Source organism: Capra hircus, chromosome 18 (assembly GCF_001704415.2).
Source record: "Capra hircus breed San Clemente chromosome 18, ASM170441v1, whole genome shotgun sequence".
NCBI lineage: Eukaryota > Metazoa > Chordata > Mammalia > Artiodactyla > Bovidae > Capra > Capra hircus.
Genome location: NC_030825.1, coordinates 65,558,357 through 65,701,560, shown reverse-complemented (window position 1 = coordinate 65,701,560; position 143,204 = coordinate 65,558,357). Strand labels below are relative to the sequence as shown.

The 143,204-nt window shown below is 51.4% G+C and overlaps 2 protein-coding genes across 7 annotated transcripts; one reads left to right on the top strand and one right to left on the bottom strand.

Moving 5' to 3' along the window:
* LOC108638130 lies at positions 39,066 to 116,929 on the bottom strand. The gene is made up of 4 exons (XM_018063499.1): positions 116,278 to 116,929; positions 97,886 to 97,992; positions 81,528 to 81,725; positions 39,066 to 39,461 (listed from the first exon to the last, which is right to left on the bottom strand). The coding sequence occupies exons 1-3, from the start codon at positions 116,509 to 116,511 to the stop codon at positions 81,638 to 81,640; spliced, it is 429 nt and encodes a 142-aa protein (XP_017918988.1). The 5' UTR covers positions 116,512 to 116,929; the 3' UTR covers positions 39,066 to 39,461; positions 81,528 to 81,637.
* Positions 117,118 to 139,665, top strand: PEG3 (paternally expressed 3). Of its 6 annotated transcripts, none has more exons than XM_018063407.1 (11): positions 117,118 to 117,279; positions 120,872 to 120,945; positions 122,924 to 122,997; positions 123,493 to 123,555; positions 124,737 to 125,212; positions 125,449 to 125,538; positions 126,227 to 126,373; positions 126,452 to 126,552; positions 128,757 to 128,859; positions 129,342 to 129,434; positions 129,900 to 139,665. In XM_018063407.1, the coding sequence occupies exons 5-11, from the start codon at positions 124,822 to 124,824 to the stop codon at positions 136,178 to 136,180; spliced, it is 7,206 nt and encodes a 2,401-aa protein (XP_017918896.1). In that variant the 5' UTR covers positions 117,118 to 117,279; positions 120,872 to 120,945; positions 122,924 to 122,997; positions 123,493 to 123,555; positions 124,737 to 124,821; the 3' UTR covers positions 136,181 to 139,665. The 6 variants fall into 6 exon arrangements, with proteins under 6 accessions (XP_017918896.1, XP_017918895.1, XP_017918898.1 ...); XM_018063406.1 differs by having other exon boundaries at positions 123,493 to 125,212; positions 129,900 to 132,295; positions 132,350 to 139,665; XM_018063409.1 differs by lacking the exon at positions 123,493 to 123,555 and having other exon boundaries at positions 125,047 to 125,212.

Sequence of the window (143,204 nt, the reverse complement as noted above, 5' to 3'; positions counted from 1 at the left end):
TGGGGGGTCTGCCCAGCCCAGGGATCTTCCCAACCCGGGGATTGAACCCAGGTCTCCGCATCGCAGGTGGATTCTTCACCAGCTCAGCCACCAGGGAAGCCCGTCTGCCTTGCTAGGGGGATTCTTAGTTACTGGGCCACCTGGAAAGTCCCCAGAGACTCTGTCTTACGTGAGAATCTGTTTCGTCACAAGTTCCTGGTGGCCTAGAGGGTGAAGAATCTGCCCGCAGTGCAGAAGACACGGGTTCTGTTCCTGGGCTGGGAAGACCCCCTGGAGGAGGGCGCGGCCACCCACTCCCGTATTCCTGCCTGGAAAACCCCACGGACAGAGGAGCCTGCGGGCTACAGTCCCTGGGGTCGCGAAGAGTCAGACACGACTGAGGGGCCCTTTTCCGCAGGCAAGTGGCACTCTGAGGAGGACCATGGAGAAGACCACCTCACCCACATCCAGCCCTGGGCGGGACACTGCGGGTGCACCCCTGTCCCGGAGCTTCCCTCTGGGGGAGGAATGGCAACTGTTTTACTGGGGACAAAGGGCCGCATTTTCACCCATTCGGTTTACTACAAAGCAGACACGCCGTGTGAGTCCAGAGCTCAGAGAGCCCCCGCCTCCACGGCTCTTTCTGCTCCTTTACAGCCCCCTCCCCTTCTCCATGCTGCTGCAGTTTCCATGGCAACAGCGCAAGTCCCCGCTTCTGATGCAAAAGCCCCGTAAACGCTCCACAGAGGAAACACAGCTGCTGATGCCAAGCCCGCCAGGATGGTGCGAGGAGAACACTCTTAAAGTTGCAGATGTCACACCAGCAGTTCAGGCACATTTGAAAGAAAAAATATGTTACTGTGGTAACTACATATATCCCTGGTGGCTCGGATGACCAAGAATCTGCCTGCAGTGCAGGAGACCTGGGTTCAGTCCCTGGGTGGGGGAGATGCCCCGGAGCAGGGAATGAGAACCCGCTCCAGCAGTCTTGCCTGGAGGGTCCCATGGACAGCGGGGCCTGTGGGCTACGGTCCATGGGGTCGCAGAGAGTCAGACACGACTGAGCGACTAACGCTTTCAAACACATAAAACTTAACAGTGTGACCATTTTCCAGGTGCACGGCTGTGTATGACTGAGCACATTCAGACTGTTTTGAAAAGAACGCCACCATCCATCCCTAGGACTTTTCCGTCTTCCCAAACAGGAACTCTGGGCCCATCTGCCCACCCCCAACACCCTCCACTGGGTCTCTGTGAACTGACTCATCGAGGTGCTTCGTATAATCGGGATTACGTGAGATTTGTCCTTCTGTGACTGCCTTATTTCACTTAGCTAAGTCCTCAGCGTTTGTAAGACACCTCAGATTGCCTTCCTTCCTAAGGCTGCATAGTATTCCATCTTTTGACTTCCTACTTTTGCATTCCAGGCCCCTGTGATGAAAAGGACATCTTTTTGCGTGTGTGTGTTAGTTCTAGAAGGTCTTGTAGGTCTTCATAGAACCGTTCGACTTCATCTTCTCTGGCATCAGTAGTTGGAGCATAGACGTGGGCTACCGTGAGGCTGAATGGTTCGCCTTGGAAACAAACTGAGATCATTCTGTCATTTTTGTGTTGCACACAAGCGCTGAGTTTCGGACTCCTTTGTTGATCATGAAAGGCTGCTCCATTTCTTCTAAGGGATTCTGGCCCGCAGCAATAGATACAATGGACATCTGAATTAAATTTGGACACAACTGACTGACTGAACAACAGCAATATCTCATCATCCGTGTCCACTGTGATTTTTAAAACTTTAATTAAAAAATTTAAATTAAATGTTTTAAACATGTTACGTTGGGGTATAGTGCATTAACAATGTTGTGACCGTTTCAGGTGAGCAGTTAAGGGACTCAGGCACACATACACACGTGTCCACTCTCCCAGAGCTCCCCTCCCATGCAGGTGGCCGCGTGATGTGGGGCAGAGCTGCCTGGGCTCTACAGTCAGTCCTGGTGGTTCTCCATTTCGCACACGGCATTCTGCTCATCCACTCGGCGTCAGTGGCCGTGTGGGCTGCTCCCCCATCCTGGCTATTGTGGATCATCCTGCTGTGGACACGGGCGAGGCCCAGCTTTCAGTTCTGATGCGGAATGGCTGGATCACACAGCACTTCTGTGTCTGGTATTTTTTTTGAGGACCCTCCACACTGTTTTCCGCAACAGCCGTGCCGCTCTGCGAGTCGGTCCCGAGTCATCTTGAGGCATCTCTGATGCCCTTCGAAGGCTTCCGAGCCTTTGCAGATGGGCAGAAAGACGGCCCCGGGCCTTCTGCGGGCTCCCAGTTTTCAGCCCAGTAGTGGCTGCAGGGGCCGGCGGCATACATATCGTCCGCCTCCCACCGTCTATAATTCCTTCATTTGCCCATTTGTTCACACACGCATCCCCTCCCAGTATTTACTGAGTGTCTACAGTCTACTAGGCACGGGGAGTAAAATGATGAGAGGGGAAAAAAAGACCCAGTTTCCACTTTCATGGAGCTCAGAATACACTAATTCAGTCCCTCCCAAGGGGCCACTCTGCGTCTGGCACTTTGCTGAGGGTCAGAGGATTTGGTGGTGAGCAAACCACACCATGTCTCAAGGTGACTCAAGTGTGTATTGTGGGTTAGACGTTAATTACGCAAACCACGCAAGGAGATGAAATCAGCCGACCCTAAAGGAAATCAGTTCTGAATATTCATTGGAAGGACTGATGCTGACGCTGAGGCGCCAATACTTTGGCCACCTGATGCGAAGAGCCGACTCACTGGAAAAGACCCTGATGCTGGGAAAGACCAAGGGCAGGAGGAGAAGGGGACGACAGAGGATGAGATGGTTGGATGGCATCACTGACTCAATGGAGACAAACCTGAGTTTGAAAAAACTCAAGGAGGAAGTGAAGGACAGGGGAGCCTGGTGTACTGCAGTCCATGGGGTCAAAAAGAGCCCAACAGGACTTAGTGACTAAACAGCCACCTTCAGCAGCTAAGGCTCTCACTCCTGATGCAGGGGGCGGGGCTGGATCCCTGGTCAGGGAACGAGATCTCTGATGCCACGGCTGAGAGTTCACGTGCCACGCCTCATGCCACAGCTAAGGCCTGGCCAGCCAAAAATAATAAATAATTTAAAAGAACACAGTGTTGTACATAATAGTCCTATCTGATACTTCGGTCACCTGACGCTAAGAGCCGACTCATTAGAAAATAGCCTGATGCTGGGACAGACTGAGGGCAGGAGAAGGGGACGACAGAGGGTGAGATGGTTGGATGGCATCACCACCTCGATGGACATGAGTTTGAGCACGCTCGCAGACACGGTGAAAGGCAGGGAGGCCCGGCATGCTGCAGTCCATGGGGTCGCAAAGACTGAGCAAGTGAACACCACCGTAGCAGCAGCGAACACGGCAGCTCCTTAGCAGGATCAGACCCTGGGGAGACGGTGCCAAAGAATCACCGAACGGCAGGCCCTGGTTCCGTGGAGCTTAACTTCAGTAAGGCGGAGGCTTCAAAACAGAGAGACCAACCCGTCAGGATGCAGCTGGTTCCGAGAGATGAGACGCGCAGTTCAACCTGGCTTAGACGGAGAGTGACATCTCTCAGACCTGCCGCCTGGAAACGCCAGCAAGAGAGCAGGCTTCCTGTGGTTCTGCACTGTTGGTCACCGTTTGTTAGGATTTGTAGTAACTGTGTATCCTAATTTTCAGATGTAATGCTTTATGGCTGTTAACAATAACCAAGACATGGAAACAACCTAAGTGTCCATTCATGGCAGATGAACGGGTGAGGAAGATGTGGTTGGTTCTTCTTGTTTAGTCCCTCAGTCGTGTCCGGCTCGTTGCGACCCCAGGGACTGCAGCACGCCAGTGTCCTCTGTCCTCCACCATCTCCTGCAGTTTACTCAGATTCACGGCTGTCGAGTTGGGGATGCCATCCAGCCATCTCCTCCTCTGCCGTCCCCTTCTCCTCCTGCCCTCTATCAGTCCCAGCATCAGGGTCTCTCCCAGTGGGTCAGCTCTTCGCCTCAGGTGGCCAAAGTCCTGGAGCTTCAGCTTCAGCTTCAGCTACAGTCCTTCCAGTGAATATTCATATACAGTGGAGTACTACTCAGCCACGAAAAAGAAATGAAACCATGCCATTTGCAGCAACCTGACTGGGCCCAGAGATTATCATCCTAAGTGAAGTCAGCCAGACAGAGAAAGACAAATATGTGATACCACTTAGGTGCGGAATCTAAAATACAACACAGATGAACATATCCACAAAACAGAAACAGACTCCCAGACTTGAAAGCAACTATGGCTCCCAAAGGGGGAAGTGAGGAGGGATAAATTAGGAGTCTGGGATTAGCAGCTACAAACTACTCTGTGTAAAACAGGGAAACAACCGGGGCCTCCTGTACGGCACAGGGAACTACAGTCAGTGTCCTGTAATAACCACAATGGGAAAGAATCTGGGAAAAGAATATCCAGACTGAACGTAGGACTGAATTGCTCTGTGCAGACCTAAAAGCCGCGTGACTTTGTGAGTCAACTAGACTTCAACCGAAGAAACGGCCTTCAGGTCCCACATTTGAAAGAGGAATCTCAGTGAACAGACACACCCTTTATGTTTCACTCCCTTAAAGCCACGTCATCTCTCTCCTTGCAGAGGGCTCCCCGAGGGCCGGCGTGCCGGGGTGCCGGGCTCACAGGGATGCCGAGACAGCGCGGGCAGGAAGAGCGTGATGCCTCTGACACCCAGCCCGGGAGGCCGCACAGCCCTGCTGTGATATGCGGGCTGCTCAGCTCAGCCCGCTCGTCCTGCGGGCGGACCACACAGGGGCCTGAGGGCCAAGAGGCTGGGGCCAACTTGGGGCCGGCTTCCACTCCCGGCCACCCTCTTACCCAGAGCCCAGTTTACTAAAACCAAAAAGCGCCTCCACGCTAGCCTGTGTCTCCAGCCTGCATCTTCCAGCTGAATCCTGGCCTCCTTGACACCTCCGCCGTGTGGGCAAACTGATGTACGTCCTAAGCTAACGTGTCCCCAGAAAAGACCTCAGTCTCCTGAATCTGCTTCCCACCCCCAGCCTTCTAGTCCTCTAGTCACGGCTCCAGAAAAGGGAAGTGTCAGTCGCTCAGCCATGTCCAACTCTCTGCGGCCCCACGGACTGTAGCCCGCAGGCTCCTCTGTCCATGGGATTCTCCAGGCAAGAATACTGGAGTGGGCTGCCGTGCCCTTCTCCAGGAGATCTTCCCAGCCCAGGGATCGAACCCAAGTCTCCTGCATTGCCGGTGGATTCTTTACCGTCTGAGCCACCAGGGAAGCCCGTGCGTGGCACCAGCCTCCACACAAAAACCCAAACTCAAAACAGAAAGACTCAAAATAGAAGCCATTCTTCCCTTCTCTTTTAAACATTATTTTCCACCATGGTTTATCCCAGGAGAACGGATACAGCTCCCAGCGCCACAGTAGGCCCCACTGTTTGCCCCTCCTATGTGTAATGGTTCGCACCTGCTAACCCCAACCTCCCCCTCCATCCTTCCCAAACCTGTTCCTCGGAAACCACAAGTCTGGTCTCTGTGCTTGCGAGGTGGCTTCTGCCTTGGAGATAAGTCCCTCTGTGCCGTGTCTTAGATCCCGCCTGTCAGTGATAGCCCATGGCGTTTGCTTTCTCCTGTGGACCTACTTCACTCAGCATGATCATCTCACAGTCCATCCATGTTGCTGCAGAAGACACCATTTCCTTTTCCAGTGTCTGATTAGTATTCCGCGCGTGTGTGTGCACACATGCCATCCGTTTACCCATTCATCTGTGGATGGACCCGGGCTGCTTCCACGTCTCGGTTATTGTGAACAGTGCTGTGAACACTGGGATGCGTGGAGCTCACTGCATTATGTCCAGTCCACATAGACGCCCAGTAGCGGCACTGCTGGACCCTACGGTGACTGTCTCCAGTTTTCTGAGGAACCTCCATACTGTTCTCTGCAGGGGCTGCCTGGATTGACACTCCCAGCAACAGTGTAGGAGGGCTCCCTACACTGCCCAGCAGAGACCGGAACAACGCTGTGGATCAACCACACTTCCGTGAAAACGGAGGCCACCCTCCATCCTTCCATCCTGGCCACACCACGCGCACCCGTCTCCGCCAACACAAACCCTTGAGCTCAGCTCAGCCTTCAAGCCACGACAGGGTTCTCACTGTTTGCCTCCGCCTTGGTCCGGGGGGCCTATGCCAGGGGGCCACCGTCTCCCCCTGGCATACCGTGACATCCTGAGGGCTGGGGTCTTTCCCGCTCCTCAGACAGTCTGTCCTCCCTGAAGCAAGCCCCAGGCCATCTGCAGACGCGTCCCACCATGTCAGCCCGCCCCCCAACTCAGCCTCGTTCAGCGGCCCCGCGACACAGAGGCTGAGAGGTGCCCACAGGCTCGCTGGCATCCCAGCCCCGCCTGCCTCCCACCGCAGAGCCTGTACTCCCCAGCCCCCGACCTTCCCCACTCTGCTCCCGGTCATCCCCTCAAAACTTCTTCTTCCCTCAAACTGGATTTTTGTCTTTCCTCATCATCCCAGTGACTGGTTCTTTCTCAATCTTCACATCTCAGCTCAAAGATCACATTCTCAAAGGCACAGCTGGGAGCAGGATGAGGGTGATTTAAAGAGGCAGCGAAAACCTTATCACTGGGGACTTCCTTGGCGGTCCCGTGGTTAAGACCTGTGCTTCCAATGCAGGGGACATAAGTGCAATCCCTTGTTGAGGAACTAAGATCCTGCAGGCCACGCAGCCAAAGAAAGAGTAAAAATTGAAAAACCCACCCGTGGTGGAGGGAAATAATTTTAAAAAGCTAAAGACCTCACCACCAAGATAAATATTATTTTAACAGTGTATTTTGTAAAACCAAAATGAATACCAAAAAAAAGAAGAACAAAATATCAAAAATGTAAAGTCCAGTGTGTGCTGAACCATACTGACGCTTGAGGTCAAGGGAAAGCGAGAGGCCCTCTGAATATGCTTTTATGCAATTTTTTTAATGACTAATATTTCCTGAATATTGAGAAGCAGGCAAGTTAAAACTGACAACAATATACAATATTAAGATATTGTTTAAATAGTTTAATTATACAAAAGAGGAAAAAAACCAGCATTAGTACAAGTCTGCTTTCCTGGCTTTAATGGTCAGTAAGGTTTTCTTTCACTACTATTTTGGCACCGTGCGGCATGTGGCATCTTAGCTGCTGACTAGAGATTCATAATCCTTCGGTGTATGTGTGAGTGTGTGTTGTTCTGTCCTGTACATCGCAGGGTGTCTGTTCTAGCAGCACCTTCAGGCCTCTGTCCATTAGATGCTAACAGCACTCATCCTCCTTACGGGCATCCCGATGGCTCAGCGGTGAGGAACCTGCCTGCCAATACAGGTAGACAGGAGCACGATCCCTGGGTCGGGAAGATCCCCTGGAGAAGGAAACGGCTGCCCACTCCACTCCTGCCTGGAGAATCCCTTGGACGGAGGAGCCTGGAGGGCTGTAGTCCACGGGGTCGCAACACAACTTAGCGACTTAACAACATACCTTAAGTTGTGGTAACCAAAATATTTCCAAAGGCCTCTGGGAGAAGCACCATCTCCCCCACTCCTGGTTGAAATTCACTGCTGGAGCCTCACCTCCTAGAAGGGGGTCAGCCATGACTGTCGGGGAAATGCGTAGTTTGTGAACGGCTGGATAGGTGGATGGGTGAGTGAATGAACGACCTAAGGGAACAATGCCTCGGGGGCTCACAGGAGACCCGGGATTTGAAAGTCTACCGACAGCCAAGGGTGCAGGTCAACTGCAGCAGAGGACAGGTCCAGCCTGGCTCTGAAGGCCTACTGCATAGCACAGGGAAAAACAGAGAAGGTGCGATCTGTCTGTTAGGACATGCACTGTCAGTGACTCAGCCGTGTCCGACTGCGACCTCGGGGAATGCAGCCCGCAGGCTCCCCTCTCCATGGGATTCTCCGGGCAAGAATACGGGGGTGGGCTGCCATTTCCTCCTCCAGGCGATCCTCCCTGCCCAGGATTGAACCCACGGCTCTCGCACCGGCAGATGGATTCTTTCCCACTGAGCCACCTGGGAGACCCAGAGGACATATATTAATCTCAAAAGTGCCTTCCAGTACACACGAGGTGCAGACAAGCAGTGTTTGACCGCACTCATAGGAGGTGCCTAGAACAGTCAAATTCACAGGGTCAGAAAGTACACTGGTAGGTGCCGGGGCCGGGGGTGCAGCTGGGAAGGGGGACTGGGTGCTTAATGCGGACAGAGATTCCCTTCAGGAAGCTGAAACATTCCGGAGACGACGGCGAGGGCTGCGCATCAAGGTGAAGTATTTGCTGTGCTGAAGTGCACAGTTAAATACGGTTAAAATAGTAGGTTTTATGTGATATGGCTTTTCATCACCACACACACACACACACACACGCCTGTGGGGACGTTCCTCGGGCCTGAGTCCTCCGCAGACCGGTTGGTTCTGTCGTCCACTGCTGCGGGCTGCTCTCCCTGCAGACCTCTGACACAGAGGCCTCCTGCTTGTTGCCATGGGAACGGCACGGGCAGGAGGGGCGGGAGCTGGGCGCAGAGCCTGCGCGGAGCAGGGCGCGGGGCTCCAGGGAGGGGCGCGGGGCTCCAGGGAGGAGCGTGTGGGCTCGGGAACATCTCGGCACCTTCTCGAGGTGACAGGAGGGTGCGGAGAGAACAAACCGCGCTTGCCGCCCGCACCCACTCGCTCTGCGCCTTGAGGAACGTTTCCTCCTTACAAGGCAGCCTGTGTTGGATTCTGGGGAAGACTTGCCCTCTTAGTAACTGCTCACAAATGGAGTTTTTGGGGCGAGCATTACCCAAAACACAGATATCAATGGAGAAAGGGACGAATGTCAGCTCCCCAGTAGGAGGATGAAAACAGGACAGGGTGTGACGGTTGAGGACCGGCTTGGGAGCACAGCTGAACGCTGAGTCCCTGCAGTGAACTGTGCAATGTGGGGTGGCCCTGGGATGACCACATGCCGCGCGCTGAGGCTCTTCACAGACACAGGTGCCATGGGACTGGGCTCCTTCTGCGGCCTGCAGGCACCTGCAGCATGGATTTTATGTTTCACTGAAAGCTTTTATAACTTGCAGCTTCTTACAATGTGAGGGTACAGATTCAGCTCAGTTCAGTTCAGTCGCTCAGTCGTGTCTGACTCTTTGCGACCCCATGAATCACAGCACGCCAGGCCTCCCTGTCCATCACCAACTCCCGGAGTTCACTCAAATTCACATCCATCGAGTCGGCGATGCCATCCAGCCATCTCATCCTCTGTCCTCCCCTTCTCCTCCTGCCCCCAAATCCCTCCCAGCATCAGAGTCTTTTCCAATGAGTCATCACTTGGCATGAGGTGGCCAAAGTACTGGAGTTTCAGCTTTAGCATCATTCCTTCCAAAGAATACCCAGGACTGATCTTCTTTAGAATGGACTGGTTGGCTCTCCTTGCAGTCCAGGGGACTCTCAAGAGTCTTCTCCAACACCATAGTTCAAAAGCATCAATTCTTTGGCACTCAGCTTTCTTCACAGTCCAACTCTCACATCCATACATGACCACTGGAAAAACCATAGCCTTGACTAGATGGACCTTTGTTGACAAAGTAATGTCTCTGCTTTTCACTATGCTGTCTAGGTTGGTCATAACTTTCCTTCCCAGGAGTAAGTATCTTTTAATTTCATGGCTGCAGTCTCCATCTGCAGTGATTTTGGACCTCCCCCGAAAATAAAGTCAGCCACTGTTTCCACTGTTTCCCCATCTATCTGCCACGAAGTGATGGGACCAGATGCTATGATCTTAGTTTTCTGAATGTTAAGCTTTAAGCCTACTTTTTCATTCTCTTTCACTTTTATCAAGAGGCTTTTTAGTTCTTCTTCACTTTCTGCCATAAGGGTGGTGTCATCTGCATATCTGAGGTTACTGATATTTCTCCCACAATATTGATTCCAACTTGTGCTTCCTCCAGCGCAGCATTTCTCGTGATGTACTCTGCATATAAGTTAAATAAGCAGGGTGACAATATACAGCCTTGACGTCCCCCTTTTCCTATTTGGAACCAGTCCGTTACAAATAATAAACACTGGAGAGGGTGTGGCACAAAGGGAGCCCTCCTCCATTGCTGATGGGAATGTAAGCTGGTACAGCCACTAAGGGGAAGAACACGGAGGTTCCTCAGAAAACTAAAACCGGAACCACCATGTGGTTCAGCGATCCCAGTCTTGGGCATGTATCTGGAGAAAGCTCTAATTTGAAAAGATACGTGCGGCCCAGTGTTCACCGCATCAGCCGTCACAATAGCCAAGACAGGCAAGCCGTCTAAATGTCCGCCAGCAGGACGGATGAAGAAGATACGGCCCAGATACACGTGGAATATTCCCAGCTGTAGGAAGGAAGGCATGGAAGCATGCCATTCGCACCAACACGGATGCACCGAGAGACTGTCATGCTGGGTGAAGCAAGTCAGACGGAGAAAAACAAATACCACGCGCTATCACTGATACGTGGAATGTAAAATATGGCAGAAATGAACTTATCTACAGAACAGAAACAGGCTCAGCGCCGCGAGAACGCAGTCGGGGGTGGGCACGTGGGAGGGATGGGCCGGAGTTGGGCATGAGCGGAGGCAAACTGTTACACAGAGAGGGGTGGACAAGGTCCGACGGTAGAGCGCAGGGGACTGTATTCAATATCCCGCGATAAACCGCGATGGAAAAGACCAGCAAAGAGAGAATGCCTGTACACACGTGAACCTCTGCTGTGCAGCAGAGACTGGCACCACACTGCGAAAAACCATACCTCAGTTAAAAATAAAATTAAAAAAAAAAAAAAGATGAGCCTATTTTAGACTTTAACACATCGCCAGAAAAGTTCACCAGGGTGGATGTGTCCACCACCGCAGGTAGAAAGGAGCTGGATTTCCTGGCAGTCCAAGGGACTCTCGAGAGGCTTCTCCAGCACCACAGTTCGAAAGCATGTTCTTCGTCGTGATATCAAGTCCCTTGACTACCACGTCTGCAGGAATGAATTTAACCTGTTGTGGTTTTTCCTTGCTAGCTCTGTTAACTGCAGTTTTCCGCTTTACATAGCCACACACGCTATTTAACTTCTTTTTTTAAGTTGTGACAAAGTACAGATCACACAGACTTTACCATGTGAACCAGTTTTTAGCACACGGTTCAGTGGCATTAAGTCTGTTCACACTGTTGTGTGACCATCAGCCTGTCCGTCTCTAGAACACTCTTCGTCCTGCAAAACTGAACTCTGTCCCCATTAAGCATGAACGCCCCACTCTCCCTCCCCAGCCCCTCGAAATCACCACCCTGCTTTCTGTCTTTATGAATCTGTTCTAGGTGCCCCATACAAGCAGAATCATGCAGGATTTGTCTTTTTTCCACTGGCTTATTTCACAGCATAACGTCCTCAGAAGACTAGAGAAGACTCCTGAGAATCTCTTGGACTGCAAGGAGATTAAATGAGTCCATCTTAAAGGAAATCAGTCCTGAATATTCACTGGAAGGACTGATGCTGAAGCTGAAGCTCCAATAATTTGGTCACCTGATATGAAGAGCTGACTCATTGGAAAAGACCCTGATGCTGGGACAGATTGAAGGCAGGAGGAGAAGGGACGACAGATGGTTGGATGGCATCACTGACTCAATGGACATGAGTTCGAGCAACTCTGGGAGTTGGTGGTGGACAGGGATGCCTGGCATTCTGCAGTCCATGGGGTCGCAAAGTCAGACACGACTTAGTGAGTGAACAGCAAGAACATCCTCAAGGTTGGTCCATGTTGTAGCCTGCGTCAGAGTTTCCTTGCTTTTCAAGGATGAGTCATATTCCACTGAATGGGTGGACACGCTTCATTCATCTGTTCACCCACTGAGGGACGCTCGATGGTTTTTACTTTTTGGCCACGTGAACAATGCTGCTGTAAACACGGGTGTGCGAACATCTCGTCAGGATGCTGCTTTCGACTCTTGTGGGTGTATACCCAGGGATGGAATTCTAGGATCATATGGCAATTCTTTCTTTTTTGGCCCTGCAACATTAACTCCCCTACCAGGAACTGAACCCCTGTCTCCTGCAGTGGAAGCACGGAACTCTAACCGCTAGACCACCAGGGAATTCCCCATATGGCAACTCTGGCAGTAGCGTTTTTGAAAGTCCACGTGTTGGTTGCTCAGTTGTATCCAACTCTTTGCCACACCATGGACTATAGCTCGCCAGGCTCTGCTGCCCATGGAATTCTCCGGGAAGGACACTGGAGTGGGTTACCATTCCCATTTCCAGGGGCTCTTCCTGACCCAGGGATGGAACCTGCTTCTCCTGCATTGCAGGCAGATTCCTTCCTGTTGGAGCCACACCTCCAGCCTGTTCTCCATACCAGCTGCACCATTTTACATTTCCACAACCGTGGGCAAGGGTTCCAATTTCTCTACATCCTTTCCAGGACTCGGCACGGTCCCCCATTGGTTCTGGGACCTCCATGGGTCAGAACTCCGAGGCTGCCCGAGTCCCTCAGGCGTGGCTCTCCAGTAGGCACGGGTTCAGCCAAGCTGGGCCTGAATCCACGTGCGATGGGTTAAATCTACAGCTGACGAACCTGCGGATATGGAAGGCCAGCCATATTTTCTGCTTTTGTTTTTTTTAAAGGAATCATTACCATCCTAATGGGTGTGAGGTGGCATCTCACAGTTTCTACGTGGTTATGTCCTCTTCTTTCACGCTTGCGTGCTTTCGCGACCTGCTGAAACAGCTCCTCGCCTGTCCATGACGATAAGAACGTTCGCACTGAGCCTCGTGTGGAGCTGCAAGGCAGGAGACCGCTGCTGCCCACACAGAGGAAACTCTGTTCTTCACCGCCGTCCTGGCTGCGGTTGCTCACGGAGGAAGCCGAGCCAGCATCCGACTGAAAAGACGGTTCATACGGGGGAGAAGTTTCTCCCGGAAACCCATGGCCCTTTGGACGGAGCTCTCAGAACGTCCCCATTGAGCCTGTGTGCCAGATACATCAATCTACCTCAGGATTTTCCCTGATTAATGAGCGAAAGGCCAGACCGGAGCCCCAGCTCTCCCTGTATTTGCCTTCTCACTCAGAAAGTGAACGGCCTTCTCGGAAACAGTGAAACACAGCCAGCATTCTGGGAGACACGCACCCCCCCAAACCGTAAACATCTACAAGACTAGCTGTCTGTCCTGTAGGTTACATGCCTGGAGCCGCTTACCAACCAGTTTCTCTCAAGTTTTCTGGGCTAGAAACAAAATCTTGACTCTGATATTCTGATGCTTTCACTCCCTGCGCCGAGTGACTTTATCGGGACCTTGAGGGCCTCAGGCGTTTGCAGCCCACTTCCAGAGTCCGGCGTGATGTTGAATCACAGTAAAAGACCAACAATAACTGACAATACCTGAGACACAGAAGTGGGTCTCTTGACACTTACTACGTGAGAAAGCCTTTCTGATTTGTCACCGTGCCTTCTGGGCACGTTTGTCCACGCATCTACAGAAACACGGTGAGGCGGGTCCTGTTCTTTCTCTCTCCCCTTTTCTTTCTGCTTGTCTTTCCCCTTCTCCCTCTCCTTTCTTTCTTTCTTTCTCTCTGCTCCTGCCCTCTCCTCTTTCTCTCTTCCTCCTGATTCTCTCACTGTGGGTAAGGATTCTCCTTTTTCCCCCCTCAATGCACGCCCATTAGTGGTCCAGCAGAGCATGCCTTCTGAAGCGTGAGCGCTCACGGCCAAAGATGGCAGAGGTGGCGGTGAGTTCCTGAGCCTGGGATCGGCGGCCCCTGTATTCTCCCCGGGGCTGTCCTGAGGCCAGTCTGTCTCTGACAAGTCTGGCTCCAGAACCTCACCTGGGAACCTAAAGCCTGCCTGGCTTCCCTCAGATCTGCCCACTATCTCCCCCACATCTCTCTGAGCAGCTGGGGTCCTACCCCGTGGTTTCGGCGGCTCGCTGCCAAGAATGCTGGCTGTTAGACACAGGCCTCTCCTGGGCCTGGTGTCCCAAGTCCCCGAGGAGTCACGGCCTCCAGGACTGTGGCTCATCCAGGCCTTGGCCTCCGCGTGAAGAAGCCAAAGACGCCGTCTCTTTGGGAGGGTGCAGCCTCGCACCGCAAGGCACAGTGGGGTGGCTCAGGGTGGTCTGGATTCCAAGTCTCCCACTTGCACCCTTGTGCAGTGAACGGCCCGCCCAACCATACACTGCAGCCCTGTGACCACTCTAGCCTTTAGCCAGACAAGGGAGAGCTTCCCACTTCGGCTGCAAACGCCAAGCTAACGAGCGCGGAGCGCTTCCTGGGTGAGGCATAGACCCACGTGTGGAGTGTGTCGAGAGGGCCTGTCAGTGCCACTGATCGTACACGCCTGCTGACGCCGATAAAGGTGTCATCTCTACCGGCACCTGTTCACTCCCTCAGCCAGTCGTGTCCGACTCTTTGCGACCCCTTGACTGACCCCAGAGCAGGCCAGGCTCCTCTGTCCACGGGATTCTGCAGGCAGGAATACTGGAGCAGGTTGCCGTGCCCTCCTCCAGGGGACCGTCCCAGCCCAGGGATGGAGCCCAGGTCTCCCGCACCAGCAGGCGGATTCCCCACCACTGAGGCACCAGGGAAGCCGACAGTAACACTTGCAGTGGCCAATTAATAAAGTCCACAGGGCTGCCCATGCCCTCACGGGCCCTCCTGATCAGCGGAGGAAACGCAGGCTCTGGCGACGACAGAGGAAAGGCGTGATGGATGAGGATGAGGCCAGCCTGGGTCCACGTCCCCACATCCGACCAGATGCCAGAGGACCTCCTGTCTTCCTCCGTGAGCCTCGGGGGCCTCATCTGTGAACCGGCGGGGTGCGGGGGAGAGCTCCCCTCAGCTTTCAGGGTTGTCATGAGGGCTGAAGGGCAGGCACACAGCAGGCGCCTAGCGGGGTGCAGTCAGCCAGTGGGGGTGGGCACCCCATCCTCTCGGGGCTTCCCTGGCGGCTCAGGCAGTAAAGAATCCGCCTGCAACGCAGGAGAGCCAGGTTCAGTCCCTGGGTGGGGAAGATCCTCTGGAGGAGGAAATGGCAACCCACTCCAGTATTCTTGTCTGGAGAAGCCCGTGGATGGAGGAGCCTGACGGGCTACAGTCCACAGGGTCATAAACAGTCGAACTCGACTGAACAAGTCACCAACAATAGTTGATGGGCAATGCTGGTTTAGTTTCAGACGTCCAGCAAAGGGACTCAGTTATATATACACATGCGTCCGTTCTTATTTAGATTCTGTTCCCGTGCGGCCGTTACAGGGTACTGAGTAGAGTTCCCTGCGCTATGCAGCAGGTCCTTATCGCTCGTCTGTTTTACATACAGCCGTGCGCCTATGTCAAGCCCAGGGAAGAGCTCTTTGTGTCTCTGTTTCATCCGCCCACCTCGTCCATGCGTACCCGGCACCCAGCGCGCTCTTGGAGGCTGCTTGCTGAGTGAATCAATGCGCCCGTCGTGATAGAAACCTCAGACGTGAGGGTCTTGGGCACACACCCGTGTTTCCCTAACACTGCATCTCTGGCTGCAGGGAGAGCGGCGGCCCCAGCGGGCTTCGATCATATGCTGAATGAACCCGATCACTGGGCGTTGAAAGGCGGGGAACAATGACCCCGGCTCTGGCAGGAGGCCTGCGAGTTCTCCAAGGCCTGCGGGGACCCGGGCAGCCCGCTTCCCTTTTCTTCTGCAGTGACCCCTGTCTAATGCCGCGTCGGAATGTGCACAAAGGCCGGCCTGACCCGGTGACGGAGCCGGAGCGGAGGGGTGGCAGGTGTGGACCCGCCCGGCCCCGGCCCGCCGCCCCCTTGCCCGGACCCCGGCTTCGCGCTTTGTCATGGTGTTCCCGCAAGAGCCTGCGCCTGATGCCTGCAAGGCCTGCCGTTGCCATGGCAACCGCTGCCTGATCAGCCAGCGGAGACGAGGGCAAGGGGGGCCCGCTGCGGGCTGGAGATTTCAGTTCTGAAGTCAGACGACATCGGGGTCCACAAGCCTGGCTATCACGAGGCAGGTGCTTCTTCCTCCTTCCTAAACTTCTTACTTTGTATTGGTCGTTAGAGCCGATTAACAATGCCGCAGGTGGACAGCGAAGGCACTCGGCCCTACATACACACGTGTCCATTCTCCCCCAAACTCCGCTCCCATTCAGGCTCCTACATAGCACCAGCAGAGTCCCCTGCGCTCACAGGAGGGCCTTGCTGGTACTCCATTTTGAATGCAGCAGTGGGTGCATGTCCATCCACACCCCTCATCAACCAAAAGTTCATTCTCTCTAGGTCTGTGAGTCTCTGCTCTGTAAGTAAATAGTTTATAATGCTGTGTCACTTTTGAGGTATACAGCAAAGTGACTCAGTTATACACACACACATATGCATTCACAGAATCAGTTTATAGACCCATATATTTTTTGAAGACCACAATATCGTTATTACATCTTCAGAGCTGGAAAAGGTATATGTGGGGGCAAGTGAGCTTCTAAACACCAAGCTCCAGAGTTAGGTACACTGACTGCCCTCATTGTGCTTGCAGGGGGCTCAGTGGGAAGGAATATATATGCCTGCCAGTACAGGAGACCCGGGTGCCAGCCCTGGCTCGCGAAGATCCCCCTGGAGAAGGGACTGGCAACCCGTCCAGCGTTCTTGCCTGGAGAGTCCCGTGGACAGAGGGGCCTGGTGGGCCGCAGTCCATGGGGTGCCAGAGAATTGGACACGGCTGAATGAGTGCACGCACACACACACACATCACACACATCACACACATGCACACGCACACACATCACACACATACATCACACACATGCACACGCACACACATCACACACATACATCACACACATGCACACGCACACACATCACACACATCACACACCACACACACATCACACACATCACACACATGCACACGCACACACATCACACACACACACATCCATCACACACATGCACACACACACATCACACACACATCACACACCACACACACATCACAATCACACACATATACACCACACACAGAATCACACATCACACACATACACATCCATCACACACATGCACACACACACATCACAATCACACACATGCGCACACACACATCACACACACGCACACACACATCACACACATACACATCCATCACACACATGCACACACACATCACAATCACACACATGCACACACACATCACACACATACACATCACACACATCACACACATACATCACAATCACACACACACACACCACACACACATCACACACACATCACACACACATCACACACATACACACATCACTCACACACACACATCACACACACACATCACACACACATCACACACCACACACACATCACACACACACATCACACACACACATCACACACACATCACATACACACACATCACACACACCACACACATCACACACACATCACACACATACACACATCACACACACACACCACACACATCACATCACACACACACGCGCACACACACACACACACACACTCATCACAGGAGGAGCTGCACACAGCCACCCTTTTTTCGACTCTTTTCCCGCACAGGCCGTTACAGAGCACTGAGAAGAGTCCCCGTGCCCTGCAGTGGCCCTCGCTAGCTGCCCATTTCACACCGCATGTGATACGCGGTGCTCACGAGTCTAAGGTAGACGGTGCTTCGTGCAGTATATGGAGCGGGCAGATAATGAGGGGTGCCACGCCTGTGTGTGCCACACTCCTTCAAGTGTCTTCCGGCCATGGGGGGCTCCGCCCTCCTCCCCAAGGCTGGAAGCAGGAAGATCCACCCCTCGCGGCCCTGTGTTTCGAGCACGATCGCACACGAGCGGCCCACCTTCCGAGGGGAACCTGTCCCCAGATTCCAAACGATGCCAGAGAACAGAGAGGAGAGAAAACATTTCAGGAGGATGTGAGGGCAGCACCTTGGAGAACTTGGAGCAGAGAGGGAGAGACACGGGGTGGGAGGAGGTTTACTAATCATCCAGCCACTTGGGCACATTTCCTCATCCTTGCTTTTCTTTTTTTAAAAAATTATTTATTTTTAATTTTAAAGGAAACCAGCCCTGAATATTCATTGCAAGGACTGATGCTGAAGCTGAAGCTCCAGTAAAACAGCTGGCTCTCTGGAAAAGCCCCGGATGCTGGGAAAGACTGAAGGCAGGAGGAGAAGGGGATGACAGAGGATGAGATGGCTGGATGGCATCACCAACTCGAAGGACATGAGTTTGGGTAAACTCCAGGAGTTGGCGGTGGACGGGGAGGCCTGGCGTGCTGAGGTCCATGGGGTCGCAAAGAGTCGGACACGACTTAGTGACTGACCAGCAGCAGCTTTTAACTGGACGACAATCGCTCTATAATGTCGCGCTGGTCTCTAACCAGCCCCAGGTGCACATGGGGCCGCTGCCTCCGAGCCTCCCTGCGCCTCCCAGCCCGCCCCACCCCCAGGTCATGAGAGAGCCGTAGAGCAGCTCCCCCAGCATCCACGTCACGCGTGCTGGTGTATGTGTGCCAGTGCTCCCTCTTGCTGCTTTCTCAGCATGTCTTTATTCATTTGGCTGAGCTGGGTCTTCGCTGTGGCCCTTGAACTCCTACCTGCAGCGAGTGGGACCTAGGCCCCTGACCAGGGATGGACCCCAGGCGCCCTGCACTGGGAACACCGCAGCCTTAGTTACCCCACCGCCAGGGAGGCCCCTCACTCTTGCTTTTCAGCGGCTCATCACACTCCACGGACCTAAGACATCAGTTAATCTGCCTCTTCTCCCACGGGTGGACCTTTAAGGGGTGTGTGTGTGTGTGTTTTCCCCTTGCTACGACAAGCAACCCTGGGTGTCTCCAGCGCCTGTGACAGCATCCGGTACGTGGATTCTGCTCAACAAACATTTGTCAGATGGGTGAGGGTCACAGTGAACCAGTCTCCTTCCACACGGTGAGAGTCTGTGCTGGGCACAGACCTCAAGGTGGATTTTCTCAGTGGTCGAGGAATGCCCATCACCAGCTCCTCTAGACACTGTCCAGCTGCTCTGCAAGTTGGCCTTATGCGTGCTGAGCGGCTCAGTCGTGTCCGACTCTTTGTGACCCCACGGACTGTAGCCCCCAGGCTCCTCTGTCCATGGGACTCTCCAGGCAAGAATACTGCAGTGGGTTGCCATGCCCTCCTCCAGGGGATCTTCCTGGCCCAGGGATGAAACCTGGGTCTCTAAAGTCTCCCGCTCTGCCAGGCAGGTTCTTTACCACCAGCGCCACCTGGGAAGCCCGAGTGACGTGTATGCAGGAGTTTAATCCAGTTCTTGTCTATGTAACACGGAATCATACCATCGAACCGCCTTCAGAGCACAGTTTCCTCATCACGCAAGCATTTATGTCTTTGGGCTCTAAGATCCGGCCGAGACAGCACTTTCCAGGCCCCACACAGACGAGGACTGTCGCGCTGGTCCTTCCCCAGCACCTCTGCCCAAGCACCCTGTGGTGCGTGCACCTCTGTGAGCGGCTGCAGGGGGCAGATTTCCAGGGGTGCGTTTGCAGGGTCAAAGAGCAGGCGCATATAAATCTGGATGCCTTCTGCCCAAAGAACCTGCCAGGAAGGTTGTAACAAATTGCATCCTCCCACTAGCCTGTGAAGGCATCAGCTTTTTCTTTTTCACACAATCACCAACTCTCTTTGTCTATATTCCCATTTTTGTCCACTTGACAACTGGAAAAATGACTTGCCAGTTTGGTTTTCATGTCTTCTTTTTTTTTTTTTTTTTTGGTGTACAAAGAGATTGGAATGTTATTTTGTAATTTTTTTAACATTTCGATTTTTTCCTATGAAGACTTTCTGTCCATTGTGAAATACTATACTTTAAAGTTTCTTTTCACCCATATATATATATATATATATATATATATATATATATATTAGCAATGCTTCATTTTTAAAAAATTTTTGGCTGTCTTGTGCAGCTTGTGGGGTCTTAGTTCCCTGACCAGGGAAGGGACCCGGGCCCCTGGCTACGAGCGTGTGGTGTTCTAACCACTGGGCCACCAGGGAATCCCTTCTCCCATGTTCTTAATTCATTTCTTTTTAAAACAAATGGACATATAAAGCGTATCGTTTCTTTGGTTCCCATTGGGTTGCCAGTGGCCTTACGCGCTGGGTGACTTTATTTTGTCTGACGTTGCTTTTGATCTCTTCTTGGCCTACAATCTCAGCTCTCTGGGGGCCAGGCTGGTTTACCTTTTCCTCTCTGTAGCTGTAAACTCGGCTGTAAACTCGGTGAGCGGTGCCCACCGAGCCCCTTCTCCACGCAAATTATACAAAAACTCACCCAGGCTTTCTGATGGGGAGCAGAACACTGAAAACCTTCAGCTCTCTCTCCGCCCAAATGCTGCCCTCTCTCCTCCTACTCAGATTCTTTTTAATTTATTTTGTTTGATGAAAGCACTCGCTGTTAAAAACAGATGCGGGTTTTTTTTTTTCCCTATTGGAGTCGAGTTGTGTGACAAGGCTGTTAGTTTCTACCGTGCAGCGAAGTGAATCAGCCCCGTGTACAGATACACACCCCCTGCTTTGGACTCGCTCCCCACTTGGGTCTTCGCAGAGCAGAGCTGCCCGAGCTGCTCAGTAGGCTCCGTTAGGTGCCTGTTGCGCGCACGCGTCGGCACTGCGCATGCGCCAATCCCAGTCTCCCAGTGCACCCCACCCCCTCTTCCCCTCTCGGTGTCCATACATTTGCTCTCTACGTCTGGGTCTCAGGCAAATTCCAGGGTATTCAGCATCCCACTAACTGCCTGTCCCTTCAGGAAGATACACAGAATGCTTTCTGCACGCGTCCCTGCGTGCTCAGTCGTGTCTGACACCCCACGGACTGCACCCCAGCAGGCAGGAACAGTGGAGTGGGCTGCCATGCCCTTCTCCAAGGGGCCTTCCCGACCCAGGGACCGAACCCTCACCTCCTAATGTCTTACGTCTCCTGCATTACAGGTGGATTCTCTACCGCTTGAACCACAGCGAGAGCCCCAGACTTCATGCTAGTCCATGATGGCAAGTGAGTAAAGGCACAGAAGCCTAATTTTGAGCCAAACAGACTCCACTCCCTTGTCCACTCCTTGTCTTTCTGAAAGTGTTCGAAGGTCCCACCGGGCATTCTGGGCAGGGATCTGACGTTCACTCTTTACGACATGTTCTCTGCGCCTTGCGTGACCCTTGGCACGCAGTGCGCAGTGGTCCGTCCTTAACCTTTTGCTAAATGAATCTGAAACATTCCTGTTTGAAGGAACAAATGTCCCCAACAGCTTGGCTCTCGGACCGAAGAGCGTGCCTTTCCCAGTGTTTGTTTTTCTCTCGTACCACCGGCTCTGGGCACAGTGGATCCATGTTTGCCGAATAAATGAATAGACAAGTGAGCACAGAAGAGACCATAGTGGGTGTCACTGGTGCTCAGAAGACGCGTGACTCCGTGCAGGTCCAGGCAGACGAATTCACGGCCTTCTGCCAAGCTCCTGTTTGAGTGTGTTTTAAGGGACAGGACAGTGGCTGTTGCAGGAGGCCTGGGGGCTGGGTTGTCCCCTTTCCCCACACTCCCACCCAACCTCGTGCTGCCCCTGCCCTTGAGGAGTAATTACCTGGTGGAGAAGGAGGCAGGCTCCAGCTGTTGCCATGGAAACCGCAGCCAGGAGCAGGGGAGGGAGGGGGTCGGGGCCTGCACCAGTGAGGCTGGAATTTTCCAGGCTCTGACGTCAGCTGTGTGTGGTGATGGGGATGCTGGGGGGGTTCAGGATGCCAGGCAGCATACCTCAGGTGCATAATAAACATCCACCCACAGGAGCGAAAGTTTCTCTCCTCCCTGCAGGGCACAGACCTGCGCGTCTTCTTGTTCTCGGGGCGCTGACTCACGGGAGCCGCACGTGCTAACTGGGAGCTGCGACCCCCACGGATGGAAGGGCCTGGGGCCTCTGTGGGTCCCACTCGGAGGCTGGAGGCCCAGCAGGCAGCCTGCTCTCATGTGTCTCTATGGAGGGGGCTTCCCAGGTGGCTAAGCGGGAAAGCACCCCCCTGCCACTGCAGCAGACGTGAGCTCAATCCCTGGGTCGGGAAGATCCCGTGGAGGAGGAACCTGCAACCCACTCCAGTATTCTGGCTGGAGAGTCTCATGGGCAGAGAAGCCCGGCGGGCTGCAGTCCACGGGTCACGACGAGTCGGACACGGCACACACACATCTATATGGATATGGATACACTCGTTTCTAAATCGGCTACACTGTATTCCTCCAAAGGAATGAAGCACGATCTGTTCCTATTGGTAGACATAATTCCACTACAAGGAGTATGCACAGCCCCCATCGCAGGGCGGGGCCTGGCACACAGAGGGCCCTGAACAGATTCAGCAGTAGGCACCCTTGCACCTCCTCCCATCCCTGGGGTGTTTATCCACAAGCAGAAGGGCTGGGCTATAGAGCAGCTTCCTCACCCTCAACACAGCTGACATTTTGGGCCAGTTACTCTTGGCTCAGTGGGTCAAGAACCTGCTTGCCCATGCAGGAGACACAGGAGACCCCAGTTTCATCCTTGGGTCAGGAAGATCCCCTGGAGGAGGGCATGGCAACCCACTCCAGTATCCTTGCCTGGAGAATCCCACGGACACAGGAGCCTGGTGGGCTACAGTCCCTGGGGTCACAGAGAGTTGGACACGACTGAGAGACTTTTGGGGGGTGGGGGTGGCTGTCCTGTGCATTGTGGGATATCCAGTAGCATCCCTGGTCTCTAGTCACTAGCTACCACAGCATCCGGCCCCACACCCCAGCTGTGACGATCGAGAGCGTCTCTGAGCCTTGCAGAATGTCCCCACAGGTGGAAGAGGCAAGGCGCACCCCCCACCTCACCCGGTCAAGAGCCACTGGCTACAGAGAATCCGCCTCTCCAGCCTTTCCAGACAGATCCCTGTCAGCCTCCTGCACTTCCTCCTGTCTGCTCTCCCCCTCACTGGAACTCTCTGGCACAAGGGGCCTGCCTGGGTTTGTTCTGCTGGAGTAGACCCTGCAGATGGATACTTTTTCGGTTCAGTGAAGACCCAGTTCCCAGAGCAGACAGCTCCTGGTTCTCCTGGTTGCCGAGGATGAATTTGGGGCTCAACGTGAGTCGAAAAGAGGGTTCAGGCGGTTAACGGTTAGCTGTTGTACAGGGTGTGGACAGGACGCAGGGCGAGGAGGAGCCTCTGGGGCAGCTGGAAAACAGCAAACGAGTCTACACCTTTATAGACGGGGAGGCCTGACCCCGAGACAGGTCACACCAAGATGGGCCTGCACGGACGAGCACTGTCAGGCAGGATGAAACCCGAGTTTGTCCACACTTCAGGAGGACGAGAGGCAGTGCCCACGGGGAGGAAGTCAGCCCAGAGAGAAGCAGACTGGGAGCCCAGTGGGCGACACGGCCTCCCCTCCGAGTCCGAGCAGCTGTCGGGGAAGCAGTGGGCCCAGGGAGGGCTCTGCCGCTCAGACACGTGCCCGGCGCCTCTGGCATCACCAGCGCGCTGACTGGGCACCCTGCTCTGCCAGGGCTGGCGGGTTCCCTGGGATCGCTGCCAAGACCGAGAACCCTGCCAACTAGGCAGGCCAAGCGCTTTTCCTTTATTCTAGTGCTTGTTTATTTATTTACTTTGGCCGTGCTGCGCCACTTGTGGAATCCTGTTGACCGACCAGGGATGGAGCCCAAGTGGAATCTCAGGGTCCTAACCCCTGGGCCGCCGGGGAAGTCCTTCGTTATCTTTGCCACGGCAGTCATCTGCTGGTGTGCTGGCCCAGCTATTCTGGAATAAGAATAGCATCTGTGTGTTCAGACACTGGGTGACTGCTGAGCCGGGCAGGACGCAGGAGCGCCCAGGAGGCTCCTGGCTGGAACTGTACTTTACAAACATCGGCCTAAGCTCAGAAGCTCCCACCCTCTGGGCACCTGATGCAAAGAGCCGACTCACTGGAAAAGCCCCTGATGCTGGGAAAGACTGAGGGCAGGAGAAGTGGGCAGCAGAGGATGAGATGGCTGGATGGCGTCACCGACTCCATGGACATGAGTCTGAGTAAACTCCGGGAGATGCTGATGGACGGGGAGGCCTGGTGTGCTGCAGTCCAAGGGGACGCAAAGAGTCAGATGCAACTGAGCGATTGAGCAGCACCAAAGACAAAGCTAGACAGGGCTTCCCTGCGGGCTCGGTGGTAGAGAACCCGCCTGCCAGCGCAGGTGACTCGGGCTCCACCCCTGGGTCGGGAAGATCCCCTGGAGAAGGAACTGGCAACCCGCTCCAGTGTTCCTGCCTGGGAAACCCCAGGGACCGGCAGCCTGGTGGGCCACAGTGCGTGTGGTCGCAGTCGGGTTTGAGTGAGTGGCCAGGAGGAGGGGTGGGACGGGGAGAGCGGTGAGGGCGGGGCTCCCGTCCACTCGGGAGGTGCGGGCGCTGCTGAGGGTGGGCAGGAGCGGCCGTCTCGGGTGCAGGCTCGTCCTCTCCTGCTGACGGCCCCTGGCCCTCTGTTCACTGCACGTCTACTCTCCTCTCCCAGGCGGGACGGTCGACCGCAGACACCTCCTCCACCCCCGTCTGTCTCTCACCCCAGCCTGAGGCCTCGGAGGCGGCCTTCCCTGACTCGGGGCCTGTCGATGGCGGTCTCGCGGCCTCTGCTCCAGAACGCTCCAGGCTTCCCTGCTGACTGACCATCTCTCTCAGCTCCGGCAATGACCTCTCCGTGGCCCTGCCTCCTTCCCCAGCTAAAATTGGCCCTCACGCCCTTCGAGTCATACTCCTGGCGCTTTTAAGTGACTCCCCTCCCCACACCGAGGCCCACAGCACTCGGGAGCAGCAGCATCTTCCTGGAGGAGGGGCCCGCGGGCTGGGTTGGCAGGATCTCTCTGGCCGGCTAGTGAAAAGCGTTCTAGGGGCTTCCCTGGTCGTCCAGCGGCTAAGACGCTGCACTCCCAAAGCACGGGGCCAGGTTCACCCCTGGTCAGGGAAAGAAATCCCACAGGCTGCAACTAAGAGCTGGTGCCACCAAATAAATGCATTAAATATATATATATATATATATATATATATATATATACTTAAAAGCATTCTAAACCTCAGTCACTATGGAGAACAGTGTGGAGGTGCCTTAAATAACTAAACACAGAACTATCATATGGTCCAGCAATTCCCTTCCTGGGCCTATTCCTGAGAGAAACCCATCATGCCAGAAGACACACGGACCCCAGGACTCACTGCAGCACTATTTACTAGTGCAACCACCAGGACGTGGAAGCAGCCTAAATGTCCATCAACAGAGGAATGGGTAAAGACGATATGGCATAGATATATGATGGAATACGCCCCAGCCATAAAAAGGAAAGGAACTGGGTCATTTGCAGAGATGTGGATGAACCTAGAGTGTCATACACAGTGAAGTCAGTCAGAAAGAAGAAAAATTACCACATATTAACACATAAATGTGGACTCTAGAAAAATATGGTACAGATGATCTTGTTTGCAAAGCAGAAACAGAGAGAGAGACCAAGAGAGGAGATGTACGGGCACCGAGACGGGAGGTGGGGAGAGGGAGGAAGCGGGGGGTTGGAACTGACGCTGCGGTACTGTGGACAATACAGGGGCTGATGAGAACGGACTGCGGAGGACAGGAAGCTCTGCTCAGTGCTCTGGGGTGGCCTGAACGGGAGGGAAGTCCAAGGCAGAGGGCAGGCGTGTGGAGGCCCAGGCATACGTACGGCTGACTCACTGCTGCAGAGCAGCAGCAAGCGCAACCTTGCCAAGCAGCTGCACACCGATGAGATTCATTCAGAGAGACCCCCAAGCTGCCAGGTGCGGCTGTGCCCACAGACACTCGTGAGTGTGGAGGCGTGCAGACGAGTGTGGCTGGCACGCTCGCTGTGTCAGGGCAGAGACCAGCAGATGCACAGGCGTCACGTTGCCTGGGCGTGCTCGGGACGCCTTGCACAACCCAGGTGGCGAGTGCTCATTGAACATTAACTGTGCGCCGGATCTGTGACAGCCCTTCAGGATAAGATACTCAAACACCCAGACGTGCACTGCAGGGTCATCAGCCTGCCCTACAAATTGAGAACAACTTGGTAAACACGGGGCTTCAGCCTGTTATCTCCAGAAGCGCTGGTTGATGTGTAACCGCTGTTTGCACACAGGGGTGCTGTTAATTTTGCTCAGTGCAGCTAATGGCGTTGTGTTTATACAAAAGACTGCTCCTGCTAACGGAGGGCGATGGTGACCCGTCCGGGGGTAAAGGGCCCGGAGGTCTGAAATCTACTTGCAAATGGGTCAGCCTCTCCACCCACAAAGGAGAGATAAACAGACAGGTCGATGGACATCACAAGGGAAGCGGTTACTGAACCCATGGTAGATGTGTTACTCTTCAGGGCAGGGGTCTTTCCTTTTCTCCATGGTTAAAACCTTGGCATGGTTACAAGGGAAGTGATCATAAAAGAAAAATATAAGCATGCTTTAGAAGTATCACCTAAAATGTGCTTCTTCTGGGAATGAAATTCTGTCCCTCTTTATACAGAGGAGAAAAAAATGTATGTCACATATATGTTTCTACATTTGTTATGTGTAAGGTATACGTGTTTATATAGAAATATATGTGTATAAGATATGTATGTTTGGGTCTCCCTGCTGGCTCAGTTGGTAAAGAATCCACCTGAAGTGCAGGAGACCCAGGTTTGACCTCTGTGTCGGGAAGATCCCCTGGAGAAGGAAATGGCAACCCACTCCAGTGTTCTTGCCTGGAGAATTCCAGGCACAGAGGAGCCTGGTGGGCTGCAGTCCACGGGGTCGCAAAGAGTGGGACACGACTGAGCTACTAAATTACCAAGATATCTATGTTTACAGAGATAGAAATCTAGGAATTCCCTGGTAGCCCACTGCTATAGACCCTGTGCTTCCGATGCAGAGGCCCTGGTCGCCAGTCCCCACGCCTCATGACACAGTCAGAACAGAAGAACAAAACGCCCCACACGCACCAGCAGAAAGGGAAATACACACGTGTGTACGTGCATAAGTGGAAGCAGTGACAGATGCTACTTTCTTGGGCTCCAAAATTACTGTGGACTGTGGCTGCAGTCGTGAAATTAAAAGATGCTTCCCCACTGGAAGGAAAGTTATGACAAACCTAGACTGTGTACTGAAAAGCAGAGACATCGTCACTTTGCTGACGAAGGTCTGTCTAGTCAAAGCTATGGTTTTTCCAGGAGTCATGCATGGATGTGAGAGTTGGACTGTACAGGAGGCTGAACACTGAAGAATTGATGCTTTTGAACTGTGGTGTTGGAGAAGACTCTTGAGAGTCCCTTGGACTGCAAGGAGATTCATCCTAAAGGAAATCAGTCCTGAATGTTCACTGGAGGGACTGATGTTGAAGCTGAAGTGCCAATACTTTGGCCCCTGATGTGAAGAGCTGACTCTTTTGAAAAGACCCTGATGCTGGGAAAGATTGAGGGCAGGAGGAGGAAGGGGCAACAGAGGAAGAGACGGCTGGATGGCATCACTGATTCAATGGACGTGAGTTTGAGCAAGCTCCGGGAGATGCTGAAGGACAGGGAGGCCTAGTGTGCTGCAGTCCATGGGGTCACAAAGAGTCGGACACGACCGAGTGACTGGACAGCAACATCTATACATATGCGTGTACATATAGCGCTGCGGCCAGGAGTCAACCTCATAAACCACATGGATCAGGAGCCGTGCCTAGGCTGCTGTGTGAGGTTCTGGCCCCTGGATGCTCTCAAAGCTCCCCCCAGCCATGATTCTCACTTTCAGTGCCGGCCCCCTCTGCTCTCCTGACAGCGGCCCAGGCTGGTCCGAGAGGCCAAGGCCAGACCCCGGGGGCGGCCACAGCCCCTCCTCTCCTCCTCTGCTCCCCGGGCGAATGGTGCAGCTTCGTCCCTGTCTCCCCACCGCCCCACCCCTCCTCCGTCCATCAGGCAGACAGCGACCTTTCTGACGGACACTTCGTCAATACTGTACGCACCAAGGTCGTGACACGTCTGCTTTGGTCTTCCCGCTAATCCGATTGGAAGGATTGATCCCTCGTCACTGCAATCCAGGTACACAAAGATGTGGACAGAGGGGACGGTCACACCATGCTGGTGAGATAGTTGGAAACAAACCATAACACACAAGGGTGGCGTGTCAGGGACTGCCCTGGCGGTTAGCACTCTGTGCTGCCCCCAAAGGGGGGACTGGGTTTGGGCCCTGCTTGGGGAACTCACATCCTCCATGCCACTCAGCATGCCAAAATAATAACAGCTAAATTTTTTAAAAAAGAATGGCCTATCAGATGAGAACTTAGCACTGTAATGAGCAAGAGAAAAGACCCAATTCCCCTCCTGTTAAACATGTACATTCTCACGCGTAAAATAGACAGCCAGTGGGAACTGGCTGTATGAGGCAGGGAGCTCAGCTTGGTGCTCTGTGGCGACCTAGAGGGGTGGGACAGGGTGGGAGGTCGGAGGGAAGTTCAGGAGGGAGGGGACATCTGTATGCCGGTGGCTGATTCATGCTGAGGTATGGCAGAGACCAACACAGTATTCTAAAGCAGTTATCCTCCAATTAAAAATTGCTGCAGTTCAGTCGCTGAGTCATGTCCAACTCTTTGCCACCCTGTGGACGTGTAGTCTGCCAGGCTCCTCTGTCTGTGGAATTGCTGCCGTGGGTTGCCATGCCCTCCTCCAGGAGATCTTCCCAGGGATGGAACCCGAGTCTCTTGCGACTGCTGCATTGGCAGGTGAGTCCTTTACCACCAGCGGCCCCTGGGAAGCCCCTGAGTTCCCTAACCAGAGACCAAAGTCATGCCCCCTGAGGTGGAAGTGCAGAGTCTTGGCCAGTGGACCACCGAGGAAGTCCCTTAAATGCTGGAGAAGACTCTGGAGAGTGCCTTGGACAGTAAGGTGATGAAACCAGCCCATCCAAAAGGAATCAGTCCTGAATGTTCATCGGAAGGACTGATCCTGAAACTGAAGCTCCAATACTTTGGCCACCTGATGGGAAGAGCTGACTCTTTAGAAAAAACCCTGATGCTGGGAGAGACTGAAGGCAGGAGGAGAAGGGGGTGACACAGGATGAGATGGTTGGATGGCATCACCCATTCAATGGACGTGAGTTTGAGCAAACTCCGGGAGTTGGAGATGGACAGGGAAGCCTGGTGTGTGGCAGTCCATGGGGTTGCAAAGAGTTGGACACAACTTAGCAACTGAACAGCAGCAACATCTTGACTGCAGTGGCTGTTGTGTGACTGACCACCATGACGCAGACAGCTAACTGTGCAAAAAAAAAGGACAAACTGCAGCATATATAGTTTATACCTCAAAGACCTGAAGGGTGTCTTAAAATTTCAGCCTCACAAATATTTGCTTCATGATGAGAAGATGGTTCTTAGTGAACAGAATGCCGGGGGTGTCACGGGGGTGGGGCAGGTAGAAATTCCCTCTGCAAACACTGATTAGCCGCCTGCTGTATGCGAGGCTGGACCCTTGAACCCACAGACAGCTGCCTCCAGAGTGCTCACAAGTGTCTCTGCAGCCTTGGTTTCCATGAATGGCTGGCGCGTGATGTGCTGATCTGAGCAGATCTGAGCTCATAAAACAGATGGGGAGGGGACCCAAGCCTTCAGTGCTCACGGCATGGTTTTCTCCTACCTTAAAATACGTTCTCGGTGAGTTCTTTAGGGAGGAGTAGGCTGTGGGCGCGTGGGAGCCACTGCCTCTTGTCTGAGTAAGAATTCCCTTCTCAACAGGAAGAGCTGTGTCCAGCTTCCACAGCAAAGGGAGTTGCTGAGAGGACCTTGGGCAGATCCCAGACTCTCGAAGGAGGCTACAGGCCCAGAAGTGTGTCTCCAGGCGGGGTTTCCAGGACCTGGTGTGGCTCCTGGGTTGGTTTTTCCTCCCTGCTACCATCTCCTCCTCTCCCCTGGTTACACATACCAGCTCGTTTCTCCACAGTTCCCAGCCCAGTGACCCCACAGCCCAGAAGCCCCTTTGGAGTCGCAGATAAACTCCAAATCAGAAGAGGCCTGACATTCCCATCTAGAGATGTTCACAATGGGCATCATGAGAAATGAGGGGCCAAGTCCACTGGTACATCAGATCCAGCCACACGTCCCCCCTGCAATGTAGTAATACCTCCAGCCATTCCACGCGCCCTGAGTAACTCCCCAATCCTCTCATCCTCTCTTAAAACTCTGCCATCACCCTGGCCTCCCTCCACAGTGGCATTTTAGACCCGTGGTCTCAAACGTGGTCAGCCAGCGCAGGACGTGCAAGAGATGCGGGTTCGATCTCTGGGTCAGGAAGATCCCTTGGATAAGGAAATGGCAACCCACTCCTGCATTCTTGCCTGGAGAACCCAGTGGAGAGAGGAGCCTGGTGGGCTACAGTTCAATTCGGAAAGAGTTGAACCTGACTAAGCACGCACACACACACACACCTGGACGTTTCCTAACTTTTACTTTGCATATAACATTTTTATGTGAATACCATTTATAAATAAATTCATAAAAGTCCATGAGAAGAATTAACTCTATCCTTTATTTCCAGCCAGCTCCCCTGGTATCTCTCTGTCCCCTTCTTTTCCTCCTGCCCCTCCTTCCCTGAAGCCAGATTATCTTTCAACCTTGTAGCTTTAACCAGGAGCCTTTCTGAGCTGGGGGCGTTTGGGCACTTGAACCTCCACAAAGTTCAGAATTGATCTCATCCTGTTCAACAAAGCTTATCCATCAGCAGATCCAGCCAAGGTTGTCTCTCAACGATCTCTCTGGTTACTGTCTAAATCGCTCTTGTAACCTTTATGCTTTCCCTGATTACACTGTACACAAAAATTCAAATTTTAACCTGTCACGGGTAGACCAGCTGCTCCAAAACTGGATGGCCGTAAGGGGGTCAGTGAACAAAGGTTCTCAATGGATGTTTGGCCAAGAAGATGGACAAATGGCCAATTAGCTAATGAAAAGATGTTTGCTATCATTAGCCAGCAAGGAAATTCAAATCAAAACCACAGTGAGATACCTGCCTCATACCTACTGGGGAGGCTATAATCAAAAAGACAGATTTAAGGAACTCCCTGCTGCTGCCAAGTCACTTCAGTCGTGTCTGACTCTGTGCAACCCCATAGAAGGCAGCCCACCAGGCTCCCCCGTCCCTGGGATTCTCCAGGCAAGAACACTGGACTGGGTTGCCATTTCCTTCTCCAGTGCATGAAAGTGAAAAGTGAAAGTGAAGACGCTCAGTTGTATCCGACTCTTAGTGACCCCATGGACTGCAGCCTACCAGGCTCCTCTGTCCAAGGGATTTTCCAGGCAAGAGTATTGGAGTGGGGTGCCATTGCCTTCTCCAAAGGAATCCCCTAAGCCATGGTTTTTCCAGTAGTCATGTATGGATGTGAGAGTTGGACCATAAAGAAAGCTGAGCACAGAAGAACTGATGCTTTTGAACTGTGGTGCTGGAGAAGACTCTTGAGAGTCCCTTGGACTGCAAGGAGATCCAACCAGTCCATCCTAAAGGACATCAATCCTGAATATTCATTGGAAGGACTGATGCTGAAGCTGAAGCTCCAAGACTTTAGCCACCTGATGTGAAGAGCTGACTCCCTTGAAAAGATCCTGATGCTGGGAAAGATTGGAGGAGGAGGAGGAGGCGACAGAGGAAGAGATGGTTGGATGGCATTGTCGACTCAATGGACATGGGTTTGGGTGGACTCTGGGAGTTGGTGATGGACAGGGAGGCCTGGTGTGCTGTGGTTCATGGGGTCACAGAGAGTTGGACACGACTGAGCGACTGCACTGACTGAGGGAGCTCCTTGGTGGTCCAGGGGTTAGGAATCCGTGCTCCCACGGCAGGGGCACAGGTCCCACCCCTGGGGGAACTAAGGTCCTGCAAGCTGTGGTTTGTGGCAAAAAAAAAGAGGGCTTTAAACAGGTACTGGTAAGGATGTGGAGAAACTGGAATCCTGGTAAAATGCTGGTGGGCATGTAAGATAGTGCAGGCGTTTTGGATGACAGAGGCAGCCCCTCGGAAGGTTATGGGTGGGATTCCTGTTTGATCCAGGTTTTCCACTCCTAGAGAAATGAAACCTAACTTTTTACAAAAACTTGTACTTAAATGTTCACAGCAGCATTGTCCGTAATAGCCAAAAGAGTGAAAAAGCTGAAATACCCATCAACTCATGAGCAGATAAGTAAAGCATGGCCTATCCACACAGTGAAACACATTTATCCCTAAAGAGAAACTCAGTGCTGAAACATATTAGAATAGGGGCTTCCCTGGGGGCTCAGTGGAGAAGAATCCACCTGCAGTGTGGGAGACGCAGGTTTGATCCCTGGGTCGGAAAGATCCCCTGGAGAAAGAAATGGCAACCCACTGCAGTGTTCCCGCCTGGAAAATCCCATGTTACACGTAATAACATGTTACAACATACACGAACTTGAAAAATTAAGTAAGTAAAAGAAGCTGACCACCCAAGGCTGTATGTGACTCAGGACAGGACATCTACAGGGACAGAAGGTGGGTCAGAGGCTGGCTAGGTGGCTGCCCAGCGCCCAGGGGAGCTGAAGGACAGGACATCTACAGAGACAGAAGGTGGGTCAGAGGCTGGCTAGGTGGCTGCCCAGCGCCCAGGGGAGCTGAAAGAAAGGGACAGTGGCCACGAAGGAGCCCAGGATTTCTTTCTGGAGAGAACATCCTAAAATTCACTGCGATGGGACTTCCCTGATGGCCACGTGGCTACGACTCCGAGCTCGCAGTGCGGGAGGCCCGGGTTTGATCCCTGCTTGGGTAACGAGATCCCAATGCAGCAACCAAAGGTCCCACGTGCCGCAGCTAAGCCCCTGCTCAGCCAGGTCAACAAATTAAAAGTAATTAAACACAGTAGCATTCACTGTGGTGGTGACTATATGACTCTGTGAGTATTCTGGATGAACTATAGAGTCTGTGAAGGACATCTCAGCAAAGCTGTTATGGAAACAAACACAGGTGAATTCCCACGTGTCCAGCTTTGCTCTGAACGCACGACAGCGTTCCCTTCAGCTGGGCGTAGGCTGGCATTAGGTGCCACAAGGTGAGATATCCACACGCAGCTGCTATCTGCACACTGGGACCCCCAAGAGACCCTCGAGATGGGAAGTGGGACCCAAGAGGGCAGGACACTCACCCCCAGAAAATGAAGAGGGTGGGGGGAAAGAAATCAGTCAAGGGTAAAAATTAGGGACGCACTCCACAAAACAGATGGCTGGCATTTCGTCTTTTTATGGTCTGGAAAGAGGTTTCCAGAACACTGACTGGGTTGTGCTCTTTCTGAGAAAGTCGGCCCCTCCCTGGGTTGGATGGCAATGTATATATTGCTCGGATTCCAGTCCAGCATCCAGCTCATTAATCAGGGAAAAAATTCCGTGGTGGGTCGTTGAACTGGGGTTTTATCTGGCAACGGGGCCTGATGTTGACATTCAGACAACTTCTGGTGGACTGAGAGTCTCCAGTCAGAACGGCTTCTGCCATCTGAACCTCTTCGATTTGTTTCAGTTGGGCCCAGATCCTTCCTGTGGCTCCAGATGCTGTCTTTTTTTTTAAAAATGTATTTTATTTATTTTAATTGGAGGCTAATTACTTTACAACATTGTGGCAGTTTTTGCCACACGTCAACATGCATCGGCTGTGGGTACACATCTGCCCCCCATCCTCAATGCCCCCCCCCCCCCGCTCCCTGCCCACCCCATCCCTCGCAGATGTCCCAGAGCACGCGCTCTGAGTGCCCTGCTTCACGCATCGGACTTGCGCGGCTCACCTATCTCACATTCAACAATACACGTCTTTCAGTGCTGTCCTCTGAGAACATCCCGCCCTCGCCTTCTCCCACAGAGTCCAAAAGTCTGCCGTGCATCCCTGCATCTCCTCCGCCGTCTCGCACGTGGGGCTGATGCGGACGTGAGGGCCCTAGACGACGCGGCGGCCGCCACCTCGGACCTGAGTGTTCTACTAGCCGAGGCGGCGCTATTTCCTGTCTTAAGAGAGGTGGGGTCCCTCAGTCCTAAAAGGGAGCGCGACGCTGCCATCGGAAGAGACACGGATGGACGGAGCAGCTGTCACACAGGGTGGAGGAGGTCAGACCGAGGGCAAACAAGCATCGCGGCGTCGAGGAAAGTGGCACAGACGACCTCCTCTGTAGGGCAGAAGTAAGAGTCCCAGACGCAGAGAGCACATGCACAGACACCAAGGTGGGCAGGCGGGCGTGGGGCGAGCTGGGAGGCTGCAGGGACGCGTGCCCACTCCTGACACTGCGTGTAAATGAGAACCGACTGCAGAGCTCAGGGACGGCTACTCAGTGCGCCGTGGAGACCCCAAGGGGAAGCAGGTCCGAGAAAGAGGGGACACCTGCACACGTGCGGCTGATGCACTGTGCAGCGCAGCGGAGACTCGCCCCACATTGTAAAGCAACTAGAGTTCAATAAAAATTAACTTTTAAAAAGGACTAAGGACTTAGCTCAACGTCTGGCACAGCCTTCAGAAATTGAAAGAGGTCTCAGCTGATATAAACCATGGTCTAAATCTGCCTTTCCAATTCCTATTTGACAGCTTCAGCAAGATCCTCTCTCTGTGGAGCATAGCATGCGGAGGCCTTTTATCACAAGCCAGACTTTATTATTTTGGGTTCTGGAAGGACTGATGCAGAAGCTGAAGCTCCAATACTTTGGCCACCTGAGCTGAAGAGAAGAGTCATTGGAAAAGCCCCTGATGCTGGGAAAGGTTTGAGGGCAAGAGAAGGGGACGACAGCGGATGAGATGGCTGGATGGCATCACTGACTCAACGGACATGAGTTTGAGCAAACTCTGGGAGATGGTGAAGGACAGGGAAGCCTGGTGCGCTGTGGTCCATGGGGTCGCAAAGAGTCAGAGATGAGTGAGTGACTGAAAAGCAACACTGAGCTAAAGTCAGACCTGTTTCTCCCAATCCACATAAATAAAACCTGATTCACCTACAATTAAACAAACATGCGGTGGGACTGATTTTACTAATACATTGCGTGTCACCCAATACATCAGAAATTCTCCTCTTTCAACACGTTATTGATGTAAAAGTTGTTGACAGATATCTTACATCCTTTCATTCATACTAAGTGGAGAAGGCAGTGGCAACCCACTCCAGGATTCTTGTCTGGAGAATTCCATGGACAGAGGAGCCTGGTGTGCTGCAGTCTATGGGGTACTACAGAGTCAGACATGACTAAACACGCACATTCACACCAAGTGGAGCCCACCACGTGGCCCATCTCAAGCCAGCCCAGCCACGACTGGAATGCTCAGCAGCCACAAGTGCCCAGCGGCTGGTCTCCTGAGCAGTCCGGCCCAAGAGCACTGTCTGAGCAGGGAAAGCAGTGTTTGGAGCGGAGGACAGGACTCCTGGCTTCCGATTCAAGGTCATGGCAAGAAAACTGAAGAGAACAGTTTCAAAGCAACAGGATGAAGGCGGGTTTACTAAACATGGCAAAAAGTCAATGAGCACAAAATAAGTAACAAACCTGTAAAGCTGACGCCACAAGAATGGAAAAACATATGTACGAGGGGAACTTTCACGGGACCTAAGACTGAAATGGCCAACCCAGGGCACCTATGTAGAAAAAGAGGCAACAGCACAGGGCTTTATTTCATCAGTACGTGGAGAGTCACGTCAGAGAGAAAGCTGAACACGAAGGATGGGCATCGATTATTTACTGGAGGATGTGCACACGTGCGATGAACACAGCACAGACTGGTATCATAGTTCTGATAGCAAAACAGATGCCCGGCGCAGAGCGGCTCGGGGAGCGTGACCTGTCCAAGGGGCAAAGTGGAGGAGGAAAGTCAGAAAGGTTCCAAGGAAATGGGCATTCTCAAATGCTGGTGGTCGAGCACGTATTCGGTCATAGGTGCCACAGCCTAAAACGTGTGTGTGCCTTGTATTTACAGCAGCTAGGACATGGAAGCAGCCTAGATGTCCAATGACAGACGAGCGGGTAAAGAAGTTGTGGTACATATACACAAAGGAACATTACTTAGCCATAAAGACGCATGCTTCTGACTCAGTTCTGATGAGGTGGATGAGCCTAGAGCCTGTTATACAGAGTAAAGCAAGTCAGAAAGAGAGAGAAAGACAAATATCACATATTCGTGCTATATATGGAGCCCAGAAGGATGGGACCGGTGACCTATCTGCAGGGCAGCAGTGGAGATACGGACGTAGAGAGCAGCCTGTGGACACAGCAGGTGGGGAAGCAGCTGGTGGGGTGCGTTGAGAGCAGTCCTGAAACACCGACACTACCTTGTGTAAAATTAGACAGCCAGTGGAAACCTGCTATGTGACCCATGGAGCTCAAACCCTGCGCTCTGGGGCGACCCAGAGGGGTGGGATGGGGCGGGAGGCGGGAGGGAGGTTCAGAGGGAGGGGACATATGCAAACCTGCGGCTGATTCATGTTGACGTGTGGCACAGACCAACACAACACTGCAAAGCAATTATCCTTCAATTGAAAATGCATTTATAAATACACAAGTGTGTGTGCTTTGACCTAGCAAGCCCATTTCTGGGAATCTAAAGTCTATGAACATTCACAGTATTCAGAAACCTACAGAGCGGTTATTGGCTCTTTGGGATGGCAAGAAGTTGGCGCCAAGTGTATACAACGCATGCACGTGATCACTGCGTGAAATGAACTCTTTCTGCCTAAAAGATCTCGTCTCTTGAGGAACATCAGATGTCATAATACGTTCAATGAAAAGGCAGGATAAATATATGAGCAGACACCTCAATGCCAATTTTGAGGAAAAAAAAATCCATCCATTCATGTACTCACCCATATCGGAGATATGCAAACCAAGGCTCTATGACACTTTGCACCAGATGCTGGGGACGTTTTGAAGGATGAACACAAGGCAGATCCTTGCATATGGAGCTGCCAAGAGAAAACACAGCCTCAGAGCGAAATCCAGCACCATCTAAACACAACGTTTCCCTCTGTGCCTGTCTGAGCTGGAGAAATTCTCCGGCACATGGAGACCGCAGCCACAGACTGCTGCCTGCAACCTCTGTTCATTCACTCCAGTGCCCACCACGAGGAGAGGCGACGAATGAATGATGATGTCGTCACATGGCGATTACACACACAGCCAATGCCACCCTAGACGACGGGGACAAGTCTCAGGAGTAGGATGCCAGCCAAAGGCAGCAAGCTGTGGGCTGAGGAGAGGTCACAGAGGTCCCCCCCAGGACCCCACAGGCGTGACGCCAGCCAAAGGCAGCAAGCTGTGGGCTGAGGTCACAGAGGTCCCCCCCAGGACCCCACGGGCGTGATGCCCGCAGGCGGCCACTGCTGTGCCACGGCTTGTCCCTTCCCAGGACCCCACGGGCGTGACGCCCACAGGCGGTCACTGTTGTGTCCTGGCTTGTCCCCCCAGGACCCCATGGGTGTGAGGCCCGCAGGCGGTCACTGCTGCGTCTCAGCTTGGTTTAACTTTCTTCACTGGTCTCCCGTCATCTGGGGCTTTCCAGGGGCTGCAGTGATAAAGAACCCGCTTGCCAACGCAGCAGACGTAAGAGACGGGGTTCGATCCCTGGGCTGGGAAGATCCTCCGGAGGAGGAAATGGCAATCCACCCCAGTGTTCCTGCCTGGAGAATCCCACGGACAGAGCAGCCTGGGGGCTACAGTCCCTGGGGTGGCAGAGAGTTGGACACGCCTGGAGGGCCTGAGCAGGCACCGTCATCTGAGCGGGCCACCCTTCCTTCCCCCTTCCCGTTTCTCTGTCACCCACGAGTGAGCTGTAATGTCAGGGAGAACTAAGCAAGCCGTTCCCGAGACTCCAGTGCTTGTCTTCCCCGGAAGGAGAATTCTCTGTGACATGTAGACAGAAAGGACAGGCCATCGTGGGGGATGGGCTGGGTGGCTTGTTCTTCAGAAACATGTAGATGATGGCCCACAATGTGCCCAGATGTTGCTTTGAACCTGCAGGTATTCGTTTCTGCAGGGCTTGGAAAACTCCAGTCTCGGAAGCTTCTTCCTCAGCCCCCCACCCCGACCCGGGAGCTGTTCCCACAGCGACAGCCTGAGCCTGAGTCTCTCACCTGCCGCAGGTAGACCATGAAACACCCCAGTGGGGAGAGCTGAGGCCTTCTGGGATGGGCTGCAGCCCACTGCACCCCAGCTGGAGTGCGTGCCACCATCCCACGCTCGGAATCGACTTCACAGGAAACCAGGTCTCCACCAGGTCTCCGCATCCCCGTTTTCAGCTTCTCAAGGGCTGCAGGCGCCATCCACGCGGAGACTATGGTGACCTGGGGAATCTGACGTCGCTGAGGTTAAGGCGGGAAGTGAACGGTGGGGATGAGACATGTGGCTGAACCGTGCATGAATGCTCTGGAGTCTCCACACCATTAAATCTGGGTGGGGCCCACAAACCTGCATTCCTAACCTGCTCCCACGGGATGCTTCAAATGGGCCACAGCTGATGTTTCCAGAGTGACCGGCCTTAACCCCATGGCTCAACGGTAAAGATTCTGCCTGCAATACAAGAGACCTGAGTTCGATCCTTGGGTCAGGAAGATCCCCCTGGAGAAGGGAATGGCAACCCACTCTAGTATTCTTGCCTGAAGAACTCCATGGACAGAAGAATCTGTTGAGCTACAGCCCACGGGGTCACAAAAGATTTGGAGAGAAAGTAACTTCTCCCTGGAGGAGGAAATAGCAACCCACTCCAGTGTTCTTGCTTGGGAAATCCCATGGACAGAGGAGCCTGGCGGGCACTGTCCACGGGGTCGCCAAGAGTCGGACTCGACTGAGTGACTGAGCGATCCCGCCTAGCTCACCTCTATGAGCCTCACTGCTTGCTGTGGTCCACAGACCCAGCATGGGCATCCCCTGGGGGCCTCTGTAGAAGCGAAGGATCTCAGGCCCCCACCCCAGACCTTCCGTTATGGATGGAGTTGCATCCTCCAAAATTCACGTGTTAAAGGAGGTGATTACTAATAAGTTTTTCTTTTTCATTTAAAACATTTTAATGAATGTTTATTTTACTCCCCCCCTCTCTCCTCTCCCCATACCACATTATCCTCTCCTCGGCTTTGCTCAGCCCCCACGTCTCCATCCCAGCCCAGACCTCGCTCTTGAATTCCACTGTGTTCCACACCATATGTGTGACTGGACAGAATTCCACCTTTACAGATGTCAAAACCCACGTCTTTGTGGACAACGAAAGGAGTCTTCTCTCTAGGCCCTGTCCCCACTTACGCCACGGAGGACTCTTCTCATTTTTTTTCTTCCAGTTTCACGGAGATATCTCTGACATCCAGCATGTAGGTGTAAGGCGCACAGTGTCATGGTTTGACTCACAGACATCATGAAGTGATTATCACAGAATTTCCATCGTCTCATTAGCTGCAGAATAGAAAAAAGGGGAAAAAACACGTTTTTTTCTTGTGATGAGAACATCTAGGATTTACGTTTCTTTTTTAAAGCGAATTCTGTCTATTTATCTGTTTGGCCATGCCGCCTGGCCTGTGGGATCTTAGTTCCCCGACCAGGGATTGAACCCATGTCCTTGGCAGTGAAGGCCCAGCATCGCAGCCACCGGGTCGTCAGGGAGTTCCCAGGATTCACTCCTGTTACCATTCACACGGACCACGCAGCAGCGTTAGCGATACTGATCACGCTGTACATCACACCCCTAGTACTCACTGAAGGGCTTCCCTGGTGGCTCAGAGGGTAAAGCGTCCGCCTGCAGTGTGGGAGACCTGGGTCCGATCCCTGGGTCGGGAAGATCCCCTGGAGAAGGAAATGGCCACCCACTCCAGTATTCTTGCCTGGAGGATCCCATGGACGGAGGAGCCTGGTGGGCTGCAGTCCACGGGTCGCCAAGAGTCGGACACGACTGAGCGACTTCACTCACTCATTGATCTTCCAATCGGAAGTTTGTTTGTACTTTTTGACCCCCTTCATCCAATCGTCCCTCTCCACTCCCCACCCCAGGTAACCACAAATCTGATCTTTTTCCTTTAAAAAAAAATTTTATTTTTTATTGAAGGATAATTGCTTTACAGAATTTTGCCGTTTTCTGTCAAACCTCAACACGAATCAGCCACAAGTATACATATATCCTCTCCCTTCCTTTTTTTAAAATAAAGTTTTTCAAAGGCATCATTCGTTTACGTATCTGGCTGTCCGGGATCTTAGCTGGGGCATGTGAACTCTCAGCAGTGACACACGAGATCTACTTCCCTACCCAGGCTCTGAACCCAGGCCTCCTGTAGAGGGAGCGGGGAATCTTAACCACTGGACCACCAGGGAAAAGTCCCTGATCTCTTTTTGTAGGAAGCTACCCTTCACGTCTCTGATTTTCTTTCTTTCTTTCTTTCTTTCTTTAATGGAAGGATAATTGCTCTACAATATTGTGTTGGGTTCCGCAACACATCACCACGAGCCTCTGATCGTCTAACCGCTGGATGAGATCAATGAATGGGCTTCTCTCCTCTGTGCCTAGGATGGTTGCTTAGAATGGTTTTAGGCAAACAGCATCCTTTGGGAGAGTTGAGAAATAGAGGTTGTAACACCATTGTCAGAGTTGTATGGTTCACACGAGGAACCCGGTAAAGAGAGGCTATGTCTGGGCCAGCGTTTCTCAAACCCGAGGGTCATGAGAACCCCCAGAAGGGCCAGTCTGGGCTCAGAGTGGTGGCTCCCACCCCCATAATTTCTGAACCAGTAGGTCTGGGATAAGGTCAAAGAGCATGCATTTCTAACAAGTCCTTGGCTGGCCTAGGGAACACACTTTGAGAGTGTCACTTAGTGTGTGTTACTCTAAACACTCTGAACTTTAGAGTAACAGATGATAGAAAGAGTCTGAAAGAAGACAGGTCACTGAGGAGCAACTGTGAGTCAGACCTGGGGCAGACACTCGCACTCACAGCCTTGAGGGGATATGCACAAGGGCAAAGCTGGGTGAGAAAGCTGTGCCACACACAAACATACCCAGTTGGTGGTTTTTTTTTTTTCTAGTAGACTTCATTTTTTATAGCAGCTCAGGTTCACAGAAAAGTTGAGCAGAAAGCATGAAGAGTTCCCACACCCCTGGCCCCAGGTACACGAGAGCCCACTCCTGACGTCCCCTCCCCCCACCCAAGGGCGGGACGTTTGTTTCAGTCACTGAACAGTGACGAGTCATTGTCAGCTAAGGTCCTTGGGTTGCACTGTGGTGCATTCCTGGTGCGGTACTGATACATCATAAGTTGTTGTTGTTTAGTAGCTGAGTCACGTCCAGCGCACTGTGACCCCATGGACTGCAGAATGCCTGGCTCCCCTGTCCTTCACCATCTCCCAGAGCTTGCTCAAACTCATGTCCACTGAGTCGGTGATGCCATCCAACCATCTCATCCTCTGTCGTCCCCTTCTCCTCCTGCCCTCAATCTTTCCCAGCATCAGGGTCTTTTCCAATGAGTCAGCTCTTCGCGTCAGGTGGCCAAAGTATTGGAGTTTCAGCTTTAGCATCATTCCTTCCAATGAATATTCAGGACTGATCTCCTTCAGAATGGACTGGTTGGATCTCCTTGCAGTCCAAAGGACTCTCAAGAGTCTTCAACACCACAGTTCAAAAGCATCAATTCTTCGGCTCTCAGCTTTTTTTATGGTCCAACTCTCACATCCATACATGACCACTGGAAAAACCATAGCTTTGACTAGACGGACCTTTGTTGCTAAAGTAATGTCTCTGCTTTTGAATATGCCATCTGGGTTGGTCACAGCTTTTCTCCCCAGGAGCAAGCGTCTTTTAATTTCATGGCTGCAGTCACCATCACTGACTCAATGGACATGAAATTTGAGGAGGAGATAAGTGAAAGACAGAGGAGCCTGGCAAGGTGCAGTCATGGAGTCCCAAAGAGCCGGACATGTTGGTTAGTGACTGAATCAACAAACGTCAAATTTTCTGCAGAACTCCATGTGGAGATGCGCATAGAGAAAAGTACTGGAGGAAACTGCACCTAGATATAACCGATGTTTTTCACTGGAGGAAAATTATGGAGGAAAATGAGCTCACTGACATCCAGAGCCCTGAATATATTCATTCTCTGTGATCAATTTTTGGAGACACACACACACACACGTACATAGATAGAACTATTTAACGCCCCTTTCCCACCCGGAGATATAACAGGTCCCTGAGGAAAGCAGCACTGTATCTCAGCTTAGTTCACTTCGGTGGATTCCCTTTGCTCTGGAAGCATTGCCAGCGGTTGGTGGGCGCTCCTCCAGAAATTCTACCCAGGCGGGGCTGAGAGGACGGCAGGGCTTCCCACGGCCAAGATTCATTTGCATGAGGTTTTGAGTCTCACCGGCTGCCTTTAGAAACGATGCAGACGCTTCCTTTGAATATATGTGCATACGCTGATTCGCGTGTGAACACAAAGGAACAGAAGTGAAATTCTTCTCGCTGACCCAGCCACGATGGCCTCGCATTGTGTGATTCGGTTTAACCAAGCATATCCGGAACCAGATGGCTTTTGTGTATAAAAACCTGCCCTGTGTGCACACAAGCAGTTTTGTTGCCCCCAGGACCCAAGCAGGCCCCCATTCCATCAGGAAGAGAAAGAGGAGGCCGGGATTTTGCTCCAGAAAGCTAAGAGGACAGCTGAGGAAGAAGAACGTGAAAGAGTGGGGTCTGGAAGGGAGATGGCTGGCGTGAAATATTTTCATGATTTGAACACTCATGTCTTCGGAACAGAGGTCAACGTTGAGTCATTTCCAAGAAGTTCAATTGCTTCCTGCGAGGGAGGCAGAGTATGTGTTGCTTGGCTGAGCTGATGAGCCACGGTGCATCCCTGAACTAAAATAACGATGACTGGGCCAGGAAGCGACATCCACGCGCCTTCCTTTCCAGGACCGCCAGTCACCAATCAGACGTCTGTCTCCTGACTGAGGGGGTTCCCTGGTGGCTTGGACGGTAAAGAATGAGCCTGCCAACGCAGGAGACGTGGGTTCCCCTGGAGAAGGGAAAGGCAACCCCCTCCAGTACTCCTGCCTGGGGAATCCCATGGTCAGAGGACCTAGTGGGCTACAGTCCATGGGGTTGCAAAGAGTCGGACACGACTGAGGGACTAAACAACGGCAACTCCCAACTGAGTGCAGATGTGGCCAGTGCCTTCTGTAACACTGAGATCTGGGAGCCCTGGTGAGGACTCGAGCTTCCGGGTGTAGGACGGAGGAACAGGGACTGAACAGAGGGAGGGCTCTTTTCTCAGCCCAACTCAATACAGCGCAGGAGAGGGACTTCCCCATGGCCCAGTGGTCAAGGCTCTGCACCTTGACTGCAGGAGCGCGGGTCCCATCCCTGGCTGGGGAAGGGGCGGCCAAACACACCCATACAGAGACCACAGGAGAATATGTTTCTGATTGCGGGGCTGGGGGAGAAATGCTTTGTTGAAGACAATCCACGGTTTCCCTGGAGGTGTAACGGTTAAGAATCCGCCTGCTAATGCAGGGGACACAGGTTCAACCCCTGAGCCAGGAAGACGCCCCTCGCGGCGGCTGCTGAGCCTGGGAGCCTGCGCTCTGCAACAGGAGAGGCCACTGCTGGGAGGAGCCCAGGCTCAGCAACAGGGACGGCACAGGCAGAAAGGGACGGGAAGTGGGGGGGGGGAAAGTCACTCAGTCGTGTCCGACAGAGACCCGGCACAGGCAGAAAGGGACGGGAAGTGGGGGAAAGTCACTCAGTCATGTCCGACTCTTTGCGACCCCACGGACCATACAGTCCCTGGGATTCCAGGCCAGAACACTGGAGTCGGCAGCTGCTCCCTTTTCCAGCGGATCTTCCCAACCCAGGGTTCAGCACTGCAGGCAGATTCTTTACCAGCTGAGCCACAAGGGAAGCCCAAGAATCCTGGGGCGGGTAGTCTATCCCTTCAAACATGAATAAAAAATCTGAAAAAAGCACAAGCTGGAATCAAGATTCCCAGAAGAAATAACAATAACCTCAGATGACACCACCCTTATGGCAGAAAGTGAAGAGGAGCTAAAAAGCCTCTTGATGAAAGTGAAAGAGGAGAGTGAAAAAGTTGGCCTAAAGCTCAACATTCAGAAAACGAAGATCATGGCATCTGGTCCCATCACTTCATGGGAAATAGATGGAGAAACAGTGGAAAACAGTGTCAGACTTTATTTTGGGGGCTCCAAAATCACTGCAGATGGTGACTGCAGCCATGAAATTAAAAGATGCTTACTCCTTGGAAGAAAAGTTATGACCAACCTAGATAGCATATTCAAAAGCAGAGACATTACTTTGCCGACTAAGGTCCGTCTAGTCAAGGCTATGGTTTTTCCTGTAGTCATGTATGGATGTGAGAGTTGGACTATAAAGAAAGCTGAGGGCCAAAGAATTGATGGTTTTGAACTGTGGTGCTGGAGAAGACTCTTGAGAGTCCCTGGACTGCAAGGAGATCCAACCAGTCCATCCTAAAGGAGATCAGTCCTGACTGATGCTGAAGCTGAAACTCCAATACTTTGGCCACCTGATGTGAAGAGCTGATTCATTGGAAAAGACCCTGATGCTGGGAAAGATTGAGGGCAGGAGGAGAAGGGGACGACAGAGGATGAGATGGCTGGATGGCATCACCGACTCGATGGGTGTGAGTCTGAGTGAACTTCATGTGTTGGTGATGGACAGGGAGGCCTGGTGTGCTGCAGTCCATGGGGTTGCAAACAGCTGGACATGACTGAGCAACTTAAGTGAACTGGAAAAAAACCCCAGGCAATCCAAACATCAATAAACAAAAAGAGAGTGCTTCACCTGATCCCGTCCATGAACACTAAGGCAAGAACATGAACATCCCCGTCACAAGGAAGCTTTAACGACTGATGAAATGGGCACTCACACTTCAAGGAGGGCGAGACGAGAGAGATACAGACAGAGAGCCTGTCCTCTGCCCTTTGGCCTCCTCCCTCCCCACTGACGTGTTGGGCCTTGGCACTTTGTGCTGACCTCCTCTCCCCAAAGGCAGAAATACTTGCTGCACCATCAAGATCAACCTTCTTCCTCTGGAGCCAGCCGTGCGGCTCCTCAGAAGATAACATTCCTTCCTCGGTCCTGGAAGGGGTCAAGATGAGTCTGCGCTTGCCGTGTATGTGCCAACATCTCTGGGGAGAGATATTGTTGTTCAGCCACTCAGGCATGTCCAACTCTTTGTGACCCCATGGACCACAGCACGCCAGGCTCCTCTGTCCTTCACCACCTCCCAGAGTTTGCTCAAACTCACATCCATTGAGTCAGTGATGCCATCCAATCATCTCACCCTCTGCCATCCCCTACTGCTGCCCTCAGTCTTTCCCAGCATCAGGGTCTTTTCCAGTGGGTCGGCTCTTCATACCAGGTGGCCAAAGTATTGCAGCTTTAGCTTCAGCATCAGTTCTTCCAGTGAATATTCAGGGTTGATCTCCGTTAGGTTTGATCTCCTTGCTGTCCAAGTGACTCTCAAGACTTCTCCAGCACCACAGATGGAAAGTATCCATTGTTTGGCCCTCAGTTTTACGGGCAAGAACAATAAATCTTTTCCCCTTAAAGACTGGTACAGAACTGACTGGCCCGATGACCTGGGGAGAAACTGAGCTGCAGCTAATGAAGCCCTTAACTCACACTTGCTCATGACCCTGTTAGTGTTACGACGCGTTACTTGTGTTCTGCCTGCTTTATGAGGCGACTACTCCTTCAGTGACCGATGTGTGACTGAGGCCCCCATGAAGTGAATGATGACTGGGGGACTTGAGGCAAAGCACCAGGAACACGGCTCTGTAAGGTCAAGGACCCTAACTCCCCATACGGGAAGGAGCAGCAAGAGGGAGCCTGCACCTCAACAGACTAGCAAGACGGCTGGGCCATAAAGAAGGCCGAGGGCCAAACAAGTGACGCTTTCGGACTGTGGTGCTGGAGAAGACGCCTGGGAGCCCCCTGGACTGCAAGCAGGTCCAACCAGTCCATCCTACGGGAGATCAACCCTGAAGATTCGCTGGAAGGACTGATGCTGAAACCGAATCTCCAATACTTTGCCACCTGATATGAAGAGCCGACTCACTGGAAAAGACCCTGATGCTGGGAAACGTTGAAGGCAAAAGGAGAAGGGGACGACAGAGGATGAGATGGTTGGATGGCACGCTTAAATAGACAAGAATGTGAGCAAAGTCCAGGAGATAGTGAGGACAGGGGAAGCCTGCTGTGCTGATGTTCCTGGGGCTGCAAAGAGTCAGACACGACTTAGCAACTGAACAACAGCAGCAGGCTGTATATGAAATCGCCAAGAGAGTAAATGCTGAGAGTTCTCATCACAAGGGGAAAATATATATTTTTGCATTAATTTTGTACTTATATTAGATGATGGATGCTCACTACACTTATTATGATCATCATTTAATAATGCATTAGTCAAATCACTATGCTCCACCCATATGTGCAATATCTCAGTAAAGCTGGAAGACATTAAAAAGTGGGGCGGAAGGAGACTTAGAGGCCAAAACCCAAATGAAACACCATTGCTCTGACAGAGGTGAACGACCACACTCAGCGTCGGCAGGAGTAGGGAGGGTAAATGGGCCCTTTTAGGGCAGCCAGTGGGACCGGTTACAGACACAGGCGGGTGCGGCCTGACAGGAGCATTTCAGCAACAAGCCTCAAAGCGTCAGGTGTCCAGGGGAGCCCTTGGGCTCGGCACCCCTGCTTCTGGGAATCTGCTCAACCTGAAAATCGGGAAGGTCTGCCTGTCTACACGGCGGCCACGCTGACGCTGTAAGTGACTGTGAGGCTGCAGAAGCGGGAGCGTGGAGAGAACCCACGAGGTGTCGACTGCCGTGGCAGTACGGCGTCTCACAGTCAGGAGCAGGAGCCTCCTTCCTTAAACATTATAAATGGCATTTTAATGCCAGGGTTGGAAAATTGTAATTAACTCCCACTCTAATTCACTACTGAAAACTGTTATCTCTCAACTCTTCAGCTAAGATATTTAATTACCTACTGAAGCGATAAATTGCTTGAGAAAGAAAGCGGGATAGAACAGAGGACACGGCGATTCCAGTTCTGACCAATTATCTTTCATTCGTTCATTCACTTGCATGTACTCTTGAAGGGCTCTGTGCAACAGAAATACAACAGCCACAAATTCAAGCCACACAGGAAACTCTGCGTCTTCTGGGGACTGCTTTCATACCAAAAAAAAAAAAAAAAAAAAAGATGTGAAATTAAGAACATAAAATATTGAACAAGGAATTAAAAGTCTTTTGCACTAACTTTTTGAAATCTACTGAGTGTTTCGCAATGAGAGTCCATCTCAAATTGAACCAAATTCTCTTTTTTAAAAAACTTTACTTGAATTGGAGTTGGTTTACGATGTTGCCTTAGTTTCAGGGGTACATCAAAGTGAATCAGCTATGTGTATACATATATCCATTCTTTCTTAGATTCTTCTCCCACTTGGGTCACTGTGGAGTGCTGAGTAGCCGCCCCTGTATTCCCCAGCAGGTCCTCATCAGCGACCTGTTTCACATCTAGCAGTGTGTACATGTCAGTCCCACAGTCCCGATTTATCCTTCCCCACCCTTGTCCCCTGGAAACCGTAAGTTTGTTTTCTACACCTGTGACTCTATTCCTGTTTTGTAAATAAATTCACCTGTAGCACATTATTTTACAGTCCACATATAATGAATATCATATATTTGAGACCAGATATACTTCAAGCTCTCCATGAGCTGAGGGTGGCCAGTGGCTACCATGTTTGGTGCCCCACGCCTAGGGTGTGCTGAGACACCTTTGAAGCCACGTGTGTTCACCTTTAGAGGCTGAAAAATTCCAGATTCTGCAGGTCTTTCTCCATCTCCACAGCCCCGTGCCTCTGCCCCGGCCCTGGCTCCAGTTTCCATGGCAACAGCTGCAGCGAGAAAGCTCTGGAGGGATGAACAGAGCAGAGCAGCTAAACCAATGCAGCCCGGCCAGGGGAAGGGTCCAGTGGGCACCTCCCTGCCCCCAGGCACGTCTCAGGCACCGCCTCTGTGCCTGGGACACAGTGTGGAAAGACAACAGCAGCAGCAGGCAGGGTCTCTGCAGAAGGTGACAAAACCGGTTTCTCCGGGGTCTCAGCACACAGCCCCCCAGCGAGCCCCAGGGGTAACCAACACTGTTTGCTTCACCGTTCACACACCCTTGCGTTAGTCCTCGTGGTGATGTCCGGCTGGGTCCTTCCTGATTGCCACACCTAGGGCTAGGAGTCTCGGCCACGGGAGACGCCACCTCACTCAGACAGTGTCCTTTCACTCACTCTTTCTAACGCAAGTTCTCACTTGCCGGAGACCAGGGATTCTCTGAAAGCAGCAGGAAAAGCCTCGGGTCGCTGGGAACTCCTATTCTAGCCCAGGAGGTGGGCTGCGGGCACACACGTGACGTGAAGGTGGGGTGAGGAGTCCTAAGATGAGGACTAGCTCAGGGTCCTGGCGCAGACGGTGAAACACAGGGGGACGGCTTAGACAAGGAGGTCTGGAGGCCCTCCCCAGGGGCCCAGAGCTGGGGCAGATGAGCGGAGGAGCCGCCCGCGGAGGGCACAGCACTCCGTGCCACGTAGGCCCTGAGGCGGGGGCAGGCGCTGAGGGGACCGGCTGGAGCAGAGGGCTCCGGCCGGCAGGGCCCTGAACTCAGGGCACCCGCTCTGGCGTCCGTGAACAAGTGGGAAATCGCGGAGCGGCGGCGCTTGCTCTCTGGTCTCCGTGGCCCTCAGCTGGGGCCGACTCTCTGCGACCCCCCGGACTGTAGCCCGGCAGGCTCCTCTGTCCAGGGGAGTCTCCAGGAAGAACACTGGCGTGGGCTGCCACTTCCTCCTCCAGGGAATCCTCAGTACTTCGGCCCCCTGATACGAAGAGCTGACTCACTGGAAAGGACCCTGATGCTGGGAAAGACTGAGGGCAGGAGGAGGAGGAGGGCAGGGGATGAGATGATTGCATGGCATCACTGACTCAGTGGACATGAGTGTGAGCAAACTCTGGGAGATAGTGAAGGACAGGGGAGCCTGCGTGGTACCGTCCACTGGGTCCCAAAGAGTCAGACGTGACTGAGTGACTGAACCACAGAAAACAACCCTCACAACTGCTAGTCTCTCCTGCCTGCCTTTCGGAGAAGACAGGAGGAACCTATCTGCTTTCCCATACATGAAGAGTGATAAAACCTACAGGTGAAAATGAGGCAGCAGGGAGGTTCCGTAGCTGTACAAGCGACCATCAAACTATCCTGGGGCGGGCACAGCCGTCAGCACCATCAGCCACTGCCGGCCCTGAGAATCAACCCGCCCAGACGGGGCCCCTGCCAGCAGGGTGCTGTCTGCCACCGCAGAGCCCCTTCAGCAAAGCAGGGAGACCCCTGCCCAGCCAAGGGCAAAAAGAGAAATCTGAATACATTGAATATGTGTCTATATATTTTTTTAAAGTATAACAAAATTAGGAGATAGGGAATAGCATACTCACATCACTATATATATTAATTTATATATAGATATATATATAAACAGAGGGTCTTCCTCAGTGGTCCGGTGGCCGAGAATCTGCCTTCCAATGTAGGGGGTATGGGTTCCATCTTTGGTGGGGAACTGAGTCCCCACAGGCCACCAGGCAGCCAAGCCCACGTGCCACGACTACTGAGCCCGCAGGTCACACCTAGAGACACCCACGTGTGCAACAGAGAGCCTGCGAGCTGCAAGGAAGACTGCGTGCAGCCGAAAGTTAAAACAAATAAAAGCATGTAAACAATAAGGGCCTACTGCGTAGCACAGAGAACTCTCCGCAGTACCTTATAACCTACAAGGGGAAAAATCAGGAAATACATGTGCGTGTGTGTGTGTGTGTGTGTGCTCAGTTGTGTCAGACTCTTTGAGACCCCATGGGCTGTAGCCCACCAGGCTCCTCTGTCCATGGGATTCTCCAGGCCGGAACTCTGGGGTGGGCTGCCTTCTCCAGGGGCTCTTCCCCACCCAGGGATGGAACCCGAGTCACCTGTGTCTCCTGCTTGGGCAAGTGGATTCTTTGCCACTGGGACCATATGTTGCTCCCCTGACTGCCAATTCAGTTATTCACCTGCAGGACCTCCAAATGTGACCCTATTTGGAGAGGGGGTGTTTGCAGAGGTAATCCAGTTAAAATGAGGCCATAGGGTGGACCCCAGTCCAGTACAACTGGAGTGCTTTTAAGAAGAGATTTGGGGACAGATGGGGACGGCAGAGGGCCTCCCAAGTGGCACCAGTGGTAAAGAACCCGCCTGCCAATGTAGGTAGCCACAGGAGACGTGGGTTCAGTCCCTGGGCTGGGAAGATCCCCTGGAGAAGGAAGTGGCAACCTGCTCCAGTATTCTTGCCTGAGAAATCCCATGAACAGAGGAGCCTGGTGGGCTACAGTCCATGGGGTCACGAAGAGTCTGAGGTGACTCAGCACGTACACAGAGCCCTTGCCCCGCAGAGGGCAAAAGCCCCGAGGAACCTGCAGCGGATATCTGCAGATAGACAGGTACAGAGAGGGCCACAGGCGCAGACCCGGAGACGAGAGCCGCCGGTCAGCGGGAGGGGAGAGCCCGCGGCCACCTTTCCACACGGCTTCAGAGGGACCCCGCCCTGCCGACACCTCCATCCTGACCTCGCAGCCTCTGGAGCCAGGAGATAAAATGCTTCTGATGCTTAAGAGGCCTGGTCTGTAGCACTTTGTACAGCAGCCCGAGGGAACCCCCACGTCACCATGAGAAGAATTTCAATGGCGCGCGGGGTAAACCTGCCCCCGGCACGTCTGACCATCGGACCCCCTGCCCCGCTCACTAGCTGGATGAGTAAGGAGGGGTCACCCTGCCTTGGTTTCCGAAGCTGCCGTGACACACGACTGCTGACTGCTCAGTCTCTCTGCCATGTCTGGCTCTCTGCCACCCCGTGGGCTGGAGCACAGCAGGCTTCCCTGTCCTTCACTGTCTGCCCAAATTCACGTCCATCCAGTCGGTGATGCCACCCAACCATCTCACCCTCTGTCGTCCCCTTCTCCTCCTGCCTTCAGTCTTTGCCAGCAACAGGGTCTTTTCCAATGAGTCAGCTCCTTGCATTAGGCGGGCCAAGTATTGGAGCTCCAGCTTCAGCTTCAGCCCTCCTGCTATGAACCTGTCGCCTGGTTCAGGGCACCAGAAATGTGAGAAGAAATAAGGTTTGAGAGGCACAGAGTGGAAGCCAGTTCATGGAAACCTCTTCTAAACATGAGAAATGTGAAGCCTGAAAGCGAAGATTCGATTGCCACCGATGCCTGGCCCCACGCCAGTCACTCCCTGCCGGCCGTTTACCCCTCTGCAGGGCAGTGTCTGTGATGATATCGTTTTGGTAAACTGTGGCACAGATTTTTAGCAGAATCTCTGCTTTGCTCGGGTCAGACTTGACGGACAGACAGAAAGTAAGACCGTCTGTGAGGATGTGCAGACAAATGTCTGACGCGTGTGGTCCTGATGAGGTCTGGTGGTTCCAGTCAGAGTGTCACATACAGGTTCCTCCGACACAGAGACAACTGAGGAAGGAAGTGCTTCAGGGACCTAGTTCTTGTATGTGTTCGTTCATCAGAAAGAGAAAGTCAGAGTGTTAGCCCCTCAGTCATGTCTGACTCTTTGAGACCCCGTGCAGTGTAGCCCACCAGGCTCCTCCACCCATGGGATTCTCCAGGCCAGAATACTGGAGTGAGTTGCCATTCCCTTCTCCAGGGGATCTTCTCAGCCCAGGGATCAAACCAGGGTCTCCCTCACTGCAGGCAGATTCTTTACTGTCTGAGCCACAGGGAAGCCCTCCTTCATTGGCCCGTCCATCAGTTACGCTAGTGAAACAGTGATCTGATCGCACCGTCTTTCAGCACCATCCTGTACAGCATGATGGCAATTTGAAAAAGCATTTCAACTGCCCTTGGGTATGATTTAGTTTCAGATCAGATTTACATTTTTTTTTTTTTTCAGAATTATCAATCACATCAGAATCCAAATATGCCAGAGACTGAAACATGCCCGTGGAAGCCAAGTTTCAGTCTGAAAGAAAGAAAGTCTGGCAGGGCCTTCCGAATTCGAAGATAACTGAAAACACTGTTAGACAAAAGTCATAATGAAAAGAAACAGAGCTATCACAGCCAAAAAGATAGAAGTCATGAAAACAACTGCAAAAGATGTTGGTTTTTTTTCCCCCTCATTACAAGAACCCAGAGCTCTTCCAAACAGGAAATTAAAAGCAGAAGGCAACAGGGGCAGGAGAGCAGACACAAGCCAGTTTCTGGGCCACCAAAAAGTGGGCCAGGAGGCCAGCAAGAGCTTCGTCTCCATAAACTCACGCTGAGTTTACAGGAGACACGATTATGGTAACTACCACCACAGACACCCGGAGGACCGCAAGAGGCTGCGTGGACAACTGTACGCCAACAAACCGCTCAACCTAGAAGGGATGGGAGGGTTCTCAGAAACACAATTTACCAAGACTGACCCAGGAAGAAACAGACTTGTGACTACCAGAAGCAGAGTGAGGAGGAGGAGCAGTTAGAGGCAGGGGGTCAAAAGGTATGGACCTCCAGCCACAGCCATGTGGAAGGGACATGATTCAACGGACAGGAAGCGGAGCAAGCTCCAGGGAGCAGTGGAACACAGGGGGGCTGGTGTGCTGCAGTCCAGAGGGCCACAGAGTCAGACACGACTTAGCAACGGACAACAGTATGTGGAAGGGACATAATACGCAAGATGACTACTGGAGCGGGCTGCCATGCCCTCCTCCAGGGGCTCTTCCTGACCCAGGAGTCGAGCCGGGGTCTCCTGCATTGCAGGCAGAATTTTTACTGGCTGAGCCACGGGGGACACCCATAGCTGACAGTATTGGATGATATGTAGGAACGTTCTTAAGAGAGAAATCCTAAGAATTCTAAACATAAGGTGAATGTTTCTCCTTTACTCTTTTCTCCTTTTCTCTTTCTCATATCCCTGTAAGAAGGCAGCTGTCAGCTGACCTCCTGTGATAATCATTTCACAACAGACGTAAAGCAAACCATCACACTGTGCCCCTTAGACAGTGATGTATGTCAGTCATTTCTGAACGAAACCTAAAACAATTAAGCTAGGGAAAAAACTGCTGATTTTAGGAAGGACTTTGAGCTTTCATCATGAACTGGTGCGATGAGCCATCTTCCATTGAACATGGTTTTCTTCCCCTCAAAGTGTGATCTCAGTAATATTTACAAAGAGTCCACTGACTAGGCCATGGCAATACATAGCTTATCTTGAGATCGAGCCTCATTATTTCGAACACTAACGTTTGCACATCACCGTTTTGTTTGTAAACAGTTTTCAACCAGAACAGCATTCCTTGCATCAAACAGGTTTTCAAAGGAGGAAAACATACCTTGAGCTGTGCAACGCGGCAAAGGCTCGGCGCAGAGCACAGAAGGCCGTGTTGACTCAGATGATACATTATTCAAATACAGATGCACTAGGCCAGACAAGAAGGAATATTTACTCTCTGAATAACTCTTTAAGTAAATTCCATGGGAGCTGTCATCATCCTCGTCTTGGGCACTTAGGAGGAGGTAAAAAAAGAAATCAAAGTGAGGAAACAAATGTGCCTTATTTAAACAGAACTGTATATAAAGAATTAATTTAAATAACGGGGGAAGTGTTTACTAAACCAAGTGGCAAATCACACTCTCCACGCCAGGCGCCAAGTGGGACGCCGAGTCTACGATTCTGCCCTGGACGCTGCGGGGACTGTCCAGACGCGGCCCCCCTTGGGCTTGTCGCCCTGGGGCACTGTGTGAGACAATGTGCCTGGGAGCTGCTGCCTGCCGCGCTCTCTCTCTGGGAGGTTACTCAAGAGAGGAAAACAAGTTCTGAGCGGCTGTCATCCACTGCGGACAACATTCTTGCAGCTGTTCGGGAATTTGAAAGCGAAAAAGCAGCCCCTCTGTTTCAAAAACACTGATAAATCCGTGGATCTGTAGGAATGCGTCTTACGCCACTCACTCCCTTGATCTTGACAGAGAAAGAGGCGCCTTTTCGGGGTCTGAGGTTGCTCACTGTCTCCGTGTGTTGCAAGAACAGTCACCATCTTTCCTATCTGGGGCGCCCATCTCATTTCTACCGTTTCTGAAGTGGTGGAAAAATGTATATGCCACGACCGTCACCTTTGAAGCCAGCTTTTATGGACAGCTGTGCACTGCTAGGTATGTCCCTGTTGCCAAACTGAGACCCCGTGCCCAGCAACCTCCTCACCGTCCACCCCCGGGCACCACCATTCTCCCTCTGACTGTGACTCTGGGGGCCTCATGTAAGTGGGAACATACAGCTGCTGTCTAATCGCTCTGGAGCAAAATTATTTTCAGAAGAAGAGGCGATGCAGCCAAAACCAACAGGCAAACGTGCGTGACACACAGGAGGTGCATTCCAGAGGTGCGCCAGGCCGCCGATTCATAAAATACTGCATGTCACTTGTGTGACACTTCCTGTTACTCGAGTCATTCTGTGGCACTTGGGGGGTGATTCCGTGCTGCCTGTACACTCATCCTGAGCACATTTTCACGTGTGCGTCACGTCCTCCTGCTTGCTGTTTTGCGTTCTCTTCCTCAGAGGGGCTCCCCACCCGCCCCCCGCCCCAATTGCCCAACTTCAAAGCCTACTAAGCCCGGATCTCCTCTGGGTCAAGTGCTCGATAACTTCTCTCTTATGTTTCAAAACCCAGACTTTGAAACCAAACTGAGACGTCATTTCCCGCCTTATCAGGCAGATAAAGATGAAAGAACTGATACCACCCGAGGGTGACAGGGGACTGGAGGAAGGGGTGTTGGAGAGGGACGGCCGGTTCATCCTTCCTAGCAAACATTCTGGCGGGGATTATAGAGTTTAGAAAGCACGTTACCCTTTGATCCAATAATTCCACTTCTGGGACTCTGTCCCTGCCCGTCTGTGTTCACACAAGAGCACCCACCCACGCGGGGCTGAGGTGAGGCCTTGACTCTGACGGTCAGGAAACCAAGAACAAGGACGTGTAACACAGCCCCAAGCATGTCAGAGAAAGCGCCTCAACAACAACTTTTAACCTCTGTGCAAGACCAGACTCACGGGCGCGGTGGGGATGAGCTGAGAGAGGAACAGCGACACACACAAACCACCGTGTGCGGAGCAGACCGTCACGGGAGCTGGTGCCCAGCGCAGGGAGCTCAGCTCAGCGCTGAGGAGCCATCGAGCAGACCCGGGCCTAGCAGGCTTGGAAGTCTGGCAGTCTGGGTGGGGGGCGGGTGCAGAGCCTCTCTGAGGAAGAGAATGCTGCTGCTGCTAAGTGGCTTCAGTCGTGTCCAACTCTGTGTGACCCCATGGACGGCAGCCCACCAGGAGCGGGCTTCAAAGGTGACAGTCGTGGCAGGTGCATTTTTCCACCACTTCAGAAATGGTAGAAATGAGATGGGCGCCCCAGATAGGAAAGATGGTGACGGTTCTTGCAACACACAGAGACAGTGAGCAACCTCAGACCCCGCAAAGGCGCCTCTTTCTCTGTCAAGATCAAGGGAGTGAGTGGCGTAAGACGCATTCCTACAGATCCACGGGGTCATCGGTGTTTTTGAAACAGAGGGGCTGCTTTTTTGCTTTCAAATTCAAATTGAGACTAGCATTGACATAAACGCACCACCATGCATAAACCAGATCACTGATTCGAAGCTGACGCATAACACAGGGAGCCCAGCCCGGGGCGCCCTGTCAGCCTGGAGCCCTGGGGTGGGGTGGGAGCCGGGAGGGAGCTTCCAGAGGGAGGGGACATACGTATGCCTATGGCTGATTCCTGTTGATGTATGGCAGAAACCAGCATAACACTGTAAAGGAATTATCCTCCAGCTGAAAAGAAGCTTTTAAAAGATGAAAACAACTTTTAACAAAATACTTAATATCATAAGAGAATGTTATATGCAAACAATTAAAATTCACATATGTGCCATGATCCCAATTTTGGGCAAAAGAAAATAACTCGCACTTTCCTGATTCATCTACAAGTTGTACTGGGCATTGACAGTGTGCCTGGTGTCCTGACATGATGGAGAGGGAAGATGGAAAACGTCTCTGCCCTCCGGGGGGGCTTCCTTTTAGTGGGAGAAACAGAAAACAAGCCAGCCATCAGGACAGCCATGCCACAATGCATAGAGAGGCTGAAGCGATGAACTCCAACAGCAGCCCTAATTCCCTTCCTGGACAAACACCCCGGAGAGACTCTCCACATAGGGGAAGGAGAAAAACACCAGAATGAACACTGCAGCCGCTCATTTATCTGCCGAAGGCTCATGCCAGCTTCTCTAGTGTGGTGTACACTAGCAAAAACCTGGCGGGGGTGTGGGAGCCTGAGGTCACCAAGGAGAGAATGGACATGTTAAACAAAACAGAGCGTCTTCACACACTGCACATGCATTCGAATGGACGAACCGAAGCTCCAAGCTTCCACACGCACACATCTGGGCAACGTGACTCCTGCACCAGGAGCTGAAGTCCCAACACGCCGCCATCACGGATGGACACTGGCAATCGCCTCCCCAACAGCACTCTCCCACTGCACTTGTTTGAAACCATCTTTTTTTTCCTTTCCCTTTCTTCCTTTCTTTTTCTTTTTAAAGAGGACTAGAATTGAATGAGCACAGTATAGTTGCATTGGAGTATACTTGAACGCACCTCCTGCATTACAGGTGGATTCTTTACCAACTGAGTCACTGGAAAGCCCAGTCGATCTACGAAGCTGCGTTAGTTTCAGATGGGCAGCAAAGTGATTCGGTTCTATATACGTTCATATGTATTCAGTTATATATATATTCTCTTGAATACACTCGTTTCTATTATGGTTTATCATGGGATACCAAACATAGCTCTCTGTGCTATGCAGAAGAAACTTGTTGCTTATTCATTCTAGGTAAAAAGCTTGGGGGCTTCCCTGGTGGCTCTGCGGTAAAGAACCTGCCTGTCAACACAGGAAACCCAGGAGGCTCGGGTTCGATCCCCTTAGGAAAGATCCGTTGGAGGAGGAAATGGCAACCCACTCCGATATTCTTGCCTGGAGAATCCCGTGGACAGAAGAGCCTGGTGGGCTACAGCCTGTGGGGTCGCAAAGGAGTCAGACACCACTGAGCGAATAAACACCTATATAAAAGCTTTACATCTTCTCTTCTTTTTAAAAAACATACCGAAAGGCTATATCCTATTTCAGATGACTTTTCCTTCTGGTTATGACTTGCTGTTATCTGTTTTGTGTGTTTATATTAATCCCAGACTCCTAATTTTGCCTTCCGGCCCCCTCTCCCCTTTGGTAACCCAGTAAGCTTGCTTTCTGTGTCTATTTCTCTTTTGTAAACAAGCTCATCCCTATCGCTTTTCAAAGCCCCCGGCCCCCAGGCTGTGCCCCGGGGCATCTGTCTTGCTCCGCCTGGCTGGCTTCCTCAGTGCGATCCTCTCCAGTCGTACCCATCCATCTTCTTTCTCTGCGTGTTTACAGCTCTCCTTACTGTTTTGCCTCCTACCATCCATAATTCAATTAAAAAGGGCGGTTCAGGGAGTCGACTGTCTGCTGCAACGTGATGCCCACTCGCGGGACTGCCGACCCTCCCAGGAGGAATCTAATACTCGAGCAATTAGACAGGCCGTCCGCCTTCTCTGTCAAGGGGCACAGAGACGTGACAGCGACGTGCTGGCCCGTGTTTCTCAAACCCGAGCATGTTTACCTCCGGAGCCTGGAAAATTCCAGCCTCGGAGGCTCCCTCTCCACCGCTTCCACCGGCTCCCGCCCCTCCCACGCCAGGCGGCAGTTTCCATGGCGACCGATAAGCCTGCCCGTGGCCGCCGCTGGTACCGCAGAGAACAAAGCGGAGCCGCGATAATGACATTGTCTGGCGGGGGATGGGGCCAGCCTGGCCGAGGCCGCCATCCGCGCCCCCCACCCATCCGCTGCACCGACGAGTGCATGCGGGACCACATCTCTGCATTCCAGAAAACCTTCTGTTTTTTATCTTTGGACTTGAAAACTTCTTTCCATTGAGATAGAACTGAGCTACCCTTGTATAGGTTTAAGGCGGGCAGCGTCTTGAGCTGATACACTGAGGAGTCACAAGAGGCTCGCCACTGTCCCCTCCGTTAACACCTCTATCACAGCACATAATTCTCATTTCTTTCTTTTCTTTAAGAGCAGTTTCTCTTCCATTGAAAACTCCTAGAGAAGCTTAATTTGGAGAATGGAGTTCTCCAGGGCGACGGGAGGATGGGGAGGCTAGAGGGGTCCATGGAGAGGATGAGGGACGTGTGGCCGACTGGCCGATGTCTGCACAGTTGAGGGGGCGCCCCCGGGACCCGCGGCGGCAGCCCCTGAGAACTTTGGGGGTGCCTCCTCAGATGCTAATGGGCACGCCAGGGTGTCTGAGACTCCAAGGAACTCGAGAGCCGCTGGGCTGCACTGCTGATAAACACCAACTGGGATGGCTGATATTTCCGCGTTCTTCCGCAGTATTAGGGAAAGACCCATGTGGAATTCTCTGCACTGTGTCCGCACTGAGCCCCGGGGTGTCCTCCAGCTCGGGCCCACATCCGCCTACCAACCCTCCAGGTCCTCGCCCCCTCAGATGGCCAGGGGCTGGGCGGAAGCAGGGGGAAGGGGAAGGACTGCTTAGTGGGGTCCTTTGGGGGCAAGTATTTTCCTTTTAGATACAGGTGGTAGTGGTACACCGCTGTGGATGCACCAGACGCTACTGAATGGCTCTCTTTGGTGGGGACAGGTGGCTGGCTTTATTTTGGGGGGCTCCAAAATCACTGCAGGTGGTGATTGCAGCCATGAAATTAAAAGACACTTACTCTTTGGAAGGGAAGTTATGACCAACCTAGACAGCATATTAAAAAGCAGAGACATTACTTTGCCAACAAAGGTCTGTCTAGTCAAGGCTATGGTTTTTCCAGTAGTCATGTATGGATGTGAGAGCTGGACTATAAAGAAAGCTGAGCGTGGAAATATCGATCTTTTTGAACTGTGGTGTTGGAGAAGACTCTTGAGAGTCCCCTGGACTGCAAGGAGATCCAACCAGTCCATCCTAAAGGACATTAGTCCTGAATATTCATTGGAAGGACTGATGCTGAAGTTGAAACCCCAATACTTTGGCCACCTAATGCAAAGAGCTGAGTCATTTGAAAAGACCCTGATGTTGGGAAAGATGGAGGGCAGGAGGAGAAGGGGACGACAGAGGATGAGATGGCTAGATGGCATCACTGACTCAATGGACATGAGTTTGAGTTAACTCCGGGAGATGGTGATGGACAGGGAGGCCTGGTGTGCTGCGATTCATGGGGTCGCAAAGAGTCGGACACGACTGAGCGACTGAACTGAGTGACTGTGGCCGATTCAGGTGATGTATGGAGAAACCAAGACAATATTGTAAAGCAATTATCCTTCAATTAAAAATTAACAAAATTTTTTTAAATCCTCATTTTTTTCATATAGATATCCGCTGTGAAGTTGCTCCATGACGTGGGGGCTCAACCCTGTGCTCTGTGAGGACCCACAGGGGTGGGAGGTGGTGAGGGGTGGGAGGGGGCTCTGGAGGGAGGGCATATACTGCACTCATTGTGATTCACACTGCAGTATGGCAGAGACCAACACGACACTGGGAAGCAGCTACCCTTCAGTTAAAGAGAAATTAAGGAGAAGTATCAAAAGACATCCTTATATGTGGAATCTAAAAAGAAATCATACAGATGAACTTACAAAACAGAAAGAGACTCACAGACCGAAAGCGAACTTATGTTTGCAGGGTAGAAGGGACAGTTCGGGAGGACGGGAAGGCCATGTACACGCTGGTGTATTTAAAATGGAGAACCAGCAAGGACCTACTGTGGGGCACCGGGGACTGTGAGCAGTGTTCTCTGGCAGCCTGGATGGGAGGGGGGTTTGGGGAGAACGGATACACGCAGATGTACGGCTGAGTACCTGTTGTTCACCTGAAACTATCCCAACATTGCTAATGTTACACCCCGAAACAAAACAAAAAGTTTGAAGTTTGAAAATTTTTTTTAAATTTAAAATTAAAAATAAAAATTCTTAATTTTTCGATTAAAACTTTTACTGCTAATTTTTCCTGGAGTCTAGTTAATTTATAACGTTACATTAGTTTCTGCTGTACGGCACAGTGAGTCAGCTACACGCTTCGTACATCTCCTCTTTTTGGGGGTTCCTTTTCATCTAGGTCAGCACACAGCACTGAGAAGAGTTCCCTGTGCTATACAATAAGTGCTCATTAGTTATCTATTTTATATGGTTCTCTTGAAAATAGTTCATTTTATGGCATGGGAATTCCACCTCCATAAACCTATAAAGCGAAACTTCAAATTCCACGCATTTCAAACCTGGGGGCATTGTTTACAAGAGACCTCGATGATCAGAAAGCAAGAGCACGGCTCTCCCTAGACCACTGCCGTCCAACAGAGATAGAAGCCAAGCCCTGTGAGTGAGTAAGCGACTTTCCTAGTAGCCATGACTTCGAAAGGGAAAGCAAAGACAGCTAGAATGAACGCTAGCCATGATCCCATCTCACTCACCACACCTGGAAACAAGGAAGCCAGACCAGCAAAGCCAGCGCCATTTCCATAGCCCTGCAGCCAACCGCTCCCCAGACCTTGCGGGTTTTGCCTGGTCTGGTGGCTCAGGCTCCTCGTGCAGGGGGCACAGACATGATCCCTGGTCCAGGAACTAGACCCCACATGCTGCAGCTAAAACCTGGCACAGCCAAATAAATAAATTCTTAAAAAAGAAACAGGGTTTTCACCAGCCCATCCTATTCACCTGTTGTTCAACTGACTGCAAAACACCACCCTCACTATTGTTCCCTCTCTAAGGAAAGTCTGGCCAAACCACCATCTGCTGGGCCTTTCAGCCAATTCTTGCTCTTAGGATAAATTCCACCCTCTGCAAAACAGTCCACGGGGGTTTCCCAGGTGGCTTAGCAGTAAAGGACCCACCTGCCAAGGCAGGAGATCCAGGTTCAATCCGTGGGTCGGGAAGATCCCGTGGAGCAAGCCGCTCCAGTGTTCTCGCCTGGGAAATCCCATGGACACGGAAGCTGCAGTCCCTGGCGTCACTCGGACGTGAGTGAGCCGCTGAACAGCAGCAGCAGGCCACAAGCTCGAGGGGCCCCAGACCTTCTCTCCAGAGGAAGGCGGGGGCACCAGCTGCGCTGTAAGGGGCTCTGTTTGAATTTTCCTCAAAGCTGGGTCCACGTGAAGTTCTGAAGCACTAGACACACGGGCTGAGCTGAGGTCTTCCCCCAAGGTGTCCCAGAGTAAATACTTAGGCTTCGGAGGTGATGTGGTCTGTGACTCAACTACCACTCAGTTCTGCCTCTGGGGCACGAAAGCAGCCATAAGAAAAGTGAAAAGTAAAAGTGTTAGTCACTCAGCTTTGTCCGATTTTGCCCACCAGGCTCCCCTGTCCTTCACGGACTCCCAGGGTTTGCTCAAAGTCATGGCCATTGAGTCAGTGACGCCATCTACCCATCTTGTCCTCCGTCGCCCCCTTCGCCTTTGGCCTTCAACGAGATGAAGTTGTATCATTAAATAATAATAATAATAAAATTGGAGGGTCAGATGTCAAGAAAACCAAGAGGAGATGTGTCAAGGGAAGATAGGGTCACGGCTGAGCCGAGAACACATCAGGAGTTGGCAATCGCTCTTTGAATGCACACCCAGCTCTTTATGAGGAGCTACGAGCAGAGGGAACTCTGGGATTCCCATGCAGAAGGGCGTCGAGGCGGGCAAGCTTGGAGGTTGGGGGGTTCAGGGATGTGCCTGGCAGAAGTGTTTGCACCATAGTGGTTGCTGTTACATGAGACAGCCCACTGGAAAGAAAGCAAACAACCCCTTGAATGCATGTATTTAGGGATTTATAAAGTCAGGTATGGAGGAACAGGAGTGGAAAGGGACCCACTGTCGAGGTGTTATCCCCGTGTTTATGTGACTTAGCTCGACAAACACACCTGGAAGTAGACGGCCGTTGTGCGTCGACACTGAAAACCTTCGTATATGAGGCAAACAGTGGACTGCGCACACGTGGAACAGACCTTCAACTCATCTCCAGACAAGGACACGAGATCTCTCACCCCAGAAAACCAGAGAAAACCCAGCTATGTGCACGGCTCAGGGATCTAATCTGTAAACAGGTAGCTAATGTTAAACCTCTTTATGGTTTAGAAGTGGACGTGGCCAGAATACTGGGCATTTGTGCTTTTTCTGGGAAAACCGTTCCCTTCCTGAGCCGGGTGTCGATGTATATGGAGCTTGGACCTGAGCCTGGCCTCCGTAGGTCATTAATCAGGGGGAAATTCCACGGTGGGTGTCTGCCCTGGCGTTTTATTTGGCAGCTGGGTCCGAGCTGACATCCTAATGGTTAGTTTTCAAAGACGGTTCGTCTCTTTTGAGAAACAGCCACCTTCAGCGGGACCCTGGCTGGTGTCCGTGTTTGGTCCAGGTCTTGCGTTGGCGCCTGACTGCTAAAGGACACTGCGTGTGTGTCTGCGCGGGGGTGGGGGTAAGTGTTTGGAGCAGGCAGGACGCTCCTTTGCTCACCTCACCAGGAGACAGTGTAGGTGAAGATGCGCTTTCATAGTCGTGGGATGGGGCAAGGGCCCAGGAAACGAAGCAAAGAAGCCGGTGAATATAAAGGAAGACGTTAAGTCTGTCTCCGCAAACTGGAAAAACGAGAGACAGGAAAACCCCGTTACGAATAAGCCTTAATGAATAAGCCTTAATGAGTGAAAACGTCACGAAACGTATATTCAAAGCATGTCTACACAGACACAGGGGTCCAGACCGTGACGAGGTGAAAGAGGGGGAAAACCTCAAGATAAAAACGTAGGCAAAGGATATCAGCAGGGGGGTCAAATATTGAAAAACACCACCTTACTTGGGACCCAAAAACTGGACATCGAGACCAGAACAAGAGGCTGCTGACTCCCATGAGACTGACAAGTTATATCTGAGACGTGTTGTCTTCTCAAGACACTGAAAGCCATCTGTAATAATTTTTAAATACATTTTACTTGGCTGTGCCAGGCAGTGGGCACAGCACTCGAGATCCTCAGTCGCGGCACGTGAGCTCTTGGTTTCACTGAGTGGGATCTAGTTCCCTGGCGAAGGACTGAACCTGGGCCCCTGCACTGGGAACACGGAGTCTCAGCTACAGGACCACCAGGAAAGTCCCTGTAATGATTCTAACGTCACTGATGCACACTGCACGCTCATTAAACATTCTCCTCCTTGCTTCCTAAGTTGTATAAATATACTACTAACAACAACAACAAAAAAAACTGGGAAAGATGAAAAAAGCAATAAAACCCAGGGCTGTCAAAGATGTGGAGAAAGGGGCAAAGCCCTAAGGTAACTGCGTGCGGTTGGCACAGTCTTTGTGGAGAACACGGAAGACAGGTCTCGGAGTGAAGGACAGACAGAACTCAACACAGGCAAGCCCACCTCTGGACTGTGAGGATGTTCACAGCATGACATGCCCACAGGGCCGCATGGCAGCAGTAGGCCAAGGGAACGGGGGCAGGGCCGAGAAAATCCCACGCCTACCCAAGAGCATCAAGTGTGAAGATGAGGCAGTGCTTCGCGGTCAGAGAAAGCAAGCGCCTTCCTTTAAAAGTCAGGCAGGAAGAGGAAAGCGAGTGTCATATGTTAACACATATGCATGGGATCTAAAAAGATGGTAGAGATGGACCCACATGCGCGGCAGCAGTCAAGATGCAGACCTGCGGAACAGACTTGTGGACACAGCGGGGAAGGAGAGGCTGGGGCGAGCGAGCGCGTAGCCCAGAAACAGACAGCTGCTGGGAACCTGCTGTCTGCTGCGGGGAGCTCAGCCTGGTGCTCCGTGCTGACCTAGAGGGGTGGGGTGGCCGGGGCGGGAGGGAGGGGACACGTGTGTCCCTACGGCAGAAACTAACACAGCACTGGACAGCAGTTAACCTCCAATTAAAATGGAAGAATTTATAAACATTTGTTTTTGAAGGACGTTTAGTATCCTGCTATATCTGAAGCAAGGTGAAAGTGAAGTGGAAGTCGCTCAGTCGGCTCTTTGCGACCGCATGGTATTCCGCAGGCCAGAATACTGGAGTGGGTGGCCGTTCCTGTCCCCAGGGGACCTCCCAACCCAGGGATCGAACCCAGGTCTCCCGCACTGCGGGCAGATGCTTTCCTGTGGAGCCACTGGGAAGCCCAAGAATACCGGAGTGGGTAGCCTATCCCTTCTCCAGCGGATCTTCCTGACCCAGGAGTCAAACAGGGATCTATCTCCTGCATTTCAGGCAGATTCTTTACCAGCTGAGCTATCAGGGAAATCCCTCATAAAATATTTAATGGGAGAAAAAGCAGGACATAAGCCTTTGCGTAGGGGCTCCCCATGTGGCTCAGTGGTTAAGAATCCAGGAGACCCGGGTTCCATTCCTGGGTGGGGAAGATCTCCTGCAGAAGGAAATGGCAACCCACTTCAGTATTCTTGCCATCCATGAACATAGGAGCCTGGCGGGCTACAGTCCACGGGCTCACAAGGAGTCAGACACGACTGAACAACTCAGGTAAGGGAGATAAAAAAGAGATAAGGGGACAGACTGATACACAAAAAAAGTTACAAGGAAACAGAGGATCTGTGAGTTTGATCCCTGACTTGGGAAGATCCCCTGGAGGAGGACATGTCAAGCCACTCCAGTATTCTTGCTGGAGAATCCTGTGGACAGAGGAGCCTGGCGGGCTACAGTCCACAGGATCGCAAAGAGTCGGGCACAACTAAAGCGACTTAGTATGCAGGTGCTAAGTGCTGGGAAGGCAGACCAGCAGATAACCAGAGCGGGGATCTTTTTTCACTTGGATTATTAAGGGACAACGGAGAGGCACTGATTTCAGTGAAACCGAAGCCGGAAGGATGACAGAGGGCCAGTTCTGTTAGACATGAGCGTAGTGGGGCTGGGCACAGGCAGAGGGCAGGTTCAGGGGCTGACGGCCGCCCGCGGGGCAGGACAGTCCAGGCGAGCAGAGGGCGGAGGTGAGACTGCAGGGAACATCAGAAGCCACAGCATCGAGAGGCCCTGGGCTCCTGCGGAGGTTGTTTTTTTATCTCCAGCGTGATGGAAAGCCACTGAGAGCTTTCAGTCAGAGGAATAGCTTGGTCAAAGACGCAGATAAGGGACTTCCCTGGGGGCCCAGTAGTTAGGAATCCACCTGCCAATGCAGGGGACACAGGTTCAACCCCTGGTCCGGGAAGACTCCACACACCACGGGGCAACTAAGCTGAGCGCCACAACTACTGAGCCCGCGCTCGAGAGCCCGAGCTGCGCCGTCAGAGAAGACCCCGGGCTACAGTCCGGAGAGCAGCTCTGGATCGCCGCAGCCAGAGGAAGCCCGCAGAGAGCCGTGAAGGCCCAGTGCAGCCAAAACAGATGGATGGCTGGAGGGAGAGTGATGCAGAGGAATGAAGGGCGGGTACTAAATAAACCCATCAAGAGAGAGAGACAGACACCTTAATGCGAGCTATTCAGAGGGGCACAGGGGAGCCGCGGCCCTGATTTTAGAGCTTCACCTGTGTCTTAAAGGTCTCAGCGGTTCGAGACTCAGAACAGTCCACATGCCAAGAAAGCATGTTTGTGGGGAGCATATTCTGGCCCCTCAAGAGCCACACAGGCGTTGTGTTGGTTAGATGACACACTTAGCAGACAGCAGTCCCAGAATCAGTACTTGGTTTTCTTCTCTTTTGGCCAATCACATCGCTTGTGCACTCTTAATTCCCTGACCAGGGACCGAACCCTCAGCAGTGAAAGCAGGCAGTCCTAACCGCTGGAGGTCCAAGAAGCTCCCAATCAATACTTTTTAAGTGAAGAAATGAACCGAGTGTTTAGAGCAGAAACAAGCTCATGAGGTATTCATAAGAAAAATAAAAATCAAACTGAAACAACACGGTGAGACACTCAGCTGTGTGTCCGTTTAGGCAAACCAGGGTTGGAGTCCCCGCTCCGCTGTGTACTAGCTGTGTGACTGGGTGGGTCATTAAAACGTCTCAGAATCTCAGCTTCCTCATCTATGGCAGGAGAGCCAATCTAGCCCCAGGATGCCATTTTTTCTGAAGAATGAATTTTAAAAGGCCTGTTAGCGCTCTGCACCGTGCCTGGTTTCCAGCAGTCACTTGGTAAACCTCAGCAGTCACTCCAGCTGTGAGAGGGCACAAGCGAAGCACGGGAAAGGAGCACTGAACCCCGGCAGCTCTTGCGCTGGACCGACAGCGATGACTCACTGAAAAAGCAAACTCTTCCTAGTTTTGATCCACATACGATGAGCTTCCCTGCTGGCTCAGATGGTAAAGAATCCACCGGCACGCAGGAGACCCAGGGTTCGATCCCTGGGTCGGGAAGATCCTTTGGAGAATGGAATGACTACCCACTCCAGTACTCTTGCCTAGAGAATTCCATGGACAGACCGTGGGGTTGCAAAGAGTCAGACACAGCTGAGTGACTAACACACTTATGTAAGATTAGGTGTCAGCGATGAAAGCAATGGATTAAAGGTGATTGTAAAATTGGGCTGGTGCACTAATCTATGGGAAGAAGAAGCAGATGCGAACCATTTTTCATACTGTTACACCGTGGGGTGGCAGTGGAGCAGTCAGGGGCACTCTGTTGGTTTTCAGAGATCTCTACCTCGCTGTTCTGTTACAACAAGCTCGAGTTTATTCTGAATGAAAAGAGGAAGCATGAAAGTCTAGAATAAATCTATCTGCACACAGAGACTCTTGAAAGTTGATTGGACTGCAAGGAGAGCAAACCAGTCAATCCTAAAGAAAATCAAACCCTGAATATTCACTGGAAGGACTGATGCTGAAGCTGAAGTTCCAATACTTTGTCCAACTGATGTGAAGAGTCAACTAGTTGGAAAAGACCCTGATGCCGGGAAAGACTGAAAGCAGGAGAAGGGGACGACAGAGGATGAGATGGTTGGACGGCATTGCCGACTCAATGTACACAAATCTGAGCAAACTTTGTGGAGATAGTGAAGGACAGAGGAGCCTGTCGTGCTGCAGTCCGTGGGGCTGCAAAGAGCTGGACACGACTTAGTGACTGAACAACAACACACAGAGCCAACTGCCTTTCAACAGAGAAGGCTGAGCTACTTTCTTCCCATGTTTTCCCATAACTTCATTTGGGATTTGCTAGTGCAATTCATGGGGGCCCCATGGCACAAACAAGGGAGTCTTGAAAATTCTTCCTATTTTCAGACAAAAAGAATAAGTCCCCAAATAGCTGAAAGCCAAAAATCAACAAGACACACACACACACACACACACACACACACACACACACACATATATTTAAAATTTTAAAGAATATTTTCTTGGCCACGTTGCATGACATGAGAGATCTTAGTTCCCTGACCGAGCCCACAGCACTTGCATTGGAAGAGCCGAGTCTTAACCACTGGGCCACTGGGAAAGTCCCAAGGAAATATGTATGTGAGACTGAGCATCCGATGATTTTCTATTTACCAGATTTTAAGAATCAATAATCACATTCTACCAGCTCTTGTGTATAAGCTGCCTTTTTTTTTTTTTCCCAGGTGTCCAGACAAAACACCTCCCTGTGAAAGAATAAAGCGAAATTCTGTCTAGAAAGCTCTTAACCTCTGTGACCGAGACCGGAAGAAACAAAGCACGATACTTTTCCTTTTTGGAACACACAAGCGTCTATGAGTTAACTTAAGAACCCCTGAAGCTTGCTCGGGAGTCAACAAAAACAAATAAAAGTTTCTGATTTTTTTTTTTTAAAGAAAAGAAAAGGTATTCTGAATATGAAGAAGTAGAAAGGAAAGTTGAAAGGGAAAATAGGAGGTGGCACAGCCGGTGTGGGCAGAGGTTTAAGTCTGCTCTGCAGGCCCGGGGTGCAGGGACCTCAGCCCTGGGCCCAGCTCCCACCGCACTGTGCGCGTTGCTGGAATGGAAGCGCGCTTGTGGGCTGGGGCAGGTTTCCACAGCTGCAGACGGCGTCTGGCGGTGAGACCATTTTTAAAAATTATTATTTAATTCTCGATGGCTCTGTTTCGATGGCCACCAGTTTCACCCCAAACAAGTTGAATCGAATCCTGTTTCTGTTCCTTCTGGCCCGTGGGAATGTCTCCCCTTATCTCTCGGTGAAATATGTCACATGTAGAGAAGAATGCATGAGGAGATGCGAAGGGAACTTTCATAAAGACACTTGTGAAACCCAAGCCCAGACACGGGCCGGGCCGTGTTTTCTGACTGCCAGATCTCAGCTTTCAGATTCACTGAGAATCAGTTGTTCCGATGACGGCTTTGGCTGCGTGGCTAATTCCCCAAAAGTGGACACATGTATCAGCTTTATCTACGCAACAGCAGCAAGTAAAAGGGTGTTCCTCTGAGCTCTTTAGGATGGTCACAGCAGCTCCATCTGGAAGAGCTTTTGAGTGATTTGAGGTTTTAGTTTCGTTTCTACGGGAGCGGAGTGCAAGTTCAGATTTATGGCGGCTAACAGCTGTCCTGTCACGACCACACTGGAATTTAGGGCACTCTGAGGAGTTTCAGTCTCTTAAAATGAAGAACCTTTGGGTGGGTCTGGGATGTCAAGGGTGTTGTAAATGAGAGAAAAGGATTCCAGCACCCAACCTGTTTTTGTGACTGTCTTTGCTGTTTGAAATTCTCTGAGTGCACAGATGTTTGAACGGCACGATCACGTAACCTTCTGACGTTGTTTTAAACATCAGAGAGGAGCTCCATGCCTCAGGTGAGGATCATACCCGCATCAGATGGGTGACAGAGCTGGGTCTGCAAATCAAGATAAGCCTGCCCAAATGAAACAAAAACTAGGGCAAAACCGAAATGAGTTTCGGCCCAAGGGAAACCGAAACAGCAAAGGAAAAAAACCTCAACTCCCCTCGCGGTCCACGTGGTCTCTGCAGTCCAGGCACGTCCAGCGTTAAGCCTGTGCCCACGACTCTCTGCATTGGCTCAGTAGTGCCCCCTCATCCCAACCCAGGTCCAACTCCGACCTGAACCTCAGCATGTGACCTTATCTGCAAACAGGGTCTCTGCAGAAGTGCGTGTCCTGGAGTCGGGGGAGCCCCCAGTTCCAGTAGAAAAGGGGGGGGATGCCGGGACACACAGAGATGAGGAGCGTGTGACGGCTGCGGCGGGGGCTCAGGTGGGTGGAAGGACCAGCGGCAAACGCCAGAGGCCAGGAGGCAGGCAGAGGCGGGTGTCCACAAAGGCCCCTGCCCACACCGCGCCTCGGGGCTCTGGCCTCAGAACCACCAGAAAATGAATTCCTGTTGTTTCAAAGCCATCAGGTTTGTGGTAACCTCTTACAACAACCCCAGGAAATGAATACACTCATAAACTTGACTCCTTTCTTTCTTTAACGATTTAATTTAGGGATTCATTTAATTTCAGAGACTCTACAGGTCACGACAGACTCTCCTACTTGCCCAAAAGTATACGCAAAAAAATATTTTAAATGACCTATTTTAGAGCTTCCTATTGTACACTTAAAATATTTTAACAGTATCAAATACAATATTTAAAAAACTTTTAAATTTTTTAAAAATAATTTCTATTGGCTTGGAGTTGCTTTTCACTGCTGTGTTAGTTTCTGCTGCACAGCAGAGTGAGCCCGCTCCGCGTATACATGCACTCCGTCTTTCTGGATTTTGTCCCCACTTAGGTCACCACAGAGCACGCAGTAGAGCTCCCTGAGGTACACAGTAGGTGCTCACTAGTTACCTATCCTGTGTGTGCTGAGCTCAGCACCTCAGTCGTGTCCGACTGTGACCCCATGGGCTGTAGCCCGCCAGGCTCCTCTGTCCATGGGATTGTCTAGGCAAGAGCACTGAGTAGGTTGCAATTTCCTTCCCCAGGAGATCTTCCCGAGCCAGGGACTGAACCTTCATCTCCTGCATTCACAGGCGGCCACAGTTTAGTGACTAAACAACAGCAACGCACTGTGTCACGTAATGCTGTGTTATACTGCGCCGCGTCGTACAGCGTATCACGCTGCAGCACGCTGCTATGCTAGCTTATGCTACGTTTTGTTATGGCATGTCATAACTGAGTTGATTTTGGGAGGCACTGCTCTCCCCCAAAGGACCGCTTCGAGCGGAGTTTTGGCTGGGGTGTTTGGGAGGCACTGCTCTCCCCCAAAGGACCGTTTCGAGCGGAGTTTTGGCTGGGGTGTTTGGGAGGCACTGCTCTCCCCCAAAGGACCGCTTCGAGCGGAGTTTCGGCTGGGGCGCTGAGCTGTAATGGGCATCAGATGCTGATGCGAGGCTCAGTGCAGTCTGCTCTGTAGACACTCCCGAGTGGGTGAGCGAGGACGGAGTGGGTTCAGCAAGTCAGCACTGACACTGGGCAGCGGGGAGCGACCCAGAAACGTGGGAAGCGCCGGCTTGCAGCATGGGACGCACGTACCAGGAAGGGTCCGACCCGCTTCACTGGAGATGACCATGTCTAGGTCCATCCGCGTTACTGCAGATGGTGTTATTCTGTTCTCGGACAGCAGAAATTAACGTGACACTGCAAATCAACTACGCTTTGATAAAACAGATTTCAGAAAATTAAATGGATTAAAAAGAAAAAAAAAACCAGATTGTCTGGTAGTCTAAATGAAGAGGGTTGATGGAAACCTGCTTATGGCTGCCTGTGAAATGATGCAGGCTCCTAACACCAGGTAGGGACCTGCAAGGGGTGTGTGAAACAGAGAGGATGTGGGGTAGTGTTAAGTAAATAATTAGGAAAACCACACTGGGCCAGGGGGCGGCTGCAGAGACAGAGAGAGAGATGGAGAAAAACACACAGGAAGTCTCTTAACATTGCCTCAGAACATGAAAAGGGAATTCCTTTTCTTTGCACAAAAAACATACAGTACTTTTTCTTGATGTATAGTTGATTTACGCTGCTGTGTTAACTTCCACTGCACAGCAAAGGGACCCAGTTAAACACATGTATGTACTCTGTTTTATATTCTTTCCCATGATGGGTTTTCACAGGATACGGAATATAGTTCCCTGTGTTATATGGTAGGTCTTTGTTGTTTACCTAATACTTCTATAATCAAAAATAAAAACAAGAAAAGAGAGACTCGTAAAAACGTCTACTTTCTGAGTTTTAGAAAGCTGCTGTGAACGGCATCCCAAGACCGAGCTAATTCATTCCATCCTCAGAGGGGATTTGTGAGCACACACCCGAGAGAGGTCACAGTGCCGACAAGGAGAGGCTTCAGCACCCGAGACTCTCTGCCCTAGAGCAGCAACAGCAGACACCACCATAAATGCCCCCCCGCAAGAATTTGCCCAAAGGCACTTTCTGATGTCCTAAGAAGCAACGCAATTGCTTTCTTTCGGCCAAGCCAGGAAGCTATGGGATCTTAGTTCCCTGATCAGGGGTCAAATCCTTCTACCCTGCATGGGACGTGCAGGGTCTTAACCGCTGGACTGCCAGGGAAGTCCCAAAGTTAACAGACCTTTAAGATCACACGATCCCACTTTCACTCATCTCCTATCAATTTTATTTCCCATGCCTATCAAAAGAAAATCACCCTAACTGGATACTTGCCCTTCAGTGTGTGAAACACACTACTGGGCTTCCTGCGGCACGGTGGCAAAGAAGCCACAGGCTAACGCAGGAGATGCAAGAGGCACAGGCTCGATCCCCGAGTCGGGAAGCTCCCCTGGAGGAGGCATGGCAACCCTATGCCTGCGGAATCCCACGGACACAGGAGCCTGGCAGGTTCCAGTTCATGAGGTCACAAGGAGTTGGGCACGACTGATCACGCATACACATATTATTGGGAATGGTTAATTTTCAGTTTTCAAGAAAGCTTATTATTTTAATTTTAAAAGGTAATAAAGTGATATTGAATTGATATAATGTTAAAAAAAAATTTTTTTTAAACTACCTTCTCCCAGTTTGAGGACAAAGCTGAATACTAATTCTGTAAATTCTTAAATCATTGTGAATGTTGACAAAACAGACCAGAAAGATGGCTTGCTTCTTACTTTTACGGAACATATGATGGTATGTAAATGAAAAGAATCTAACCTGGCACATGGGGGGAAAGAAAGCAAATACTGGTTTACATCAGTTTAAAAAAAAAAAAGAAAAAGGAGAGAAAAAGAAAACAAGGTTGTCAGAACCTGCAAAGGAGAGAAATTGACTAAAAGCAGGTCCAGGGGAGTAACTGCGAAACAGATGGTGTACTTAAATCTGTTTACTGCCAGGAAGTCGATGTGGCCCAAAAGCCGATCACACGGCACCGGGCTCCAAGAACACGGTTTCCTTGCTTAATTACACTGCAATGTATATATTTCTTGGAATCCAACCTGGCGTTCCAGCCTGGAGGGAAATCCCATGGTAGGCTGATGAGCTGAACTTGCCTCTGGAAACCGGGCCATGTGTTAAAAATCAAACCGCGCTGCCTCAGTGTTTGCACCGCCTTTCGAATCCATCCATCCTCAGCTCAAGTCCCCTCTCCTCTGCTCAGGAGTCCTGTGACCCTGAGGTCAGCTCCCCTGGGTGTTCTCAGAGCCGTGGTCGTTGGGGAAGGGGGAAGGACTCAGGCAAACGCAGTAAGAGACCAACAGGAGGTTTGATATAAACCAGTGGGGACCCTGTGCCTGGCAGCGGGCTTGCAGCATCAAAGGCGGCCATCCCGGGGGTGGGGGGCCGTCAAGCAGCCTGAGCCCCACCCCCAGCCCCACAACGTGCCAGCTGTGAGCTCTTCCTGAGGCCACCAGCTCTAGGTCGGGGGCCACGGGCAGTCAGCACCAGCGTGGCCCTGCTGTCCTCGTGGGATCTAATTCCCAGTGTCGGGATGGATGGCAAGCAACCGCTCATTCAAGCAAACTAAGTGTCCAGTCCCTTGGACTGCAAGGAGACCCAACCAGTCAATCCTGAAGGAAATCAACCCTGACTATTCATTGAAAGGACTGATGCTCAAGCTGAAGCTCCAATCCTCTGGCCGCCTGATGTGAAGAGCTGACTCACTGGAAAAGACACTGATGCTGGGAAAGACTGAAGGCTGGAGGAGGAGGGGACAGCAGAGGGTGAGATGGTTGGATGGCATCACCGACTCGGTGGGCATGAGTTTGAGCAAGCTCTGGGAGACAGTGAAGGACAGAGAAGCCTGGCGTGCTGCAGTCCATGGAGTTGTGGGATTCAGCCACTACCCACAGAAAAGAAACACGAATATCCCTTCTATGTGTAAAAAGACTGTGGCTTCAGCCATGGTACAAGAGACTCAGAATAACACCTCCACATACCTCCTGTTGCTCACCAGTTTGGCGAAGAAAAAAACTTGATCCCATACTGTGCTGGCCAAAGTGTGGGGAAGTCAGCCTCTCTCCTCCATGTGCAGATCCTCAGTTGTGTCCGACTCTCTCGACCCCCGCTCGCCAGCCATGGGATTTTCCAGGCAAGAATACTGGAGTGGGTTGCCATTCCCTTCTCCAGGGGATCTTCCCCACTCAGGGACTGAACCTAAATCTCCTTCATTGGTAGGTGAATTCTTTACCACTGAGCCACCGGGAAAGCCCCAATCACTGTCACGAGTGAGTGAGTGGAAGGTGCTCAAGTCGTGTCCGACTCTTTGCGACCCCACGGGCTATACGGTCCATGGAATTCTCCAGGCCGAAATACTGGAGCAGGTAGCCATTTCTTTCTGCAGGGGAGCTTCCCAACCCAGGGACTGAACCTAGATCTCCCACATTGCAGGCGGATTCTTTACCAGCTGAGCCACAAGGGAAACAGTCCCCATCATAAGTGGCACTAAACAGCCTGCTCAAAAGACACCCATTTACAGCATGAAACCTGAAACAAGAAGGTAGAACCTCACGCAGGATGACAAATCTTTCACCACTCTGCACACATCTGGGAAAACTCAGTGAAGGTTGATTTGGGGGTTATTACACATTTTAGGGAGTAGGTGAACCTGTAAACACAGAATCTGCAAATAACACAGAAGGACCCTAAGTGTTAACATGGGTTGTCTCCAGGAAAGAAGACTAGGTGAGTGAGACACAGCGATGGAAGGGAGAATTCACTCTTGAGCTAGTCTTTGCTACTTTGGGGATCTTTGTAACAAGTATGTTTATTATGTCTCCAAAAAAATTAATGAAAAGTTTCAAGAAATTGCACCAGTGATGAGACTTGGCTAACTTGTGTAAGACATAAGACATCCTTTTGCTATAGGTAAAAAGAGGGTGACAATGTCAACCTCAGCGGGTGGGGACTTCCCTGGTGGTCTGGGGGTTAAGACTCTGGGCTCCCGAGGCAGGAGGGGTCCCTGGTCACGGAACTGGACCCCACAGGCCACAACCAAGAGTTCATGGGCCGCAACTGAAGTTGCAGATCCCACGTGCTGCAGCTAAGACCCGCCCGACACAGCGAAATAAACCAAGATGTAAAAACTCATTGGGTGGTGGGAAGGCTCTAAGAAGAACTGTTAGGAAAAGGGTCTGGAGCAAGTCTCTGGCCTGTAACAAGCACTTGCTAAAGAGGAAAGGTGTTGTGATTGATTCCCTTTCCCTCTCTCCTCCAGACCCTGACTCCTAAGGGGGGTAAGTCTTCAGTTCTCCTCCTGGAGACACCTTTGGCTTCTGTGACCCCGTCCACACCCCATTCTTCTCTAATTCTCTCCCCACTTCATCAAGGACTACGCCAAGCACTCAGGTTGCTTGCTGTTCTTCAGTCACTAAGTCGTGCCTGACCTCTGCGACCCCACTGACTGCAGCACGCCAGGCTTCCCTATCCTTCACTAACTCCCAGAGTTTGCTCAAACTCATGTCCATTGACATGAATCATCTCATCCTCTGCTGTCCTCTTCTCCTGTCCTCAATCTTTCCCAGCATCAGGGTCTTTTCCAACGAGTCACCTCTTCACTCTGTCCATTCTGCTCTTTAATAAATAAATAAATAACAAACTCTGATTTTGTTCCACATGGCAATGGGCTCAGTTACAAGTACTCTCCACCCCAGAACTCCCCTGCGGCTGCATGAATGGAGCAGGCAAGCCAGTTCTGGCCAACGAGACAAGGGCAAAAATCGTCTTGGCATCGCTTCTTGAATAGAGAGCAGAGCTTCATTAGGAGGAGGCACTTGGCCTTCCCTTCTACTTCCTGCCTGGAACATGGGTGTGATGTCTGGAAGCGCAACAGCCATCTTGGGACCATGAGGAAGACAGCCTTACACTATGAAAGGAGAAGAAAGAAAAAAGGAACTTGGGGCTTTGGTGAAGTGACTGAGCCATAAGAGTCCATCCCGAGTTAGAGAAGAAAAAATTAAGCCCTTCCTCACTTAGGGCACCGTGGTAGGTTTTTCTCATCTGTGCAATTGAGACATGACTAAATCGACATTGCTCCCAACAGAAAACTCAAGCACAGAGGATGTGGAGGGCCTTCATCTGCCTTCCTCACTCCTCAGAAAAGTCAGCTCAGGTCACACTCCAGCCACCACCAGTGTGTTCCAACTTCAGCCCCAATCTCAATCCCCAGACCCAGCTCCCAAATGCCACTGCCTGAGGCTCCCAGACCTCTTGTGCTCAGGTCACCGCCTGTCTCCCTCTGCCCACAAACAGACTTCTGCTCCTGATCCCCATTCGGGTCCTGGTTACCATCCAGCCACCCCATAAAACAGGGTCGGCCTCACAGCCCACTTTGATCTGCCCTTCGCAGCTCTGAGCCTCAAATCCCGCATCTCTAAACTGAAATGATTACAAGACATGTTTCTCATGGGGTGTGGTGAGAGTTACATCACACCACTGGGCCTCCAGCCGCTTTCCCGGGAGGAGAATGTGCTGACCGAGTGAATGCACAGATCCGGGGGGCTTAGCAGTTAATCATGACCTTGGACACAGCTGCCTGGATTACACGTGTGTGCACATGGCTTTTGGCAGATTTCGGTTGTTCTTAGTTTAAAACGACTGGCCGGCTCTGTGGGCCTTGGAGAAGCAGGAGGAAGCAGGGCTGAGATGGAATTGACACAGTATCTGCATTCGGGTTACGTGCCAGATGCTGCTCTGAGGACGGGGGGTGAAGCAGTGAACACGTGGTCAAAACCCCTGACATGATTATTTTTTTCTGGTGGAGAGAAGAGTCCACTGTATTTCAGAGACTGGCAACTGGGGGAAAAGGCAGTTGTTACTGTTGTTGTTCAGTCGCTCATCCATGTTCGACCTTTGTGATCCCATGGACTGCAGCACACCCCGCTCCCGTCCTTCACCATCTCCTGGCGTTTGCGCAAACGCATGTCCACTGAGTCGGTGATGCGATCCAACCATCTCATCCTCTGTGGCCCCTTCTCCTTCTGCCTTCAATCTTTCCCAGAATCAGGGTCTTTTCCAATGAGCCGGCTCTTCGCATCAGCCCCAAAGTATTGGGCCTTCACCTTCAGCATCAGTCCTTCCAATGAATATTCAGGGTTGATTTCCTTTAGGGTTGATTGGTTTGAATCTCCTTGCTGTCCAAGGGACTCTGAAGAGTCCTCTCCAACACCATAGTTCAAAAGCATCAGTTCTTCGGCGCTCAGCTTTCTTTATAGTCCAACTCTCACATCCATGTATGACTACCAGAAAAAGCACAGCTTTCGAGAAGGTGAATTCATGTCCAAATGCTGACTCCTCCACTGATGATCACGGAGCACAGAAGGGGAGTTTCAGGGGTGCAGAAGTGGAGGGAGGGGCTACATGCACAGGCGGCTCTGACAGCCGTCTTTCTTTTTTACCTTATTTTCTGTTGGAGGAGAGCTGATGAACAATGTTGCCATAGTTTCAGGTGAACCGCGAAGGGACTCAGCCTCACACACAGATCCCTTCTCCCCCAGGCCCCCCTCCCCTCCAGGCTGCCCCATAACACTGAGCAGAGTGCCCTGCGCTCTACAGTGGGGCCTTGTTGGTTTCCCATATCCCACACTCTCTGACTCTCCCGTTCCCCCAGCCTTCCCTCTTGGCAACCATAAGTTCATTCTCTGAGTTGTACAGAAAATCTTGAGGGGGAAGAAACAAGAAAATGTCAGAAGCTACTGACCCTATGGAAGTGGAAATGATTTTTACAGTTTTTCTTTCTACATTTCTGATATAGTTTGAGGTTTATCAGCAATTGCATATTATATTTTTAATTTTAAAAAGTCTTAAAAAACAACTTTAAGAAACTATTGTAATCATACCACCCTTACATAAGTAATTTTACCAATTTATACATCAATCTCTCTTTACACACACACACCAATGAGATATATGAGTTTATATATGATAAACACATAATAAGAAATTTATAAGTCTATAGATTATTACATATTTAACTTTATGTATTGTATGTGTATATATACACATACATACCTCTCTGTGTGTGTATATATAATGTCTGATAGGGATACACGTGTATAATATTGGATAGATGTGTGTAGGTCTATAAAATATTAATATTGGACCTAGAGACTGTCATACTGAATGAAATAGGTCAGAAAGAGAACTATCATACGGCATCACATATAGGTGGAATGTAAAAAAAAACCTGTACAGATAAACTTATTTATGAAACAAAAGCAGAGTCAGAGATGTAAAAATCAAACTGATGGCTACCCGAGGGAAGGAGGGGCGGGATCAACTGGGAGGCGAGGATACACTTTGTTGCTGTTCAGTAGCTCGGTCATGTCTGACTCTTTGCGACCCATGGGCTGTGGCCCAGCAGGCTCCTCTGTCCGTAGGATTCTCCAGGCAAGAATACTGCAGTGGGTTGCCATTCCCTTCTCCAGAGGATCTTCCCCACCCAGGGGCCAAACCCGCGGCTCCTGGGTCTGACAGGTCGCTTACCACTGAGCCCCCTGGGAAGCCGCCCTCTGGTAGTGTGTTCCTTCTAGCCCAGATCCCTCACTGGGCCTCCCCGCCTCCAGACTATCCCCCGTAGTGTACACAGCAGAGTAACACAACAGTGTAAAGCAATTTTACTCCAATTAAAAAATAAAATAGCAGTTAAGGGCTGCCCTGGTGGCTCAGTGGTTAAAAAAAAAAAAAAATCCGCCGGTCAATTCAAGAGACATGGGTTTGATCCCTGGTCCGGGAAGATCCCACAGGCCGCGGAGCAACTAAGCCCGTGCGTCACAACCACTAAGCCTGGGCACCAGAGCCCGGGAGCCACAGCTACCAAAGCCTGGCGCCCGGGGGGCCCGTGCTCAGCAGCAGGAGGAGCGCCTGCAAGGAGAAGGCCGCGCACCGCAGCGAGAGAACAGCCCGGCTCACCGCAGCGAGCGGAAGCCCCGGTGCGGCAGCCAAGAGCCGGCACAGCCGAAATGAAACAGAGTTCACAAACTCAGACCACCCCAACTGCTCCCTCTCCTCCATCCGCCCAACCCAGAGCTGTCGCGTCTGGTCCGCCTAACTGTGGCTCCGCCCTCTCCCACACTTGCCTTCACGCGCATTTTCCGTCTCTCCCGCTGATACACCGCCTGCGTCACAGAACGCGGGCCCACCCCACGCTGAGTTCTCTCCATCAACCCCCACCCCCATCCAAGGACACCCTCCCGAAATGCACATCTGATCGGCCATGCTCGGGCTTAGAAACGTGTCTTCAGTGACGAGAGACAGAGATGCTAACTGCCAACGCTAAGACAAAAGAATGATCAAAAACAAGTTTTCTCCTATACTAATGTGTAAATGTGGGGAATCTAGAGAAATGATATTGATGACCCTATCTGCAACGCAGAAATAGACACAGAGGAAGCCAAGAAACATCCGGACACCAAGGGGAAGCGGGGCCGGGAGGAGCTGGGCAGGGGACTGACACGCCTGCGCTACTGACACTGCGTATAAAACACGCAACTGATGAGAACCGACTGTGGAGCTCAGGGACCGCTACTCAGGGCACTGTGGTGACCCAAGCGGGAAGGGAGCCCAAAAAAGGGACATCTGTACCCGTGCGGCTGATGCACTTTGCTGCGCAGCAGAGACTAACAGCATTGTAAAGCAGCTAGAGTTCAGTAAAAACTGACTTTTCACACAGCTGACTGACTCAGGACTGACGGGCACAGGGGTCCCTGGCTCCAGGCACGGGCGCCCCCAGGTCCCACGGATCCGTCTCCCCCATCTCTGGCCTCTGCCTTCCCCAGCAGGCGTCCTCCCCAATCCCTTCCACAAATAGGCCAGGGCTGGGCCTCCCTCCCCAGCTGTAGTCACGTGTCCATCCTGGAGACAGCTACAGTGGTTTCAACTGACCGGGTAGAAGCCAAAGGACTGGAGCTTCAGCTTCAGCATCAGTCCTTCCAGTGAACACCCAGGACTGGTCTCCTTTGGGATGGACTGGTTGGATCTCGTTGCAGTCCAAAGGACTCTCAAGAGTCTTCTCCAACACCACAGTTCAGAAGCATCAATTCTTTGCTCTGCTTACTGGAGCCAGGAAACTCCCCCTCTTGGCCTGAACAAGCCTGAGTTGTTTTTGTCTCCCAAGCCCTCCCAGACCAGCTGTGCCCTGCCTGTCTACAGAGCCCCTGTGGGTGCTGACTAAAAACCTCATCTGGGGGGAGGGCTCAAGGTGAACCGAACCGCGCGTCTTTCTCCTGCAACCAGGGGTGTCCTGCGGGGCCACCCAGAAGGAGCTGCCTTCAGAGCAACGCGCCTTCGTTGTTTGGTTGCTCAGCTGTGTCCACCTTTTTGCAACCCCATGGACTGCAGCCAGCCAGGCTCCTCTGTCCATGGGATTCTCCAGGCAAGGAAGCCGGAGTGGGTTGCCGTTTCCCTCTCCAGGGGCTCTTCCTGACCCAGGAATCAAACCCCAGTCTCCTGCATTGCAGACAGATTCTTTACTACTGAGCCATGAGGGAAACCCTTTCGTTTATACTTAACAAACCCATCTTTACTTTTTACACGCCATTGCTTCCACTTCACACAATCCTTTATTGTTTTATTGAAGCACAGCTGATATGCAAGATCACACTAGCTTCAGGAGTGCAGCAAAGACATTCAAAATTCTATAGATTATAGACTATTCAAAGTCACTACAAGATAATGGAGATCAATGTTATGCCAACTGATGTGAAGGACTGACTCAATGGAAACGGCCCTGATGCTGGGAAAGACAGGGCAAGAGGAGAAGGGGCTGACACGATGAGATGGCTGGACGGCATCATCAGTTCAATGGCGTGAGTCTGAGGAATCTCTAGGAGACAGTGGAGGACAGAAGAGCCTGGCATGCCACAGTCCACGGGGCGGCCAAGAGTCAGACACGAGTCAGAACAACGGGATAACATATAAGGAAATGCAGAATAGAATGCTGGGACTTACCTGGAGGTCCAGCGGCCAAGGCTTCCCAAGTGACTCAGCGGTAAAGAACTCGCCTGCCGATGCAGAAGACGCGGGTTCGATCCCCTGGGTCAGAAAGATCCTGGAGAAGGGAATAGCAACCCAGGGAAGCAGATGGGGAAGCAGTGGAAACAGTGTCAGACTTTATTTTTTGGGGCTCCAAAATCACTGCAGATGGTGACTGCAGCCATGAAATTAAAAGACGCTTACTCCTTGGAAGGAAAGTTATGACCAACCTAGATAGCACATTGAAAAGCAGAGACATTACTTTGCCAACAAAGATCCGTCTAGTCAAGGCTATGGTTTTTCCAGTGGTCATGTATGGATGTGAGAGTTGGGCTGTGAAGAAAGCTGAGCACTGAAGAATTGATGCTTTTGAACTTTGGTGTTGGAGAAGACTCTTGAGAGTCCCTTGGACTGCAAGGAGATCAGTCCTGGGTGTTCACTGGAAGGACTGATGCTAAAGCTGAAACTCCAACACTTTGGCCACCTCATGCGAAGAGCTGACTCATTGGAAAAGACTCTGATGCTGGGAGGGATTGGGGGCAGGTGGAGAAGGGGACGACAGAGGAGGAGATGGCTGGATGGCATCACCGACTCGATGGACGTGAGTCTGAGTGAACTCCGGGAGTTGGTGATGGACAGGGAGGCCTGGCGTGCTGCAATTCATGGGGTCGCAAAGAGTCGGACACGACTGAGCGACTCAACTGAACTGAGTCTTCTTACCTGGAGAATCCCACGAACAGAGGAGCTAACAGGCTACAGTCCACGGGGTTGCAAAGGAGTCAGACGCAGCTTAGCAAGTGAGCAACAAACGGGCTAAGACTCCGCGCTGCCAGTGCACAGGGTCAGGGTTCGACCCCTGATCGAGGAGCTACATCCCTCACACTGCAAGTGAGGGTTCATATGTCACGCCACGTGCTGCAACCGAGATCCAGTGCAGCCACAGACATGAGCAAACATCAGAAGAGAACGCAGGGCCAAAGGGAGCAGCCAAGTGCATTATTATTCGCACACAGTGGCCTGAGCATACAGCTATGCAACCGTCCATGCTAAGAACACAGAATCATCTCACCTCTGATCGCCCATCATCCTTCCTGTAGAGTCTGCATTTCAGCTGGCCCCACGGAACAGCGCTTGGTGGGAAGAAGCTGGCGGGGAGACGATTATCGGACAACTGAAGATTTATTTGGAGTCTGGAATCTGCGGCTGCAGCATGTCAACATCTTCCAGCAAAAGCTCGTGGAAGCTCGTCTCCTGCATGCCAGGGTGACTGTCCGGGGGAGAGGAAGACCCTGCAATTCTTCCCAGTCATTCCTTTGTGTGCGTCTGTGCTAAACCGTATCTGACTCTCTGCGACCCCAAGGACTGCAGCCCTCCAGGCTCCTCTGTCCATGGAGTTCTCCAGGCAAGAACACTGGAGTGGGTTGCCATGCCCTTCTCCAGGGAATCTGCTCCACCCAGGGACGGAACCCACATCTCCTGCATTGCAGGCAGATTCTTTACCAATGAGGCACCAGGGAAGCCCTATACATTTATTTAACTTGACACCTTAGGCCTAATTCTGGCATTTTCTGCTTCCTGCTGCCTTAAACAGTATTTTGAATGGTCTCTCAGTGTGCGAACCCCGGCCAAGGGCTTTCCTAACCCCAGGAGGATGCGCCTTGGTGAGAGTAGGGTAGGAATGGGGAGAGGTGTGCTGTTTAATTGCAAAGCGGTCGGAGGGTCACAGTGAAATGGGAACCCCAGGCGCCTCTCTGGGAAACGGCCTGTCTCCAGCAGTTCACCTCTCTTGAGCCTTTCTCCCCCGCGTGGAGGGTGTGCACGCCTCCGGGGTCACAAGGAACCTAATTGGAAGGCCAGGGCTCTGCTGACCTTCGGGTCTCCGGTTCCTCTGGGAGCCTCCAGCCCTCTGGCCCCTCCGCTCTCCAGGGACACTCCCCGGCGGCGGCCGCAGACTGCGGGGCGCCAGGAGCCTGCTCTCCTTAATCCTCCAGCTGGGGCCGGAGGCCCGTGGAGGGGCCTGAGGAGGACCCATCCCGCCCCGCGCCGTGCTGTCCCCACTGAGGGGCACTGCCCCAGCACTGACATCCCAGGGCATGACTTCTCTGCTTTCTTGCGGGTTTCAACTTTTTAAAACAAGTCTTTATAGTTACTTTCCTATGTCGTGTTAGTTCCTGCTGTGGAGCAAAGTGAATCAGTTATACGTATACATGCATCCACTCTTTTTTGGATTTCCTTCCCATTTAGGTCACCGCAGAGACACCAACCACCTCACCTCAGATATGCAGATGATACCCCTCTAATGCCACAAAGTGAAGAGGAACTAAAGACTCCCTGGATGAGGGTGAAAGAACAGTGGAAAAGCTGGTTTAAAACTCAACATTCAGAAAACTAGGCTCATGGCAGTACTTCATGGCAAGCAGACGGGGGGAAAGTGGAAGCAGTGACACGCTTGCTCTTCTTGGGCTCCAAAATCACTGCAGATGGCGACTGCAGCCATGACGTTAAGAAACGCTTGCTCCCTGGAAGAAACGCTCTGATAAACCTAGACACCACTTCGCCAACAAGGGTGCTTACGAAGTGTGGTGCTAAAGAAGACTCTTGAGAGTCCCTGGGACTGCAAGATCAAGCCAGTCAACCCTAAGGGGAATCAGTCCTGAATATTCATTGGAAGGACTGATGCTCAAGCTGAAGCTCCAATACTTTGGCCACCTGATGTGAAGAGCTGACTCACTGGAAAAGACTGATGCTGGGAAAGACCGAGGGCAGGAGGAGGAAGGGGCAACAGAGGATGAGATGGTTGGATGCCATCACTGACTCGATGGACATGAGTTTGAGCAAGCTCCGGGAGTTGGTGATGGACAGGGAGGCCTGGTGTGCTGCCGTCCATGGGGTCCATGGAGTTGGAGATGATTTATCAACTGAACAACAAGCTGCTTTACAATGTTGTTAGTTTCCGCTGTACAGCAGAGTGAAGCAGCTGTATGGACACACATCTCCCCTCTCTTTTGGATTTCCTTCCCATCCAGGTCACCGCCGAGCACTGAGTGGGCTTCCCTGAGCTCTGCAGTCGGCTCTCATTAGCTATTTTACGCACATATCAATGGCGGACATGTGTCAATCCGTCTCCCAGCTCACCCCACCCCCGCTCCCCCCTTGGTGTCAGAACATTTCCTCGCTTCCTCTGTGTCTCTATTTCTGCTTAGCAAACAGGTTCTTCAGTGCCATTTTTCTAGATTCAACATATATGTGTGATTTTTCTCTTTCTGACTTACTTCACTCTGTGCGACAGTCTCTAGGCCTACCCGCAGCTCTGCAAATGTGTACATACAGTGGAATATTACTCAGCCGTAACAAAAGGGCAGACCGTCTATAGCAGTGAGGGTCTGGGAGGTATAGCCTGGCGAGGGAGGGAAAGACAGTGTCGCTCTTTCCACGTCCAGGAGTGGAGGACCCTTGACCCCAGGAGTGCTTCCTCACTCAGGGAGGAGCAAGCACGAGCCCTGTGAAGCGCTTCCCCACCCAGGAAAGGTGGACAGAGCCCCCGCCTCTGCTCCCGTCCCCTCCTGGGGCCCAAGACCCAGGAAAGTGCGTCCCCCAGGCCACTGGGGCTTCCCTGGCGGCTCAGGCGTAAAGAATCCGCCTGCCAGTGAAGGAGACCCGGGTTCGATCCCTGGGTTGGGCAGATCCCCTGGAGGAGGGAGTGGCCACCCGCTGCCGTATTTCTGCCTGGAGAACCCCACAGACAGAGGAGCCTGGCGGGCTACAGTCCGTGGGCTTGTAGAGTGGGACACGACTGAGCGACTCACACCTGCACTCTCTGCACTTGACCAGAGGCCGTGAGAAGGGTCGGGGGGGACGGGCGCTTCCCCCAGCCTCCCTGCCTTCCTGCCACACGCAGCCTCAGCTTCCGTCGGCTTCCTGCGAACTGGGGAAGGGGGGCAGTGAGCCGGGTGGGTCAGGAGTGTCTCGCCTGGCTCACCCTGCGAAACAGAAGCCAAGGCTTCCAGGTTCCAGCCCTGGTACAGAGCCCTCTGGGGCCCCCTTTAGATGCCACGTATTAGGACAGTGATGGGTGGGGGGCCCCGGAAGCCCTGCTCTCCCTCCGTGCTGCTCACCAGAGGGATTCAGAGATCCCACCCAAGACAGCCAGGTGTGAACTATAAATGACATCCTAACAGACATCAATAAGGGAGCACGCACGCCTCCAACAAAGACCCGGCCTGCCTCGGCCCTGGGCACTGAGCTGCATCCTGGAGAGTCTCCGGAGCTGAATCCTGCCTCGGCCCCTGGCACTGAGCTGAATCCTGCCTCGGCCCCAGGCACTGAGCTGCATCCTGCCTCGGCCCCGGGCACTGAGCTGCATCCTGGGGAGTCTCGGGAGCGCGTGCGGACGTGTTCCTTTCCCCCTGGGGTGGGGTGGAGGAAGGAGTGGGGACTCTGAGCAGGGCAAGATCATTCTTTAAGTGAATGGAGAGAGGCAACAATCCTGTGGTGTGAAAAGTGAGAGAGAGCGTGGGCCGCTCCATCATGTCCGACTCTCTGTGACCCGAGGACTGCAACCTGCCAGGGTCCTCTGGCCATGGAATCCTCCAGGCAAGAATACTGGAGTGGACTGTCGTGCCCTCCTCCAGGGGGCCTTCCCAAGCCGGGGACTGAACCTGGGTCTGCGGCCTTGCAGGCGGACTCTTTACCGTCTGAGAGGACAATTTCACGGACAGGATGCCAACCCACAGGCAACAAAGGCGACAGGGGACACAGCAGGACTACAGCTGGGCCAGGCCCTCTGCGGAGCAAGCAGACGCAGACCTGGACACCGCAGGGGACAGAGGGGTGGGAGGAATCGGGAGCCTGGGGTAGACACGTGTCCTGTTGGTCCTGTGCGTAGCGGGTGGCTGACGAGAACTTGCTGCGCAACACGGGGAACTCTACTCAGCGCTGTGTGACCCAGACGGGAGGGACGCCCGCAAAGGAGGGGACACACGCGTGCGGATGGCTGGTTCATTCTGCCTTACGGCGGGAACTAACACAGCATCCTAAAGCAACTACACGCCCATAAAAATTAGCTTAAAAACCTTCTGTGCGGCTTCCCCGGTGAAGAACTTGCCTTCCAATGCAGAGGACACGAGTTTGATCTCTGGTCCAGGAAGGCCCTTCGTCGCACAGCAACCATGCCGGGAGGGCACCACTCCCGAAGCCCATGTGGCTAGAGCGTGTACTCTGCAACAGAAGCCGCTGCAGTAAGAGGTCCCGGCACCGCGACCAGGGAGCAGCCCCCGTCACCACAACTGGAGAAAGCCCGTGCGCAGCAGGAAGGCCCAGAGCAGCCAAAACTAAGCAAAATAAACACGCGGCGTGGGAGAGAACGGATCCATGTATATGTACGGCTGAGTCCCTATGCTGTTCACCTGAAACTATAAACACTGTTAATCAGCTATACCTCAACACAAAATTAAAAAAGAAAATAAAAAGATCGAATGTGATTAATTTTAAAAATTATCCACCATCAGGCAACATAGAGATAATGGCTCTGAAGGTGAGGGGATATTTATTCCATGATTGCTTTCTGTGCATACTTATCTGTCTGTCTGTCTACCTACCTACTCCGACTTCGTCATCATTAGAAACTGCACAGTGCCTGAAATCATGTATCAGATCGTTGTTGCTCTCAACGCTGGCCCTGGTCTCCTTAGGTCTTCCCGCCCCCCGCCCCGCAGACAATTCTGTGGCTTATTGGCACACTCAGTTCACAGCACCTGACCACAGCTCCTCCTGATCTGACTTAAATTCCACGGTCCATTCTGACAATAGCTGTTAGTGTTCATCGCTCTGGAACAAATTACTGCAAACGTGGAGTCTGGAAACGATGCCACAGGTCACCTGACCGTTGCTGTACAGGTCAGAAGTCCAGGCAGCCTCCACCGGGTCTCACGAGGCTGAAGCCAAGGTGGGGCTGGGCTGGGTTCCCCCGCGGAGGCTTCGGGGAAGGACCCACTGCCACATCTGCCTTCACTGTTACTGGGTTTTACTGGCTGTGGTGACCATTCTCCACCCCAGAGGTGGACCTCCCCACTAGTCAAGCCTTCAGGTGACTGGAAACAACCCGACATCTTTGTTTTTTCTTTAAGAAAAGAAACCGCTAAAATGCACATAACGTTAAATTAACCATCGTAACGTTTTTGTTTTTGGCCACATGAGACGGCATGTGGGATCTTAGTTCCCTGAGCAGGGATCAAACCTGGGCCACCTGTAGTGGAAGACGAACTCTCAGCCCTGGACGCCCAGGGAAGTCCCTGTCTTTACCGTTTTTAAGTGCACAGTTCAGCAGTGTTTAATACGCTCACAATGTGGCACAACTGTCATTACCGTCCATCTCCACAACTCTTTTCATCTTGCAAAACTGAGACTCTGTCCCCATTAAACACCGGTTCCCCACCCTCCCTCTCTGAGGCCCTGCAAACCACAACTGCACTTTCCGTCTCAAGGAGTTTACAACTCCAGAGACTGCAGATACGCAGACGACACCACTCTAATAGCAGCAAGCGAAGAGGGACCAAGAGCCTCTTGAGGAAACTGAGAGAGGAGCGTGAAAAAGCTTGCTTAACACTCAACAGTCAGAAAACTAGGATCATGGCATCTGGTCCCATCACTTCACGGCAAATAGATGGGAAACAGTGGAAACAGTGACTGGTTTTCTCTTCTTGGGCTCCAAAATCACTGCAGGTGGTGACTGCAGCCATGAAAGCAAAAGACGCCTGCTCCTCCGAAGGAAAGCTATAACAAGTCTAGATAGAGTATTAAAAAGCAGAGACATCACTTTGCTGACAAAGGTCCATGTAGTCAAAGCTTATGGTTTTCCCAGTAGTCGTGTATGTATGTGAGAGCTGGACCATAAAGAAGGCTGAGCACCGAAGAACTGATGCTTTTGAACTGTGATGCTAGAAAAGACTCCTGAGAGTCCCTTGGACTGCAAGGAGATCCAACCAGTCCATCCTAAAGAAAATCAGTCCTGAGTATTCATTGTAAGGACTGATGCTGAAGCTGAAACTCCAATACTTCGGCCACCTGATGCAAAGAACTGACTCCTTCGCAAAGAACCTGATGCTGGGAAAGACTGAAGGCAGGAGAAGAAGGGGACGACAGAGGATGAGATGGCTGGATGGCATCACCGACTCGATGAACATGAGTTTCCACAAACTCCGGGAGATGGTGAAGGACAGGGAGGCCTCGCGTGCGGCAGTTCATGGGGTTGCAGAGTCAGACACAACTTAGGCACTGAACAACAACATGCAATGAGTTATATTGTAACATATTTACAAATAGTGACCACTGTGTTTAGAAAACTGTACAAAGGCAGCTGCAGCTTCAGGCAAAGTCAAACTGCCTCCTGTCACTCCACTCCAGGTAACTGAATTGCTCTCCTCAGCCCTCCATGGTGGAGATTCTGAAGCTTTCACTGTTTATACGCCTGCATTTATTTATTTTTTAATAAGTTTTAATAACTTTAAATGTTTATTTATTTAGCTTTGCCAGGTCTTGCTTGCAACACGTGGGCTCAGCAGCCCTGTGGCACGAGGGATCTCAGTTTCCCAACCAGGGATCGAACCTGCATCCCCTGCACTGCAAGGCAGATTCTTACCCGCTGGACCAACAGGGAAATCCTCCTAATTCCTTTTTTTTAAAAAGGGGCTTAAGAGTTTACATCTGTGATGTTACTTGTTAAAAAAACAAAGAGCATACACACATCTTTTGAAGTGTTGAGAGGAAAATAGTACTTTATATCCCTTATCATATTGCATTTTATAAGTGCTGAATGTATTTGTTCATTTTTCTCTGTTCCATTTCGTAGACTTAAGAAGTGTTGCAAACGTATCTGCAGGTACATGAGTAAATACCCTGCAGGGTGTGATGCTGCGTTATATGTGAAATATATATGGACATCTATTAATTTTTGTCTCTTGAAAAAAATAAAATTAAAACAGGAGCCTAAATTTTTTTTTCCCCCTACCAGCAATGGGGAGGCACCAGTTGGTTTGATGTAAGGGATGGTAATATCTTTTCTTTTTCTTTTCCTGTGGACTATTTTTAAAACCTTTATTGAATTGTTACAAAATTGCTCCTGTTTCATGTTTTGGCTTTTTTGCCCAAGAGGCGTGTGGGATCTTACTCCCTGACCAGGGATGAGACCTGCACCCCTGCATCCGAAGGCAAAGTCCTGGCCACTGGGCCAGCAGGGAAGCTCCGGCAATGGTCAAACCTCAGTTACGTGGGGGATTGACCGGAGGGTGGGAGGGCAGGAATGGAAGCGGGGGTGCCCTCAGGAGACCAGGGGGGCAAGCCAGGGGGAAGATGGGGGTGGGGCAGCCAAGGAGGAGGCGCGCAGAAGGAGGGGGCATGACCCGCAGACCCTGCGGCCTGTGCCGTCTGGAGACTGTCCGCGGGAGAGGCTCGTGCTTCTGCCTCATGACCGCGAGAGGCACTTCCCACCCCCCAAGAGAAGGGTCTGGGCGGCCTGGGCTCCCAGATACTTCCCAGGTTAATGACCAGCCAAGGCCTTGCTCCCTGAGAATGAGAGGTCAACTTCCAAGGAAGGGTCGCCAGCCCGGCTGGAACCAGCCTGGGAGCGGCTCAGAGGCGTTTCTGCTCCTCTCCTCCCCCAGCTCCCCTCCTGAGAAAGGACTGGGGCCCCTGGAGGCAGATTTGGCCGAAGATTGGAGATGGGCAGGAACAGATCCTTCCAGCAGGCCCCGTTCGCCGGGTCACCTGCGGCTATCCTAAAGCAGGCCTCAGACGCCGTGAATCCCAACAGGAGTCCTTCGTCGCTGATTGCTTTGCATTGTGATTTTTTTTAAAAAGCACTGTTAAAATATTATACATTTGGGGGCTTCCCTGGTGGTCTAGTGGTTGAGAATCCACCTGCCAATGCAGGGGTCACAGGTTCGATCCCTGCTCCGGGAAGACCCCACATGCCTCAGGGCAACCAAGTCTGTGCACCACAGCACTCAGCCCGTGCACCCTCAAGCCTGCTCTCCGCAGCAAGAGGAGCCCTGCAGTGAGAAGGCCCCGCTCCTGCAGCCAGAGAGAGCCTGCGCCGCTGCGGACACCACACGGCCACAAGTCAGTCTTTCAAACAATATTACGCATCTAGGACTTCTGCATGGTGCCAGTGGTAAAGAACCTGCCTACCAGTGCGTGAGACGTAAGAGACGTGGGTTTGATGTCTGGGTCGGCAAGATCCCCTGGAGGAGGGCATGCAACCCACTCCAGTATTCCTACCTGGAGGATCCCACGGATAGAGGAGCCTGGCGGGCTGCCGTCCACGGGGCCACAAACAGTGGGACATGGCTGAAGTGACCTAGCAGGCACGCACTGGCAGTCCTGAGGTGAGGACCTCGCCATCCACTGCAGGGGGCGAGGGTCTGATCCCTGGTCGAGGAGCTAAGACCCTCACGTGCCTCACGGCCCAAAAACCCCAAAACATGAACAGACACAATATTGTAACAAATTCAAATTCAATGAAGATTTTAGGAATGGTCCACGTTTTAAAAAATATTTAAAAAAAAAAATAAAGGAAAAACATTACATGTCTTGATGACCGAGTTTTCTACTGCCTCTCTATAGACTTTGGGAGAGTCCCTCACCCCAACCTGGGCCCCTAAATGCATGAGACGTGCTGGGCGCTCGCTGATTCCAGTCCTGTGAGGCTCGCCACGTGGGTCTTTCCTTTCCAACTGGGAGCACGGGATGTGTGGCGAGAAATGACCCCAGCTTCCCGGCGCTAATTAACACCCGGAGGCAGAGGCTGGAGTGCGGCCGAGTGTCTCCAGTGGAACTCTGGACTCCCTGAGCAAGGCGGCCCGGGTGGGCGGGGTGGGGGTGCGGCGAGGAGGCATTCCAGGAGGGAGAGAACTTGTGTGCACTCGGAGAACTCATGGCCTATGTCCAAAACCCAGGGCCAAGAAGGGCTTCGTGTGTCCCAGCGGAAGAAAGAGACACGCCTGGGAGAGCACAGAGAGCTTGGGAAGGCAGAAGCCACCTGTTCCCATGCATGCGGCTGCGCACTGCCTCTGTGAAAACACGGGGAGGCCTGGATGGGCGTGGGGCTCGGTGGGAGAGCGGATACGTGGACATGGGTGGCTGAGCCCCTTCGCTGCTCACCTGAGACTATCACAACACTGTTTGTTGACTGGCTCCACCCTAGTACAAAAGAAATATTTAAAGAAAGAAAGAAAGAAAAAAAAACACACACACACAGGCGGGGGCTTCCTTGGCGGTCCAGTGGTTAAGCCCTCATCTTATGATGCAGGGAGTTAAGAGTTTGATCCCAGGGTGGGAAACAGATCCCACATGACTCACGGCCCCCAAAACCAAAACATAAAGCAGAAGCAAAATTGTAACAAACTCAGGAGAGATTTTAACAGCGGTGGTTGAGCCTCTCGGTTGTTTCTGACTGTTGCAACCCCGTGGACTGCAGCCGGCTGGGCTCCTCTGCCCACGGCATCTTCCAGGCCAGAATACTGCAATGCGTTGCCATTCCTCCCTTCAGGGGATCTTCCTGACCCAAGGGTTGAACTCAACGTCTCCGGCACTGCAGGCAGACTCTTTACCGCTGAGCCACCAGGGAAGCCCAATGGTCCCCATCAAAAAATCTTTAACAAGAAACGATCCAAAACGAAAGCGGCCAAGCGAGACTACTACGCTGTTACGAGCCGAACTCTACGCCCTCTAACTTCAGTCACCGAAGTCCTGATCCCTCGCGGCACGCCCAGGCGCTCAGACTGTGCCCGAGCTTGCATACAGGCTTCTCAGTCTTCGGAGAGTTAGTCGAGCTTTCGTCTTCTCAGTCTGCAGATAGGTGAAGCAAGGCGCGGTCGTTAGGGCTGGCCCTAAGCCAACCATCAGCACCCTCTTACGAGGGCACGCGTGGTGAAGACCGGGCGCGGTGACCGGGAGAAGGCGGCGACTGACGCTGCGGAGAGGGGCCGCGGGAGAGACCCGCACCCCCGACACCCTCGTCCCAGAGTGCTGGTCTCCAGGGTCGTGAGATGACACACTGCTGTTGTTCCAGCCCCCCGGCCTGTGCTGCCCTGCTCCGGCGGTGCTAGCAGACTGACACAGCTTAGTGCCCCAAACGAGAGCACAGTGCCTCCCCAACGCTCACTGCGGCGCTGTTTACGACAGCCGAGACGCAGAGGCACCCTAAATGTCCATCGACGGAGGACGGATAAAGAAGGCGTGGCCCATGTGCCCAGTGGAACATTACCCAGCCATTAAAAAGAGTGAAATAAAGCGACCGCGTGGACGGCCCTAGAGACTGCCACACTGAGTGAAGTCAGTCAGACAGAGAAGGAGAAATATCACACGACACCCCTTCTGTGTGGAATGGAAGAAGAAACGATGCAAAGAGACTTACTACAAAACAGAAAGAGACTCACAGATTTTGTGAGTGAACCTACAGTTGCAAGGGGAAGGGACAGTTAGGGAGTTTGGGATGGACACGTACACACGGCTACATTTAAAACAGATAAGCAACAAGGACCTACTCTACGGCACAGGGAACTCTGCTCAGGGTTATGTGGCCGCCTGCGTGGCAGGGGAGTTTGGGGGAGAGTGGGTACATGTGTATGTATGGCTGAGCCCCTCTGCTATCCACTTGAAATTATCACAACATTGTTAAGCAGCTACACTCCAACACAAAACAAAAAGGTAAAAAGATAAATAAAAGGACAGTGCCAGATTTGTTTTTTCCCCTAAGGAGGGAGAGCTCTGCTAGTCAGGCAGTCTCTCTGTCCTGGATGGACTGATCTCATGCAGGGTTTGGCGCTGGGAGGGTGGTGGACCTTTGGAGGCATCAACAGCCTCATGCTGTCTGTAGGACTGTGGTCTCTCAAGTGAGATCCCTGCCGACTGGCTGGCACCCGGAGGCGTGTTTACTAGAGTGAGTCCACCCTTGATGGGCTCTTTCACTGGCTGGGTTTGCAGGGAAGAGCGCTGACATGGATTGTTCGGCTTGCAAAAGCACGTCCGCTGAGGCGAGCCACCGTGGAGAGGCTGGACGGGTTTCTAACGGATGCTGGTTGGTGGCCTGCTTCTCTGGCTGTCTTTTCCGACGCTTGTGGGAACTCTCCAACAGTCCACTTGCAGGATGGTGGTGGTCCCCAAGGCTGTCGGCTCCATGAGAACAGGAAGATGATTTGAATTGCTCATTAAGGAGGCTGAGCACCAAAGAACTGATGTTTTTGAACTGTGGTGTTGGAGAAGACTCTTAAGAGTCCCTTGGACTATAGGGAGATCAAATCAGTCAATCCTAAAGGAAATCAACCCTGAATATTCACTGGAAGCACTGATGCTGAAGTTGAAGCTCCAGTACTTTGACTACCTGAAGCGAAGAACCGAGTCATTGGAAAAGGCTCTGATGCTGGGAAAGATTGAGAGCAAGAGGAGAAGGGAACGACAGGGGATGAGATGGTTGGATGGCATCCCCAGCTCGAGGGACATGAATTTGAGCAAGCTTCAAGAGACAGTGAAGGACAGGGAAGCCTGGCGTGCTGCAGTGTTGGGGGGCTTCCCAGCTCAGGGATCGAACTCCTGACCCCTGCATTGGCAGGCGGGTTCTCTACCACTGAGCCACTAGGGAAGCCCCATGTTCAGTGTTATTGTCTGTCACCTCCCTACGTCTGTACTCACACGCACACCCTGGTGCACGCACACACCCTCAGAACCTAAGGATGTATTGAGGAACACGGGCTTCTTGAATAGTAATATGACATACTCATTCACAGTGATGCAAGGGGAGCATCCAGACATATTCAGGCACGCCCTGCGTTCACCTATGTTTAAGCCAAATGCCACCCGCTGGACCTTCCAAAAAGAACCTGGAGTCTCCACTCCATGCAAGCCTTGGTGAGGAGCTGGGTCTTCGGCTAAAAAGCTGTAGGACTCTTTTTGAGGATTTTAGGTAGAGGAAAACACAGTCAGATTTTCATTTTAATGGAAAACACAGGCAAAACAGTCATTCACATAAACTGTGGCAATATTTTCTTAGGTCAGTCTCCCAAGGTGAAAGAAATAGAAGCAAAAATAAACAAATGGGCCCTAATCAAACTTAAAAAAGCTTTTGCACAGCAAAGGAAACCATAAACAGAACAAAGAGACAACCTACAGAATGGGAGAAGATATGGGCTTGCTCTTCAAAGTACACAAACAGCTTACAACTCAATTATCAAAAACACAACAGCAACCACCAGATCAAAAAATGAGCAGAAGACCTAGACATCTCCCCCAAAGGAGATATATATGGCCAACAGGCACGTGAAGAGGCACTCACTAACACTAATTATTAGAGAAATGCAAATCAAAAGCACAGTGCAGTGCCACCTCACACAGGTCAGAACGGCCATAATCAAGAAGTCCACAACCAATAAATGCTGGACGGGTTGCGGAGAGAAAGGAACCCTCCTAAACTGTTGGTGGGAATGTAATTTGGTGCAGCCACAACTGAGAACAGTATGGCGACCCCTTAAAAAACTAAAAACAGCTACCATTTGATCCAGCAATCCTACCCCTGGGCGTATACCTGGAAAAGACAAAAACTCTGATTTGAAAAGATCCAGGCACCCCAGTGTTCACAGCAGCACTACTCATAACAGCCAAGACATGGAAGATCTCAGTGCCCACTGACAGATGGATGGGTAAAGGTGCGGTACATATATACGATGGAATATTACTCTGCCATTAAAAAGAAGAAACAATGCCACTTGTAGCAACATGGATGGACCTAGAGATGATCAGTCATATCAAGAAAAATAAGTCAGAGGAAGACAAGTATCACATGATAGCACTTACACATGGAGGGGAAAAATGGAAACAGTGGCAGATTTTATTTTCTTGGGCTCCAAAATCACTGCCAACAGTGACTGCAGCCATGAAATTAAGAGATGCTTCCTCCTTGGAAGAAAAGCTATGACAAACCTAGGCAGTGTATTAAAAAGCAGAGACATCACTTTGCCAGCAAAGGTGCACATAGTCAGAGCTATGGTTTTTCCAGCAGTCATATATGAGCGTGAAAACTGGACCATAAAGAAGGCTGAGCACCAAAGAATTCATGCTTTTGAACTGTGGTGCTGGAGAAGACGGTTGAGAGTCCCTTAGACAGCAAGGAGATCAAACCAGTCCATCCTAAAGGAAATCAATCATGAATATTCATTGGCAAGACTGATGCTAAAGCTCCAATACTTTGGCCACCTGATGTGAAGAGCTGACTCACTGGAAAAGACCCTGATGCTGGGAATGATTGAGGGCAGGAAGAGAAGGAGGCGGCAGAGGATGAGATGGTTAAATGGAATCACTAACTCAATGGACATGAGTCTGAGCAAACTCTGGGAGACAGTGAAGGCCAGGGAAGTCTGGGGTGCTGCAGTCCATGGGGTCGCAGAGTCAGACAGGACTTAACGACTGAACAACACCAGGCACTCCAAGAACCCTGATTTACTTTATCTTGAAGTGGTCTACAAACTCACCAGCTTCCGCTCCCTTCAAAGACTTTCTTCTCACTGTCCCTTTGTAACTCCCCCTCAACGCTGGCTGACAGTTACTGAGAGCCCGCTTTGTACTAAGTCCATTACATACCTTCCCCCCTCTACATATCAGAAGAGGCAGTGGGAGGCTCTGACTCTTGCTTTTGTCCCTAACAGGCAGACAGGACCAGTTTAGCCTCCTAGCAAAGAGCTATCATTCCTTACAGGAGTATCTCCGAATGCCTCACCTGGAGTCACATGCTCATTCCTGAACCAATCATGGTGGGCACAGCAACAGAACAGAGTGTCTGACAAGGCCTGGGTCAAACCCTCACCAGTTCTCCATAGAAAAGGCTTCTGTGGCAAGAAACAGGGGGGAGGGAATATTGGGCAGAAAAACCACAGAGATTTGCAAGAATAACAGAAATCATGTTTCTAAATAGAGGAGACCACCTATATCTCTGGCATTTTTAGTTAGTTAGGCCAATAAATTCTCCTTTTTATTTAAGTCAATTTGAGTTGAATATTTTGTGCGTTGTGACTGTCATTGCTGCTGTTTAGTCACTAAGTCACATCCAACTCTTTGCAACTCCATAGACTATAGCCTGCCAGGGTCCTCTGTCCCTGGAATTCTTCAGGCAAGGATACTGGGGTGGGCTGCCACTTTCCCTCTCTAATGCTGTAAATGAAAGGCACTAAATGATTCATTTGCATATATTTCTTCTCTTTGCACCATCATGTAAACTCCACGAGAACAGATACAAAGTCTATTTTGTTCATTGCTACAGTCCTTCTGTCTGAAATAGTGCCTGGCGCCACAGCAGGTACTTAGCAAAGGTTTGCCACGCTTGTGATTATCTGTTTAATACCTGACCTCAAACCTATCAGGCTCATTTCCAGGCAGCATAGCGTTTCGTTTTACTTTTTAAACTCACTCTGTTTCTCCCAGACTCTAATATGTCTCACACATCATGAGCTCTCAGAATATAGTGATGAACAAAAAAATAATCACAAAATAACCAAAGGAACAAATAACAACACAAAGAAATGCTGGCGAGGATGTGGGACAAAGGGGACTCTGCACACTGTCGGCGGGAATGGAAACTGGTACAGGTGCTACCGAAAGCAGCACAGAGGTTTCTCAAAAGAAACAAAAAACAGAACTGCCATCTGCCTAAGCAATTCCACTCCTGGGTACACATCTGAAAAAAAAAATGAAAACACTAATTCGAAAAGGTACATGTACCTCAATGTTCACAGCAGCACTATTTATAACAGCCAAGATATGGAAACAACCTAAGTGTCCATCAGCAGAGGAATGGACAAAGAAGATGAGCAACATATATACAGAGGAATTCTACTGAGCCCTAAGAAAGAATGAAATGTTGCCGTTTGCAACACCATGGATGGCCTTGGAAGGGACTATGCTAAGTGAAATGTCAGACAGAGAAAGACTAGTACTGCGTGATATTGCTTATACGTGGAATCGAAAAAATATAGAAAACTAGTGAACACAACGAATAACCAGACTTGTAGAGAAAGAGCTAGTGGTTACCAAAGGAGAGAAGGAAGCAGGGAAGGGACAAATGGGGGTAGGGGACTAAGAGGTGCAGACTATTACGCATAAACTAACCTACAAGGATATGCTGTATAACACAGTGAATATAGTCAATAGTTTATAATAACTATAAGTGGAGTATAACTTTTAAAAATTCCAAATAACTATATTGTATACTTGTAAATAATACTGTATATCAAAGATGCGTCAATTAAAAAATCATAAAAAATAAACAGATGAATAAGTATCTCTCCTGATGGACTCTAAGGAACAGGGCAACAGAGACTATAAGTGTATTAATAGCCGTAGTACCTTTAGCATTCAGCACACATAGGAAGTCAGCTCTCTTCAGATCACTACTGATTGAGTGACAGAATAAATGAACTAATAAGTATTAAGCATGCAAAATGTTGATGTCACTGGTGCTCACGGCAGCTTATGAACTGACAGTCTGTGACTCCATGGAGTCTACAGAGGTTCATGCGGTCACCTTTTTATTCTTTTGCAGACACCTCATCCAAAGACAGACTCTAACACATACAGGCATCTAGCACAAACCACTGAAAGAGGCAGCTTTAGGGCTCCAGGCGCTCCTCCCATTCCTTAGGCAACTTACGCTGACGTCACTGGTTCCTCTTGTTCCCCTTCAAGAGCTCTTAGCTCTAGTTAGCAACACAGGCAGAGTAGGGTCGGTTACCATGGAAACCACAGCTGGGGTGGGTAAGGAGAAGGCGCCTAAGCAGTGAGCAGAGACTGAAATTTTCAAGTTCAGGAGGCAGCCTGTGTGTGGAATAAAAATACCAGAACAGCACACAAAAATATTCTCAGTAACTATTTTTGGGGTGACTGAATGAAAATATGGCAACTTGGGCAAGCCACTTCCTATCTCTGAGCCTCTTTCTTCATTTGTAAAATTAAAAATAATTATCCTACTACAGAGGACATTCCAATTATGATGTAAATACAATCCTTAGCACAGGGCTAGGTGGACTTTAAATCAAAGTTTCTCAAGCACAGTCTTAGGTCTGCTTCATAATTGGAGGCATTTATTTATAAATTCCAGGTGTCTTTTTTTTTTTCTTCTCCAGTTCTCTTTCTAGGAGGAATGAAATCATCTTCCCTCCCCACCTTAACACATTGCCTTCTCGCCTTCTCACTAGGGCGCCAGATAAAATATAGAAAATCCAGTATGGGACAATACTAATGCTAAAAAGCTGTCATTTATTTAAAATTCAAATTTAACTGAGTTATCCTGTAATTTTACTTACTATATGCAACCCTCCTTCACACACTAGACTGCTTTTTAACAAATGAATATTTGGTTTTCTCAGCCAAGCTAGCGGATGGTTCACTTACCAGGAACTCCCAACTTTGGGGGCAGCATGCCCTTTTAAGAGCTTCCCAGGTGGCTCAGGGTGCCAACGCAGGAGTCGCGCGTTCAGTCCCTGGGTGGGGAAGATGCCCTGGAGAAGGAAATGGCAAGCCACTCCAGTGTTCTTGCCTGGGAAATCTCATGGACAGAGGAGCCTGGCGGGCTACAGTCCACGGGGTCGCAAGAGTCAGACACGACTTAGAGACTAAAACAACAGAAACGCTCTTTCACAGACTTCAGCGATCTGAAAACTATTCACTGGGCATTCATTCTGTGCCAGGCACCCTTTAGGTGCAGTGGGTACTGGTACAAGTGCCTGCCCTCTCCGAGTTTTCATTCTGGTCACGGAATCTCTTCCCCAGAACATGGCGAATATTCAAAATATAACCTCATAGAATTCTAAAATTAAAACTCGCTGACAAAAGATGGACTCATTGTCGAGATCATGATATAAAACCACTGTGTCTGAAAACACATTTCCCCAACTCTCCCACGGACGGTTCGGGTAGAGCTGACGGATACCTACGCTCGCCCGTCGCTCTCTGCTCCTGGCTCCTGTGAGAGCTCCTTGAGGGCAGGGCCCGGCTCGCTTTCCGGGCGGTCTCCCAGGCGCCCTTGCGCTGAGCCCCGCACGGCGCGCCTGCGCACGAAGTACCGACTCGTTGACCAGGGCAACGCCTGTGCCCGCGCCGCTTGCCGGTTCTCCTCAGGGACACGGCTCGGCTTAGAGGCCTGCGACTCTAAAGCTGCGTAAATGGAGGGCGTGATTCTTCTGTCCGTTCTCTACCGAGGGATCGGGCGACTAGCCCAGGGCGGAGGGAGAGCAGCGGAAAGTGCGACGCCCCGGCGTGGGCCCAAGGGCAAAGCCGGCCAGGGCGCAGGCGCGCGGGCCCTCAGGGTCCCGGCACCATCTTGAGCCGTCGCGGGAGGCGATCCATCCCCATCCTGGCCGTTCGGGGCTACGAGGTCGGTGGGCTCGGGTCGTGGAGCCCCTCGGGACGTCGGTTTTTCCCTCCCTTGCGGAGACTCTCCGGGCGTCCTCGTCAGGCCCCGCGCTGCACTCCGGCCGTCTGGAATGAGGCATTCGGCGGTTCCCGCACAACCTCGGTTCCCTTTGCCTCTCCGCGCTGCGGGGCTGCTTGTTGGCCGGGCCCGCCGAAGACCTCCAGCCTCGCCGCCAGGTTTCTTAGAACAGCGAAAAACCTTCCAGGAAGAGCTCCGCAAGTCCGGGGCCCGCTCCCTACCTCTGTGGCACCCCCGTGTTTTCTCTGAATGTGGGCTTTCCCGTGACTACCACTGACTTGAATAGAGGAAGCTTGGAGTCTAGGAAACTGCCTTCGATTAGGAATCGGTTGTCGGAAGAGCCAGCCTCTTGTCTTTTAAACAGCTTTTTTGAGACATAAATTTACGTACCTTAAAACGTACAGTGGGTAACACTGTAAGTGTTCAACTCAACTTTTTTTTCTTTTATTTTAAAGCACAATTAAGGAGTTGTGCCGGGCTTCCCTGGTGGCTCAGCTGGTAAAGAATCCGCCTGCGAAGCGGGAGACCTGGTCGATCGCTATGTTGGGAAGATCCCCTGGAGAAGGGATAGGCTACCCCCTCCAGTATTCTGGCCTGGAGAATTCCATGGACTGTATAGTCCATGGGGTCGCAAAGAGATGGACACGATTGAGCGACTTTGACTTCTCTAAGGAGTTGTGCAGGCCCCGCTGCTAGCTTTAGAACATTTCCATCACCCCTGAAAATTCGGTCCCGCCCATTTGCAGTCAGTGGTGGCTCCTACCACTGAGGAACCATGAGTTTACTTTGTCTCTTTAGATTTCCCTTTTCTGGAAGTTTCATGAAAATGAAATGGTACAGTATGTGGTATTTTGCGGCTGGCTTCTTAAACTTACCATAAGGCTTTTGAAGTCTCTTTATCAAGAGTTGGGAAGTCAGATGGTTTTGGTTCAGAACTGCTCTGCTGGGAGTTTAGATAATTTGTGAGGTCAGCTGACTGGGCACTATAGGAATGCTGTTGCCCCCACAACCCCTGCCATAAGTTTGGCTCAGTTTTTCCAATTTCTCTTTTCCCTGGGTCGAACATGTTTGATTAAGATTTTGAGATTTATTACCATGGAATGGTAGGGAATCTGTTGAGGATGCTGACTTTGCTGCCTGACTTGGCTTTGGGGCCAGCTTTTCTAACTTGTTAGTTGTGAGACTTTGAACAGCCATTCAGTCTCTGTGGTTCTCAGTCTGCAGGAAATAATCTTTCCTAGGTTAGATGAATTACTGCATAGAAAGTCTTAGAACAGTGAGGGCCCTGACACAGTCCAGCTGAAAATGTTAACTCTCCTTATCTTACAGGGGTTCCTTTCGAGGGGAGAGAGGACGGTGAGTCAACAGATGGGTGCTATCGCAACCTGCTCAGCTAGGGTATAACACTGGTTGAGAAGCCTTTTTTTTAAACTTTTTATTTTCTATTGGAGTATAGTTGATTAACAATGTTGTGTTAGTTTTAGGTGTACAGCAGAGTGATTCAGTTATACAGACACATGTACCTGTTCTTTTTCAAAGTCTTTTCCCATTTAGGTTGTTCCATGATATTGAGCAGAGTTCCCCATGCTATGCAGTAGGTCCTTGTTGATTATCCGTTTTAAATATAGTAATGTGTAAATGTTAATCCCAAACTCCCTAACTATCCCCGACCCCGTGACTTCCCTACTGGTAATCGTAAGTTCCTTCTCTGTGTCTGTTTTGTAGATAAGCTTATTTGTAATTTTATTTTTTAGATTCCACATACAAGCGATAAGATGATAGTTCTCCTTCTCTGAGTTCCTTCCCTCCGTATGACAATCTCTAGGTCCATTCATTTGTTGCAAATGTCGTTATTTTATTTTTTAATGGCTGAGTGATATTCCGTTGCATATACGCACCACGTTTTCTTCATCTGTTCATTTCTGGGTGGACATTTAGATTGCTTCCATGTCTTAGCTGTCGTAAACAGTGCTGCAGTGAACGCTGTGGGTGCTGGGGGTGCGGGTATCCTTTAATACCATGTGTTTTCTCCAGATATGTGCCGAGGAGTGGGATTGTAGGCTCATATGGTCGCTCTGTTTTTAATTTTTAAAGAAATCTCTATGCTGTTCTCCTTAGTGGCTGCACCAATTTACATTCCTACCAACAGTGAAGAAGGGCTCACTTCTCTCCACACCCTCAAATCAATTTGTGGCACATAATTATTTGTTCCCTGGGAGTCGGTAGTGGTAGTGAAAGTCACTCAGTTGTGGCTGACTCTGCAACCCCATAGACTGTAGCCTGCCAGGCTCTTCTGTCCATGGAATTCTCCAGGCAAGAATGCTGAAGTGGATTGCCATGCCCTTCTGCAGGGGATCTTCCCGACCCAGGGATCGAACCCTGGTCTCCTGCATTGCAGGCAGATTCTTTACCATACAGGTCACCAGGAAGCCCTGGGAGTCGGTAGGAAGCTTCTATATACTGTCCCCCACTCCCCCCAACCAAGTTTATTTTTGTAGTTTTGGTACTTTTTTTTTTTTTTTCCTCAGGAAAGTGTGCATTTCCTCAATATTTGCAGACCAGGTTAAAATTAAATGGTGTCCTGTTAAGAGTGAGGTCTGAAGACTGAAGCAAGGGTTAGAGGCCTGAGCTCTTATCAACTTTAGCACCTTGGCCAATGTGCTTAACCTCTGAGTCTCCAATTCATCCACAGAATTGGATAATAATGGTACCCTGCTTTCCCTAGTTGAGGATTAGATGGAAATCTTCTATTTAGCAAAGCACCTGGAATCAAAAGTTCTGTGACTGTCAGCTGTTGTTATTTTCATTAGGCAGAGTTCTTTCCAATTAAAACAGCTTAGGGATTGTAAACTTTTATGAACCAGTCATTAAAAGGAACTGGGACGTCCTCCACTGTTTTTGAGGCCTTGGAATGCATTATGGAAAATAGAAATTTGTTCCTTGAAAGTTTGGAAGGAAGTTTCCATTCCTACTCCAGTCACCCTTTAAAGGCATGCTTTTTCTTCCTTTGAGGGAGTACTTTTTATATACTCCCCCTCCATTTTTCACTAAGAGTTTTAATACCAAAAAGAATGAGGGTCCATAAATCTTTTCTGTTAAGGGCCAAACAGTAACTATGTCAGGCTTTGTGGGATATGTGGTATCTTTCAGAATTACTTAGCTGAGCCACTGTAGTGTGAAAGCTGCCATGGAAAGTATGTCAACATGGATGTGGCTGTGTCCAATAAAACTGTGTTTATGAACACTGAAATTTGGATTGCATACCATTTTCATGTGTCACAAAGTATTATTTTGATTTTTTTCCAATCAATTAACTACTTCATTCAACTATTTTGTGTCCAAATTTGGCCTGACGTAATGAATAGTGGTATGATACGGAGTGAAAAAGACTTGGTTCTGATCTGTATTAACTGGATGTATTTGGGCAAGCTAACCAGCACTCTAAGCCTCATGTTCCTCATCTTGCAAATAGGTATTCTGCTAACATATGTGCCTCCTCAAGTTGTTAGGCTGATACAATACATACTGTATTGTGCACACTGCTGGGCATCTAATGAATCACATACTAGCTCTATCATCTCTATTTTCTGAGAATCCGTCAAATGGAGTATGTGGTAGAGGCTGGAGCTAGATGACCTGGGTTTCAATCCCAGCCGTTTATTAGCTGTGTGACTTTGCACTGGTCACCCAACCTCTGTGCCTCTCTTAACTAATCCCTAAGATAGGGACTGTAATAGTACCCACTTCAGACAATTGTCTTGAATACCAAGTAAGCTAACACTTAATGAAACACTTAGAGAAATTTCTGACACATATAAATTCTCAATTAATATTAGCTGTTACTATTTCACAATAAGATGTATTTGGGGTTAAAAACTCCTGTGCTGTGTTGTTAAAATGAAAGACTTTTGCCTCTTTCCTCTGAAATGGTACAATTTATAAAGCATAGGATTTGTTCCTTGGAAGTGAGAAGAAAGTTGCTGGTAAATGGCAAGGGCTTAGGGCACTTTCTGAAGAAAGCGCTCCCTTGATATTTGCCAAGTTTTTATTATCTGCCTTCTTCTCAAGAATGACCCATTTCATTATGGCTTTCAAATTTCATAGCACAGAAGTATATTTGGTGGTGAGAGCTTGGGTGTCTCGAAGATCTGGATTTGATTCCTGACCACCATCCACTAGCATGTAACCTGAGACAATCTACCCACCTCCCACAGCTGATCTAGGAAACTTGGATAATAATAGTATCTATTTCACAGAGTTGCTGTAAAGATTAAACATACCAATGCATATAAAGTGCTTGGTGCCAGGCCTTGCCTGTTGTAAAAGTTTAATAAATGACAGCTATTACTTTTGTTGTCCTCCAGGGCACTCTTATTAAAGTCAGACCTATTTGAGATGGAAAACCACTTGCTAGCTTTTTAATGGGCAGCCTTCTCTCTCACTCTAGGTTTGGAATGTTTGATAATATTGTAGGAATTTTTTGTTCTTAGGAGATTGCCCTTGTGAACCTGTTAGCCACGAGTTTATGTTTCTCAACAAGGGGGCTATTTCTTGAAGATTCTCACTTTATTTGCATAGAATTGTGTTGGGAAGTAGCGAGCACTGTAGACAGAAAGACCGAGGTTTGAGTCTTGACTCTCTCAACCAGATTATGAACTTGAGTAAATGTCATTCTCTCTGAGCTACAGATTTCCCATCTATAAAACAAGTATATCAGTTCTAGTTTCATTAAGACTATTGGGAGCACTCACCCAGATGCATTTTTTTAAATAACAGTTTCATCTAGATGTAATTAATTCACTACCATAAAGTTCACCCACTTCACTGGTATTTAATACATTCAGAATTGTGTAACCATAATCAAAATCAATTTTAAAACATTTTCATTACCCTAAAAAGAAATCCTCACTCTTCATTCCCCTCTGCCCTAGCCCTAGGCAACTGTTAATCTACTTTCTGTCTGTCTGTGCCTATTCTGGACATTTCATATGAATGGAATCATACGATATTGTGGGCCTTTATGACTGTTTCCTTTCAATTAGCGTAATGTTTTCCAGGTTCATCAATGCTGTAGCATGTATCAGTACTTCATTTTTTATTGCCAAATACTCTGTTGTATGGATATACCACCTTTTATTTATCCATTTATCAAACAGTTCAGTCGCTCAGTCATGTCTGACTCTTTGCGACGCCATGAATCACAGCACGCCAGGCCTCCCTGTCCATCACCATCTCCTGGAGTTCACTCAGACTCATGTCCATCGAGTCGGTGATGCCATCAGCCATCTCATCCTCGGTCATCCCCTTCTCCTCCTGCCCCCAATCCCTCCCAGCATCAGAGTCTTTTCCAATGAGTCAACTCTGCATCAGGTGGCCAAAGTACTGGAGCTTCAGCTTTAGCATCATTCCTTCCAAAGAAATCCCAGGGCTGGTCTCCTTTAGAATGGACTGGTTGGATCTCCTTGCAATGCAAGGGACCCTCAAGAGTCTTCTCCAACACCACAGCTCAAAAGCATCAGTTCTTCGGCACTCAGCCTTCTTCACAGTCCAACTCTCACATCCAGACATGACCACTGGAAAAACCATAGCCTTGACTAGACGGACCTTAGTCTGCAAAGTAATGTCTCTGCTTTTGAATATACTATCTAGGTTGGTCATAACTTTCCTTCCAAGGAGTAAGCGTCTTTTAATTTCATGGCTGCAGTCACCATCTGCAGTGATTTTGGAGCCCAAAAAAATAAAGTCTGACACTGTTTCCACTGTTTCCCCTGTTTCCCCATCTATTTCCCATGAAGTGATGGAACCAGATGCCATGATCTTCGTTTTCTGAATGTTGAACTTTAAGCCAACTTTTTCACTCTCCTCTTTCACTTTCATCAAGAGGCTTTTTAGCTCCTCTTCACTTTCTGCCATAAGGGTGGTGTCATCTGCATATCTGAGGTTATTGATATTTCTCCCAGCAATCTTGATTCCAGCCTGTGTTTCTTCCAGTCCAGCGTTTCTCATGATGTACTCTGCATAGAAGTTAAATAAGCAGACTGACAATATACAGCCTTGACGTACTCCTTTTCCTATTTGGAACCAGTCTGTTGTTCCATGTCCAGTTCTAACTGTTGCTTCCTGACCTGCATACAGATTTCTCAAGAGGCAGGTTAGGTGGTCTGATATTCCCATCTCTCAGAATTTTCCACAGTTTATTGTGATCCACACAGTCAAAGGCTTTGGCATAGTCAATAAAGCAGAAATAGATGATTTTCTAGAACTCACTTGCTTTTTCCAATATCCAGTGGATGTTGGCAATTTGATCTCTGGTTCCTCTGCCTTTTCTAAAACTAGCTTGAACATCAGGGAGTTCACGGTTCACGTATTGCTGAAGCCTGGCTTGGAGAATTTTGAGCATTACTTTACTAGCATGTAAGATGAGTGCAATTGTGCGGTAGTTTGAGCATTCTTTGGCATTGCCTTTCTTTGGGATTGGAATGAAAACTGACCTTTTCCAGTGCTGTGGCCATTGCTGAGTTTTCCAAATTTGCTGGCATATTGAGTGCAGCACTTTCACAGCATCATCAAACAGTGGGTCCATCAAATGATGGGCAGTTATTTCCACTTTTTGAAGTGGAAACTTCAGTATCACTCTTGTGATACTGCTGCTGTGAACATTCATGTACAAGACTTTATGTGAATATATGTTTTTATTTCACCCAGAAAAGGAATTTCTGGATCTTTTGGTAACTGTTTAACCGCTTAAGGAACTGCCAGACTGTTTTCTAAGCAGCACCCAGATCATTTTTAAAGAACTTGACTCCTAAAACTTGACATAGAGCAAATACCTCATACAAGATAGCCATTTTATTGTAAAAAATTTGTTCTTGGAGGCCACTCTTCTAATTTAGTTGAATAAACTGGCAAGCCTTCTGTCTTTTTAAATGCTCTGAAACAATGTGTACAAACTAAGAATAATTTGCTCCTTGAGCATTTGAAGGACAGGTCCAGTCAAACTGAGATTTCAAATAATTTCTGCTTCCCCTAGAAAGTGATGCATTCCTTTAAGCTTTTCCAATTTGTTAGCATAAAATTATATTAGCACAGTGGTTGAAGTCTGACTCTGCAGTCATTTGCTGGCTTTGGAAGTTGGAGTAAGACTCCATGACCTTCACTTTGCTCACATGTAAAACAGGTCATGAGGTCACCTATATCTCAATAAGGAGGAGCTGCAAATACATATAATGTTTTCTGCTGTATCCTGCATACAGGAAGTGCTAAATAAATATTAGTTTTTAATCTCATAGAGACTGTGAGATTGAAAATCGTCGTGCTAGGCTATTAAAATGTAGAGAGTCTTGTTCAGTCGCTCAGTCATGTCCGACTCTTTCCGACCCCATGGATTATACACAACGCTGGGCTTCCCTGTCCTTCACTATCTCCCAGAGCTTGCTCAAATTCATGTCCATTGAGTTGGTGATGCCATCCAACTATCTCATCCTCTGCCACCCCTTCTCATTTTGACTTCAGTCTTTCCCAGCATCAGGGTCTTTTCCAATGAGTCAGCTCTTTGCATAGAAATTATGAAGTAGAGAGTCTTAGCGCATAGGAATTCTTTGTAAGATTTCTCCTGATTTTTTTCCTATTCCTTTGGTAGTCAGTTTTAGTAATTCTTATTTTCCTTGACTGGAGAAGGAAATGGCAAACCACTCTAGTATTCTTGCCTAGAGAATCCCGTGGACAGAGGAGCCTGGTGGGCTGCTGTCTATAGGGTCGCACAGAGTTAGACACGACTGAAGCGACTTAGCAGCAGCAGCAGCATTTTCCTTGACAATGTTCATTTTCATTAAAATTTTCATACCATTTGTCTAAAACCTTGGTTAATAGTAACATGTTTGCTTTAACTTTTAATACATAATTTATTTGTGTGGCTCAAAATTCAAAAAAGGAGAAAGGGTATACGGTGAAAATTTCCTTCCCACATCCCTTCTCTCAGCACCAGTTTCCCTCCCTGTAGATAACCAGCGTCACTAGTTTTGTGTATTTTCTTTCCAAACTTATTTCATGTATATTGAAGCAAATATATATACAGTTTGCCTCTTTGTTTAACAAATGAAGCATATTGTATTCAGTGTTCAGCACCTTGACTTTCACTTAACAGTGTATCGGAGATCATTCCATAAGGTATTTCTCATCCTTTCTTTTTAATGGCTGTGGAAGTTTCTATTATGTGAAATATGTAGAATTTATAAAATGTTTCTCTAATCTCCAGCTGTTTTCCTGCTTTCTGATTCATGTTTTACTTTTATGTCAATGATGGTCTTTTTCCTGTTCTCTTCAGATTTATTTTGGTGGGCCTTTGGCAAAATGAACCAGATAAGAGTGTGTTCTCTCCTGGGCTGACAACCTGCATTGTAGAAGCCAGATCACCTCTGCATACCATTCTCATCACATCGTCAGGTGTTGACATGTGAGTGTGCGTGGAAGTCATGCCACTTTTGGGGAGACTTGAGTGAGATCTGAGTGCTGGCTGGTCCCTCTGGGGGGAATTTTTGTGGTAAGCTAGAGATTGTGATCGTCAGGGATCTCCAGTCCTTACGTGGCCTCCAAGGCCTTGCAAGGTCCGACTTCTCTCTCCCCCCTCTGTCCTAAGCCATTCTGTATTCTAGCTGCACGGTTCTCCGTACTCCTCTCTGCCTCCTAACCTTTGTACCTGCTGTTTATTAGACGTGCAGTGCTCTTCCTCAGCACCTGGCCCAGGTCAGACTCCCTCAGACACATGCTTACAGCACAGTGTGTTGTCATCACGTTTACTGCTTGCTTATGTGGCTGCTTATAGTTGTTTGGTGTCATCTGTGAACCATACACCCCAGTGAGAGCACCAACTGCATCTCCTTTATCATTTTATCCCCAGTGTCTGGATGTGTTTGATAATACCTGTTTATTGAATGGTTGAATAAATGAGTGTCTGCCATTTTGCCAGTTCCGGATTAGAGCTTTCTGCCTGGCAAACCAATAGGAGAAAAAAGTATGTGAATAACCTTGTATTTTTTAAATAAGTATTTTGTTTGGCATGTGATAACTTGACTCTGAGTGCTTCTGCTTCCTGTGAGAGAAGGCGCCTGGTGCCCTCTTGGACAGGGGTGTGTGAGCAGAACTGTGGGTAGGCGATCCTTCCTGGCCTACAGAAACTCTCATAGTTCCGAATCTTAACACCATCAGCCAGATTTGACACTGAATTTTTCTCTGTTAATCAGATTTGCGACAGGGTTCTCCTTTGCCTGTCTTTAATCTTATGTATAGTTAACTGTTTAATAACTATACATAAGATAGTTGATTGAATTTAGAAGCAGTTTTTGTGATAGAGTTGGTTGTCTTTATGTGAATATTTGGTTTTCTGTAGTCTTGAAATTCCTAGAGGGGGTTAAAAAATTAAGTTCACTCTCAAAGAAAATTGGTTAGATTTGCATTACTGAGGAACCTTATACAAATTTGTATACTAAGATAATTACCTGTCCAGCTCTGAATATGCAGGAGAAGTAAACACTGAAGAACATAGTCTGGAATTTTTTTTTGTAGAGTACAGAGTACGGTGTTCACTTCACAGCTTCCAGAGTCAGAGCTCTAGCAGACCTCTCCAGAGTACCTAGCTCAACATCTCCACTTGCTTGAGGGTAAGCAATTCAAACGTAACACATCAAAAAGAGAGCTCTGGGTTTTCTGCTCTTCCCCTGCCCAAACCTGTGACTCAACGACTCACTAAATAACACTTCCATCTACCCAGCCGCTCAAACCAAAAATACAGGAATCATTTGCGATGTTTTTTTCCTTTGCCACAAATACACAAATTATCAGCAGGGTTTGTCTATTTTGTCTCCAAAACACCTGTTGTATTTGTCCACTTCTCCTTATCTCCACTGCCATCCTGCTGGTTCAGAGTACTGTCATCCTGCCTCCTAACCGGTCCACAGGCCTCCTCTCTTCAATCTCTAGTCCCCTAGTTCTCCACACAGCAACATGAATCATCTTTCTATGGATTATGTCAGACCTTATTTAAACATCTTTAATGACTCCATATCACCTTTTGGATCAAATTCAAGATCTTTATCTTGGCCTCCAGTTCCTAAAGAACTGGCTTTTGCACACCTGTAAAACCTCATTTTACTCCCCTCTACTCCCTTCTTGCTATCCTCCAGGCATTCTGATGTCTGTTCTTTTTTTTTTTTCCTTTTTAGTCTTTATATATTGCTATTTTATCTGTCTAGAATATTCCCCCCTTGCTCTTCCCAGGGCTAGCTCTTTCTCACAGTTTAGTTTTAGCTTCTCTTCTTCAGAGAAGGCTTCCCTGACTCCTCTATTTAACCACCATACAAACACCTACCCTCCTCTCCACCTCATTGCAGCTGCCTGTTTTTTTTCTTCAGACTCCTCACTGCAAGTTTTAAAGGTTTATTTTTTCAACTTTATGTATCTTGCCAGCTAGACTGAAGCTTAAAGACATACTTATCAAATAAATGACTTAGGGCAGGGGCTATTTTGAATTTAATTGCACTGAGCCAGAACCTGGCCTACCACTGGTCCATATATATATATATATGGCACTCAAATATTTGTTAAAGAATGGATGAGTAAGCATTCATTGAGCGACTTAACCATGTACTAAACTCTGTGCAAAGTCATGGGATCATAATACCCAGATCACCCAATCTGTTAAAGATTTGACAACCAGGGGTTGTCAAACTTTTTTTTTTTTTTCTCAAGACCCATTTACACTCTTGAAAATGATTAAGGACTCCACAAAGAATTTTTGCTCATGTGGATTACACCTATCAATATATGTAATTGTAGAAATTAAAATTTTAAATGTATGTTAATTAAAATAGGTAGTAAGTTTATTACATGTTAATATAAGCAACCTTTTTTTAAATTTAATGTTGATAATTCCCGAAGCAAAAGACTACTGAGAAGAGTGGCATTGTTTTACATCTTTACATATCTCTTTAACAACTGGCTTGAATGAAAACAGCTAGAGTCTCAACTGCTTCAGCATTCACTCGGTCGAGATACCACACGCCATACAGCCTCAGGGAAACCCCACTGTACACTTGGGAAAGAAGTGAGAACTGCTGTAGATAGTTTAGAAAACAGAATTTTGGAGCTTTCCCTGGCAGTTCAGTGGCTAAGACTTTGCATTTCCAATGCAAAGGATGTGGGTTTGATCTCTGGTTGGGGAACTAAGATCCCACCTGCCAGGCAGTATACCCGCCTCCAACCAAAAAAAGGATAATAATTTTGATTGAGATGGTGCTGTGAGTGGTGCAGTCACACTTCAACCTCTTTTTAATATAACTTGCAGTGATCCAGAAGTGTATGACATTTGTATGGGTAAAAAACTGAACAGAAAAACAAGGATCTGTGGGGTTGAAGAGCTGAACCCGTTGGACTTCTGATCTTTAGATAGAGATGGTTAACAATTTGACTGCTGTGGAGTAACAAGGTCCAGAAGTGCTCCCAGGCTCATTGCGTCAAACGGGCTGGGATGAGTCTCCTGACATGAAATGAGACTGAAAAAAAGCCAGTAATAGTTACTCAGGGCTTCAACTTACATTAAGAGCAGTGGCAGGAGTGAAAACATGGCCATGTAGAGTGGACCCAGCCTGAGCTTAAATTTTGCTCAGTGACTAACATACCCCTTTATCACATGGCACAGAGCCCCCATTTAACTTGTCTCAGGACTAACTTTCTCACAACAAAGAAGACACAAACGAAAAAAGGAAAAAAAGCTAGATATGGAGGGAAGAGACAGGTGGGGTCAGGGGTGATAGCTAAGTGTTCTACGAAGCACTTAGAAATTAAAATTATAAAACACTGAGTTAAACATAGGAAAACTTACAATAAGCAAGACAACAAAATCAGCTGTCAGGATAAATTCATTCCTGATAAAATGCAATTCTAATAATTTCAGTGTAACTTTAAGATTCTTGAAAGATAAAGAATAGTATTCATACAATGTTCATCCACTTGAGAAAGGTGGATATAAAAAAAGTACTGATTAAAATTCTTAAACTTGAAAAAAAAAAAAAGGCCACTGTAAAACACATCAAGGTAAACACTATATTGGATGCAGTTTAAAAGAGGAGTTACTCAGAAAGCAACCCAGAAAAGTAGATGAAAAACAGAGACTGTAAACAAAGGACAGACTGAGAGGGCAAATATACGCTAATAGGTCGGGAAGAGCATGAAGTTGAAATGGCAGGAAAGCTACATTGGCCAAGAGAGGCTGGCCAAGAATTCTGCAGAATGGCAGAAAGACCTTCGTTGGCCACACAGTTTCTGAGCAGGAGAAACGAAAATAGATCCATACATAACACAGTTTGGAAAGCCACAGAGGAAAACACCAGTGCTATTAGGAACATTTAGATCACAGCAAACCCCATCAGCCATGTTAGATGCTGCCGGCAACAGAATAAGGTCTTCAAAACAAGGGAAGAGAAGGGTCACTTTGCAATTCCACGCCTAAGGAAACTGCCATTCAAAAAATATCTGAAAGCCATTTTTAGAGACACAAATAGACTACCCCCTACACTAAAAGGCTTACTTAAGGATTTATTACAATGAGGGGGGAAAAAAGAACCTAGAGAGGAGTAAAATTCAGGAAACGAGAATAAATTATCAGTAAGCATAATTAATCGTTGGCTGCAAAAATTGTGCTTTGGGTTTGTTTTAAAAATATGTAGCTAAAATTCTAGACAATAACCAGGAAAGTGGGAATGAGAAATTAAATGAATTGCTAAGGTATGCCAGGTTCCTTTATGATTTTACACTCTAAGTACTTGTATATGATTAGGAATTTAAAGATAGACAATAAAATAACAAGTCTAATTGAAAGCTTTCGAATTAGCAAAGAGAAAAAAAAGTAAACTTGATCAACTCAGTAGAAGGCAGGAAAGGAAAAAATAAGGAACAAAGGAAAAGACACATTTAACAAGCAAGTATATCGGGAATATAAAATGTGAAGATTAACTCCCCCATTAAAGGCAGACTTCAAGATTAATTTCTTTGATATCTGATTTACAGGAAATCATGAGCTTGTTCCTACCTAAAAACATGGCCTTGAAATACATAAAGCAAAAACTAAAAAGAATTACCAGGAGCAGTGAGTGAAGCCATAGGCTAATGGGAGATCTTTTTTTAAAAAAAAATTATTTAGAATTGATATATCAAGCAGACAGAAAATTAATAAGAATACTGAAAATGTAAACACAGAACTTGATCCTATGGACATAAATAGAAATTGGTACCTGATAATTAAAGAATGCTTATTCTTTTCTGATACACTGAACAATTAAAAATTGATTACATCCTAAGATCACGAAAGAAATTTTAACAAATATCAAATAATAACATATAGACCATATCATTTGGCTATAATATAGTTAAATTGGAAATCTATGGTCAAAAGACTTTTAAAGAACTTGAAAACCTAAATACATTCCTTAGTGTGACTAAGAGGGAATCTATTTGCAGCAATGGAATATAGTCCCAAACAACAGTGAAATGTATGGAATGCGGTTCAAGTGGTACGTGAGAGGAATGTAATAGCCTTAAAGGTACCTGTTAAAAATTAAGAAAGATTAAAGGTAAATAAGTTAAATGTGCAACTCAAGATGCTAGGCAAAGAAACTCCAATAAAGAGAAAAAAGGAAATAATAAAATAGAGAACAGAAATTAAATGTAAAAGAATAAGCAAAGAGGACGATTTTGTTAGAAAATATAAATGACCTAAATTGACTAAAACAAGGCAGAAATACAGTACAAAACTAAGGAAACCAAGTAAAAAATATTTCATGCAAAAAGACCTCAGATTTAATTTTATAGGGAGTTATGTTAAACTTTCAAAAATGAGAAACTCTATTTTTTATGATCTGTTATAGAGAATATAAGCAGGAAGAAAATCTAAATAATTTTATAAGGCTAGTATAACCTTGATACCAAAATGAAACAAGTATAGTAGAATAAGAACTTAGGTGCAAAAACGAAAAGTAAAATATAACTCAGTAGTATCCTGCTGCATGTGTATATAAATCAGACCCTCATTATCATGATCAAGTAGGGGTTACAAATGCCACGTTTCAACATCAGAAAATTTGCCTTAATTCTCCACATTAACAGATTATATAACATAATCTTCCCAACAGATAACAGAAAAGTCATTACATAAAAATTAAATGTATTCATGAAAAAAGTTTTAGAAAACTAGAACTAAAGGGAATTTCCTTAATCCCCAATAAAGAGGCTTTGCAAACAAGCTTACTGTGGACATTTTTACTTGATAGTAAAAGATAAGTATCCCCTTTCAAATCTAGAACAAGATTTATTCCATATTTCCCCAGAGGTCCTAGAGGATGCATTATGATGGAAATGAGATATAATTGTCAATAAAAATCTAAAAATTGTCATAAACAGGTTAACATTTTCAAAGCGTCCAGGAAAATCTGAGAGAAGCTATTAGAACTAATAAGGACAGGTCAGCAAATTCACTGGATTTACCAAAAAAAAAAATCAACATATAAAAAGCAATAGCAGATAATTCTCAAAAACCATAATCCAAGACAAATCATGAGAAACTGTTAGACAAACTCAAACTGAGAGTTTCTACAAAATACTTGACCACTACTCCTCAAAACTGCTAAAGTCATGAAAAACAAGGAGATGCCGAGGATCTGTCACAGCCTCGAGTTGTCTAAGGGCACATAACTAAATGTAATGCGGTGTTCTGGATGGGATCCTGGGACCGAAGGAAGACATTTATGGCAAATCTGTAGTATAATTACTAGCTTTGTACTAGTGATAATTTCTTCATTTGACCACGTACCAAAGCTAGGTAAGATGTTAACATCAGGGGAGACTGAGTAAGGAATGTTTACATTATCTTCACAACTTTTCTGTAAATATGAAATTATTTTAAAAAAGCTTTATCACTGTTTTAACTCAAAAAATAACCTGTTAGGTAAGTAACAGGAAAAAAAGACCTCCGAAAGTCAACCAAGATCTTTACGGGAAAAAATTACAACATACTGTTGTCGGCTGTAGAAGACATGAATAAACAGGTAGGACAGATCAAAGGGAAAGATGAGATGTCGTGATAAAATGTTTTTAGTTCTCTTTAAATTTTTTTGTGGATTCAGTAAATTGTCGAGGGTTAAGAATAGCCAAAGACACTTTTGAAAAACAAGGTAGGGCAATTGTCCTTTAAGATATCAACATATTGTAAAGCTCCAATAATTAATGCACGCAGATAAACAGATGGACCTACGTGACAGACTAGGGTTTAGGTACAGTCCACTCATACAGAAACATATATGTCAGGAGAAAACGATAGATCCATACCACAGAACATACATAAAACTAAACTGAAAAAACTAAAACTTAAGGGTATTGTATCTTTATGATTTCAGCGTGGAGAGGGGTTTCTTAAGGCATAAAAAAGCAGAAAGACGAAGGAAAAGATCATTAAATTTTACAGCACAAATATTTAACATTCTTCTGTGACAAAAGATATTGATGCCTTCTCTTTTAGCTTTGTTCATGGTATGGATTTGAGACATGTTGAAGTGTGATTGGGGTCAAGAATAGGAGGCGATTCAAGCTGCCACCTGATGTCTTCCTCACGGTTAAGGGAGATGCTGTCTAGAAAATACTGGGGGGAAGGGTTTGAAGTCAAAGCAGGTGGTCAAGTGAGTAGGCTAATACCTAGGGGGTAATGATTAGGACTGTCATGCAGAGCAAAAAGGGGACAAGTCTGGAGTGTATCTTGGATGTACAGCCAGTGGGACCTGCTGATGAACTGAATGTTGTTAGTAAGGGAACCAGGAATCCAGAACAACTGTAAGATTTTTGGCTACTGCAACTGGTGCTGTTTATACAAACAGGGAAAAGGGAAATTACTGTTTGTTTTCAGTGTTTTGAGTTGCCCATTAGACATCCTGGTAGAGCACTCAACTGTTAAGCAGCTAGTTGGGTATATGAGACTGGGCTTCTGTAGAGACTTCTGTGCCAGAGGGAGCTGTTGGCATGCAGGTGGCATTTAAACCATCCGGCTAGGTGAGAATGCTGCCTAGGGAGTAGATGGTGAGGGAGAAGGCTAGTGACTGAGTTCTGAGCACTGGGAGCTTGAACGGAGCAGAAGCCAGCTAAGAGAACAGAAGGGGAAAACCAGGGCAGTGTAGTATCTCTGAAAATAAGATGGTGTGAGTTTTTATTACCATTGTTTTAATGAGGATGTTGAATGTTACTGAAAGATCAAGTGAGATTAAGGACAAGTCTCCTGGCCTCATAGGGAACTGCTGAAATTGCCAAGTGGTTTCAGGAGTGTGGAAAGGAGAAAGCCCCCAGTGCGGCATGGTAAGGGGAGACAACGTGCAGTAAAGCTGCTGAGACCACTCCATCAAGAAGGCCTTATTGGCTGGTGCCAGAAGGGAGTGCTGAGAAAGGGGAGACGCTCTGAGACCATGTGCTACCTGATGGGAATGAATGATGTGGGATCCAGACAAGAACCTGTGTTGCAGACAGAGGTTTTGAGGAGAGAGGAGATGGAGGGCCCTTGAATGTGTTAAATCACCTTCCAGACCCTAGCCAGACTTTAAATTCCCCTCCGGGGTCTGGGGAAAACACCTCTGTGGGACGCTGGGCACCTGCAGCGTCCAACAGCTCCCCCAGCGGCTGCTGACGTGTGTGGCCAGACTTGGAAGCCTCTGCCCTAAGCTTAGGACCGCATTCACTCTCAGTGGTCCCGCTAGAATTCCTGTAGATGCTCCTGGGGAGTGCGTTTCAAGGGTGCCGCGCAAAGGCGTTTTCATTCAGATTTTCTGTTTATGTGGCACTGCTGGCTGACCGGAGACTGTTGAAGGCTTGGAGGGTTTCAGACACTGCCCCCCTCGCCCCTCCGCCCCAGGTCAGCAGCTTCCCAATATCCCCAGGAACCACTGATTGATAAATATTTATACTTACGAAGTGTAAATGCGAAATTTCATTTTGGATATCCTATTCTTTATGCTCTTGGGTAACGTACATTTTGTAATTAATTATATCTCATGAATCTTTTCCTTTAAAATTCAAGTCTTACGTTTTAACTGGCCACATAAAATCGCACGGTCTGGCTTTGCCCCAGTACAGTTTGGGGCTTCCACAGAGTGCCTTTTTCTCATAGAAAGTGGCGCTCGCTAAGCACGCCTGCATGGACTCGCTCGCACCTCGCCGCTTTACTCCCGTGGCCCCTGCGGTGGCCGGCTGACAGTTTCTTGCATGCTTCCCCAGAGGTTTAACCGCGTGTGTGTTCGCCCTTAACACGCGAACAAGTGGGACTACTTACCGGTCGGGTCTGCACGCTTCGGCCGGACCGCCGGTGTGACTGCCGGCCGAGTCCTCGGGGGTCGTCCGTCCCGCGGCCCGCGTTGCCCGCCGCACCCAGGTCCTCAGGCGGCGGGGCGCCCCGCACGGCAGCGGCCGGGCTGCACGGCGGTGGCCCGGGCCGGCGGCGGCGGCGCGGCGGCTGCACCGCGCGAGTGCGCGCGCTCGGGTTTTCGGTCTTTGGCAGTCGGGTCATGAGTTCTGTCCCGCAGGTCCGTCAGCCATTTGTGCTTTTCTGTGAATCGCCCGTGTCCTCCCTTTCTGCCCATTTTCCAGGCGCGGTTTGGTCTGTACGCTATCGGTTTCCAAGAGTTCTTCGTTTATTGGGGAAGTTAGCCCCGGGTCTTTCGTGTGTCCCAGGCGGGAAAGTCTCGTCTCCCACTTTCTCGTTTGTCTCTAACTTCAACATACATATTTTTGCCCACCAGCTTTTCACTTTCTTAGACAAATGCACGGGGTTGTTTGTTTGTTTGTTTGGTCTCTTCAGACGATTTGCATTTGGGAGTCGTTGGTAAGGCTTTCTCCGTGTGACCCCCCCACTTCTTTGTGTGGGGGTCGAACACACCCCCCCCCCCTTTCCAGACCCTTCCTCAGGGCCCCTCGCGTTTGCTCCGTTGACGTCAACCTCCTGCCTTCGCGCCAAACAGTCGCCACGGCAACCGCGGCCCGATGGGCAGGGCTGAGGGTGTGGCGAGGGGCCCCGGGCGCAGAGCACAGCCGTTGATTGGCCGGTGCCCGGCCCCGCCTCTGCGGAGAAGCAGACAAGGAGCCGCGCGGCCGGGGCTCGGTGCAGACGCCGTGAGCTGCGGGAGAAAGAGGTTGGAGCAGAGGATCGGACGCGTCCACCCTTGGCTGCTGGCGCCGCTGAGCGCCTGGGGCCGTGTGGGGGCACTAGAGCTTGCACAGGCTGTTCAGCGGTCGAGCTGTCAGCCCGGGGCAGGGCGGTGCCTTGAGGTCCGGTGAGGTGAGTCCGGCTGCCCCGGCCCGCACCACCGCGTCTGGATGGTGCGCCGGGATGGATGCCGCAGAGCCGGGACCCTGGTCAGTGGGCGAGAGCTGCCGCGCTTGCCGCAGCCGCACCATGTTGCGCGGCCAGCTGGAGTCGGGTCGGGGCTCCCGTGCCACCTGTCCTGGGCGTAGCGGGTACAGGGACGGCTGATCATCCTGGGCAGGGGGTGGGACGGCCACGGGCTCCGGGCTCCGCAGTCCGCTGGGGTGGGTGCCGGAGCAGTGGCGGCGGTCCCTGACGAGCATAGGAAGTCACGGGGTGCCCCCCGTCTTCCTCAGCTCGGTCTGGGGGCTGCAAGGGACACCCCTGTCCCCTGGGGTCCTAGACTAGCCAGGTCCCCTCCGGCCACCGCTGCATCCTTGCCGGTGTCTGGGGCGGGGCTTGCTTGCCGCAGTGGCGGCGGGAGGAGCTATAGGCGGGGCCGAGGGTGGCAGTGCCTGCGGGGTGTGTTCTCAGGGCGGCCCACCCGCCCTGGCACTGCCTTTGAAGCGGCGGCGGCGATGGGCTGCGAGGGCGCTGTTCTGATTGGCTGGGGAGGGGCCGAGGGCTGTCGTGGCAGCGGGTCTCAGAAGACACCGTCCAGTCAGACGCGCCGCCGCGGCGCCATCTTTGATGGGGGCGGCAGAGGCTCGGCCGGCGCGGTCTGGCTGGCCAGCCGCGGGGGCGGGGCCGCGGGTCTGTGCCGGAGTCTGTGCTGTGATTGCAGGCTGCGGGGGTCCTCTGTCTCACCCGTTTTGCTGGTCTCGGGTCGGCCGTGGACACTTGCCGCGGACGCTTGCCGCAGAGGCTTGCCGCGATGCGTCGCCCCTGACGGGCGTGCGGTCTGGTGACGGGAGGGGGGCTTCTTTTTGATCAGCAGGGGCCACACTGTTGTCAGTAAGGAGCTGTTTGTCCTGAGGGACAGGGTCACGGGCTGTCACTGTGCCCGCTGCCTCTCCTTGGCTGCTCTGGGGTTGCGGAGCATGACTCCTTTCTGGACTGCTTTCACCCTGGGATGTTTCTGGCTCCATGTTTTGGTTGGCGCCGTGGGGACTGGCCAGTGGGTGCAGCCTAGCCGCATTTCCCAGTTGCCCTGTTGGCTGGGCCGAGGGCGTGGGACCGCGGGCCGTCTGTGGGGACTGAGCGCTGCAGAGTGCTGTGAAGCCCTGCCCGCTGTGACAGTGTGTGTGTTGGCCAACAGGTGGCGCCGAGGCTCACTGCGCAGGGACCATTGTGAATGACGGCGTCAGGTCGAGGGAGGGGCTGCGGAGCCCTGCCCTCCCCACTGCAGTTTGTTGACAGACAGGCTGAGGCTTATTGTGCAGGCGCTGCCTTAAATAACAGTGAGGCGGGTCCCGGGGCGGGCAGAGGGAGAGGCTGTAGCAGTCTGCCCACTCGAGCGCTGTTTGTTGACTGACAGGTGCCGCCGAGTCTTAGAGCGCAGGCGCCATCTTGAATGACAGCGGGGCTGGCAGCAGGGGGCGGGCTGAGGGAGGGGCTGCAGAGCCCTGCCCACTCCAGCGCTGTTTGTTGACTGACAGGTGGCGGTGAGGCTTACTGCGCAGGCGCCATCTTGAATGGCAGCGGAGCAAGTCTCAGGGGGCAGGTCGAAGGCGGGGCTGCACAGCTCTGCCCTCTCTAGCACTGTTGACTGACAGGTGGCGCCGAGACTTATTGCGCAGGCGCCATCTTGAATAGCCGCGGGGCTGGGCGCAGGGGCGGGCCGAGGGCGGGGCTGCAGAGCCCTGCCCACTCCAGCGCTGTTTGTTGACTGACAGGTGGCGGCCGAGGCTTACTGCGCAGGCGCCATCTTGAATGACGGTGGTTCTGCAGGGGCAGCCCGGGGGAGGGGCTGCAAGCCCCTACCCACCTAGTGCTCGGGTGGCCGACAGGGGGCGCCGAGGCTTACTGCGCAGGCGCCATCTTGAATGACCGTGCGGCTGGCTTCAGGGGGCGGGCCGGGGGAGGGGCTGCAGAGCTCTCTGCTCACCTAGAGCTCCGCCGACCGACAGGTGGCGGTGAGGCTTACTGCGCAGGCGCCATCTTGAATGGCAGGGGGTGGGCTTTGCTTGCTGCGCATGCACCGTCCGTGAGTGCCAGCGGGGCTGAATTAGTGGGCCACCGCCTCTGGTGTCCCGGGAGACCGAGCCCACCCCGCGTTCTCCGCTGTGCAGGCACCAGGTGGCCCGCTGCTTGCCTCTGCACCACGTCTCAGTGGCCGCGCGATGGCGCCGTGTTCCCTGGAGGGGATGGGGGCTGTGGGACAGGGTTCAGATGTGCACATCCAGGGGTCATGTGGGAAACAGAACCTTAATAGATTTGGGGGAGGGTGGGTTCCTAAGTGAGAGGGTGGAGGAGGCTGTGCATATGAGATTTGAGGGTGGGAGGCTCTGAGGGTGGTAGGAGGTGACTCGAAGGAAGAAAGCTCCTAGATGGCCTGGAGCATGTGCAGTGGCGGAAGGCTCTGAGGGAGGCGTGGCGTGGGGCCTGGCGGGACGGAGGCGGTGCTGGCAGGTGGGAGGGGCTGAGGGGCGGGGAGGGGCGGCCCCAGCAGGGAGGGGCGGTGTGAGGGGGGCGTTGCCAAGTGTGTGGTGGGCGGAACCTAATTATAAATAAAACGCTGACAACTGCTAGCGTTCGTAAAACCCAGAGGCACAGTCCTGAAGGAGCTTCTACAGGCCACGGATTGAACACATGCTCCGAGTCACGGTGGGACTTGAAACGTGTAGTGTCGTCCACAGGGATCTTGTTGATAACCTCAAACGTTGTGTAAGGTTAAGTAATGATGCCGTTACCTCATAGCAATGCTGATGACTATTATTAAGGTCCTGATATAAGCTAGTCTCTTCATGCTGCATAGGTGTGCAGCACCGTGAACCTTCTGGCATTGCGTCACTGGTCATCGCATGGCAAACTAGAATTTCAGTTCATCTTTCTAAGTGGTGTCTATATCATTGTTCCATAAGGTTTCCATAGAAAATACCTATAGATGTACTGTTTTCCAAAATTACATTAGTTGATCTGTAATTGCCGTGAACTCTGAGGTTGAGTTCTCTGCTTCATTTTTGTAAAATATGTAGAAAATTAATAATGTGAGAATTAATAGAGATACTGAAAGTAAGGTACTAAGCACTATAGGAGGCACATAATTAGCAATAAATAGTACTATTTTCTTAGCCATTACTATTTTCTTTCTCCCTCCAGTTTCTATCTGCAATGTGTATACCTTGACCTTAGAAGGGTGGCCAGTGCAACAGAGCTAATAAGTGGGAAATTGGGGTCTTGAATTTATCAGCCCCAAGTCCTGTGTTTTCACTATTTTGCTCTGCTTATTAGAGAAGGTTCTGAGACACACACTTAGAGTTGGTTGCACACCCACTGACATGACCTCACTGGGGGAAGGCTGTGATTACAGCCCGCAGTACAGCGTACACCCCAGGGGGTGAGACTGATGAGCTGTCCACCCCGTGGGAGGTCAAGATGAAACTGTGTGGGGTCATTTCCAGCCTGGGGATTCCAGTATTTGGAAAATGAATTTGAGGTCTCGTGTTTTCTTTTCCTTCCTCAGCTCTGTTCTGCTCTTCTCCGAGGTGATCGGCAGGAGGAAGAGGGACTAGGTCCAAACGCCAGGTGTCTGTCCAGGTGAGCTGAAGTCCCCTCTCACAGTGCCACACCATCCTTGGGGTGAGCATGTGCTTCCTACACCTGACACTTCCCTGCTGCACACGTGCTCCATCTGACCATGAGCACCGTTCGTGCTCGCTGGGAACGTGCAGACTCTTCCGGTGGGCCGCGTGTTCGCCGGATTCTCCTGGTCCCACACCATCCTTTGCAGTGTCCAGACTCTTTCCCCAACTTTGAGCTGCTCCTTCAGGCCTCCCCTTCCTTTCTTATTGGGTGATGAAGGAAGCAGGAGAAATGCATTGAGTCTTCTATCAGTCATGACCCTGAGTGGGAAAGGAAGTGATTCCTTGGAGCTCATAGTCTTTTGGGTAATGAAAGCCATTGAAAAAAGTAAGGCTGTGTGCAGAGACAGGCAGGAGAACGGAGCACATACGAGAAGAGAGCGTGCCGCCTGCTGCCCCTGAAACGAAGGCAGTAACTTCTCAATTCCAGCCCCTCTGATAAGGTAGGGAGCAGGAGAGAGGGAGGGAGCCACAGGAGGAGGGGCTCCTGATGGGCACTGGCCAACAGAAAGGAGAGGAAAGCCCCACAGCTGCTGAGCTTACTTCAAATTTAGATTCAGATTTTTTTCTGATTGTGAACTTCAAAAACATTATAAATTGGAATGTATAGTAAAGTGTGTTTTATTAATCATTTCTTTTTTCGGTTTACCTCTCTTTACTAACGGTCCTTATACAAGTTTTGTTTACGTATCGTTTGGCCCACCGTGCGGCAAGTAGGATCTGTTCCCCGACCAGGGGTCAAACCTGTGCCCCCTTCACTGGACGCACAGAGCCTTAACGACGGGACCACCAGGGAAGGCCCCAGTTTGTATGGAAATTTGCTTCTACCTTGGTTTGTACGCACTTACACACATTTAAGTACCTATGTAGCTTTTTTGATTTTAGTAAGACTATGCCCAATTCATTAAGGCTTCAAACTCAGGCCACCAGAGTGAAGCATAAGTGGATGTTAGGCAACATTTGGCTGGGGGGGATGTGATGTGAAAGCTGGGACCTTGTATCCGTCACATTTATGTGGGTGTGTTTCTGTGTGTAGACATGACTTTGTGCAGCTCTTTAGCAATGGCCATAAGAATTTCAGTATAAACACGCCTCCATCTCTAGCTTTGCTTTCTAAAACTGCATTTCATTCCATGTGGGGACATCCTCATCGTTTTCTGTGTGCATATAAATGACTAGGTTTGCAGTAAGAATGCCACATATGCTATATACCGTTTCATACCCTAGCATTTTCAGTTAATGCTTTAAACAGCTTTTACATTAGTCATTTCCATCAAGTGTGGATTGACTAGATCCATAGAAAGGAAGACTGTGTGGCCTTTAGACACAATGACGTCAGTCTATGTATACTGATTGGAAAGACGTCTATCAAAAATTACTGCGCCTAACAATACACGCACAGAGAGAGCCCCTAGTGTGACCTCATTTTGTTAGAAATGATGTAATATGTGTAGAGATTATAAAAGATTTAGTGTAGGAACAAATGGGGTCGAGGAGTGTGGCTTGCAGTCTCAGGGGGGTGTGGCTTGCAGTCTCAGGGGGGTGTGGCTTGCAGTCTCAGGGGGGTGTGGCTTGCAGTCTCACGGGGTGTGGCTTGCAGTCTCAAGGGGGTGTGGCTTGCAGTCTCAAGGGGGTGTGGCTCAGCAGTCCTAGTAGTATGTGTCTGCTTCAGAAGGGAGTTTCGTCTGCCCGGAGCTCTCTGTCTTAGATTTCTTAAATCATTCAGGTTTCATAGCAGAAACTCAAAAGCTTTCTACCTCCTGTCTCTGGTTGGTTTATAAGATGTGGGAGTGGGCCTTTTCTTGAAGACGACACCTAAGGCCTTGCCCACAGCGCGGTCTCAGTCCGCAGCCACATGGAGAATGAATTCTCTGACAGTCTTGACACTTCTGTGTTGATTTGTCCATGTATTTCTTTCTTTAAAATGTCTGCAGGTCCCTGGCATTTTGACTGTTCCTGCGGATAGCTACTTGTTCAGAAGTTCCGGAAGGGACCCTGTTCCCACCAGGTGATTTACATACCCAGGGGTGTCCTCCTCTTGAGAGGCGGGGCCGTGGCCGTCTAGGGGAGCATGTTCTCTGAATCGGAGGCCACGGAGGGATCAGGGCTCGCTGCCCTGTCCCCCGCGGGCTCTGAGGGCCCTGCTCTGGTCAGGCAGTTCCTCTTAGCCAGGCTCCGGATCAGCTCACAGCGGCTCTCCAGAGCTGAGGGGCTTGCCCAGCAGGCTGTCACCTGGTGCCCTGTCTGCTGTGGAGGAGAGGAGGGCAGGGCAGGCAGAATGGGAGTGGCGGAGGCAAGGGTCTGCCCGGCTGGCGGGCAGGACGCTGCAGAGAGAGTGGGGGTGTGTGCACGGGGCAGAGCGGAGCGCACCGCAGAGAGGCGCTCTGGCCCTGGGCAGGAAGGCTGCTGTGAGACGAAATAATTGAAACCCCTTTTGTTTTCTCTTTAGACATTAAAAACAATTTTTTTTTAACTTACTGGTTTTCCTTTTAAAACAAAAAAGAATTTTTGCTGCATGTGGTTTTGTCCTTCTCTGGAAGTAAAGTCAGAAGTACAAAACTGTCAGGTAAGTTCCTGCACCCCGACCTGGACTTCTTTGCTGTGCCGCCTGCTTTCTGCTCCAGCGTGGCCCACCACTGAGGACAGGGCGGGCCGGAGGGCTCGTGGGCCGCTGAGCGGCTCAGGTGGAGGGGGGCGAGGAGCCTTAGCTGATGCCGCCAGAGCGAGAGGAGGACGGGGAGCCAGCTCTTACACACAGCCGAGAAGCTCTCTTAGCAGGGTGAGGGCAGACCCTAGACTAGAGACGCAGCGACAGGAGGGTGAAGGGAGTATCATGCTGGTTTCTCTGGAGGCCCCTGGATCTCGGGCGAGGCTGGCCAGAGCAGGAGGAGGTGCGGGGCGCACAGAAGCCTGCTGGTCGCTTGGGCATGTCATCACCATGGATATGAGTACTTGATGTGGGGTTCCCGCGGACTCAGCGACGCCCCGTCCCACCTTCTGCTGGCTCGCTGAGCTGGGTGCCAGCATCCGAGCTCCACGAAACACCGTCAGGGCTGATGTCGACCCCTGACCTTCCCAGTGAGGGAAGCATCTGTCTCTGATCCCTTCACAGTGGGGCCCAGGCCAGTTAGCTCAGATATTTAAGACTAAATTCGAGAGGTGCCTGGAGCACCAGTAGACTGACCTCGGTTCAGGCACCAGAGGCAGGGGTGCAAGCAGGAGCCCAGGGCTGCCCTCAGGGCGCATGCCGGGGAGAAGGCATGCCTGCTGCCTGCAGACGCAGACGCGGGGCAGCCCCCCGGCTGGTGCAGTGGGGGCGTGGCTAGTGTGCAGAGGCGCTGAGCTGCTGGTTTCAGGGGCCGTTAGCTTGGTCAGCACGTGTTGCACATGCGGAGCACAGGCGCAGAGAAGTTGCCCAGAGCACCCGAAGCCCAGGACCCGCGCCGGCATGTGTGTGTGCGGCTTTCCTGCACTGTACACTGAGGCCGTGAAGGCCCGGCCGCGGAAGGCACGCGGGCCCGTGGCCCCGGGTCTGCCGAGGAGGGGCGGACTGCAGGCCGCGGGCTCCGAGGCCCAGGGTCCCAGAGGCAGTCAAGAGCAGAGCGCGGTCCTTCCGTGGCCGGCGTGCTGCTTGCGGCTCCTCGCGTGTGTCTGTGTCGGGGGTGTGGTGCGGCGCCCCTCTGGGCCTGTCCTCCCGCCGGGCGGTCCTCAACCGCTGGGACATGTGTGTCTCCTTACGATCCGCAGGTCCCTGAGCACTGACTGCCCCCGCTGCCGCGTCTGCCCTGTTGGCGCATGTTGGGTTCCTCCAGTGAAACTTTTCCTTAGAGACATGCTGCCTCCCAAGTCCTTGTCCGCCACCAAACCCAAGAAGTCTTGGGCCCTAAACCTGTATGAGCTAGACAGTGACTTGTCTGAGCCGGACTCCGTCCCAGGAGAAGGCGCCACTGACTCTGAGTTCTTTCATCAGAGGTTTCGGAACTTCCTCTACGTGGATTTCATTGGGCCTCGGAAGACCCTTCTCAAACTCCGAAACCTCTGCCTCGATTGGTTGCAGCCGGAGACTCGCACCAAGGAGGAGATCATCGAGATCTTGGTCCTGGAGCAGTACCTGGCCATCCTTCCGGAAAGGATCAAGCCCTGGGTGTGCGCACAAAAGCCGGAGACCTGCGAGAAGCTCGTTGCTCTGCTGGAACAATACGAGGAGATGTACGAGCCGGAAGGTGAGCCGAGGGGGAGGCGGCGGGACCGTGCTGGGGGCCGGGGCGGGCGGTGGGGGGGCGGTGTAGGTGGCAGCCGCGGCTTTTCTGCCCGCAAGGAGCCGGAGCCCTCCCCGCCCCAGCTCTGATGGTCTAACCAGGGCCGGGGGCGGTGGAGAGGGACGTAGCGGGCGCCCTCGGGGTCTAAGCTAATGGACAAGCGTGGCTGAGCCCCTGAGCCATGTCTGGTGTCCCCTCAGACGACAACAGCAGCGACACCCACAGCGAAGGCGGCATGAGCCGGAGGGCCGCGGAGTCCCCACCGCCGCGCCCTGCCCTCCCCTGCTGCAGTGAGTAGCCACCCTCCGCCGCTGGGTCTGCGTGCAACCCTTCTCTGGGGCCCTGCTGCTGCTGCTGCTCGGGAATCTGAGGCGGGGGATTCCGGGATGGCGGAATGAGACGTTTTCATCAAAGCAGACACATCCGTGGAGTGAAATACAACTTTTTACTGTTCAGTGATGAGGGAAAACATTTAAAATTTTGAAGCTATTTGGAATTTGCCACAGGTTGTTTCAGGCTGTGCCCTGGGCCTCCGGGGGGGAAAGTTCATCACCACCTTGCCTGCACAGCTGTCATTTGTTCAACGTTCTCCAGAGAACTTTCTGGAGCAGCAGTGCTCCGGGGACGGTGCTTTGTCTATCTGTAGTCAGATGGGGGCACATTAAGACGGGCTGGGGTTGGCCAGGCTGTGGGGGGTTGGCAGATGGCCCTTCTGAAGGCGGAGACCTCAGGAGCTGGGACACCGGGAGAGCCTGAAGCGGGAACAGGCCCCTCGAGGGCGGCGGCTTGACCAAGGCCAGGCCAGCCTGCGCGAGGCCGCGGAAGCGGGCCCAGGCCCCGGAAGCAGTTCCAGGCTGCAGTGTCCGGGGCATCTGCCCCTCAGTGTGGGACCCAGCTCCCAGGGGAGAGCAGACATAGCGTTCAGGTGTGGAGGGGCGTGCAGAGCACACGGTCAGCTCTGCGTGTCTGTGTCCGCAGGTGACCGAGACCGGGACCGGGACTGGGACCAGGACTGGGAGCGAGACCGGGAGCGAGGCCGGGCACGGGAGCGGGAGCGCCGCCGTGGCCGAAGCCGGGACATGGAGTCACGGGACCGCTGGCCGTCCGTCCGGAGCCCCAGGAGCAGTACGTGTCCCCGCGACCCCCCCACTCGCCTGCCTGCCAACCGCGCCACGTTTGTTCATGCTGCCTCTCCCTTCCCAGGGTTTCACCAGCGGGATCTTGCACTTCCTCTGGCGGAGAGAGCCAAGGAAAGAGAGCACAGACGCAGGGACTCCCTGCTGGATTTGGATGCCAGATCCGAGGTGCGCCCAGGTTTCCTCTCGTTCTGGGAGGGCCGTCTTCACTCCGTGTTGGAGGTGCCTTTCTTTCTCGGGAGGCTGAGTTGTCTGCCACCTGGAAGCCCACCAGGGTTGGGGAGAGAGCCCAGGGGTGGCCAGTGGCCGCAGTGACTGCTGCCTGTTTTCTGGCTCGCCAACGAGGTCAGCACTCGTGTCCCCTGGGGGTCACCTGCCCCGTGCACAGAGTGGAGGGAGAGGGCACTCAGGTCCTGGAGCCGAGAAGAGCTGAGTCTGCAGCCTGGCTCTGCCACCTGCCAGCCCGCTAGCTGCACCAAGCCTCAGTTTCCTCATCTGTGAAATGGGTGTGATAATAGCCTCACCAGGGCTGTTGTGAGGGATGCATGAGCCACACACAGATGCACACTGTGCGGCCTGGCACATGGCGGGCACGCTGTCACTTGGAGTCCCTGTGCACTAAGGACAGGGGCACAGGCAAGGAGGGGCTCCGGAAAGAGGGTCGCACGTGAGGTGGCAGCGTGGAGGAGGGCGCCTGTGCAGCCATGTGAGAAGGCAGCGTCTGAGAGACTCAGGCGCAGCTCAGGGCTGCCTACTCGTTGGGTCAGCTCAAGCCAGAGCAGCGTTCCCCGTCCTGGGAACAGTGTAGTCCAGAACATAATGCACGTTTATGTCACTCAGATTCGACCAACAGGAAGGCGTCAAAAGTGCCCCTTTCCTTTCGCCATTGCTTGTTGAGGTCTGTTAGCACCAGGGGTGGTGCCCTGTGGCACCTTCGGCCCCCCGAGTTCTTGACCTCGTCTGCTCTCTGCCAGCCCCAAGCTAGGAGCTCCGGTTTCCTCCTGTCCCACCACAGACACACCTGTGCTCCCCACCCCTGTGGCTTCTCCTGCACTGTGATATCCTGGGGAGGCCTTAGGAGGGGGTGCTGTCAGCCCTGAGTGCCGCGCAGCGCCTGCTCCGGGGAGCTGCCCACCGTGGAGGATGGGCTACCCGCAGAAAGGGAGCATCTAGCTCTCGGCAGTCAGCACCGGCAGTCCAGCGGTGCCTCCTGCTTCGGCAGCTTCCCGTCTGGACTCCACAGCCCTGGCCTGGCAAGGGGTTCATTTCTGAAGCTCTGCTTCATTTTGCCAGGGGTTTCGTTTCTAATTGCTGGACAGTGGCAGTTGTGTGAAGGAGGTTTTCTTCCTCTTAAACCCCAATGCCTCTGCCTGTTTATTTTTCTCAGTAGGAGCTGCACCTAATTGTGCCCACATCATTTTTGTTTTCTCTGCTACGCTTCCACATGGCTGTCCTGTTGTATAGTTCCCAGAACTATAGCAAATTTAATATCAAAGTATCTTTACATAATAGTTCAGTAGTGACAACAACTTGTGTTTTATTTACATAAGTTTTCTTTTTTTACTTTTTGGCCGGGCCACATGGCGTGTGGGGTCTCCGTTCCCTGACCGGGGACTGAACCCACGTGCCCTGCAGTGGAAGCCCAGGGTCTTAACTGCTGGCCTGCTGGGGGAGTCCCACCCAGTCTTCCTCCCCACTTAGCCCCACGTGCCACAGACCACGTGGCAGGACGTGCACACATAATGTTAGCTCCTCGGTACTTCGCCCCAGGCCAGCAGCCCAGGTGACAGGGCCCCCACAGCCTGGGTGGGGCAGGCGGACACCCTCCTCTCCATTTCACAGATGAGGACGCTGAGGTTTGGGAGGCCTTCCGTTCCCAGCTTGCTCGGTCGTGAAGGTGCTTGAGCGCCTCTGACCCTGGAGTCCCTCTGGCTGCGCCGCTGGGGGCCCCTCAGGCTCCGTGCCCTACCGGGGGCCTCAGCAGCGCTCGCAGCCCCGCCCACACCTGCGGGCCTTGCTCAGGCCCCCCGCCCACCCTGAGCCGTCCCCGCCACGCCCGCTTAGCGCCGACTCTCTGCGCCCCGCCTTGTTGTTTACTGTTCTCTGATTGTTTCTCTCCAACCAAATGATAAGCTGCATGAGGGCAAGGAATATGTGCCCTCCGCCTTTGGGAGCTTCCTCAGAGTGTAGCGCCAAGGTAGGTACGACGTAGGTCCCTAGTAGAGCCTGACCAGATCACTCGGAACCCCCGGCGCTGTGAGCACTTGCCGCACACTGTGTGCGTGTGTGTGTGTGTGGCTCCCGCGCCGCTGGCGCGGCCCTGGCCGCGGTCGCCCGGGCAGACCCCACTGAGGGCACATCTGCGGTTGCAGGAGGCGGTGTTGTACCAGGACATGGTGGCCCTCACCGAGGATCGCAAGCCCCAGAACCCGATTCAGGACAACATGGAGAACTACCGGAAGCTGCTCTCACTGGGTGGGTGCTCGAAGCGGTCAGAACGGCTCCTGGCGGAGCGGGAGCGGGAGGGGAAGGGGAGTGGTCCTGTGACCCACTCTGGCGGGGCCACGCCCACATGGCTCTCACCCCAGAGTGCCGCCCTGCGACTCTAGTCTGCTCTGAGGCAGGTCCGGGGTCCTGGGTGGCTTCCCCGGTGGACACGTGGTCAGGTCTGAGGTGGCAGTGACCCCGAGAGGGGCCATGCGGGCAGTGACAGGTGGGGAAATGGGCGGAGCCTGAGAGCCAGCAAGGACACCCTGGGTTTAGGGGCGCTCAAGGCCTCTGCACAAGCTTGTCAGCAGAGTCTGGAAAATTAACCAAGACAGGCTGGGCAAGGGGCCAAGGAATGGACAGTGAGGAGAGGAGAGTGAGACACAGGCCGTCCAGGGCACGCTCAGCACCTGAGAGAGAGCCCGTCATCCACGGTGACACGTCTCATGCTGTGTTCTTCCTGCGGACAGGAGTCCAGCTTGCCGAGGATGACGGCAACTCACACATGACCCAGGGCCACTCGGCAAGGTCAAAGAGAAGTGCCTACCCGAGCACCAGCAGAGGTGAGCTCGAGGCCCTGCTGCAGGAGCGGGCGCTGGGCGCGTGCACAGACATGCCATGCGTTGGGGGGTGTGCACAGACACAGCGGCGTACACACACTGCCATGCGTTGGGGGGTGTGCACAGACACGGCGGCATGCACACTGCCATGTGTTGGGGGGTGTGCACAGACACGGCGGTGTACACACTGCCATGCGTTGGGGGGTGTGCACAGACACGGCGGTGTACACACACTGCCATGCGTTGGGGGGTGTGCATAGACATGGCGGCGTGCACACTGCCATGCGTTGGGGGGTGTGCACAGACACGGCGGCGTGCACTGACGGGGTGGCATGTGCACGCACGCAGCAGCACAGCCACACAGGGCATGCACATGGATAGGTGGTGGCGTGCAGTGACACTTGGGGGCACAGGGTACAGGCGTTCATCCCAGGGCCCCAGGGAGTGCTCACACGGGGCTTCTTCCAGGTCTGAAGACGGCGCCCGAGACCAAGAAGTCAGCCCACCGGCGGGGCATCTGTGAGGCCGAATCCTCTCACGGAGTTATCATGGAGAAGTTCATCAAGGACGTGGCCCGCAGTTCCAGGTCCGGGCGGGTGCGGGAGCCAAGTGAGCGGCCGCACCGGCTCTCCCGGAGGGCAGGCGGCGACTGGAAGGAAGCATCGTTCAGCAGGAGGGAGGCGGGAGCCTCAGAGAGGGGCCCAGAGGGGGGCGCCTTTGGGGGAGGAGGCTTCAGCTGTAGCTCAGACCCGGTTTCCAAAAAGCGTGCTCTGGAGAGAAAAAGGCGCTACCACTTCGATGTGGAGGGGCAGGGCCCAGTGCACGATCCCAGGGGCGGAGCGAGGAAACGGCCCTTCGAGTCCGGAGGCGAGGCCCGCAGGGGTGCCAAGGCAGCGGGCGCCAGCAGCCTGAGCGCTCCGCCCGTGGCCCTGTCTCAGCCGCTGGACGTGGCGGCCATGCCCTACGTGTGCGACGAGTGCGGGAGGTCCTTCGCGGTCATCTCTGAGTTCGTGGAGCACCAGATCGTGCACACCCGGGAGAGCCTGTACGAGTACGGGGAGTCCTTCATCCACGGTGCCGCCGTCAGCGAGGCCCAGGGCAGGCCCGCGGGCGCCAGGCGCCCTGAGGGTGCGCAGGCCGCCGGCAACAGTGCCGGCCCGGCCGAGCATCGGCGAGGCCAGGCCCGAGAGCACGTCGGGGGCAGTGGGGATGAGGAGCAGGACGAGCCCTTCCTGCCCAGCCCCACCTTCAGTGAGCTTCAGAAGATGTACGGCAAGGACAAGTTCTACGAGTGCAAGGTGTGCAAGGAGACCTTCCTGCACAGCTCGGCCCTGGTCGAGCACCAGAAGGTCCACAACCACGAGGACCGGGAGAAGGAGCGCAGCACGGGCGCCGTGAGGCGCACCCCCATGCTGGGCGAGCTGCAGAGGGCCTGCGGCAAGGAGAAGCGCTACGAGTGCAAGGTCTGTGGGGAGGCCTTCCACCACAGCGCAGCCCTGCGGGAGCACCAGAAGATCCACGGCCGGGGGAGCTCGGCCGACGGCAGGGCCCGAGCCTTCGAGGAGGCCTTCGCTCCTGGCCCGTCCCTGAAGAGGCGCCAGAAAACCTACTCCAGAGAGAAGCTCTGCGACTTCAGAGAGGGCGGCGATGCCTTTGGGCGGAGCTCAGACTTCATGGAGCACCAGAGGATTCATTCTCGGAAGAGCTACTTCGACAGCCGGGGGTATGAGAAGCCGCTGCTCCACAGCATGCCTATGCCCAGCTCTCAGAAGAGTCACACAATCACCAGGCCGCCCGAGGACGAGGATGAAGAGAAGGCATTCACTGCCAGTAGCAACCCTGAAGACGGCCAGGAGGCCCGGGCCTACGAGAGGAGCACCTACGAGAGGGCCATCTTCCACAGCCTGGCCGCCTTCCGGCCTCCCCGCAGCCTCAGGGAGGATGGAGAGCCCTCCACATACCTCTCAGGCCTTCGTGACCCGCCGCAGAAGCCCCCAGCCTGGGAGAGCCCTTACGCCGGAGGCAGGCACAGCTTCTTCAGGAGCTCAGTCTTCTATCGCGCATCGCGCCCTGCCCCTCTGGACCACCTTGCTGGGGAAGGCCCCAGCGGGTGGAAGAGAGACGGCGAAGCCTCCAGCCCCAGCTCAGACGGCCACCAGCACCAGAAGGCGCGTGCCAAGAAGAAGAACATTGAGCGCAAGAATTATGACGCCTCCATGATCCCCACCCTGCGTTTTGGTGAGCCTCAAACGTTTCGCCCGAGAGAGAGATTTTACGAATGTCCAGAGTGTGGAGAGTTCTTTGTCCGTAGCTCCGAGCTGGCTGAGCACCAGAAGATCCACAACAGAAAGAAGCTCTCCGGAAGTAAGAGCTACCTACGGTCTGCCCTTCGCAGCCTGTCCTCCACTGACCCTCAGACCAGCTACCAGGGCCAGTCAGTGCAGATAGGTTATGCCCAGGAAGCAGCTCAGACCAGCTATGCTGAACTAGCAGCTCAGACCAGCTATGCTGAACTAGCAGCTCAGACCAGTTATGCCGAAGAACCAGCTCAGACCAGTTACACTGAGGCACCAGCTGAGGGTAGTTATACTGAGGAACCAGCTCAGACCAGTTGTATTGAGGAACCAGCTCAGACCAGTTGTATTGAGGAACCAGCTCAGACCAGTTATACTGATCCAGCAGCTGAGACCAGTTACTCCGAAGAACCAGCTCAGACCAATTATACTGAGGCACCAGCTGAGACTAGTTATACTGAGGAACCAGTTCAGACCAGTTGTATTGAGGAACCAGCTCAGACCAGTAATACTGACCCAGCAGCTGAGACCAGTTACACTGAAGAACCAGCTCAGACCAATTACACCGAGGGACCAGCTGAGGCCAGTTGTACTGAAGAACCATCTCAGACCAATTACACCGAGGGACCAGCTGAGGCCAGTTGTATTGAAGAACCATCTCAGACCAATTACACCGAGGGACCAGCTGAGGCCAGTTGTATTCAAGAACCAGCTCAGACCAGTTGTATTCAAGAACCAGCTCAGACCAGTTGTATTCAAGAACCAGCTCAGACCAGTTGTACCCAAGAACCAGCTCAGACCAGTTGTATTCAAGAACCAGCTCAGACCAATTACACTGACCCAGCAGCTGATACCAGTTACACCGAAGAACCAGCTCAGACCAATTACACCGAGGAATCTGCTGAGGCCAGTTATACTGAGGAACCAGCTCAGACCAGCTGTATTGAAGAAGCAGCTCAGACCAGTTACAGTGACCCAGCAGCTGATACCAGTTACACCGAAGAACCAGCTCAGACCAATTATACCAAGGAACCAGCTGAGGCCAGTTATACTGAGGCACCAGCTCAGACCAGTTGTATTGAGGAACCAGCTCAGACCAATTACACCGAGGAATCAGCTGAGGCCAGTTATACTGAGGAACCAGCTCAGACCAGTTGTATTGAGAAACCGGCTCAGACCAGTTACACTGACCCAGCGGCTGAGACCAATTACACCAAAGAACCGGCTCAGACCAATTACACCGAGGAATCAGCTGAAGCCAGTGATACTGAGGAACCAGCTCAGACCAGTTGTATTGAGGAACCAGCTCAGACCAGTTACACTGACCCAGCAGCTGAGACCAGTTACACCGAAGAACCAGCTGAGACCAGTTACACCGAAGAACCAGCTGAGACCAGTTACACCGAAGAACCAGCTCAGGCCAGTTACACCGAAGAACCAGCTCAGGCCAGTTACACCGAAGAACCAGCTCAGGCCAGTTATACCGAGGAACCAGCTCAGACCAGTTGTAGTGAGGAACCAGCTCAGACCAGTTGTAGTGAGGAACCAGCTCAGACCAGTTATGCTGAGGAACCAGCTCAGACCGGTTGTAGTGAGGAACCAGCTCAGACCAGTTACAGTGAGGAACCAGCTCAGACCAGTTATGCCGAGGAACCAGCTGAGGCCAGTTATGCCAAGAAACCAGCTCAGACCAGGTACGACGAGGAACCATCTCAGACCAGCTATTCTGAGGAACCAGCTCAGACCAGTTACGCCGAGGAACCAGCTCAGACCAGTTACGCCAAGGAACCAGCTCAGACCAGTTACGCCGAGAAGCCAGCTCAGACCAGGTACGATGAGGAACCATCTCAGACCAGCTATTCTGAGGAACCGGCTCAGACCAGTTATGCTGAGGAACCAGCTCAGACCAGTTATGCCGAGGAACCAGCTCAGATCAGGTATTTGGAGGAACCAGCTCAGACCAGATATGCGGAAGAACCAGATCAGACCAGTTATGCCGAGGAACCAGATCAGACCAGTTATGTCGAGGAACCAGATCAGACCAGTTATGTCGAGGAACCAGATCAGACCAGTTATTCTGAGGAACCAGATCAGACCAGTTATACCGAGGAACCAGATCAGACCAGTTATTCTGAGGAACCAGCTCAGACCACTTATGCCGAGGAACCAGCTCAGACCAGTTATTCTGAGGAACCAGCTCAGACCAGTTATTCTGAGGAACCAGCTCAGACCACTTATGCTGAGGAACCAGCTCAGACCACTTATGCCGAGGAACCAGCTCAGACCAGATATGCCGAGGAACCAGCTCAGACCACTTATGCCGAGGAACCAGCTCAGACCAGATATGCCGAGGAACCAGCTCAGACCACTTATGCCGAGGAACCAGCTCAGACCAGATATGCCGAGGAACCCCCAGCTGAGACTAGTTATGCCGAGCTAGTAGCTCAGATTAGTTATGCTGAACTAGCAGCTCCGACTAGTTATGCTGAACTAGCAGCTGAGACCAGTTACTTTGAACCACCAACTCAGACTAGTTATACTGAACCAGCTGAGACCAATTATGCTGAACCAGCAGCTCAGGTCAGTTTTGATGAACCACCAGCTGAGGCTAGTTACGCTGATCTAGCAGCTGAGATCAGTTATGCTGAACTAGCAGCTGAGACAAGCTATGCTGACCTAGCAGCTCACATCAGCTATGATGAACCACCAGCTGAGACTAGTTATGCTGAGCTAGCAGCTCAGATCAGTTATTCTGAACCAGCAGTTCAGACTAGTTATGCTGAGCTAGCAGCTGAGACCAGTTACTCTGAACCACTAGCTCAGACCAGCTATGCTGAGCTAACAAGTGAGACCAGTTACTGCGAGCAGCCAGTCCTCAATGAATGTAAGGAGTGTGGAGAATGCTTTGCCACCGTTGAAGACCTTGGCAGCCATCAGAAAATCTATGCCCGGGAGAAGTTCCATGATGGGAAGCTGTTTGGAGAGCCCGTGATGCAGGACCTGGGCCTGGATGGGTCTCCGGAGGAAGAGCTGGAGGAGCAGGAGGAGCCCGAGGAGCCCGAAGACTCCATCTATGGCTGCAAGGACTGTGGGCTGGGCTTCGCGGACCGCGCGGACCTCCGGGACCACCAGAAGGTGCACGGCCGCCGGTGCCTGGTGGACTGCCGCGAGTACACGCACCCCGCGGTGCACATGCCGCCTGTCAGCGAGTACCAGAAAGGCTGCCGCGGAGAGCAGCTCTACGAGTGCCCGGCCTGCGGGGAGTCGTTCGTGCACAGCTCGTTCCTCTTCGAGCACCAGAAGGTCCACGAGCAGGACCAGTTCTACGGCCACCGGCGGTACGAGCCCTTCACGCAGCCCCTGATTGCCAGCCCGCGGCGGCCGCAGGCCCCACCGAAGAGCGCCCCCGCCGGGGTGGGCCCTCAGTGCCAGGTGTGCGGGCAGGAGTTCATCCACGCCTCGGGCCTCAGCGAGCACGCCCGAGGCCACGCCGGCGAGGGCCTGCCTGATCAGGGCCAGGGGGGCACGGGCGCGGCGGGGCCCGGCCCGGCGCCCACGGAGCCGCAGCAAGACCCGGGCGAGGAGCCGCGCTACGAGTGTGAGACCTGCGGCGAGTCCTTCCCCAGCCAGGCCGACCTCCAGGAGCACATGCGCGTGCACGAGAAGGGCGAGCCCTACGACTACGGGGCCGCCTTCGTGCACACGTCCTTCCTCACGGAGCCGCCCAAGAGGGACTGGCCCTTCTACGAGTGCAAGGACTGCGGCAAGTCCTTCATCCACAGCACCATCCTCACCAAGCACCAGAAGCTGCACCTGCAGGAGGGGGGCGCGGCCGCCGCGGCCCAGGAGGCAGAGGCCCGCGTCCTCGTCCCCCGGGAAGTCCTGCGCATCCGCGGCTCCAACGTGGAGGCGGCCGAGCCCGAGGTGGAGGCGGCCGAGCCCGAGGTGGAGGCGGCCGAGCCCGAGGTGGAGGCGGCCGAGCCCCTCGGGGAGGCCGAGGGCCCGGAGTGGGAGGCCGCGGAGCCGAGCGGCGAGGCGGAGCAGCCCCACGCCGAGGCCGAGCAGCCCGACATGGACGCCGACGAGCCGGACGGCGCGGGCATCGAGGACCCGGAGGAGCGCGCCGAAGAACCCGAGGGCGACGACGACGAGCCGGATGGCGCGGGCATCGAGGACCCCGAGGAGGAGGGCGAGGAGCAGGAGATCCAGGTGGAGGAGCCGTACTACGACTGCGGCGAGTGCGGCGAGACCTTCCCCTCGGGCGCCGCCTACGCCGAGCACCTGACGGCGCACGCCAGCCTCGTCATCCTGGAGCCCGCCGGCCTCTACGGCGAGGGCGCCGGCGACCCCGAGGGCGGCCAGCCCGACGCCGAGCTCTTCAAGTGCGACGTGTGCGGGCAGCTCTTCAGCGACCTCCTGTCCCTGGCCAGGCACCAGAACAGCCACACCGGCTGAGGCCCAGGGCCCCCCCTGGGACCCAACCCTCCTCACCCACACTCACCGGACCCACCGCGACCGCCCGGACTGCACCCACCCGACCTGGACTTCAGACACCCGGACACAGCCCCACGCCAGCTGAGGCTCGGCGGGCCGGGGCCTCCACTGGGACCGGGGCCTCCACTGGGACCCGGCCCCCCTCACCCACGCACAACCTGACCCACCGGCCTGGATTCAGACGCTCGGCCCCAAGGTGCAGACGCCTGCAGCTCCCGTGTCCAGCACAGCAGGTACTGCGGGACAGCAGGGCACTCGGCCACTCTCCGCCGGGGCCTTCGCGGCTGCAGAGAGCGCCCGTCTGTGACAGCCCGGGACCTCGGCGCACTGCCTCCCGAGGTGTACACAGGACAGCCCAGCACAGTGAACTGGACCGAGTGTGACAGACACTGGTCGTTTACCTGCAGACACACCTCACCTGGTACTCTGGTTTTGCTTTTTTCTTTTTTTTGGAGGAGGAAGAGAGCAACAAATTACAATATATTTGTAAGCATCTTAGAGCTTTAGAAAGATTTATTGTGCGCTGTTTGAACCTTATCCGTATCTTTTTGACTAACTGACTGTGTGGTTCCTTACTCTGCATAACCCCCTCACGGTGTAGGCGTGAAAGTCAGAGCGTCTTGCCCGCTTCGCTGTGTGAAGGGAAGTCCTCTCTGCTCCCTTTTCAGCGCCTCGTCTACACCGACACTTCTGAAACCTCGTGCTGTGTAAGCCTTTACTGTATGTGGATTGGCCTTTTGTAACCTCGTTGGTTGGTTGCCACCTTGTAACTTTGCAGTGGGTCTCATGCAAAAAACACTACAAGTTTTTGTTATTTTTCTAACCCACCTTGATGTCTCTTCGATAGTGAATTTTACAAAAGCCGAAGCTTTTCCCTGTGAGTCTTACATCCTTGCCTTTAAAGAGTGGGTTGTAACCATCACTAGATCACGTGTGCCTAATGAAGGTTGAGAACCACAGGGGGAGAGGGGGCTCTCCTGTTGTAAATACGGTTGAGGGCCTACGGCTTCATAACTTCCCTTTGCGCGCTTCCTGCCTTAAGTGACAAGCAGCAACGTGGCTTGGCCCCTCCGTGCCGCCACATGGCAAGTTTGCACCCTGGGTGCCCAGGAGCTAGTATCCTTAGAGCTTTCCAGCCTGAGACTTAATCCTCCTCTCCACCTGTCTGACCCTCAACCAACCCCATGTCTAACTTGCATTTAAAAAAAAAATAGAAAAAAGCTTTCTTTACAGCCAACTCGAGCTCGACACGGACTCAGGTTCCCCGGCAGCCTTAATTTGCTTCGTTGCCATCTGTCCCCCTCTCAGGTCGCGCCTTCCTGACAAGCACCCCCGCCGCCCTCAGAGCGGCTCCCGTCCCCACCGCCCCGGTCTCCCACGCTGCCGGCCCGAGCTGACCTCGCCGCTCTAGGGTCTCCTGCGTCCTGCCCTGTGCCCTCCCTTTGCTTCCCCGCCCCCTCTTCGCATAAGGACTATTAAGAAATTTCTTGGCTTTGAGTTGGCTGGCAAAAAAATTTAAAAATTTTTTTTAAAACTTAAAAAAAAAAAAGAGGATCTTGTAGATGCAGTGAGCAGAAGCTAAGAGCAGATTGTTTGGGAGAGCAGAGTGAGAAGACCTGCTCGAGAGCCGTGTCTGGACCCCACCCCTCTCCTAGGTCCCTGCCACGAGGGCTGGGGAAAGTGTGTCAGAGCTGGAGGGAACACCAAAGTCAGGGAGAGCCAAAGATGGGGGTCCTGATGCCTCACCAGACCTGCGAGGGCAGGGTCAGATGGAAGGAACATCGGAAGCAGTGACTGGAAGGCCCCGATGGGGGAGGGTGAATGAATGAGCAGGGTGTCCTGGCAGTTAGGAGAAGGGGCCGCTTGGTGGCCCGGTGTCAATGAGGGCAGCTGCATCGCGAGACCCGGCGTTGGAACGGGCGCCCCGGAGCCCCAAGGGGCTGCGAGCTGGGAGCCAGCCTGCAGGGCGTGAGGGTGAACCTGGCGTTCATCCTGTTGGCGGCACCAACTGGTAGAGTGTTTTCAGAGAGCCACCTGCTCAGCGTCCGTGCCAACCGTCCTTTGGTCAGTGAGCGATCAGGAACAGCTGATGAATGCCAAAAATAGGAGCAAGGTGGAGGGAATGTGTCCGTGGACTCTGAATGCAGCTGTCTCGAAATGATAATCATGGAGAGTTATGTAGTGACGTGGAGATATATTTACGGAATACCAAGTGGAGAAAGCAGGACACAGAATTATATTTATACTACAATTATAGCTGTTTAAAAATGTATGCTTATAGTCAAAAGCTGTGGTGGTGGTGCTGTTGTAGGCTTATAGTTGAGCATTATTTTCTTAAATTCCTTGAATGTTCTTTATGATAGTGTTAATCAAAAGTTTATAATCACGTTTCCATTGTGAACATAATTTGAGCTCATTATTCAGGCATTCAGAGAATACAGAAAAGTGGAGGGGGAAAAAAAATCCATATACCCACCATCCAAAGATGACAGATATACTCCTCACTATATTGTGTATTCTTTCTGTGCACAGGCTTAGAACTCTGCCCCAAACGTGTACTCAGATTAAGTGTTCCCTTTGTGGAATTATGGTTAAACACTTCCATCTTAATGTTTTCAGATGGCTCTTAAAATAGTTTCCTGATAACAAAGTTTATTATGCTTGCTTCAATTAGCAAGCATAATACACACCCAGAGGAATAATTGGAAAATACAAAATAAATTAGAAAAGAACAAAAAAGTCGCCCATATTCCCAACACCCAACAACTACTGTTAACATCTTGATCTGTTTCCCCCATCTCATATCGGTGCACAAGCTTGTGATTTATGATCGTGGTGAATATGTGTTCATAAAGTCTAAAATGAAAAAGAAATTACAGAAAATAATTAAAAGTAGTGTTGTCATTGTGGGATTATGGTTAATTATCTTGTCTCAAATTTCTTGAATGATCTTTGGTGTTTTGAGTATTCAATCTTATGTATGTTTTTCCATTAAAACTCTTTAATACATACTTATGGCATACTTTGGGGGAGATTTAGTAAAGCAAAAGAAATTCACGCATATTCCCGACACCCAACAATCATTGCTGTTAAACCTTGATCTGTGCACAGTCAGGACCGGGGTGTCTGTGGTGAGAATGCAGAGGGTCGAAGAGAAGAAGCATGGAAAGCAGGGAAGAAACGGTTGTGTGGTCTTGGCCGGCGTGACGGCTGTGGGGCGCGCCTTCCTGGAAGGCCTGTCTCGTTGTGTTCCGGTCACCGCAGTGTCCGGCACTTGCAGAAGTGTGGGAGAGAGGCGTGCCCCCGCTGCCGCCACCCAAAGACCCGGGTAACATCTGGACGCGCTTTCTTCGCCTTGTTTCTGTGCACAGGTTTTTGGTTTGTTAGTATGGTTGTGGTCGTTCTGTCTGTAATCGTGTCACCAATAAAAATAAAGTTGAAAATAAGATAGCTCTCAGCCTCTTCTTTTGTCCATTTGAAGTGTTTGGGGTGTTTAAAAAATCCGAGCACTTAGTGTCCCCTTGGGCCCTACAAATCTCATCCCTTTTAAAATTATTGTGTATTTCAACAGCTCACTTCTAAGGGATCTCTCAGTACTACACAAAGCCACATTTGTAACTGCACTAGTCAAATTAAAAGATCCATCTCAATAGTGTTTTTAAACCTGACGTTAAGCGTTAGATAAGTTCCGCTTACTTTGAGTCTGCATTTAAAATTTTAATCTCATCTAAATACAATACTCCCTCAAACACAAAAAAGAATGATCCCCGTAACAGTAAAAAAAATGTTAATACTGTGGTTTGGAATCTTTGTGTTCAGTCGTGTCTGACTGTGACCCCAGGGTCTGTAGCCCACCGGGCTCCTGTGTCCATGGAGTTCTTCAGGCAAGAATACTGGGGTGGGTGGCCATTTCCTCCTCCAGGGGGTCTTCCCAGCCCGTCGCCTGCATTGTAGGCAGATTCTTTACCATCTGAGCCGCCAGAAGGCCTGTTACATAAAGTGTGCGTCCCTAACTCCCCTGAAGCTGAATGGTTCTGCCCGGAGGTGCCTGACCAGCTCTCGAGTCACAGCTTCAATAATCCTTCCAGGGGCGTCCGAGGTCGTCAGGGCAAGGGGTCAGTTCTCTTTTCAGGCTGACTTCCTGCAGAGTTCGTCACTAACGGACGACCTGTAGGAAGGGAAAAGGTGAGGGTCGCTGGGGCTTGCCTGGCCAGCGCTTGCCCTCTCAGACAGCTCCCCGGTGCCCCCGCCACACACTTATTCCCCGAGCCGGACCCCTCCCTGGCCTCAGCTGAATATGCTCCTGGGTCCCCGGGGTCCCGTCAGACTCAGACCAGGGGCTGCTTACACCAGGAGACTGGGCACCCAGCCCCTGGGGCTCCTGGGGGCACTGCCACCCGTGGGCTCCCTAAGAACGCCTCTCCCACGAGCTGACTGTCACCGGCGCAGTAGCCCCAAGTCCTTGTCCCCTCCCTGGGAGCTGCCAAGTCTGCTGAGAAGGATCAAGCCCCGGGCCCTCCCCGTCCCGAGACGCATCCGTGTCCCCCGTTCATTCTCTAAGCACGCTGTCCCAGCAGGCTTCTGCTCTCTCGCTCTTCTTGGCCAAAGTTGGCCATTTGTGGCCCCAGAGAGCCCTAACGGAGACAGAGAGTGGGCCGGACGTAATAAACCCTGAGGGAAACCGGGATGCTCTGAAAAACTCAGGATCAGGCCCCGGGAGGGGGACGCGGATTGTGAAGACTGAGGCGCGTGGCAGTCGGATCCTGACGTCGGTCCTCGGGATCCTCTGCTTGGGGGGCGGGGCGGGCGGGATAGGGGAGGGCTCGACAGCAGCCGTCACACACCCGGGACTGCGAAGGATGTCCAGGTGAAAGCCACAGGTGGGTTTCTCTTAATGCAGAAACCAGGACACTGCGGGTCTGTCTCGGACTGTGCTCAGCCACGCCCATAGCCCTGCCCTGTTTCCAGCGACAAAAGCTGAGGCAGCCCCGGGAGGAATGGAATCCTGGCCATCAGAAAGGTGGTGTCTGGGAGACTTGGGAACACCGGGACCCCTCTGAAGCTCCAAGCCCTCGAAAACCCTCCTCACCCACCACCTCCCTCTCACACGACGGGAAGCAGGGGCCGCTGCCCGTGGGAGCGTCAGCTGTCGAAATGCCCTCTGATGTCCTTTGGGATGGGCTGAACCCCCGTATTGCAAAGGAGGAAGCATACGCTGACTCAGAGAACAAGCTTATGGGCACAGAGGGAAAGGATGGAGGGGGATGGTTAGGGAGCTTGGCATGGACGTGCACACACGGCTAGATTCAAAATGCAGAACCAGCAGGGACCTATCTGAGCACTGGGAACCCTGCTCAGGGTTAAGCGGCAGCCTGGATGGGAGGGGAGCGTGTGGAAGGATGGCTACACGTGTATATGTGCGGCTGAGTCCCTTTGCTGTTCCCCTAAAACTATCACAGCTACACCCCAACACAAAATAAGTTTAAAACAAGAAGAAGTATGGCTGGTGTAGTCAGATCCTGGAATGGGCGCAGGGGAGTTCTGACAGCTTCAAGGGGGTGGCGGCCCCTCAAAGGACCCCCTGCAGCAAGAGACTCCCAAACCACAACTAGAGGGCTGCCCCGCTCTCTCGGCAGCTAGAGAACGCCTGAGCCGCAGCAAAAACCCAGTGCAGCCAAAGACTGAATTAACTGAAAATACACCAGTAGTCTGGTGTTCACTCTTAATATGAAAAAGCTTTCTCTATTTAAGGTTTACAATATAATGTTTTGATTCCATAAACATGGTGTAATAATTAGCGCAATCAAAATAAGTAACATATCCAGCACCTCACATGGTTATCTTTCTGAGGGGGCAAGAAGAGAGATCCACTCTTCTGGCAAATTTCAAGTATATAATAAAGTATTATTAACTAAAGTCACCAAGCTGTACATTAGAACTCTAGAACTTATTCATCCAGCATAACTACAGCTTTATACCTTTTGGGCAACACCCCTTCATTTACCACACTTCCCAGACACTGGCAGTGACTATTCTAAGAGCTCAACTTTCTTAAATTCCACATATAAGTGAGATCATGCAGTATTTATCCCACATTGTTTTCCATAGTAGCTCTATCAACTTGTATTTCCTCCAAAAGTATGCGAGTTCTCTTTTCTCCACATCCTTAAATTAGTTATCTTTTGTCTTTTTTGATAATAGCCATCCTAACAGGGAGGCGGTGCTATCTCTCGTGTGTGTTTTTGGCCACGAGGCAGATGGGATCTTAGCTTCCCAACCAGGGCTCGAACCTGTGCCCCCTGCACAGGAAGATCAGAGTCTTTAACCACCGGACTGCCAGGAAAGGCCCTCTTATTGTTTTGATTTGCATTTCCCTCCAATACAGACTTAAATTGAAAAGAGTAGGGAAAACCACTAGACCATTCAGGTATGACTAAATCACATCCCTTATGATTATACAGTGGAAGTGAGAAACAGATTCAAGGGATTAGATCTGATACATACAGTGCCTGAAGAACTATGGATGGAGGTTTGTGACATTGTACAGGAGACAGGGATCAAGACCATCCCCAAGAAAAAGAAATGCAAAAAAGCAAAATGGCTGTCTGAGGAGGCCTTACAAATAGCTGTGAAAAGAGAAGCGAAAAGCAAAGGAGAAAATGAAACATACCCATTTGAATGCAGAGTTCCAAAGAATAGCAAGGAGAGATAAGAAAACCTTCCTCAGTGATCAGTGCAAAGAAATAGAGGAAAACAACAGAATGGGAAAGACTAGAGATCTCTTCAAGAAAACTAGAGATACCAAGGGAACTTTCCACGCAAAGACGGGCTCGATAAAGGACAGAAATGGTCTGGACCTAACAGAAGCAGAAGATATGAAGAAGAGGTGGCAAAAATACACAGAAGAACTGTACAAAAAAGATCTTCACGACCCAGATGATCACGATGGTGTGATCACTCACCTAGAGCCAGACATCCTGGAATG

Bases quoted from the DNA above. Each gene is read 5' to 3' on its own strand.
- LOC108638130 (XM_018063499.1), bottom strand. From the start codon at position 116,511: ATGACCCGACTGCCAAAGACCGAAAACCCGAGCGCGCGCACTCGCGCG. The intron at 97,993-116,277 runs GTAAGTAGTCCC...TTCCTTCTCCAG, and splicing joins GAAGCGTGCAGACCCGACCG to GGCATCTTCCCCACCCAGGG. The intron at 81,726-97,885 runs GTAAGTGAACCA...TCCCCCGGACAG, and splicing joins CCCAAAGTTGGGAGTTCCTG to TCACCCTGGCATGCAGGAGA.
- PEG3 (XM_018063405.1), top strand. From the start codon at position 124,234: ATGCCGGGGAGAAGGCATGCCTGCTGCCTGCAGACGCAGACGCGGGGC. The intron at 125,213-125,448 runs GTGAGCCGAGGG...GTGTCCCCTCAG, and splicing joins GGAGATGTACGAGCCGGAAG to ACGACAACAGCAGCGACACC. The intron at 125,539-126,226 runs GTGAGTAGCCAC...CTGTGTCCGCAG, and splicing joins CCCTGCCCTCCCCTGCTGCA to GTGACCGAGACCGGGACCGG.